Source organism: Rhamphochromis longiceps, linkage group LG16, assembly GCF_057381845.1.
Source record: "Rhamphochromis longiceps isolate RC_006_pf linkage group LG16, R_longiceps_female_GT1.1, whole genome shotgun sequence".
In the NCBI taxonomy this organism is placed as follows: domain Eukaryota; kingdom Metazoa; phylum Chordata; class Actinopteri; order Cichliformes; family Cichlidae; genus Rhamphochromis; species Rhamphochromis longiceps.
Genome location: NC_140572.1, coordinates 8,428,558 through 8,572,736, shown reverse-complemented (window position 1 = coordinate 8,572,736; position 144,179 = coordinate 8,428,558). Strand labels below are relative to the sequence as shown.

The following is a 144,179-nucleotide window of genomic DNA, read 5'->3' as shown; positions in this document are numbered from 1 at the left end:
CATGTTTTTCTGTTTTATGGACTTTTACTGATATACCAGTGTATATGACTCCTGCCTGGAAATAAGTCTCAGTTGTCCTCTTCTACTGATTGCTACAACAAAAATGTTAACCTCAAAGTTTGAGAAAGTTTAGAAAAAATAAGGATTACCACTTTCATGGAGTTGAGGTTTAAACTAATCTATTGATATAACTAATGAAACTCTATGCTTTCTGTTTCTATTGAGACTTTGTGCTGGTTCTTTTAACATGACATTCACAGTCCTCAGTTTCAAAAGAAAAGGATTTGAGAGTGTAGTGGTCATGTGGTGCAGAAAAGGACCCAAATGTAGAGTCTTTGAGGCAGAAGTTACTAACCAAAAAAAGAAACAAAATAAACAAAACCAACCTTTATATTTGTGGGTCATGAAGTTCATTAAAATTAAAATCAGCTGCAGAATATAAAGGTCTGAAGCAAATGCATATAAGGCATAGGAGAGTAAAATAGGCCTGGAGCATAGACCATCTGACATAGGATAAAGAAAGACAGTGACTATACATAGCAAAGTGCAGACACCTAGGGAGACTAGATACAGGTGGACAGAATCAGGTAATAAGACATCGGGAAGTAAAACTAAAGCGTGGCACAAGAAACAAATTAATATCGACATAAAACAAAGTAACAAGACACAGAGGTAAAGACTTGGCAGCAAGACATGAGAAGACACTGGGGAACTAGACCAAAATGATGAAACTAGTATGAGTAACTATATTAGCAGAGACCAGAACAAACATCAAGTAATAATAGCTAGAGACATGACACAGCAACAATGAGCCTGATACAAAATGAAAGTACAGAATACAATGGAATGAAAAACCCTGGGAATAAGAAGAAACAGGAAATAACAAGAATAAACACTAGAACTGGTAAACAGAGGCCAAGACAAAGAACAACACAAACCTATTCAATTCAATTTTATTTAAATAGCGCCAAATCACAACAACAGTCGCATCAGGGTGCTTTATATTGTAAGGAAGGCCCTACAATAATACATACAGAGAAAAACCCAGCAATCAGATCACCCCCTATGAGCAAGCACTTTAGTGACTGTGGGAAGGAAAAACTCCCTTTTAACAGGAAGAAACCTCCAGTAGAACCAGGCTCAGGGACGATCGGGGCCATCTGCCACGATTGGTTGGGGTAAGAGAAGGAAGACAGGATAAAAGACATGCTGTGGAAGAGAGCCAGAGATTAATAACAAGCAATTTCAATGCAGAGAGGTCTGTTAACACATAGTGAGTGAGAAATGTGACTGAAAAAGAAATACTCAATGCATCATGCATCAAACCTAAAAACCAGACTGACGGTTACAGAAGTAAAGAAAAACTGGACTATAAGCATTCTAAACAATGAGATTCTAAAACCATAAACAGAATATTTAATAATAATCCAGAATTCAAAATAAAAAAAACAACTCAAGCTTACTGTTCAAAACCCCAGAACCATGACAATATTCTGGATCATAGCTTCATTAAAAATGTACTTACGTGGACTTGGATGAAGCCCGCTAAACCAGTTGAAGTGGAATTTCACACACATGTCGTTTGAGTGCAGCATGTAATAAGTACCACACACAAGAAAATATAGCATTTATAAGGGCATCAAACCCCTGATTGAGCCAAGCTTTCCGTTGGTCTCACTGCTTGTTGAGATGCCAAGTCTTCAAGTGTCCCAGTTAGACTCCACAAACGTGACCCTACAAACTGAAGGGAGATTTATGGTTTGGTTAACAGCATCATGATCTGGGATCATGTGTTTTGGATTTCAGTCTAAAAAAGGTTTTCATTATTTTGATCATTAAAACAAAGCGGGAAACATTTCAGCATTAAATTCTCCTAACCTCAACCAAACACAGTTGTGTTTTCTTTTTAAAGCAATCCAGCCTGGAGTCTGAGTTTGAAATTTCACCCACTTGTGTTCTCCAGTGGGGTGTGTGGCTTTTAGTATATAAGAAACTAACTAAAAAGGACATCTAGTTTGTTCTATTAAGAAAATTAGATGATCTGCTACTGATCCCTCATAAATAACTGAAATGTAAGTGCCACTAGACAAGTGCTTGAACTTGGCTGTGGTAAAGTAGTTTCCACAGGTGTCATCAGATGTAAAACATATGATGAAGAAACAGCTGTCTTATGTGATTTTAAAGGCATAATAAATCAGAGATTACAGGTATAAAAGATAACTTATCTATAATTGGGCATTAAAATGGGTAACAAATAACAATAATAATATTAGAAGAAGAAGAAGAAGAAGAAGAGAACAAGATTCGGAGCAATTCTGGACTGCATTATTGCATAGGTTATCAGCAGAGTCTCTAAATTTCTTTCACTGTGTAACCCACTTCAAGGTCCAACCTATGTTTACAGTACAAAGTGTATAACTACACAAGTAATCCAAACCACATGTCCAAATCAGTGGGTATTCCCCACTTTAAATCCAGACACAATGGGTCTGGGCCATATCTTAGAACAATTCTAAATCAGTAGATTTTTAAGCGCTCTACGTATGCATGTGGGTGGTTCGGGAGATCCTGGAGCAGAGCCTGACAAATAAAAATACTGCTTGGAATTAGTTTGTATAAACTTTATATAAAAATACACTTTAGCAATGATAAAATATCTGTAATCAGTTTACTTTTAAGACAGGCTTGTTTGTTTTTTTTAATCATTTGCATCAGACCTGAGGATCTAGCCACAGCTTTCCAAGCAAGAGGCTGTCAAATGGGTGGATTTGTGTGGATGGATGTCTAGGCAAAAAAAAAAAAAAAAAAAAAAGAGGCAGCAACTGTATGATGCTATCATGTCAACATGGACCAAAATCTCTGAGTAATGGCAGATGTACCTAATAAAGTGTGTAACCAAAGACTTGAGAGGCTGAGAGTAGCAGTCCTTATCTAATTTTATTTTAAAAAGCCCCAAGCATTAAATAGTTCCTCACTGCTTCTCACAGTAGACATTTCATCCCTCTGTTAAGGTGAATAAACCCTGTTCTAGTGTAAATAAAAATCGATATAATAAACTGCTGTGGATCATCTGGATAAAAGGGATCTGAAAATCTGTAACAAAATTGGAAGCCAAACAAAATCAAAAAGTCCAAAAACAAAAATTATACAATAATTTTTACTTCCAAAATTTCCAATTTAACTTCCTGGACCCCATTTAGACCAAATGCCTGTACTTCTATAGACACACACCTTGAACCTCACGTTTCTATATGTTCAAGTGTGAGCAGAGAGCGACGTGGTGAGTGAGGACTCCATGTTTATTCCTCCATGGGGAGACAGCTGTCATTGCTGAATTCCTGTGAATGAAGTATGGAGTCCAATTCCTGTGAGCTGGATAATTCACCTACGTTATATGTCTGATTTATCCAACGTGGACACGACACTTCCACAACAGTGCTGAGAATTCACACGAGGCCCAGCCGCGCAGACTCCCACGGAGCCACTAATGCCGGCAGTTTAAGAGGGGCAATCACCAGCAGATATGACGAGCAGCCCGCAAAGGTGTTGAGTTATTTAGATGCCCAATCCAAGCTGTAACAATACCAGAGGAGGTGAAGGAAGAATGTGCCACTGGGGAGCTTTCAGTAACAAATTAAGTAGGATAAATATGAATGTGTTCCTGAATTATAATCAGTGTGTAAATCCCATAAAACAAATGGACAAGCTCAAGATAAACGTCCTTTAGGTTTAGGTATTAGTAGCTGTAGTAGCTAGTTTTATATCAACGTGCCATTTTTACATTTGTCAAAAATTTGTTGTGACTTGCTCAGCAGTTCAGATCAGTAACTTTTCTGTAATTAACTAATGGAAATGTACTGTATGTAAACATTTTCTTGAATGCATAGTATTCAAGAAATACAAACATACATAATTACAATAAGGTACTTCTAACAGGCTTAATAGTGATTATGGTAAGTTACTAATATTGATATTAGTGCTCTTGTAAAATGTCTAAATTACATGAGGTAAGCTGGTAAAACTAGACATGCACATGTATTTATTTATTTATTTTTAACTTAGAATAATGTGATAAGTCATTTTAATTCATGCATGTGACAGAAAACTGGCTAAGCATTTTTTTTAAAGGCACATTCTGTGGTGCTGGAGAGGTGTCTTAGGCTACGTCCACACGTACACGGGTATTTTTGAAAACTGAGATTTTCCGTTTTTGTTTTAAAAAATAATCCCGTCCACACGTAAAGGCAGAAATGAAGGAAAACGCTGCTAGGAACATGCCAAAGTAAAAGGTGGCAATATATTCCTAACCGTGCAGAAATGTTGGCCAATCAGAAGTCTAGAAGCCTCGGTGGGAAAAAGTAAACAAAGCTGGGGCATAGTCAAAGGAGCTTGCAAAGAAAAGCGTCTGGACTTCTTTAAGTTACTTGAAGATGTTTCACCTCTCATCTGAGAAGCTTCTTCAGTTCTAAGGTCAAATGATGGAGAGTCCCAGATATAAGCCTAGTGGGAGTTTCCCCCCACAGAGGGACAAAAGGACCCCTGATGATCCTCTAATCGCCTGAGCCAAGGTGTGAAACTGGGTGTGGGTCCCAATCAGCCAGAGTTTCGGGTGTGTTCATTGTGAAACCTGGCCCCACCTTATCATGCGAATTCCTGAGATCAGATGGCCCAGGATGTGAGTGGGCGTTAAGGCGTCTGGGAAGAGATCTCAAAACTGGATTATAGATGGCAGAGAGTTGGTGTCGTAAACCCCCGCCTCTGTTCAAAGATGGTCGCTCACAGTGGACATAGATGGCTTCTTTCACTCCTCTTTCAAACCATCTGTCCTCTCTGTCCAAAATGTGAACATTGGCATCCTCGAAAGAGTGTCCTTTATACTTAAGATCTCACAACATGGCTGTGCCATGGGCTCCCCCGTGTCACCTATTGTAGCCAACCTTTACATGGAGGAAGTGGAAAGGAAGGCTCTTGGCTCTTTCAAAGGAAGAGTACCCAGCCACTGGTACAGATATGTGGACGACACCTGGGTCAAAATCAAGACACAAGAAGTGGAATCCTTCACTGCGCACATTAACGCTGTGGATAAAAACATCAAGTTCACCAGTGAAGACACAAAGGACAACTGTTTGCCTTTCCTGGACTGCGCTGTGCACATTGAAGAGAACGGCAACCTCAACATCGAAGTTTACCGGAAGCCCACACACACGGACCAGTACCTCCTGTTTGACCCCCATCACCCTCTGGAACACAAACTTGGAGTAATTAGGACCCTACACCACCGGGCAGAACATGTTCCCTCTAAGCCTGAAGGGGAAAAAAAGGAACACACACATGTAAAGGAAGCACTCAAAACGTGCGGCTATCCTAAATGGGTGTTCTTAAAGTCAGCAAAGAGGCACAGAAAAGAAGACCAGACACCAGCGAGGGAGGATAAGAAAGACAGACGCAACAACATTGTCATCCCCTATGTAGCCGGTGTATCAGAAAAACTCAGGAGGGTTTTCTCCAAGCATGACATCCCAGTGAATTTCAGACCCAGCAACACGCTCAGACAAAAACTGGTTCACCCGAAAGACAAAACGCCAAAACACAGACTTAACAATGTGGTGTATGCTGTACAGTGCAGCGAGGAATGCTCAGACCTCTACATTGGAGAGACCAAACAGCCACTTCACAAGCGCATGGCACAACACAGAAGAGCCACCTCCACAGGACAAGACTCAGCTGTCCATCTGCATCTTAAGGATAAAGGACACTCTTTCGAGGATGCCAATGTTCACATTTTGGACAGAGAGGACAGATGGTTTGAAAGAGGAGTGAAAGAAGCATCTATGTCCACTGTGAGCGACCATCTTTGAACAGAGGCGGTGGTTTACGACACCAACTCTCTGCCATCTATAATCCAGTTTTGAGATCCCTTCCCAGACGCCTTAACGCCCACTCACATCCTGGGCCATCTGATCTCAGGAATTCGCATGATAAGGTGGGGCCAGGTTTCACAATGAACTCACCCGAAACTCTGGCTGATTGGGACCCACACCCAGTTTCACACCTTGGCTCAGGCGATTAGAGGATCATCAGGGGGTCCTTTTGTCCCTCTGTGGGGGGTTACTCCCACTAGGTTTATATCTGGGACTCTCCACCATTTGACCTTAGAACTGAAGAACCTTCTCGGATGAGAGGTGAAACATCTTCAAGTAACTTAAAGAAGTCCAGAAGCTTTTCTTTGCAAGCTCCTTTGACTACGATGACCTGGATGACTGAGAACCTTCACAGACACAAGCTGGGGCATAGAAGCCGAACCGAGTCGTATGTGTGGAGGGACAGTAACTGTTTGTGTATATGTAAACATTTAAACACTGCAGAGACTACAATTAACAGTAACAGTATTGTAGAAATTCATTTCACCGAAACAATAACGTGGCGCACAGTGTGAAGTCAAAAAAGGCGCACACCTTTGACGCTGCATTTTCTGCGTTTTTCTCGTCCACACGTAAATGCAAAAACTGAGTTTTCAAAAATATCCACCCTGGCCGGAGTTTTTAAAGATCTCCGTTTTCAGTGACCAAAAACGCCGTTTACGTGTGGACGTAAATCTGCGTTTTCAAAAATACCCGGGTACGTGTGGACGTAGCCTTAATGTCATGAGACTTGCTAGAGTTTCCTCCCTGCTTCGGTTTGTGTCACATCCAGAAAGATGTTTTCTCTCATCAAACATGAAATCCAACTTAGCCTGTCGCTTCTGGGCTTCCTGGGGTTCTTTGGCTCTGCTGAGCAGAGACAGAATTCCTGTGCAGCCCCCCGAAGGCTGGCCCCGAGGCTTCAGTCCTGTTCTCTTACTGACAGTTTTTCTAAGCAATTGTAAACTGTCTCAGGTTTTCACCTACTGTGGCCATGAAACCCAAACTGGCTGTAAAAGCCAAAAACAAACCAAAAAAGAACACGAGAAAAAAATGACTTTGTCCTTAGTCTCTTCCTGCTTGGAGAGCAAGTTATTTGCTGCTTTAGAGCGACGCACTGTTTGCTTTAAAACACACTCAACTCTCTCCAGTATTCATGAGTGGGAGGCCATTGTACCGGAAATGAAGACAGCGCACTGGACTCCACTGCCATGAAAATGAAATGAGCATTTTTCCAGTGCTTTTGCCATATTATACCTGTGGCACAGCTATCAGTGTTGCTGTATTTTACAAGGATAGAGGAAGATAGAGCTGTACTCCATGAAAGGTATTTAAAAGGTCTACACCCTTAGTTCCCATACTCACACATACACACTATCACCCTACATCTTGGCATGTCGGACCTGCAGTGGAGCGTGTAATCGTAACACCATGTCCAAGGCTGGAGAGAACTCACAGGACAAATTGTCCATGTCATCGCCCGCTTCTGGCTGTGAAATACTGGATCTGACATCATCAAGGGCACAGAGGGGTGAGAGGTTGTAGTAGGGTGGGTGCTTATATAGAATACAGAAAGATGGGGGAGTGATGAAGCTGTGGGGAATGTATCTGTAGAAGTCATTACGTCAGGTTTTCTGTGTAGACACTTAACATTATATCTTGGTTTCTTTTTAGCCTCACCGTTGCTTTCTTCCACTTTCTTTTTCTGTCTTCTTAATAATCTGCTTCACATCCTCCTACTTTACCTCTCTCATTCGTTACTTCCTGTTTTTTTCTATATCTGGATTGTCTTCTCAGGATATGTACACTCAGACTCTTCTACTATGAAGCCATGCTACTGTAATAGCTCCAGTATGCAGTTGAGCATTGTCTTGCTCAAATATGCAAGAGCTTCGCAGAAAAAGCTGTCATCTAGGTGGGACTATATGCTGCTCTGAAACCTGTATATACCTTTGAGTACTTTTACCAAAATTCAACCCTCCATTACAGTTCCTTGCATCTTGGTTGTATTGTCCAGAGGGTATGTATCCCAATGCACATCAACATTTCAGTGTAATAGCAACAGTCTTCTTTATTCCCATCAAAGTGACAACAACCCAACAAAAATCTAGTCATTGCAATTTGGAGCTTTTTGTAGTTATGTTTTAAAGTTTGGACCATGCATGTGATTGCAAAAATAATATTAATAAAAGTTTGATTGCACTTAACAACATTCATTTTCCTGAAGTTTACTTTTGTACACTTCCGGGAAGTGAAGATGACTCACAGAGAGCCTTCAGAACAAGAAACATTGCTGTTATTTTCTCATATTTCATAAAATGTGGCAAAATCGGACGTTGATATTAAACAATCTGATGTCAGTGAACTGCTCACGTCTCAGGAGTCTTACTGTATTTGGGAGGAACTGATTTAGAACCTTTTAACTAATAGTGGATGGTAACATATTAAAAAAAAGATTAAAATGCACTAAATAAAGGAGTAAATAAAAACTGAAGCATCACAAGTAAAAAACTGAGTCCATTATGGCACTGACATTTCTTATTAATTGGTTAATATCAGGTGGTGTTCAACTTAGATCAACATGCCTTTTCTGGGGCCTCTGTCATGATTGTTGTAGATGGGCAGCTGCGACCTCAGGAGACCCACTGGCTCGCACTGGTTCTTTTTAAGTGCTTGACAGGTGAAATATGACAACCTAATCTCTCTGTCCCCCTCAGGGACACGGACAAAGAGAAAAACATTAGTCCTGACCTTGGCGTTTCAGATTCAAATATATTCTAGAGGAGACAACCAGTTGACACCCTGTGATCTCCATAGTTTACAATACACGTGTAGATATGTAGATAAACACACATACAGAGGTATTTTCTCAGAAGAGAACAATGACTCCGTTAGGTTAGGGAAAGCAAGTCCACACACATCCATAAAAACACAGCCACACACAGGTAACTGTACACCTGTTAATACTTATTCATGCCTGTTTAAGAAGAGGCATTTCCACAAACTATAAAAGGTCCCACACTGTTTTCATTAATCCCACAAAATATAAAACCATGCATAATACAAGCTAAGGCCAGTCTTCACTTAGACGCCAAATATGTGAAATCAACAGTGTTATAAACAACCACTCTTTTTGGTGAATAAAAACTCACAGTCCTTCTATTTGTAAGGTGTTTTTTATGTAACAAAGTAATCTTCCAGGTTTGTATCCAGCCAATGTGAGAGCTCACACACAGTGAATCCCACTGCAAGGCTCTAAAGATGGGCTCTGTTACATTTTGGCTGTTTTACATGGAAATGGCTGTACCATATGTATTTCCCAACATTTTAATAAAGCAAAAAGTTTTTCTGTGACTGCTGCTCTTGACTTGTTTTAAGACCAGGAGATAATGTTTTATGAAAGCATCTCAAGTTAAGTGTAAACTGTCAATTCTATCTTCAGGATATTTTGGGATGTTTGTTAAATCTAGCCGGGTAAATTTATTGAAGTAAAAGTACTTTAATTTTATAGTAAAATCACCTGCCCAAATGTAAAATGACTTGTGTAAAAACAGTCTGGGATAAAGGTAAATAAAAGCGTGTCATTTAAAGGTACAGTGTGTAAAATTTAACCACTAGATGTCAGTAGATTCCAGATTGCAGTCAACTGAATTCAGCTTTTTTTACCACTCCCAATTCAAGTGCATAATCCTATCCATGGTGACTTCTGCAGGAAAAACAACTCAAGCTGCTATTCATCTTTAGTGAGTGTAAGCTGTCAGTCTGCTGCTTACCTCAGCCGTCAATATGTGTTGACATCACTTCTGCACTCACCTCTGCTGTGGCCTAGAATGTCTCAGGGGGATTGTTACTTGCCCCGTGCAATGCAGCGTCACTGATAACGGTGGGGCAGGGAGACCTAGTAACTGGGTCTGGTGCTTGGCCTGGTCCTGTAGTTTGTCAAGTTGTGCTCCCTGCGTCACCTCCTGCCTTTTTTGTATTGCCACAATCTCAGCCAGCATCTGGCCCAGCAGCTGGACTGGCTGTGCGGGCTGCGGATCCAATATTGTCAATGGGGTTTTGGCACCACTTGTTACCCCAGTAAGGACCCAAGACACTCAGTGTGCTTGTGATGGTTTTTATTCACAGTTACGTGCAAGATTTTTTTTTTTCTCATCCCGTCAGCTTTCCAGCTGTCTCCACCTGTTCCTCCCTCCTCCACGTCCCAGAGTCACTGAAAAAGGGAGAGTGTAATTGTTGAATTGCTTCCAGCTGCTCTGCCAGCCTCCCTGGCACTGCCCCTTTGAGCCCGCTGCACCACCACCTCCTCTGCAGCAGAGTCACAGACAATACCTCCGCCACATGCTGTTAGCCCAAGTTCACAGAATGACTGCAGCTGTGAGATGAGTCAGAATGGTGGAGTGCCCGCTGAATTCTCCAGTGAAAGAAAGGGGTGACTGATTGCAGATTCCATTCAAGATTTTCTTAACAGTTACCATACGTTAAGACTATTTCACACTTCCTGTTGCTGTTTGCAAAAGTTAAATAAAAACGCAGCTTTCTACTTATGGCCATTGAATCTGAACTTTCTGGCAGCTGGACTTCACCTATTTTATGCACTTAGAGTTGGAATACTTTTAAAAATAAGGATGTTAATTAGCTTCATGCATCTGTCCCCTCCCTTTCAAAAGCATGGGCATATGTGCATGCATCATATGTGATCAAATCAATGCAGAACCTTTGGCTTCATGTGATATTTAAACCCCAATGTCTTTAGCTCTTTCCCTGCCTACTCATTCCCTCTTACTGCTCGCTGGTACATTGGCATTAATAGCAGACACTCTACACCAGTTAAACATGTTATTAATTGAAGGCTGAATTGAGATTTCATGTGTTAAACAGCTTAGGATGAGATTGGGTTACACAACGTCTGCTCTATCTGTCATGTCTGACAGGGACCTTTTGAAAAAGTCTTTGAGATTTCAGGTTGGGTTAGTTACAGAGAACAGGTGGCGGACACCTGCTTCATATAGCCTTCTTCTTTTTTATACAGTAAAACTCTTTCATCAAAAGACTTGCAGCGCCTTTTGTAACAGGAAAAATCTGGGTGGTGAAGAGGACAAAGGAAGTCCTGCTTAATGGACGTTTATACCCCGTATCCTCTTTGAAAGTACAATCTGTCAAGTTGAATATTGTAAACATGTCCATGTCTAGGTTATATCAAACAAGAGCTAAGTTAGAAAGGAAATAAAATGAAGGTTGGACAAAAATCAAGAAATGAGGAAGATGGCAGGGAAAGAAAGAAAATGTGGGCGACAGAAAAAAGGAAGATGAGCAAAGCCTTACACTACTCGTTTTCTAATACATGATATCTGAGTGAAGAGATTGAAAGAAACAACGGGAAAAGGCTAGGACCACACAAAACCTGTGTACAACACGTGCTTTCTCTGAATCTCAGGGGAACCCTAAGACTTACATGGATGTAATTCAGACCATCTGCAGGGAGATCATGCTGAAATGGGGGCCCTGCATTTTAGCAGAGCACGGTAAACCAGAACTGGAGGGACGTCTTTCTAATATAGCACCAGAGATTATTTCATCAGCAGAAAGAAGAAACTGGAACATCCAGAGAGAATCTCAATGGAGATACCAGTATTTAAAAACAGCATAATACTAGTTTACTGTTAAAACTTTGTTTGTATTGTATTCTTATCTTCTTTCTTCTTTATTTAGGAGTCCCCACAATGCATCATCTGCCTCCATTGCAGATGATGCACCCTATCCCATGCATCCTCTCTTGTCTTCGTGCCTCTACATGTCACCTTTACATCCATGTGCCTTCTCTGTGGTTTTCCTCTGTTCGACCTGCCTGGCAGCTTCGACACATTTTGACCATCATACCCAGTATCTCTCCTCTGCATAATTTAACTTTAAGCCCCATTAGTAGTTTATTATTGTTAAATATAACTGTATTTGCATTTCTTGTCCTTCTTACTGTACACAAGAACAACTAAAGACAAAATAGTGAAAAACTCATAACAAGAATTCAAAATCAATGTGGTATTGATTTCAGTATTCTCTCTATATGAACCAATTTTCTTGTCAGTGTCTTGTTTCCTATGAAAACAAATGTTGAGGACTCTGACAGGGTGTGGTTTGTGGCTCAGCTGCAGGGGAGGGGTGGACCTGTGGGTTCAGGCTGTGGTGTCAGGGTAGGCTGATTAGAACAGCTGATCTCCACCATCTAATCAGGCCTCTTCTATTCTGTGTGGGATGCCAGGACCTGAGAGGTGTGTAAGCTGCCCAAACTACAGCGTGAAAAGGCAGCTGGAAATAAACTTACACATGCACTTCAAGCCTGTGTGTGTCGGGTCCTTTTTATCACAATTAGGTTTTTTTTTTAAATGAAATTATTACTTTTCTTTGTCAGTACCTGTAAGTACAGTGAATAAGTCAGTGAGATAGTCTGTACAGAGGACACCAGTGTATAAGAACCTGACGGAGTGTTTGCAGGAATAGAGTACTGTGCAAAAGTCTTAAGCCACCCCTTATTTCTTTATATTTTACAAGAACAATGGGAAATAGCTGTAGTTGTTTATTGAAACTTGCAAACATATATGGAAATACCATATATAACCAATTCTGTACAGTTCTAACAAGCTTGTTGAACTGAAGGACAAAGCTCTTCTGGATGGTGCCAAGATGATCACACACTACTTCATTCAAGTTGATTGGATTGAGGAGGCCAATCCTCAAGACTGATAGTGATTCATTGTGTTTTTCTATTGAGCTATGCGTTTTTTCTTAGGCAGTTTGGGATGACTGTCATGCTGGAAAATGAAATAAAAGTCAATCAGACACTTTACAGATAGTATTACACGGTGATTCCCAACACCACCAGCTGAACTGCAGCCCCAAACCATGACAGAGCCTCGACTGAGACACAGATTTAAACCAATCCAATTCCAACTCATTACGCCGTCAAACCTGTTGCCACTGATTTTCAGTCCAGTTCTTTTCCAATGTGCCGTACATGGGCCTTTTTGTCCACGTTCCCCTTCCTTAAGAATGGCTTCTTGACAGCCACTCTTCCTCTGAGATAGTTTCTAATGGATCAGCTGACAGCCAGATGCATATCTTAGGTCCTGTGTCAGGTATTTGCTGTTGTGTCTGCTGTGGATAGATTTTTTGGTTTCTTTTTTGTCCCCCACTTCTCCAATTTCCTCAAATTTTTAGATTTCAAATTCATTTAATCAAAATGTCAGCAAGTCACCCTGCTAAAGCTTTGCAATGTAAAGGCTCTATGATTTTATGACTTGTGAAGTCCTAAAAGTTTTGAGAAAACATATCTCAGTACCTACTCACACACATACGTGCACACACACACAGACAGAGAGAGGAAAGAGACACACGTACTCATGTTCACTTGATCTCAGAGTCTATCAGTGAACCTCATATAGAATATCCCTCACCAAAGCCCAGAGTCACATTCAATTTCCTAATGATCGGCCAGTGGATATTCTTGGAAAAGGACTTGTAGCGAATATGTGCATGCTTAGTGAAATGCTAGGAGATACTTTAACCTCGCTTTTGGAGGGGGTCTTTTATGAGTGTGTGTGTGTGTCTGTGAGACCTCTGTTGTCATCTTCTTCTGTTTTTCAAGATTAGTGTCAATCACTCAATAAATTTAGCATAAAACTTTTTCTTTATAGATTATATGATTTAAACTCTTAGTGCAGCAAGATGAATTTCAGTGAGTGTAGCATGTAGTTCATGTCAAATACTTGCTTTGTTGTTACTCTCTCATTTCACTGCTGGAGCCTATCCCAGCTGCCATAGGGTGAGAAACAAGAGGCATAGTTTATTTTAACTTTAACTTGTGAATCCTTTCCATCTTTAAGCTGTCCACAACATTGGTAAACATTTGATCAAAACTCCACCTCAGACCTGACTGGACTTAGACATCAACAATGAATGAAGACAAAAGGATTGAATCAGATCCAAGCAGTTTTAGCACCTGAACCCTGGTGAGTACAATAAACGTCACAGGGGTATTTATAGCACAGTATATGGAGAATGTGCAATTCCCCTCTCCGCAATAACACACTTGCATCTGCTAACAGCATCAGAGCAAAAACCCTTGCTCCATCTGAGAGGGATGAGGGGGGCTTTGGGAAGTGAAAATAGAAAAGTGCATCGTGTCAGCTCGTCTGTGGGCCACTGTGCACTTTCTATTAACTTACTCTTTAAGCCCCTCGTAACACAAACCCCAGCCAACTGCAAGCCATGCAGGCCCAGAAGGACCTCAAGACTAATATCGCTCTCTCTCCCTATATCTAACACTCACCTTTACAACTGCTGAGAGAGCACACCACACAGCAAGCTGTAACTCCATCACACTATACAGGAGCTTTCCTGACTGAGATCAACAGCAAAACAGCTGCTATAAGCAGCATGTGAATCCTTTAGTTTAAAAAAAAAAGAATGAAGCACATATACAGACCACATAAAACTCTGAAGATCTTGTGAAGTTAATCTTTGTTAAGTTAATCTCCAAATGAAGCATCATTACACTGAAATGAAGGCATGCATTTTAAAGGAATAAAATATGACACTTTACATCATTTCTTGTTTGGCAGTGCACAGAGACAATAGATGATACCTCAGGGTGTTGTGACAAAGTGGATGAGCAGTTGCAATGGTCTCCATTTGTCCCATATGTGTTGACCTTTTTTTATACACATTCTTCTGTTTCTATTTATTTGCTATTTGTCAAGTAACATCGCTGCACTCACTACCCCGGGTTTGTTTGTGTAAGCGTTCTGTTGCCGGCAAATCAAACATTCTGCAAAATAAGGCAAATACTCAGTTACATGTTTCTTTATATTTTCTTATGTTACTCCTTAGGTCATTTGTTCATACTTACTTTGTTCTGTGTTTTCAGTCTTCACGAGGGTCAGGTGTGGGGAAACGCCCGCCTAGCGTTTCCTCATTTTAAAGTCCTGCTGATGTCACACGTGACATCAGCAGGTTGAACCAAGTGGAGGGGTTTCTTTGTCAATATAAATGCTTCCTTTGGTTTGTGTCAAGGTTTAAAGGGATTTGTTGAATCTTTTTCTTTTTGTTAATACAGCCATTTAGTTGTGTAAATGTGCCAGTTAGAAGTGTGAGGTTTTGTGTCTTTTAGATCATCTGTGTAGAGTTTTAGTTCCCTCAGTTCAAGTGAGTGGTACTGGCTGGGCTAATTGAAGGGAAATTGATGGCCCTACTTAAAGCCAGTCTTTGCCAGATTCAGAGGAGAGGTGAGCTGTGTTACCAGATCCATTGGCTGTTGAGGTTTGTTAAGTGAGCTGATTTTGGGGGGGGAAGTTTTGTTAAGTTATACGTTAAATTAAGTTCACTGTAAATAAATTGCTCACCTCTGGAAACCTGAAATGTCTGCGTAGTCTGCTTCCCAACCACCTTCCTTGACGTTCGAGTCTGACTACCTCACAGGTGTACTCACGCTAGGTATGCTTGCCTAATCCCATGCCTGCGCATGATTATCACCACTCCCTGACTGGTCTGCAGTCACCCTGCAGTTAATGATACATTTCACAAGTATTGTCGAGTTGTCCTGGCAACTCCCCTCTCTGTCTTTCATGCACACAAGCTTTTCCAAAATGCTTTAGGAGGGTCAACGAGGCATTTTCAGCATAAAACATTGCTCAGTTGGAGCGATTAGGCATGTGACACACGTTCCTCTCACAGGCCTTATAGATCTGTTAATTACTTAATATAGTTATTTCCATGGAGGCAGCTGTCACACTACATGCATATTATCGTAGGTCGACATTGTCAAGCAGCACAGAGCACATATCCATGCCCAGGCATGGTACACAGTGATCATACGACTCAAACAAACTGGACTTTGAGGGTCAAACGTGCTTTGGCATTGTATAGATGGCTTAGTGTGAGTACACACTTAGATTAGCACACCTTAAATGGATAAAACACTGGCTCAGAACAAAGCCACGAAGATAAAGTCTTTACAGCAGATAACAGGGATGCTGTGTTCTTGCTAATAAATGCAACACAGTCAGGTTGTCACCTATTTGACAATAAGCGGCGCAAAACTAACCATATAGTAAATATATCAGTGTCACAAATGATGACAAATGCCAAAAATATTTCTATTGTTTATAGTTTTCAGCCACTATTGTTACTATACATTATTATACTTTTAATATCTGATACAGGCCCCAAAATGTAATTTCATTTCATATGTTCATTTAAAGTGAAAACACTTCTACATGTGATTTTAGGACTTTTAGGAACAGACAACCAGCGCAGTGTTTTAGTTTGAGTACTTATCAGCAACCACATCGTTAGCAAATCAGCACAGTGAATGTTTTGGCGTTTCTCAGGCTGTCTGGTATGATCAGATTGACTCTATCTCTGCCCACCAGTGCTCGGTCAGAGATATCACAGAATGTCCAAAAACAAAAGAAAAATTAACCTACTGTAATATTCTTAAATTGACTTGCAAACATGGTTCATTGCTATTATAATATCCCTGTTTGTGCAATATCAAGTTTTTCTTTTTGCTAGGTTGTTTGGAGTCAGTGTGTGAAGTGGCTCAGTGTTACTATAACAGATCAGAGCTTTATTAAAGAAATGAATCCTCTCCTTTCCTTTCTTCCAGCCTACCAACCTTCTCTGAGAACATTTTTTTTACTTTCAGTGTGTTACATGGTGAAATTGGACTGCTGAAAGAGTGTGCAGGCTGCTGCGACGGCTCGTTCGGGTATCTGAGAAAGTGTGGATGCAGTGTGAAAGTGTTGTGAATGCGACGGATCTCAGTGTGCTGACAGCATCACCAGAGATCCACCTGTGGCTTCACTCAGTCTCCTTTTGCCAGGAGGACATCAGACTGACTGACAGACTGCTGTTCAGACTTGTATCTGGATACTGTGTGTCCAGATTGTGTACACAGGAAGATGACTTACATTTCACACCTGTCATGCAAAGGCTACAGAAAAAAAACCCTTCTGAAGTGACAACTTGTAATCAGGTTTCATTTCCTAACTCGTATTTGATTTTTTAGAATTTATGGGTATGGTCTATTAAGTAAAGGAGTGTATTATATTATTACATTATAATATGGTAAAAACATACAAAAACACTTTCTATAGGGAAACTGATTGCTTTATCTCATACTGTGCATTATCTGGTCCCGTACAGAGGATAGGTAAGTATGTTATTCTGTTTTAGGAGGGCTTTTTTAGCATTAACACACCATTCCCACAAACACTGGGATTGCCACTGTGGTACCTCAGTGATCGATGTTTTTGGACCACAACTTTATAATTTGTATTTCAGCCCCTGGGCAGTGTCACAAGTATGCACGGCATCCCCTTGGCTTTTTACCAGAATGTAAAAGTTGGCTTTAGTGATTTTTCTCATATAACTACCACTCATGATTGTAGTTGAGGTTTCCAGATGCCAATCCAGTTCACCCCAAACACAATGATTTAGTCAGGCCATTCAAGTTCTTCCGCACTATAGTGGGAAAATGAATTGTTTTACTACCAAGCTAGGAGATGGGAGGACTGTCATATCCAAGCAGAACAGGAACACACAAGCTTTGCCATAAAATGAGTAAGTACACTGAACAAGTACACTGCATGTTGTTGGAGCATTTTTTTCAGTTGCTTATGCTGAATACATGCAAACATCCAGACAACATATTTTAAGCACGTAATGCATTCAGTAACACAGAACTTTAATGTTTAGTTTTCACTCAGCTCAGACTGGTCTTTGAAATGTTGAGCAGTATAAACATCTGCAGATAAAGAGAATATTGTAAATGCTGCTATTGTATAGTGTGACTAAAGCCAGCTAGTAATGTACTTACATTAGGCTTTTCGTCACACACTAGAGTGCAAATTGATTTTACAGGTAAGAATTGGTATCGTGTGCAATTCCGCTGCAATAACATGCACTTGTGTTTCACACACACACTCGCAAATGTCCGAGGCTTCAAAAAAGCAAGTGTGTGTTTCTGCTGATATAAATCATTTCTGCACAGCTGCAGTCTGCCGCTCTATCTATCCTCAGATAAGCCTTCTCAAATCTCCCTCCAACCATCATGTGGCCTCACAGCACTCACAGCCTGGCTGCCTCTCAAAGTTCTCAAGTTTGTATGTGTTTGTGTGACAGCATATGTTTGCCCTTGTGTTTAAGAGAATGTGCAAGTGCACGGGATGCTTAGCAGCAAATGCGGGTATGTGAGAGAACGTGTTAGAGTGAGTGAGTGTGTGATTATTGGCGTAACTAGTACCTACTAATCCCTGCAAGCTGAAAAAAAGAAATCCTCTGCTCTTTCTGTCTTGGCAATGGCAGCCAATGGGAAGAGGCCTTTCTTACCAGTTCACCAATTTTCCACTTTAGTTTTTTTTCAAATGAAAACACATTTACGTACTGCAAGATAATCCTGCGTATCCCTGCAATTTGTGATATATTGGCAAATGGCAACAGTTTAAGAAAGGTTGGAGCAAGACATGCAGAGAGACAGGTTGTGCACACAGTTTATTAGCTGCGCTGGTGACAAAACAAAATACCAGAGAAACCTGAGCAAGTAAAGCAGACTATCAGACTGTACACAGTGTGGAAATGTGAGAAATGAGTATCTTAAAGGGGGGCTGGTGAGAGAAGTGCGGGTGCACAGAGGCCACAAAGGCAGATGGAGTTTGCATTTAGGCTGCTGTGGATGGACCCGTCACATTTCATTCTTCACTGCTGCTGAGTGCACACACACATGCACACACATACACACACATGCATACAAATGCTCAACAAACACATGAATCCATAAATCCATGCATTCAGATAAAACTTCGATAAAACTACAGGAAACACATGAATATGTTGAGGACAAACTGTTGATATTCAAGACTGTTTAAATAAGAGAGATGCGTAATAATAGCAAGTATAAGTATCGATATCCAAATAAGTGAAATAAGATGCATTTCTTGAATGCTCGCTATTGAGGATTTACAGAAATGTGACCACTACCCATATGGCGTTACCAGTCATGATCAGTGCTCGGTTATCTGCGGGTGGATAGAAAAAGAAAAAAACATCAGAAGAGCTTTTTTCTTGCTACAATCAGCTCATTTCAGTTCGTGTGTGGGAGGAGGAAAATGGTGGAGCAGCCTGGAGATATGGAAATTAATTTGATTTTTATTGTGCAAAGAGTGGACATCATCATGGAAAAGTGAAAAATGAATTAAGGACAGAAACAACTGATTTTTTGCAAGCATCTACACCGACAGCATGCTAACACCATGCTAGCCAAAAACCCCAAGTGTTGTGAGAGCTGACTGAGTGGTGACCCTGGCCCATAAACCTGTATTTCAACAGGTAACAAAGGCATTGATTAGCAGTCAGGCTTGCAGCCTCAGTCTCTCTGGGCTGGTTTTCCATGTTTCCTCTGCGTTCATATGTAAAAACTAAAAGAAAGATCCTGTGTGTCCTCATTAGGATAGGGATTTGTGTTGGTGTGAGGGACTTTAGCCTCAGCTTTATCTTGTTCTACTAGTAATTATGTTATAATGCATTTCAGGTTTATTTACGGCATAACAAGAAAGTAATGTAAAGAGTAGCATAACAAATTTATTTCTTCAACAAGTAATTACATAATATACAGCATTAATTTTAGGAAAAGTGACCAGTAATATGACTAATGAATTCCGTACTGTTATCAGAGTTGGACTTTTCTGTTGGGAAAGGGGGCCATATGTCAGATTTAAATCAAATCTCACCTAGCATTTTTTCCTCTGTTTATTCAGAGCAGCACTGCTATGTGAATTAGTCTGTACACAAATGTGCACACACTAAAACACATACAGCCAAATGACATGTGCTTCTACTTGAAGCAGCCTGGGTGAGACCAAGTGGTTTTTGGATGAAGGCCTTCTTGCATGCACAATATAGTTCAATGAGTCCCCAACTCCCCTGAGAGTCCCTAATGACCTTCACTACTCATATACAGTTCACAGTACCACATTTACAAGTGAAACACACAATGCACACACATTAGCAATGCCTTTGGACTAACACGCATAACCTAACTGGTGTGGGATTTTGCAAGGCGGAAAGTGAAAACATGTTAGGTGAAGGGAAACAGATTTCACCTTCTTTTGATAAAATATACTGAAGTAGTTCTCAGTAATCTAATCAACAGCAAGGGGTACAGTATAGGCTCTAATAACAGCAGTGAAGTTTTTAAAAAAAGGCTATAGCAAAGTAATATGAAGTGCCAGACAAAGTGTACGCAATCTTTTTGATGACCCTACAGTTTATCTGCCTCTGACAAACAGTATAGAAGCCAGCAGACCAGGACCACCCGACACAGGAACAGTTTCTTACGCCTCACCATCTCCCTCCCAAACAGTTGAACTGTCACACTGGTTCACACTGCTAGACTGCAACTGCACTTTATATACACTCTGTGGTTTTCATTTCATTTCTGTAATCCTGTATTTTCTGTATATAAGATTAAAATTGGTTAGTCTAGCTCAAAAGGCTCCTTTTGATCAGGAGTAGCAGCTCCACCCCCCACCTCTGAGGGTGAACCCAGCCAGTTCGATTTTAAAGGGATATTTTTTTTTAAGGTTATCAGCAGAAGACACATTGTTGCGATTTTTAAAATTAAAATTCAACCTACAAAAACACTATGTTTTCCACAATGCTGCTTTTAATTGGACTTACAATTTAAAAAATCTGTCCTCATTTTGTACATTTGTATGTGCATTTGACATTTGTAGTTTCGCAAACCAAACTGGAATAACCCTGGCATCACACATAATAAAAGCACTTGTGCAGTAGTTTCATCTTCTCCTCTATGGCGGTTCTGTAATTCTTAGTACAAGATGTTGTTGCAGCAAATAAAATGAATATACCTCATTTTATTTATCTCTACCAGGATTTGACTTAAAGTTAACTAATGATACTTATCAGCTTCCCATATTATAAATCCATGACTACTTTCTACTGAGGTACTTCATCAGTATCATTCAATATAGCCTTTAAAGATGTGTTTCAGTATAGCACAAGCCAAATTCCATTCAAGTCCTTTGTTATGAGGTGGAGTAAGTGTTGTAAAAAACAACATGACGAGATATCACAGGATTTCACTGAGGAAATAGAACTTGGGGTGTTTGAGTGAACTAACCCTTTGAACATCTTTAACACATTAGAGATGCATTATTGCTCTCACACATTTTTCTGCAGCTCTAGACAAATCCACTAGACTGCATCTCTTTGGAATTAACACATAATAAACAAACAACTTAATACCGATGCTAGGAACAAACTGCACATTGAGCTTGTTTACTGGTGTGCTTTAAATTTCTGCTGTGACTTGGCCAGGTCTGCATCAGTTTGCGGCTTTGCACAGCCTGCACGAGAGAGGGGAAGGCACACTGGACTTGCAAGTGCTATTCCTTATCTACATTATTTCCTTTACCTGCATTAGGCTCAGCTTGACAGAATTACTCAGTACGGGTGATTTTCATCATGGTTTAAGGTCTAACATTACACAACACAAAACACATGTAAGAAGAGGGGAATGTCACTGATCAGCACAAAGTCACAAGGCTTATCGCCCCTCATATTTAACCGCTGTGAGGCTATTTTCTTCCTTCCCACAGGTGTTAGGAGTTAATGCTGCCGGTCATGTGATGGTTGCTTGGCTTTGGTCCCTCAGGATGCCGCAGAAGCTTCAGGGCTATGAGCAACCAGCCCAGGGGCCTTCATCTGGGTTAGGAATAACAGTGTTAACAACTTCTCACACAGCACAGCCATACAGCAGCATTAGCTGCACACAACAAGGGAGATGGAGAAGGAAAACAAACCTGAAGCGTACTGTGTTGTGACACATGAAAGGGCAAGTTTACCCATATTGTAAAGTTTCCCAGGACTCCACTTAGAGGGACCTCGACCTGCATTTTTGAAATATTTTATTTTATAAATGCAGAACAGCCTGGTGACAACTGCAGCAACTGTGTGTCTGAAGAATATTATATCACCCTCACACTAAATATTACAATCCATCAACAACATTTAGCATTGGAATGATCCCTCAAACGAAGCATTGTTTGCTTTGTTTTTAAATTTAAGTTAGGGGTTTTTGTAGTTTGTTTATTGCCTTCTTTGTGTTTTTCTGTGTTTTTATTGTTTAATTTAGATCTAAAGGCCTTTGCACACCAGGTGTGTAAAATTTATGCAATGTTTTGTTCTTTTTTTCCCCTATTTTTTGTATGTTTACAAACATATATGACTTATCAGACCATTGCATTTGACAGGAAGTGCACTCACAGCTCCAAACATGCACCAGTATTAAGTACAAAATAATGTGGAAATAGCAAAATAATACTGTTTTACCCCAGACACTGTTCCAGGACAATGAGCTCTCAGAGATTATTAATCTGTCTTTCTGTGGACTCAACTGTGCAAACAAGACTTTAACTGCCCCACTGACATCATGAAATATGTACAAAAGTGGTCACAAATTCACAAAATTCTCCCTGCTGCCGCCTTCTCTTGAGTGTTTAATGAACTCAGAATCTCTGTTTCCTCCTTTTCTTGTTCAGGAACATCAGGACCCGCTCATCGTCACTTGATGTCGATTTCATGTTTTTTTACTGTGCGTTTTTTTAGGACAAATTATTCATAAAAAACACACTGAAGAAATTAAGTTAACATCAAGCGGTGTACATATATGTTGCACAACAAATTCTGAAAAATTGGGAATTTATTTTGTTTTTTTGGATTCTGCTGGGTGCGTACTGACCTAGAGACCAGTCAGGCCTAGAGGCCAGTAAGCAACCGCCTGGCAACCACTAACCACAAAGTTAAAAAAATTGTAGTCCTTGACCATTTGGTGAGCGGTTCATGGAGGTTGTCGCTAAGTGAAACACACAAATACTGTGCTGCACCAAGAAGCTTCTTGCAGTTGCTTTGGTTGCTATCAGATGCTAACTTGTTTTGCAAAACCTTGCTGACTACTAGCCAACAGTGGTAAAACTCAAAGTCAACATAAACTGAGAAAAAGTTGTGTTTCACCGTTGCACCCAACATCTTTCAAAAGGTGCAATTTTGACTAGGGATGGGTATCGTTTAGGTTTTATCCGATACCAGTAAACCGGTACTTTTGAAACGGTGCCGGTGCTTAAACGGTGCTCAAACCGGTGCTTAAAGAATCAAGAACACAAACTTTGTCCAAAAATCTTTCATGTTTAGCTGTTTTTTTTGTAAAAAAGATAACAATGTTAGCCTTTTCTGCAGCTATAGGGGATTTATGGCATCGCTCTTGGCTGGAAGCAGTGCTTAAACAATGGAACAATGGAACAAACTTTGTCCAAAAACCTGTTTAGCTGTTTTCCACTTTTTCTTTGGTCATTTTAGCCTTTTTGGCCAGCGTGCAGGGAGTATCTGCCATCAAACAAGAAGACAGCCGCATGTAACTACGACGGTGTTTGCTAGGTCACCTTACATGCGTTAATGTAATAATGTGGTTAGCCTACTCAACGTAAATTACACACGCACAACATTAAGCTACTCAGGCAGAGAAGAACGGCTGCTGCTGCATCATCATCCATAATCATTTGTGCTACACTGGTGGGGCTACGGGGCAGGACTCTACTCTTCGTGTTTTTGGGGATGTTGCTAACTCCGGGTCTGATAACAGGCACCACACCCGCAGTAGATGTGCTCGGTGTGAGGTCTCGCAGCAAGCTATCAAATACGGCGCATTTCTCGGCTTTTAACAAAATGCTATACGTCGCCAGGTGTTTCATCAGATTCGAGGTGTTACCTCCTTTGCACAGTATCACCTTAAAGCACATGTTGCAGGCTGCTGAGTTTGCATATTTTGCTGTGAAGTACAGCCAGACTTTGACCGCTTCGCTTTGGGCATTTTTAATCTGTAGCTCTGCTCTAAAAGAACGGACGTACCTGGGCCCGTCTTCTACGCTTGCAAAGGTAAAATGATTGGCTGGAATCCAAAGTGTATTACATCTCAGGGAAAAAAGCACCGAAAAAAAAAAAAAGCACCGAAATAAAGCACCGAAATGTGCGCTGCTTTTCGGTCTGGTTACTACCGTTTATGTCAGAACCGTTGCCATCATGGCACCAGATACCGGTACCCATCCCTAATTTTGACCTTTCTCTCATTGCAGTTTATATCACAGTCTTGCACAGTCTTATATCATAGTTAGCGTGCGTTTCCAAACAAGTTGTTTAAGATGGGCCAGTTTCACTTTTTATCACTTTTGCAAAGATTTGTACAGTAACAGGAACGTCGCACTATACAGATGTGAACGCAGCATTATGTTTGCCTGTCTCTAAAGTCACTGACTAATTGGGACAAACACTTGTGGTCTCAGTGTTGATCAACAATAATTGTGATAATCTGTTAGCCATAATCCTCTGGCTGTATGTCCACACATCAATGTTTTTTTTTTCAGAATATAACAGTACAAACTGAAAAAATGCTCAAGTAGACATTAACTTCCCTCATCTTGAAACCTCTTGTCTTCAGCTCCTGGTTGCTTGCTTTTGTTCCTTCCTCTGGACCCCCTCTATCCACTCCAGTTTGTTTCTTTGCCCGTGGCCAACTTTCCAACAATTTTCATTTCCCCCTTGATAGACCAGGCTAAAAATACATCTCTTTTGGCTGTGGTAAAAGAAATTTGATGTTTAAATTCAGACTCTCTATTTTAGGTTATGCAGCAGTTGTCTTCACTCTGTGCATACATGCAGACATTTACAAATCTTTTCATCAAATCCTTTCATCTAATTGCAGACTCCCCTCTCCGGTGGTGGATATAATGGTGTTTCCAGGCTAAACTGAAAAGCATACTTTCACCATCCAGAAATGTAAATACAAAGAAATAGACAAAAGGCAGAAAAATTTGAGAGCCTGACAGCAACCAGATAATAATGATGCAATGAAAGAAGCTGAGGACATCTCCAGGGACTTACTTCTGAGCTGCAAAGGAGCTCTTGGTCAGAATCTTGAAGAATCAAAGACACAAAAATTCTGCCTTTTAAATGAACATTTGTTGGCAATCAGTGAATATGTATTTCATATCAATGATGCAGTGATGAGCTGTAAAATACATGTATTAAATTATGAATACATAATCATCAAAGCACAAAGCGCAACGTTTTATGAACTACATTTGTTTTGTTGTTTATTTTGTTTTCAGCGGTGATTAAATAGCACTGTAGGCATATTGAGATGAAAACATGAACTTGCAATTGTTAACATGATGGATATTTGTACTGTCTCTGGAGATGCATGCACAGTGGCAGCCACCAGGGGGGAGCTGTGAGTTTTCAGTCTGAATTCCTTGCAGGAGCTGCTGATGTGCTTGAGTCAGGAATGTTTAAAATTTGAGCTAGACTCAGAAAACACAAATGCTGTCTTGTTTTGGAAGAAGAGGCCACACAAAGCCCAGTGTTTTCCAGGCATGAATACTTTAAGAAGAGCTTCCATTTCTCCTGGTAATAGCAACCACAGCTAATTAACCACATGCAATTAATATGACCCAGTCGAGGCTAGAGTCTTGCCCTGAAAGGGTCCCTGGAGAAAAAATAGGGATGAGGGAAAAGGACCAATGAAAATGAGCAGGATTTAGAGTCGGGGGCCAGGGCAGAGGTTTGGATGTGAGCACCTGTCACACACAGCCTGTAAGTGATAACTGCTATCAATGAAGGTCAGCTCGAAACACATCAGGGCCTCTCAGACTCTTTGGATCTCCGGTGCAAAGCCAGTGAGATTGTTGGACACCTGTCAATCAGGATGGTGAGGGAAACAATCTGGACAAGGCTGCTGTGTCTCTGCTGTTAGACAGTTAAGCTGATCCAAGGCGGTCTCACGGCATTCTCACGGAAAACCCTGTAACAAGATAACGAGCTTACAATATCACACCAATATCACGCATCATTTTGGACACTAGCACATTATGAAGGGCGTAATATGTAACAGACTCCCAAGCAGTAAAGGGGCTTTTGATTATCTGTAAAGATTCTGAGCTTTAACAAAGCACAGCAACACCCAGAATTTTCTGATTTTATTTGAATCCTAGAAACATTGTAGGCAAATCGAATCAGATCTGAGTGTGCAAATGTGTATATTTCCATCATATGATCAGTAGTGGCTGTTATGTGAACCATCCTGCATGTTGTCCTAAATTGAGAGTTCTACACAATGGCTTGCTGCTGGGTTCATTGCACCATTTTGAGGGAGCCACAAAGGACAGAGCAAAGTAGACAAAGCCTGAAGGTCCATAGCTCTTTTCCTCATTCTTCATTTTGGAAGCTCTGCAGAGCTACTGCGTGGAATTCCTAACAAAGCTTAATGATCCAAGCTGAGCTACAGGCCTGTTTAAAAACACCTGGCACACCTACTTAGTCAGAAATCTGCTCCCTAGAAACATTTTGCCTCCTGTGGTGCAGATGCAAATTCAAACATATGTTGAATAATTAGCTAAAATCAGACACTTGATATGAACCTTTTTTTCTCCAGCAACACGAGTCAGCAGATTAGAGGTCGTGACTATATCCAACACTGATCTCACTGTCACTGGATTTTGCCAATGCTGTCCAGTGTTTATGTGTGAAAGCAGAATTAATGTGGGATCTTTGGGACCCCTGGGAATTTAGAGACCCTGAGCAGTTGTCTTCTTTGGTAGTTAAACCAAACGTGCAGTGTTTGTTAGTGAGTAATTCTTTCCGTTCTGGAATTAAATTAATCTTGTATCTGTACCAGTTACTCTGCCTTTATATAAGACTTTATAAACTCTTCATGTGTGACAGAACAATCTGAGACTTGTGGTCTTCTTCTTTCAATTCTTCTTTAAAAAAGTATAATTTTATCTAGACTTATGATAAAGGCTCTATCCTATTCTCTTTTGGTTTGTGCACACAGGTGTCAGTATGTGTGTGACGAGATAGCGGTTGATTCACTCTGGGGAGGCCTCAGTTCTTTTCTAGCTGCTGGCTAAGCTTCCTTAAGGAAATGGCATTAGTTCAGGGAAAAGATGCAACGTTCCTTAAAACCTGTGGTTATCCTATCTGGGGATGACCTCTGACATGTCTGAGAGGACCATGGAGGCAGTGGGGCTGGATTGAGAAGGGGGATAAGAGAGTAAGAACGACACCACGATGATTGAATTTTGTTTTTTTTGGTTCAAGGAGGGGGTCTGAGGATTTAGCAAGAAATCAAACCCCCTCCTCTTCTTCCCTCTGTCATCCCCAGGACCTTGCAGCTGTCCCTTTTCCCTCTAATTTTTCTGTCAGAATTTAGCCTATAATTAGCAGAAAGACCCCAGTGACTCTCCACACATATGCGAGTGTGTGCCCAGGCAGCCCAGAACTAATGGTCTAAATCCACCCACCATACACACACACACCCTCCTCCCCATCAAGCCTCCAGATTGCAAGAGTGACAGGTTCACATGTAGAGACTTAAAGCTGAACTTCGGACTCACTGACTGTGCAGCCTTAAAGGGCAACCCCACTGAGGTCTCCTCGACAGTGCCAAGGGGCATCTTTAAGCTCCCACACAGTCCTTCCCACTGCTCGGCATTCCTGTCGTGGCATGAAGCCCCCACCTGCTGCCCGCATCGCATTTAAAGACCGGTTTTATAGAACCGGCTAAGATTCGGGGCCTGTGAAGTTACAAAGGGAAAGCAGAGCCCACCAAGTGTTCACTCCCTATGCTTTCACTGGGAAAAGGGTGGCAGGAAACTATAAGACCTTTTCCATTACATCCCATCTGAGCCCATCCGTGTCAAGCTGCAGTTGTGTAATCAAAGAGCAAGGTCGTGCTGTTATAGGTCGGCGGTCAGTCAATGATGAATTGAGATATGTGTCCTGCTGCTGTGACTGGGATGTGTAGTTCAGTCACTGGGCTTTCCAAGAAATCAATAAGAAGAGTCATTCTAATTTTGTAACCTGTAACCTGTTACAATTGCGCCTCGTAAGCCAGGAAACATATCGATACTGCATATCATGTGTCAAATAATCAACGTATTTAAGTACATTTATCTCATTATATCAGTTATAACATCTAAGAAATTAAGTTCCTTTTAAAAAATTACTTCGTAGCGTTTCCTGTTACTCCTGACCCCATGTTAATCTCAGCCAAGGTTTTCCTAATAATTACCGGCCAGGCTGTATGGCAGAGACTATAAATAGTTCATCCTGTTATTAAAACTTTAAAACATTAAAACAGATGCATAGCATAATATCTGTTTTAATATAACACCTGTAACTGGTAACTATAGTTATAAAATAAATGTGCTTAAATAAAATGCAAAATGCTTTCCAGTATATTCCAGTACTGCAAAATCATCATCTTTAACTATGTTGCACTGTAGTTTAATTAATGTCAGTTCATAGTGTTTAATACGTTTAACGTGTGAGCACATAAAAAATCTTTTTCTTTTTTGTTATTGTTATTGAGAAAAAAAACTAATTTTTTGGGGGAAAATGTCTTTCATGAAAATACTACTCCTACTCAAAAGTCCTCCCTCACCAATAAACTCATACCATGGGAGAACAGTATATTTTTAATGGAAGTGGAAGAAGGTCGGTGCAATATCACACCAGCCTGAAATCCAAGCATAACTATTTCCAGTGTAATACCAAAGCATAAGTCAGCGTGCAAAATGAGACAAATGCCAGCCCATATTTCGGACGCAGCAATATTTCCGAGGAAACACGACACTCATCCTAGTGTAAACCGTGTCGTTAAAGGTATTACAAAGTCATTCTTTTCCCCCTTTTTCTCACACTTCATTTGGGCATTACTCTCGTTTACAGAGGCTTTCTGTGGTTATGGAGGATTTGTGTGGTTTATCAAGTTTTCCTGGCTTTTCTCCCTTGAAGCCATGACACTAAATCACACATTTGTCTAAACAGATGTGGGTTTTACCCACCGTGACGTACGAATTGTACTGAGCACCTTTCCACGTTTTGTTACACGCAAACGTGTGATTGATTCAGCACTGGGATGATATTTCCCGGCATCCACGGGAAGTGCACATCCATAATCTGTCTTTTTTTTTAAAAAAAAGCTGTAATTCGTTCAAAACCCAGAAATGTGTTTGGCCTTTGGGGCTAAAAAAAATAAAACTCTTTTCCTTTTGCTTTGGTTTACTCAGAACTGTCTCACAGCCACAGTGTAATGAATGTAGAGGCAGCTAAATTTAGCTGAAGAATATTATAAGAGAATATACGATTTATAATTACAATACTGGAAATGAAGCAGAACTCAAAGAAAGTTTGAAAAAAAGTGTGTGTGTGTGTGTGTGTGTGTGTGTGTGTGTGTGTGTGTGTGTGTGTGTGTGTGTGTGTGTGTGTGTGTGTGTGTGTGCGCGTGCGTGCAGTGGGGCAAAACAACAAAAACATAAAAGGTGCTGCAGCTTGATTGACAAGTTCATGTGGGAAATCTTTACCATAGCAACGTAACTTTGGTTGCTAGGAATAACACAAGCAGATGGATGGACGGTCTGATTTTCCGCACTGACCCACAGTAAGCGAGCATCTGCTAGTGTGTTTATTTGTGTGTGTGCTTGCATCTGAGCTTATGTGCCTGCGAGTGCCTGCCCATATGACCATATGTAAGTGTAAGGACCTTGGTTCTCCGTGCCCAGAGTTTTGGCACAGGGAAAAAGTATTAGATTCAGAGGACAAATAATTAACTGACATCAGCTGGTGAGGTCCAGCGAAAGGTTGCTGCTACAAATATAGAAGCTTTTTTTTTTTCCCAATAAATCGTTGCTGGTGCATGCAGAGGCCTTTGGATTGACAGAAAACATTGTCCGGCATTCACTACAGCTCTGATTAATGTGACAGAGAGGTCTTTCAAGTGTGCACCGAAATAGAACATCAAACGGTTTGGACAACAGCAAACGCTGGCCTCCCTCATATAACAGGAGAATTTGCCTAGTGCCCTGTCACACTGGAGGACACAAGGAGTCCCACAACTTTTGATTACACCCAAGAAATGTTCTTACCAGTAGTGTCCCTTTTTTGAGTAATAGATACTAATAGTTTGAATGATGCCTGGCAGCCTGTCTGATTATGACTATGATTGTGATGGTGTCATTTTATTTATCATGCAGCTAAATTTAGTTATAGTGGTTTTGTGGATGGATATTTAGTTTTAACTTCAATGTGCAGAAGCCCAAGGTACTGTCCAGTCTTTCACCTCAACTTTGGTTGGTATTGGTTTAAAAACACCTTTTGCACGTCACAACAATAGTAAGATATGCAAGTTAATAGAGTCTTGTGATATTTCTTTAACAATTCACTTTATAAATGTGATAAAAGCAAATGTGTCCAATGTTTGTTTGTTTTTTACATCAGGATTTTTAGAAGTTATAATGTAATGGCCAAGGTGTTAGAAGAGACGTGGTTGTGGTCACAATAGAATGAATATTCTTCGCTCGCATGAAGCTCGTTGCTTCGAATGTCTGGTACTACAGGTAAATAAAGTTGGGTGCCTACACGTCTGAAGATTAGCAGTAGTAAAAGTTAGTGTGTGCATATAGTAAGACTGCTGCTAGAGTGAGCTGCGACAGCAGTTTTGCCCACTGTAATACACGTGTGAAGACTGTCAGTAAACACCTCAACGTATCAGGGTGTTGAGAGATAGTAGCGAGGTGGTCTGGACACTCAGTTACCAGTCAGTAACATGGTGATATGTGGGCAGCTTCTCAGGCACCCAATGTCAGCATCACTGGGACCAGAACTGCCACAAGCAGGGGAAGGACAAGCAACCCGGTTTTCAAATTGGGTACACTGGCACTGAACTCGCTGGCGTATCTGTGGGTTCAAACATTCTGGTGTCATAAAATTAGCACCTTCTAAAAAGACGGAGGGTGATGTTTGGAGAGGAGCCTGCCAGCATGATGGTCGGGGATATTTTGACAGCTGCCTAGAGCCATGGTTAATAATGAAGCTGATATTTTTTGCTTTTATTGACCTGTCAGTTCTTATCAGAGACTTTCACCGTGAACAGCCATGTTGGCACGTTGAGACCCTGGAAAGATGAGCGGGCCTGCAAGGTGACAGCGTGTGATCGTAGGCGCAGAGAGCCCCATTTTGATTCTGGATTTGAAAACACAAGCTGCTGTCACAAGTAGAGTTTTAGTTACCTCAAATGAGAGTCAGATCATTGAGAATAAATTCAGAGTAAATATACACAGCTGTGGGAATCATTACCAAATTATTTACAGCAATCTTTTAATAATTGTGTCAGTTCATCTTAGATTTTTTTTCATGGAAATGTTGAAAAAAAGGACGCACTTTAAAATCAACAAAATTTCTACTCACAAGTTCAAGTGCAAACACACAAACATGCCCTCTATATACTACTGTATGCACACACACATACACAGAGACCGGTTCACAAACGGGTTATGCTCTGCAAACAAGGTACAAATCCTGACAACTTTGCACACAAAGTTGAGCCCAATATTAGCCTCCAAGGTAAACCATCATCCCGGGTCCAGCTCTTGGGCTTCACAAAGACCCACTGTAGTTATCACCTAAAGTGTGAATTGACTGCTCTCTCTGCTTTTTATAAACAATGTGGGCAGCCAAGAAAAACATCATAATTCCATTTATTTACTTTGAAAAAAGATGTAATCTCTGGCCCTGGATATCTTTTAGTGTATCTTTGGCCAAAACAGGGTGTACATTTTTACGCACCCCTGACTCCCGCAGTCCAGTGCTCTCAATCCTCAACGCTTTTATTTAATTTTCACATTCCTACTCTATGGCTCGCTTGGATTGAAAAGTTGGGGGGTGGGGGGCAACGCTGGTAGCCTAAAGGTTAAAGAAGCTGGCTTGTGATCACATTTTGGGAGGATAACAGCAGGATGGGGAAAATGAATGAACATGTAGAAAAAAAAATTCTGCAGCCGTTCTGTGCACGTCTTAAGCAGTAATGTGTGTATTTGTGAGGAGGGCAGGAGCAGTTCTCAACACCAAAAAGTGAGCAATGCATTAAACATGTACAAAACAGAATCTGTGGCAAAACTGGATGAAGTTAAATAAAGGAGAGAGGAAAAATAAGAGGCTAGTTGGTTTAATTCAGTTTCACATCATCTGGATAGCTCCACGCCGCCTCAGTGCTGTAATGTTTATCTAGTCCAACTTAAAGAGTAGGGGACAAAGGACAGTTGTTATTCTTTTGTGGTGTCATCAGGATACAATTAAGCTGTGTATCGCGAAGCATGGCTACATATCAGAAACAACCACACACACGCACACTCCTGCTGAGATACGCTGTACAATATGCAGGAGTCTTTACTGAGTCCCAGTAAAGCATCATGGTGAGAGATTAATGTGTGTAGTGAGGAATCTTCATGTGATGTGACGATATCTGGAACATGCGACGGCTGCCCACTCGCATGCCCGGGGCGCGCTCACTAGCCTCCTTTTAGCTTTCCACTGGCCTTTAATGTGTAAAGCCTACCCTGCTGTAATTTGCGCTCCTCTAAAACTGAGAAGTGACTCAATGACTGGCAAGGTTACACTGACCCTGTGAATGCTGTGCTGTCCCAGCAGCACAGCATTAAAATGCAACTGATGGAGAATGGAGTAATATAAACTTTATTGCAACCGCAAGTGTTCCCATCCAGCAATGTGGAAGCTCGGTACACTTAATCTTTCATCAGCGTATATTGAGATATAATACACATATATAAATATAATATATTTGATGTATTGTTGACAACAGAAAAAAAGAAAACGGTGCCTTAGATTACTGACCTCACATGGGCTGCCCCATTCTGAAAACAGCATTTAAAAAATAAATACATATAAATACATAAAAAAACAACTTCAAGATGTATTACTATGCTGGCTTTCTATTTATATTCTGTGTGTATTGTATATATGCTCTGTACCTTGTGGACTATCTATATCTCCATCTGGCTGAACAGGTGCAACCTTATATGCAGTCAAAGTGTTCTGGAAATGTATCCCCATAAATCAATTTAGATATAATTACAGACAACACTATTCATCAGTCAGCATGGGCTCATATCATGTCGTCTGAAATGATTATCATAGCAAGCTATTTTCACTGATGGAGTGATCAAATCGTGGTCTTCTCTTTCATCTAATGTACCTTCAGACATTTGTACCTTGGAATGAGAAGCCATGCAATTGCATATAGAATGTATTATTATGTAGGCTCCTGTGTGTTAATGCATATAATGCATTGTGTATAGCCGAGCACTGACATTTGGATGACACTTATACAAGATGGATTAGAAATGAAATGTTCTAATGCCCAAATAAATGCTTTAATTTGGTGCAAGATTTTTTTAAGATAAAACTAATCAGTTGGCTCAGTTTATGAACAGTTGGCTTATCTTTTTGCTTGATGTTCGAATCGTATTTATTCTCGATGCATCATTCGGTCTGATTTACTGATTTGCTTAATTTGGAATTTATCCTAAACAGTAACATTGTAGCACACCTAAGCTACATTGGGTAAAATGCCCATCATTTAATTTTAAGAATTTGTTGCCAGGTACAAACATGGGGAATAGTAATTGAATGCACTTGGTTAGGTGTGAGCACCTGCATAAAAGCAGATGTTTTGGGAATTTGATGGTCTTGTGTTTGTGAACATAGTGCCACTATCTTCCTGGATTGAAGTTCACCCCAAAGTCAGACCATGCAATGCTCAAAAACACAAGTTAGCATGATAAATGTTAATGTTTGTGAGGGTGCACGAGTATGGCTTGTTTGGGGGAGAATTCCTTTTCTCTGTAAAAAAAAATGCAAGTGTGGCAATTGAGCTTAGATTTGATAGACCCCACAGGACTTCTGGAACAATGTCTTTGCACAGATGAGACCAACTTAGTGACGTTTAGCCACAATGCACAGCACGAATCACAAAGCACAGATACCTCTTGTCAAGCACAGTGGTGGAGGTGTGATGACTTGTGCACAAGACTTGAGCACCTTACAATCGTTGAGTTGACCATGAACTTCTTTTTATGTGAAAGTATTCTAGAGTCAAATGTGAAGCCATCTGTCCATTAGTTAAAGCTTAGTGAGTATTGGGTCAGGCAACAGGACAATGATCCCATGCATACCCAGAAAATCTAGAAATAGAATGGGTGAAAATGAAAAGAGTCAAGTCCAGACCTCAACCTGATTGAAATGCTGTGGTGAGACCTTAAAAGAGCTGTGGACAAATGAATGCTGACAAATCTCAGTGAACTGAAGCAATGCTAAAGACCAGCTTTTGTGATGGCATACAGTAAAATTAAATGTGACGTTACAAAGTGTTTGTAATGCCAAGACTGTCAACTGTTCAACAGTTAGATCAAAATAAAATGACAATTATATTAAAAGTAGAACATTTTCAGCAGAGAAACAGAAAGAACAGTACTATGCAGCCAATCTCATTGGTGCACTGTCCAAATGAGCAAAGATGGATCACACTCTTCTTAGTTGACAATCATAAAACTATTGGTCCACGTCCACTCTGGTGACGGACTCAACTTGTGTGGCAATCAGGCAAAGTGCTGATTAATTAGAAGCCAGCTAATTGGTGGTCATCTGAAATAAATGTAACGACCTGCTGACACACAGTATGAGCAGTGTAAATGATCTGGTCCATGGCACCATGACAGGAGGGTGAAGACGGAGGTGCAGTGGAGAGAGAAAGAGGGAGAGAGAGGCACAGTGTATAATATTACATTTTATGCACGGACGACTGGTTTTCCAGGACAAGCAGCACACGATCTACTATAGAAGGATGAGATCTGTCCTCAGATCTGATGGGGCAACTGCCATAGTTTGGCTTAAGGTTAAACAGAACACACTATGTTCATGTCTACTACGCATTCTAATACAAGTTTTTTGATAATCAGTTTCAATGGTGAGCCAACTGGCAGAGTGAATGTGTCACAATTGTCAGTACCAGAAATATGATGATCTTAATCATTTACTCGAATACTCCACATGTTTATGTTTATACAGTGGCTGTCAGTAAGTCTCTGAAAAACACAACATAATCCTTTGGGTTTGGGCCAATATATCATGTGCTTATGACACATGTAGACTGTAGTTTGTGTCTCAATTAAGACATAAACTGTGGCCAGTATTCCCAGCAGGCTAGAATTAAAGCCAGCTGGTAATGTTAGCTTATTTTCTGATTATCCTTACTACCCTTACCATTACCATTATCCTAAGTTCTTTCTTTTTCTAACTTGTAACTGGCCATTAAATATGGTAGGTGAAGAGCCAGATGTTTCCCTTTGGAGTGTGTGGCGGAGACAGACATGGACAACAGTGGATAATGGACTTAAAATAAGACCCATATCAGTTGCATTTTAAGACAATGACAAACAGCCTTTGTTGTTTGGTGCATTTGTTTTATGGTACTTACTATGTTTGTGTTAAAAGTCTGACTGGGAGCTAAATTTACCAGACAGGACCATAGAAATGTGAAGGACCTCACTTTAAAAACGTGAAACCTGTGCCAGTTGATATGAATACATTCTGACCCTATAAAACTTGGCTTGGCCCACTGATGGTAAAGTAATTCTGTGGTCCACTCTCTTACTCTCTTTTTCTCTCTGTCTTTCCCTGGTACTGACACTCTATATCTGCAGCTCAGCCATTGCTGAGGTGATTAAAGTAGATCTGAGCCAACAGAGTGAAATGCAGTCTGCAGGAATGTTCCACTTGACCATCCAGAGCATACCAAGTGAGAACGAGAGGTAATGTTTGGGAGGGGGCTTAAGTTTCACTAGACCTTCTAATGTCAAAGCAGTCAACAAAACATTTAAGCTAATAAAAAATTAGATGGGTAGTGACGTTGGCCAAGATAGCCAACTGATGTAAAAAATGTTGTTTTAATATTAATGGAACAGGCCTGAAAGCATGAACATGCTTAATGCTGCTTTATTTGTTTTTATGATGTAAAGTGTTGCCTAGATTAAAATTCTTTAGTGAGAGCTGAGAAGTTAATGCAACAAATTACAACTTGCTTGTAGTTAACAGTAACTAAAATTGCAACTCTCACTTAATATGCAGTATCATTTGTTACATTGTTACATGAACATACAGGCACTTTCTGTCATTGTTGTGAACAGATTTCAGCACCTGCTCTTACGCACAGATGATTGACACACACACACACACACACACACACACACACACACACACACACACACACACACACACACACACACACACACACACCTTCATGTAGAGGTCACTGTTACATTCTTTAGACAAAGACAGATTGCCTGTTGCACAGGTGCTCTTCGAACTTACCCCCTCCCTGCTTTCAGCCACACACATACACATATACGCGCTCACATGCACACACCAATCCAAGACCCTTATTCTATGAGTTCGGTTCTCTATTCTCTCGTTTCCTGCTGTTAAAGGACAGTCATTCATAAACTGTAATTCAGAACGAATACATAAATCAAAGATCACACAGTGGGCTGAGAGCTGTGAAGGGATCTGCAGACTTTTGCCCCTTGGGTCACCGGTGCTATCCAAACCCAGTAAAGCTCAACCACCAGGGGAAAGAGGAGAAGGGTATGGAATAGGAGGGGCAGGAAGGTGTCACGGCACTGTTGGTGGACCAAAACAGAGCCACCACAGTGGATAAAACAATAGCGATTGTATTACTTCATACATGAGGAAATATTGGTTGATTCTTTGTCGATGCTGAAATAAATCCTACCTTATGTCCTTAGCATTCTCCTTTATTTGGAGGTAACAATATAAATGTGATGTTTGATGCTGTGGCTTATCACCTGGAAAAAATGTGGTAGTTTCTGTGTAATAACAAGGAAATCTGCAAATCTGCAATAAACAGGTATCAGGGCTGGAAAATGGAAAACTCCACCTTTTATAGTAATACTTCCTGCAACTGAAAACTTAGGACCAGAAAATCAAGTCTGTATTTGCTGAATGCAAATGTCATAATCGTGAAGCAAATTACTAGGAAGCAAGTCATTTATGGATAGTATAGTACTGTATATGCAGCTATACAGGCTGAATAATGGTCTAACATATCAACTCATGTCCGCTCCTATTATTTGTCTTTTGGTTTCCACCAAGTAAAAAGTAAAAAGTATTAAAGACGCTTAAAAATCACCAATCTAGGTCTAGACACAAGTAAATACCTGCTAAAATAAATAGGCAGTTGTCGGCATCAGTGTAAAAGTTGTGTTAGTATGGTTTGAACATTAACTTTGGAAAGGGGAGCAGAAAGAGAATTTACATGTAGATAAAGTTTCACATTTAACTACAGCTCTGCAGAGCTTTGTGAACACATGGAGGTGGAGATTAAACTCTCCATCAGCAGTTCAGACCAAAGGAAAGAAATTCTAGCTGTGACCATGCAGAGACTGAGATTGTTTAACGCTTGATGCCCGGGCACATGGCTTGGTGGAAGAGATTTGTTTTTCCCAAAACCTGTGTTGCAACAAGATGCCCTGTCCTCCTCACCTTCCATCTGATCTGCTCTTCTCCCACTGATCCATCATCAGATGACAGTAGTGCCCATAGCTGAATTTCTGCTCCACAAATAGCCCAGCCAGACAAGCCTCACTTTTTTGAGCCTCTGCAATCTCCTGCTATCTACAGTTAGTCATGCGTTATGTGTGTTGGTCTGTGAACACACTGAATCTGCAAGCATGACAAACCCTGTGGCTGTCCTCGCCGAACCCCCACGCCAAGATATTTTAGGCCCATAACCCCCTGCTCTCTCTTTCTGTCCTCCTCTCTCCTTCTACTATTTCTCCAGTCTTGCATCTCTCCCTATTCTATCGTCCCATCATGCTATTAATTATTTGCCTGGTGAAAGAATACAAGACAATACACCTTTAAGGACATAAGGGATCATTTCCACATGGTGCCAGCAACTTTGCAACTTTTAGGAAATATTCTTTCCCAGCAAGATGTTTCATCAATGAGCATCGTGAATCTGCCAACTGACAAAAGTTAGCAGATTTCCGGTTGAGTGAACGCTGGCGCGACTGGCTGCCGCTACTCACCGGCCGCCACTCACCACTATCGCTAAACGTTAACGCTACTGGACTCTGGACTTCTGTCCTACTCCTGTTTCTAAGGCCCACCGGTGTCCCTACCCGGCTGTTCCTGTCCATGATGTGGCCTTTCAGGATCTATGTACTCTCAGTGTGGGTCTGGATCCTTATGTCATCGATCTACCGACTCGGCACTGGACTTCATCAATATACAGCTGATGAGCTCCTCCGGCTCCGCTTCTCTTTAGCTGCTCCGCCGCTGGCTGCTCTTCATTTCCACACGGACATTGCCTTCCTCCCTCGTCGAAAGTACGTACATCGAGGCTCCCGTCGGTATTTCCATCAGGATAATTCCAAACCAATTCAGTCCTTCTGGTCCACCTCTGGTCGCTCTCAACGGAACCCCTGCAGGTCTATTGACCACAATGTTCTGACTGGTCTGCCTAGGTCGGCTAACACTCTCATCCAGTCCGACAGTATTTCTGTCAACTTCGGCCTGCTTAATATCCGTTCGCTTACGAACAAAGGACATCTCATCCAGGATCTCCTAACAGACCGTAAGTTTGACTTTTTCTGCTTGACTGAGACATGGCAACAGCCCAATGACTTTTCGCAACTCAACGACTCCACCCCCCCGGGGTTTGTTTACACCTGCCAACCTCGCGAGTCCGGCCGTGGTGGTGGCCTCGCGATAATCTATCGCGAGAACTGGAAAGTCTCGCCGCTGTCCGCCCCTACGTACAGCTCCTTTGAATCTGTTGTTTGTCAACTTTCAGGACCTACCCCAACTGTAATAGCTGTCATCTACCGCCCCCCAAAATTTAATTCTGTTTTTATCAGTGACTTTGCCGATCTGCTGACCAATCTAGCTACTGTCTCCCCTAATATAATATTGCTGGGTGACTTTAACGTTCACGTGGATAACTGCGACCATCCTCTTACCAAGGACCTTCTATCCTGCCTTGATAGTTTCAGCCTTAAACAATACATAAACTTCCCTACCCACATTAAGGGCCACACTTTGGACCTAGTCTGCTGTTCTGGACTTACCCCCTCCATCTGTACAGCTGACGAACTGCTAATTTCGGATCATCTACTTCTCTCCTTTAATGTTCACATGACCCTCTCTGTAATTAACAATCCCCGTATTATCTCTTTCCGGAATATCAAGAATATAAATCTTGATATCCTTTCCTCTGCTTTTTCTAGCTGCTTGTCTTCTAACAACTTAGCTATTCAAGAGGACCTGGTACTTTTTTATAATCATAGCCTTAGTAGTATTTTAAATTCCCTGGCTCCACAAAAAACCAGAACTGTACTTTTTTCTCGCTCTGCACCCTGGTACACCCCTGAACTCCGGCTACTGAAAGCTAAAGGCCGACAGCTTGAACGTCTCTATAAGAAAACTGGCCTTACTATTCATAAGGATATGTTTAATAACCACGTTCTGTTTTACCAGGAATGTATTAGTCAAACCAAATCTGCTTATTACTCTGCTATTGTCTACTCAAGTGAGAACTCTACCAAGACCCTTTTCTCACTATTCAACTCTTTTAACAGGCCACCTGATTCTCTCCCTGCTCATCTCTATTCATCTAATTTCTGTGATGCTCTAATGCTATTCTTTATTGATAAAATTCATAAAATACACTTAGACCTGGACCCTAATGCTCAATGTAGCTTCTCTGTCCTAACTTCTCCCCCTTCTCACTTCTTCTCTGTTTTTCAACTTCCATCCTTAGTTGATATTGCTGATCTCATCCATAAATCAAAGCCTTCTACCTGCCAGCTCGATCCTATCCCCACTGTCCTCGTCAAAGCCTGCTTACTCCCTCTCCTTCCCCTCATATCTGCTATTATTCACTCTTCACTCACCACTGGAACTGTTCCTGCTTCTTTCAAAGTTGCTGCTATTACCCCAATTCTGAAAAAAACTGGTCTAGATCCCAACAACTTTAATAATTTTCGTCCTATCTCCAATCTACCATTTCTCTCAAAAATCCTTGAAAAAATAGTTGCTTCACAAGTCCATCTTCACCTAACTGATAATAACCTTTATGAACAGTTCCAGTCTGGCTTTCGTCCTCTACATAGCACTGAAACTGCTCTTATAAAAATAACAAACGACCTTCTTATAGCAGCTGATTCTGGTCTCCTCTCCATCCTTATCCTTCTTGATCTGAGTGCAGCTTTTGACACCATCTCTCATCCCATTCTCCTTAGCAGATTAGCTTCTATTGGTCTCTCTCACACTCCACTAGCCTGGTTTAAATCATACCTATCTGACCGCACTCAGTTCATTCAATTAAAATCCTTCACTTCTCAGCTTTCTCCTTTATCCACTGGGGTGCCCCAGGGATCTGTCCTCGGGCCCCTTCTTTTCATCATCTACCTTCTTCCACTCGGACATATTTTTCGTAAATATAATATTCAGTTCCACTGCTACGCCGATGACACCCAGCTCTATCCCTCTACCAAACCTGACTCTACTCTTCCTCCACCCTCCCTCATCCTCTGTCTAGCTGAACTTAATTCTTGGTTCTCCTCCAACTTTCTTAAACTCAACAGCAATAAATCGGAACTTCTTCTGGTTGGCACTAAACGACTGCTATCCAGAATTAACAATTTCTCTCTCACCATCAATAACTCGCTGGTCCCTATCTCTCCCTCTGTGAAAAGCTTGGGTGTCATTCTCGATAGCACATTATCCTTTAACTCACATATCAATAATATTACACGTGCAGCATATTTCCAACTCCGTAACATTAATCGCCTCCGCCCCTTCCTCACACCTTACGCCACTGCCATTCTCATCCATAATCTTGTTATCTCTAGAATTGACTACTGCAACTCATTATTATTTGGCCTCACACAAAAATCTATCAACAAGCTCCAACGTGTCCAGAACTCTGCTGCCCGTATTATTACTAGGACTTCTTCTACCCACCACATCTCCCCAATCCTGAAGCAACTTCACTGGCTCCCGGTCAAATTTCGCATCCATTTTAAAATAATTCTGTATACATTCAAGGCTATTCATTCTCTCTCTCCACCGTACCTCTCTGACTTATTACAGATGAAGCTCCCATCCCGCTGCCTCAGATCTTCATCTTCTCTTTCTCTCTCTGTTCCCTCTGCTCGTCTGATCACAATGGGAGGGAGGGCCTTTAGCTGCTCTGCCCCTCGACTTTGGAATTCCCTACCCCCGGACCTCAGAAATATTAGCTCATTCTCTCTTTTTAAGTCCACCCTCAAAACTCATCTGTTTAAAATTGCCTATTCTTAAATTTCTGTATGTTTTAACTTTTATCTTCTATTTTTACCATTGTGTATATTTCCAGTTTTTATCTGTTGTACAGTGTCCTTGGGTGCTTTGAAAGGCGCTATTTAAATAAAATGTATTATTATTATTATTATTATGGTGTTAAGAGTTTATATATTAACTCTCAAAGAGTATTTTAGTTTAACTACGTAAGAGTTATCTTCTAATTCATTCTAAAAAGCGGGAATTTTACTGTTCTGAACTTCTAGAAATTTCTTTTGGAAATAAACATTTACTAAAAAGACGCAATGGTTTTTGAAAAACATTTATTCTGAACTGTGCACCACAATTTCAAAACATTGTCTGAAAGATGTAACAGTGTACATGTTCTCACTTTCATTAGAATTGTGTTTATCAAAAGGTCTGACATAGGTGAGCTGGTAAATGCAAATAACAGCATTCTCAACACTTATTTCTTCAATACAATATGCATGTCCTTCATTCATCCCTTTGTGGAACTTCAACGCACTTCTGCTCTCCCCCATACTCCATCTTCACAAGCATATCCTCTGTGGAGATTGAATAAAAATTAGTTGACACTAATTAATGGCACAAATAATCCAGTAAACAATTGCAGCACAGTAAAAAAAAAAAAAAAAGGAATCTCCTTTGAGCCATTACTTGTGTAAAGTATTTTTCCAAAAGACAAGGACGCAGGCAACAGGTAATACTGAACTAAATGTAAAACCTCAACCTTTTTCATTTTTACCTAAACCGTGTGCACAAAACTCTGGAGGGATCTATGCTAACGTAGAACCCAGTCAGGACGCCTGCTACTGCTGTTTGCTCGTTTTTTTGGGTTTTTTTTATGGGCGATCGGTTTCAGGCTTCAAGTAGCACCATTATACCAACATTTCACATTCTAGACATTGTTTTAGGTGTATTTGACCAAAGATTTGACTGAAAATTCACATGCAAGCTTTTTTTTCAAGGCTGTGGTATTTGCCGCAAACAATACCTTTCAGCTAGCTAAAACAGAATATTATGCTATCACCGAGCAACATGGCTAATGCCTTTCACACAGCTTTGTCTCAACTCCAAAGAGCCACAGAAGTAAAAGCTAATAATAATAATTGAAACAATCTTTGAAAAAATGACTTACCAAGCATGGCAAACAACTCAAATATGTAGAGCAAAATGTTCTGAAACGGCTTCACTTCAGCTTCGATTGGAGCCGTGCTGGGGGCGGAGTCTGTGAATTTACTCTGTTGGTGTCATAGCCCCTCTAGGAGTTCAGAGTTAAGAGGTCAAGAGTTAATGTTTCCATTGTAACACCTCCAGATTTGAAATAGAAACACTCATTTTTAACACTCGATTTTAACTACTATCATTTTACACCTCAGAGTTACATTAAAAGAATGTGACTCTACTTAGAGTAAAATTAACTCTACTTTTGCAAGAAGACTATTAACACCAAAACATTTAACACTTTTGAATTTGCTGTGTATAGATACATAGGTGTGTGTGTTTTTGTGTGTGCGTGTTGGGGGGGTTATATGTGCATTCCCCCGTCTAAGCACCTGGCGTGAATGAGAGCTTATAAATTCCAATGATAAGGAGAGGGGAAGTGTCACATAGCAGGGTGTCATTTTTTTAAGATGTGAGGAAATGCCACCCAGCTTGATTTCCTTTTCAAATACAGCAATTCTGAAAATAGTTCTAAATTTCCTATGTTCTATAATCTTGACAATCTAGCTAAAAAGTGAAAACAGTGGAATATTTAGCAACTATCAGTCTCATTAAGACATCTAATCATTCATTATAACCCTTGTCTCAAAGGTTGCTGATAGCCAGCAGACACAGTGTATTAGTCATAGTGTTTGTGTGTACCTGATGAATATATCTTCCAAATTCACAGTAGTGTTATTCTAACTGAAGGAAAGAAAACCCATGTAGAAAACTGTTTAGCCCACTGAGCAATGGGTTAAGATCATTGAATGTATATAAAAGTTTACCGCAGTGCAAGCAAGGCAAGCAATGTTTGTCCACTGAAAAAAACAAAACAGAGATCAATGAATCCTGTAAAGCCTGAACCATGAAATCATTTCCAAATTTTTCAAAAAATTGAAGTGAATAGAAAATAAGTTAATAATAATAATAATAATAATAATAATAATAATAATAATAATAATAATAATAAATTTTATTTATGAGCGCCCAAGGACACTTTACAATAGGATAAAACAATTCATACATGCAAATTAAACAAAGTATTAATTTGCATGAGTTATGATTTGTATAATTTTTACTACATTTGGCATTTTTGTGCAATTATTGGACAAAAACAGCCTGATTGTGTGATTTTATGCATCAGGTTTTTCAGAAACAAAATCATACTATCACACTAATGATGCAGAGATCTCAAAAACCCATGTATCAAATATGATACAAGTTTAACCAGCTGTTTTACTAACACCACTCTTATTTTTCATTAATATTTTAATCCATCCATCCATTCTTTTCCGGTTGTCCTTATCGGGGTCGTGGGAGGCTGGAGCCTATCCCAACTGCCATAGGGCGAAAGGTAGGGTGCAACCTGGCCAGGTTGCCAATCTGACGCAGGGCTAACACGGAGAGGCAGACTTTTTTAATCCCATGTAGGTGTTAACAGATAAGAATATCACACAGTGCCTAAGCCACTTTATTCAATTCTATGCTTGCTTATTGTAAAAGTCACAGAAAAAAAACCCAGCACCGAGTGACAGTCACTGCTCTCCCACTTGTTGCCAGTGCTAATGTGCCTTTTTTGTATTCTGGCCACCAACTGAAGGAAAGTCAAATTATACCATTTTGTGAATATCATTCCTCATTAGAATAAAAAGCAGTAAACTCGAGCATGCAGGAGCAGACCTACCTTATGTTTGATAACTTGCTACCATATGAGAACATACTGTCCTTCAGATTCTGAAGCTGAGCACCCCTGGCTTGTAGCATGCATGTAAAATGCTTAGCTTGAGGTTTCACAACCTGTTTAACGAGTAGCTATATCTATCTTTTATTTACAGTCTGTGATTCAGGTGGCAGTGGATCTGGCTTTATAAGCTTTGCTTTAACGATCCACAAAATAAAACAAATGTGAAAAGGCTACAGTTCTCTTTTACACTAAAGTGAAACGAGAGACTATCTGTGAGTTCAGCACAAACATACCCTCGAACAACAAACACATGAAAATATTAGAATTATATAAACTCTGGATTACTCACAAATGTTGTTGAGTTAACACAATGAAAAGCATGGTAAACTGCATAGCCTCTACCAGCCTGGACTTTGTATTTTTAAATTAAAACTTTCAGTTGTTTCCCAATATGTGCTTCCTAAAATAGCGCATCCCCTCAGTCCCCTCAGTGACCTGTCTGAAAGCCTCCTGGCACACAACCCTGTGATGACTCTCCTATTAAAAGGGATGCTCCACACATAATCTCCTCATTAATTGCTGGTCAGACAAGATTATTAAATTTAATTCTATGGTCAGTCGAGATACTGCTTAATTTATAATTGCTAAATCAGGCAATTTATCAACTGAGGTTTTCTTATGTTTACATATCAGTATTAATTCAACAGCTAGGGGTAGTGAGTGGATCAGAGAGATTACAAGAACTTTTTTTGAATCATAGCAAGTTACAATGACAGGCTCCTCTGGTAAAAAGCAATTTTACCTGATCTTAGTTAACCTACTTCAAGTTTCCATCAGATGATCGGTGCACTTAAAGTACCGGTAAGTCAAGAAAATATCCCTCACACCATGATACAGCACAATTCAAGACTCATTAGAGCAAGCAACAATTCTCCAAACTTCTAATAAACTATTTTAGTGAGCCTGTGGAAACTGTAGCTTCAGTTTCCTGTTCTTAGATGACAGGAGTGGCAACCGGTGTGGTCTCTGCCGGTATAACCCATGTGTTTCAAAGTCGCATGACTTGTGTGTTCAGCGTTGTTACGAGTGGTCATTTGAGTTATTGTTACCTTCCTCTTGGCTCAAAGCAGTCTGACTGTTCACCTCTAACCTCTGACATCAAAAAGGCATTATCGCCCAGAGGCTTGCTGCTCACAGGATACTTTCCCTCCTCTCATCCCATTCCCTTTAAACCCTGGAAATAGTTGTGTGGAAAACTCCCAATAGACCAAGGGTTTCTGAAATACAGCAGACCGTCTGGCACCAACAACCATGCCACATTCAAATTTATTTAAATCACCATTCCTCCCCATTCTGATGGTCGCTGTGAACTTCAGTAGGTCATACTGACTATGTCTACATGCAATGTAAATGGCTGATCAGACATTTGTGTTAACAGAGGCTGTGAGTGTAAATGAAGTGCTTTGCTATTTAAAGGGATGAAAAAAGATACTGAGGTTGTCTGCTTGAGCAGTGGTATAACCCTATGCTGTTTTTGTGATGATAGTTTTTAGCAGTGGGAGAGTTCTAAGTGCCATAAACCTGCAACAAAAGTGATTACAATATAGTTGTTTAATACGCAGATTTCATCACATAATCACGAGGAAGTTGCAACAGCTACTCATGGCAGCCTATGCACAACCTCTAACTTGAGGTGTGCATCTAGTTGTAAGTGGAACCTTTTCACTGACTGAGCAAAAGCAGGAAACTTTACCAATCAGACAAAATTGCACAAAAATATGCGTAATTACAATGTAATAAATCAAACAGTGCTTATTATTTGTACCACACTTTCCCAGTAAAGAAGTGCACAGCAGGAGGACTTGGTGTGAATGTTGTAGCTAGGTGCATGATGGTCTGGGGAAAACGATCCTTTGTGGTGAAAGTAATAGATAAACAAACAATTTTGCCGAATGTCATCATCTTCCCGCTGGGTGTTTGTCAGCGGAGGTCAAGAGGGTAGAGGAGAAAACAGGAGTGGAAACATCATAAATCAGAAGGATTTTAGAATCTGATGACAAACCTAATTCCTGTCTGAAAAGGGCCGAGCTGCTCCCCCCTTCGACTGTCATCGAAGTTGGCCTATAAACATCGCAGCTGTCACCCAAACGCGCCTGGACTGCGAAGGACATGCCATCGTTCCTCTCACATGCTCGTTCCGTGGGCCAATTCTGGACTGCGGGGGCCGTCGAATTCCACTTTGCATTTTGTCACATTCGGCCACAGTGGGGGCTTGAGCAGAACTTCACCAACGCTGCCACCACCACCCACTATTCCCTGTCACGTCTGACCATCTGTTGAAGGGCATTGGCTCCCCCAAAATCAATTTATTTATCTATCACTCCGAAAACAGTTTGTAAAGCGTTAAAAACCGTAATAGCGTAAGGGTGAGGGCTAAAGGCGGGGAGAGGAGAGAGAGAGGGTGGTGAGTGGGTGAGAAAGGGGAACGGGGTGGGCACGCGGTGCTAAATGTTGTCACTGCGAAAGGTGAGTAGGCGAGCTTTAGAGGCCATTTTCCACTCAACAGACGCTTTGCCTGCCTCCCGTTGCCCGTTCTCCCCACCACGCACACGCCACAGGCAGCGGTAACTAGATAGCTCCCAGTGAGCCCACTCTGTAACCTATACAACCAAAGCTGGTAACTCACTCACTAAAGGTTTTTTTAAAAAGACATAAAATTGCACTCAGACATCCAGGAATCTGGGGAGCACATCTCACTGTTCCAAAACAGCTTCATTACCTTTAACCTAAAGCAAGATGAAACCCATGATGTACAGGCAATGGTTTGACTGTCAAACAATTCTATTCGTTCTGGACACAAACAGAAAGGCATGCAATTCATTTTTCATTATTCAAGCAACACTCCATTTAACATAAAGCAGATTAGAGAACAAATTCTCATTTTTGTCCTCATGCATGACCGATCTGATGTCCCAGCGACAGTGTCATTTGTCTGTGACTTTTAAAACTGTAACGTCTCATTAATTTAAAATAAAATGATGGAAATTACTTTCAGGTCATCAATTCTGATGATTCTACAGAGCAGGAAAATTGCATCACTGATCTTTAGATAAAAACAAATAATCCGTTCGCACTGTGTCAAAAACCCAAAATGTGCTGATTTTCAAAGCATTTTTTATGAGTCATTGCTGTAACAGCGTATTTTCCCGACACAAGTGGTCGAAATTCCTGACTAACTGCTGTCCTGGATTTTTCCCTCTCACATGGCTTAGATGTAAATGGCCACAACACATCATAAATAAGAAGACTGTTGCAGGCTCTACTTCCTGTGTAATTAAATCAACGTGTTGTACTATATGTGATGCTAGAGAATGCCTTCATGTGTGTTCACCATATGTGAGATGATACCCACACATTCTGTCTTTATCTGTCTACTTGCTTTCTCACAAACACTCACACACACGTGAATGTGTTGTATGACTGCACATTGAACTGTTTCTGTATCTCTTAATGAAGACCTCTGAAGGTTTGCATCCAGCTGCTGGGTTTATTGAACCCCCAGGAGCAATTTTGGGAAGACCCTCTGTAGCTGTTTGTTTTTGGTTTTAGTTTTAAAAGAGGCTAAGGCATTCGTCAAGACTGACAAAGATGAACACTAGCTGACTAGGCATTTATTGCGTCTTACAAGAAGTGCTGTTTTTTTGTTGTTGGGGTTTTTTTTTCCACATGTATTAAGTGTTTCTGGAAATTACAGCTAGTGGTTTAAATCATGGTTAGAGATTCCAGCTCACTATGTATCATCCCTTTTCTTGTCATTGATTCACTGATGTGATACTCTGCACTGTTGTAAATTCTAAAATTTTGGTGCTACAATTAGAGCAGGGCGATATGGCCAAAAATATTTATCACGATATATATTTGAAAATTTGCGATAACGATATAACTGATGATATAATTGATGCGAGTCAAAATACAACTCCACAACATTACTAGCGCAAAAAGACAACCTTCCATTTATTTTCACTTAAACAAGAAGCTGGTTTTTATGTACATTAAAGCTTTATAAAAATGTAACAGTGCAAATGCTAATTCCTTGCTGAAAGTTTAACCAAAAGGCATTTCCAGTAGAAATGGGCTGACATATCCTGAGCATAACCATGTATAATATCCACTGAAGTTAAAAAGAGGTGCTTTGCAACATTAAACTGCAGTGTGCAGTACGTATTTTTCGGACCATAAGGTGCACACAAATGATACAATGCTAGGCAACATGATAACATTGTGTTATCTGATATGGAAAATAACCTTCAGTGGCCTAAGATGAAACTGTGTGAATATTTTGGTTCCTCAAATTCTGATCATATAGAAGGAATTTGTGGACACACAAACAAGCAAACAGACAGACAGTTTGTGTATTATAATAAAATGCAATCGATTAAAGGCGACATGAAATGCTTTACATATAAAGGCTAATTTACACCACTGTGCCCTGCTCTCACAAACTGAAACAGATGTAACACTATCTGTGAAGCTGGGTTTAAGAAACAAGTGTTCAAAGTTAAAGTTTTAAAAACAGGTTCAGCACCATCTTCTGTCAGTACGGAACGTGACATTCTGTGATTGATTGTTGTGGCTAGGGATGGGTACCGGTAGCACCGGTTCTGACATAAACGGTAGTAACCAGACCGAAAAGCAGCGCACATTTCGGTGCTTTATTTCGGTGCTTTTTTTTTCCTGAGATGTCATACACTTTGGATTCCAGCCAATCATTTTACCTTTGCGAGCGTAGTCGGCGGGCCCAGGCATGTACGTTCTTTTAGAGCAGAGCTACAGATTAAAAATGCCCAAAGCGAAGCGGTCAAAAGTCTGGCTGTACTTCACAGCAAAAGATGCAAACTCAGCAACCTGCAACAAGTGCTATTATGCTGATACTGATACGGATGATGATGGCAGCAGCAGCCGTTCTTCTCTGCGCGAGTAGCTTAATGTTGTTTGTGTGTAATTTACGTTGAGTAGGCTAACCACGTTATTACATTAATGCATGTAAGGTGAACTAGCAAACACCGTCGTAGTTACATGCGGCTGTCTTCTTGTTTGATGGCAGACACTCCCTTCACGCTGGCCAAAAAGGCTAAAATGACCAAAGAAAAAGTGGAAAACAGCTAAACAGGTTTTTGGACAAAGTTTGTTTTTTCCATTGTTTAAGCACTGCTTCCAGCCAAGAGCGATGCCATAAATCCCCTATAGCTGCAGAAAAGGCTAACATTGTTATCCTTTTACAAAAAAACAGCTGAACATGAGAGTTTTTTGGACCAATTTTGTGTTCTCCATTCTTTAAGCACAGGTTCGAGCACCGGTTCGAGCACCGTTTAAGCACCGGCACCGTTTCAAAAGTACCGGTTTGGTACTGGTATCGGATAAAACCTAAACGACACCCATCCCTAGTTGTGGCTAATAGCTAACATAAACATTCGCTAACTAGTGACAGAATCTATAACTCAGAGGAAATAACAACACTAAAAGTTTAAGGGGATCACATTTGTGCTGTCGCTGCCTGCAACAATGAGTTTATGTTAAGAAACTGATGGTATACTGTCCATTTTCACTGTCTGTGTCTTTAGCAGTAGGTGGCTGTTCGTTGTTTGGCTAGCTGCACTCAAATGGCAAAATACAGCTGTTAGCCGTAATGTTCGAGTTTGTAAAGCACTTTATAATTAAGAACCCAGCCATGCAATCAGCTGGCAAAGCTAAGCAGATCTGAGGATACAATCAGCACTATTTTAAGGAATTAAATAATCCCTCTTTTCCCAACACAACCAAAAAGTTAACTACATAACTGTTTACTACATGCATATCACACCAAAAACATAACTGTTTCTCACTGAAAACAATCAGAAATCCTTACATCCTTACATACAAGAACCTAGAATCCATCAGCTTGTCTGCAGGGGGTGGGGGGGAATCTCCAGTCTCCAATATTACAGACTCCTTCATTTACATTTGGGCTTCACTTTTCCTCACTTTTAATATGAAGTAATCCAGTCAGTGAGATGATGTAAGGGGGGGTTCTCCAAAAATTGTGGCATCTCTTCCTCGGGGCCTCCTCTTTTTCCCCCCCACATGGATCTACTTTCCCTGCATATCTCCTTGTGGGATTCCCAATCGTGCTTCAGTAAGAAACTTAGTTATATTTGTGGTGTGATTTGCATGTAATGGGCTGTTATGTTGTAAACTCTCTGGATTAGTGATGGGTCGTTCGCGAACGAAATGGCTCTTAGAGCCGACTCTTTGACGTGAACGACGCGAGCCGGCTCCTTATCGCGAGCCGTCACGTGGGTTTTTTTTTTTTTTCTTTCTCTCAGCCTCTCTCTCGCACTTTTTTTCCGCTTCACTCTGCACGCGAGCCTTGTGCTTTACGCTGGGCAGAGGGGGGAGGGGCGGTAGTTACACTCAGTAGCACAGGAACAGAGCCAGAGAGAGAGAAAGAGAGGCAGGGACAACAACATTAGAAAGGTATAGTAATCATCCACAACTATTTTCGGTTGCAGATGATAAAGGATTGAGAAAGTTTATTCATGCAGGTCCATATGACAGAGAATATGCATGTTCTTTTAGTTTTCATATTATAATTTATATTTAATTGTGTTGTGGTTTGCAGTGTTTTGTGTTCTTTTCACTTTAAATTTGTGAAAGGAAAAAGCTGAAAATTTAAATAGTTAAAACTTGAAATGTGAATAGTTGATTTTTGTATTATATGATTTATTTATTACATTTTATGTGGAGTGAATAAATAAAAGTATATTTACGGTGGCCCCTAGAGACAAAGCACATACAAACTTCAAATCACGTACGAACTCTGAAGCATGTACAAACTCCAAAACACGTAAAAACACGTACAAACTCCAAAACACGTAAAAACTCCAAAACACGTAAAAACACGTACAAACTCAGAAGCACGTAAAAACTCAGAAGCATATAAAAACTCAGAAGCACATAAAAACTCAAAACACGTACAAAAGACAACAGAAGTGCTCCAGGATGCTGGGCGCAGTGTTGAGCCTTTGTTATCTTGTGGCTACACAAGCCAGCAAGTACCAACGACCGGATTTGGTGTGTGGTAATAACAGGTAAATGAACTTTTTTTTAAATTATTTGAATATATATATATGAGTGCCTGTGTATAAATACACAAACAATACACACATGCTTTCAATTGTGTAATTTAAGTGATCTAGTAGCTCTGCTTTGGAAGTTCAGTTCATGCTAGAAATGTGTTTTGGAGTTTGTACGTGTTTTGTCTCTAGGGGCCACCGCATATATTTATATATAAACATATATAAATAAAACCACTTGTTTTTACGTTAGTAATTCCTTTTGTGCATAATTTTATATTATTGTTAATAATAAATTAATTAAAGCAACAAAACAACCTGAAGAGCCGGTTCGGAGCCGAAAGAGCCGGCTCTTTTTAGTGAGCCGAACCGAAAGAGCCGGATTTCTAAAAAGAGCCGGAAATCCCATCACTACTCTGGATTTGCTTGGGAAGAGAAAGATTATTATTTTATTGCATGAAGCTGACAGACAGTGGAAGTGGACAGTATGTCCTCAGTTTCTTAACATAAAACCCATTGTTACAGCCACGAGATGGACAAATGTGATTCCCTTAAATTGATTTTTAGCTTTAGTGTTGTTATTTTCCTCTGAGTTATCGATTTTGTCCTGAGTTTGCTAACACAAACTGATGTAAGTCTATTAGCTTTAACCAACCACATGATGTCAACTTCTGTACTGACAGACAGTGTTGGGAAGGTTACTTTTAAAATGTATTCCACTACAGACTACAGAATACATGCCCCAAAATGTATTACGTTACTCAATGAGAGTAACGTATTCTGAATACTTTGGATTACTTAATATATTATCATGCTTTTTACAACTACATGAATGTACTATTGCTGTGTGATTTATTACTGTTACTGAAGGTCCGCGGCTCCAAACCGTAGTAAAGGACCTCTGACTAATACGTCGGGTTTCGTGTCGGAATCATAGCTGAAAAATAGCTTTACTTTGTTGTGTGGGTCAACTTTGCTAGCGAGAGACAGAGAGAGGCGTTGAAAGGCTGCTGCAACGGAACTTATTGTTTCGGTGGAAAACACGAACACAGTGTACAGTCGAGTCTTAATAGCTTACTTACAACTGGGCTCGTCAGGCACTCTTCTTGGCTGCAGTGGTTATTATTATATTTACATGCTTCCAGCTCCCGTTTCTGCTCGATGACAGCTCGTACTTTTCCTTTTTCTCCCTCCCTCGCTCACAGACACATAACGGGTATGGCAGTCCATTCTCCCTGCAGCACGGACTACACTGCCTATGATGCTACATTCTTTAGGGCTATGCCTGTAGCATTCTGCCTGTTAGCTTAGCACAACAACAACAACAAAAAAAGGCGCTCTCTCTCACCCAGGAAACACGCAGTCGCAGAGAGTGCGCGTCACCATGGCAACCGTAACGCTGCCGCCTGGAACAACAGAACTTGGCTGTCAAACAAAACCCAAACAGTCCTGACAGTACCGCCGTGTAATCCATTTATTTCAACAAAGTAACTGTATTCTAAATACCACCTTTTTAAACGGCAACTGTAACGGAATACAGTTACTCATATTTTGTATTTTAAATACGTAACGGTGGCACATGTATTCCGTTACTCCCCAACACTGCTGACAGAATATCCTGTTTTTAAAACTTACAGTGTTACATCTGTGTCGTTTTTTGAGAGCAGGGCTCAGTTATGTAAATTAGCCTTCATACGTGTAGCGTTTCCCCAGATAAAAATATATATTTTAATAGGATATAAATTAATAACACCCACAGGCGTTAAATGAACTGGATTCAGTATTCTGTTACACACTCTTGTGCCCCTGACATGCTCATACTCATTTGTATACATGTCTATTAATGTACTGCCATGTTGAAAGTTTAGTTTTCATGCTGTATTTGTAGCTTTGCTGTGTTTTTGTTAAATGTAAAAATATTTAAAATATGTTAAATATGACACTGATTTTATTTTCATTTTTACTAATTCATTTCATCTTTTATGTGCTTATACTGTAGCTCATGAAAGTTGTAAGTTGTCATGTTTCACTGCTTATGAGATATGCTGACAGACAAATGTTTAGCTTTACTAAGCTGTGCTATAGACTGAACAGCAAGGAAAAGATTTATTGCTGAAAAAAAGTAAAACTGTCTTTGTTAAAGTAGGAACTTATCCTTCAGCACCTTCTGCCTCTTTTAGCCAAAACAGTCATTATATCAATCACTGCTGCTCCAACTAATGGTGATAACACTCACATGGGAGGAAAGAATTAACTCCAGAGCTGTTAGAAACAAACAGAGAGAGGACCAGAGCTCCCTCCTCTCTGGTTCCCTCCACCACATGCTGCATTGTCATTTTCAGGAAGGCGATCACAGTAATAGACTTTTAATTGGCTTTAAGTGGATTAAGTGCCAGGCAGCACAAAGCAGTTCTGGCTAGTAGTGCGCAGTCCAAACACAACCTGTTGCCCAGGCCATGACTGAGCATGAGGTCTCAATCTGAACAGCAACTGCTTGCTCTGCGTGTCCCCAACACTGCTCAGTATAAAACACATTGCTCCAATCTATCCTTCTGAAAGAACGGGACACATCCGACTTTGCTGAATAATGTTAACAACGAACCCGACCACGAAACTCATTTAACCCAACCCACCGCTCAGACCTCACTTAACAACCACTTTTTACCTACTAAGAACTACACAAAGAAGATGCAGCAAAGAAATACATACATAAGAACCTAAATCACTTTGATAAGAGACAAGTTTTAGATGAGATATTTGCAGTTGTTCAAATTTGTTTGAGGAAGCCCAGGCAGTGGCCCCTGCTCCGCCCTCTCTGTCAGAGGGAAACAATAGAAGAACATGGCCTGATAAATAACATTTTCTTTTTGATGTAGGTGGCTGGGTGGATGTGTGCTGGGAAGAAAAGCCTGTGAGGACAGCATGATGCTCTAAGAAATGTTTTCCTAGAAAACACTGGGAGTCACAGTGCCTTTACTTGAGACTTCATAATCATTTTGAAACTAGTTTAGTCACACTATTGTGAAAGAAATTAATGAACTAAATAAAGTAATAAACTTGCATAACTTCTTCATACAGTCCATGCAGCATATTTGCAATAAAGATCTTAGGTTGTTACTTTCAATTATGACTTCTACTTGCTGTTGGTTTATGTAGCAGGTGTGAGAGATTCGGCTGACAGGGGTATTCACAAACTATACTCGCTGTAAGATATCTAAACAGTTTCACGCATGAATTGACTGCATGGAGACCAGAGGCTGTAAATTACATTCACAGAGAAACCTTGAAGGAAGGGTATCCACCTGTCTGAGCTTCCATGAGAAGTTAATTGACATCAACCAATAACCATCCAAAGAAGGAATGGGTTTATCCACTTGCATGCTGTGCTGGGACAATTTTTAGATAAGTTAAATAATTAGTGGGTGCAATACTCAGTAATGGCTTGAACTTCAAAGAGTTTCCTAGATCAGTCTGCCTTTTTCATGCAAACTACTGGTGACTATGGCAATCTCAAAGGATTTTGCTGCAGCATCGTACAACTCTCTGTGACCAATTTCACTGTAGCAGCTGCCGGCCACCTTCAGAAACCCATTACAGTCTCTTGGGGAATACAAATGCTTTTCCTCATAGTGGTTGCTAGATGGTTGTTTCTAGGCCTGTGTTACTTAGGAAACACACTGACTTTGTTAGTCAGTTTAACTTTAGTTTGACAAAACTGAGACAGCAAGTTCTAATAGATTTTTAAGATTTTTTGTTTAATTCAAATCGCACAAAAAGAGTGGATAAAAAGTAAAATAATCACCTTTAATGCAACAAAAACTTTTACAGTGTCAAGATTGCAAAAATAAAGATGCTGGTCAGTGGAGTAGTATTGGTTATTTGTCTGCTGTGCTTTATTTCTCTCTAAGCTCTTTCAGAAACAACAACTACAATAATGTGATTCAGCAAAGACTTAAAACCAAAAGGAGTAGCGCATAAAGGATGTTGAAGACATCGGCAGTGGTTTTGAGACAAATGTCCATGAATATCTAGAGTCCAGAGCACACACATGAGAACATCATCATTATGAAGGAACCAAAGAGGTCCGCCTATATACACTCACTAATGTTCTTGCTTCTGTGTGTCCATGGGCACATGCATGTTTGACTATTGTAACCAAATTGTGAAGCCACCCACACAAAACCCACAGCTTGCCTTTGTCGTCAAGTCTGGCACAGTCCAAACAGTTGTTCAGTGTCTTTGACACAGGTTTAGAGAAAACATGTGCAGCCACTCCAAATTCCACCAAAGTACAGAGCGCTCTGGCTTCATGTTTTGCTCTCTCAGCGCACGTCGCAATGCGACCCCAGCCAAGTTGCTCGGCAGCACAATGAGCACGGGTGTGATTCAGCTTTCAACAGGCCTGTTACCAGGGATTACCCCAGCGTTGTTTAACAGTGTTATCCAGACCACAACAGAATGTTGTTTTATCAGAGTACTAAGTCAGACACTTTGCTCACTGACGGCTTCAGAAATGTCACCGTGAAATTTCTGAGAATCTGTCCCTGGCCTCTGCCCAGCCAGTGCAGGTGAGATCCATGAGAGAGCACAGCTGCCATTCTCAAACTTGCATTCAGACACGCACAGGCAGGCATGTATGGCCCCCATAGATAGATTGATGGTGGCGAGGGGAACCAAGGGCTGCTTGGCAGTCCTGAAATCAGGCCAGCTTTAACACGGCGGACACGCTCTCGAGCCCACAGTCATAGTAACATTTTATGTGACAAGCATTATAAAGGTGATTTATAGAACACATATGTGTTGGGTTTAATATTTTCCAGAATATTTAGCTCCGTGTATTAGGTCTGCATTTTCAAATCTGTCTGCTTGTTCGCATCATCCCTACACTGACCATTAAACAAACATCCTGTGAAAGTAACGAGCATAGCAAATGGGAAACTCTGAATAACCTCTCAAAGGGAAGCATGCTGTTTCAAGCAAACACTTATTAGGACTCTTTTATGAGACGGCCTTTTTTGTATGGCACCGACCTCTGGCTTCTTCTCTTTTGTACGCTTTCGTTTATAGCATAACTGGGCCAATAGTGCACTCAAGTCCATTGCTTTTCTGTAAAATGTCCACAGATCTCGTCGAGTGCAGTTGGTGGTGGGGTCAGTTTAAGTTAACAATCAAACTGTGGCTCACTTCATTAACTATTAAGTGTTTGTCGTCCTCTGAATACAGTGCAACTTTTATGCCTTTGTAAGGTGTGAACCTGTATTAACTAATAGAAAAGCTTATGTAGCTTTAATACATGTCATTGCATCTGGTGCCAAACATACTGCTCCGCCTGAAATTTAGGTATAGACTGTATATGCAGTAAAACAATAAATGTTCCCACTCGACTCATTAAATGAGTTTCAGTTTCTGCTCCCGCTCTTTAATTTCCTGAAGATTCAGTCTCCAGACTCCAAAATAAAATTCACAGGAGAGAAAAGAATAATTTCAGATGAGGGATTCATCTCATTCATTATTTGAATTAGTTTTGATATCCCTGTTTTCAGTGGCTGTGATTGCTTCTGCTGTTTTTTGGGGATATTAAAGACAAAATAAAGGATTAAATCCATTGTTGAAGGTTATAAGACTAACTACAACTTACATGGAGACAATAAAACAGAAATTTTCAAGATAATCTCAATGCATTTACATTCTGATGCTGGAATGGAGGATTTGAAATGCCTTTCAACATTGTTTACATCACTGAATTTTTTATTTATTTATTTATTTTAAGTTGGAAGGCTTATAATAAAATGTAGGATGCTGAAAAATCCAGGACTCTCCTATTTTATTGCTATGTCAGCAATAACTTATAACTTCAGCTCCCACACTTGTCATAGTGTGCACATGTGCACAAACATATTTTAAACCACTTTAAGGCAATATTCTTTTTATTCTAAATTTCATTCTAATTTATTACAAATGTTTCATCCATACATCCATCTTAGTGCATTACTTTAAACAAATGTTTCTTTAAAGTGTACTTTAAAATAAATCAAGCCAGTGCTGTTTTTTCATTTCTGAATTAAAAGTTCTTCTCATAGTTCGAGCTGTAGCATTTAAAAGGTCAATGTTTTTAAAAATCCAATTTCAGGTATAACCACGAGAAAGACTCGATTTTTAATGTATTACCAGCATTCTTAACAATTTTTCCTTTTCTTCTTCTTTTTTTTTTTTGCCTTTCAGCTCCACCGAGCCTACTGTTACATCTTCACACTCAACTCACACCAACTCTCCGGTTCTCACAGTCTAAAAATCAACCCTCCACGGGGTTTCAATATCCGGGTCACCTGCCCGGTCAGTCACCTGATCCTCTGAATCTTTGAGGACCTGACTGCAAGCCACCACAAAGCACCGGACCTCTCTCATTAAGACACGGGGGCTTTCCACTGGGGCGTCTTTGTTCTCAGCAGGCATGGCACCATGGGACTGCCTCGGACGGGTCTGTCTCCATCTGGGCCTGGGGTCTTTATCAGAACCACCTGCCCGAGAGGGTCAACCATATCTCAAACATCTTTTTTTTTCTCTCCAGAGGAAGAAGGAAAATCATTTCAACTGTTTTCCTGTTGACCCGCATGCCATGGCTGAGGCCCTTTTCTGAGTGTGTGAGAATATTTATTTGTGTTTTAGTTAATCTCTGTGCGTAAAACTGAGCATAAGAACAATGAACATCAAATCCAAGGCTTGAAAATCTCAATTTATTGTCTTCTACCAAATACTGTAGCTGTGTTACAAAGATGTTCTGCTGATAGGCATGTTTAAACTTCCTTTGCCCAGGAAATAATGCATATTTATGACAGTAACAAAATGTTGCAGCTATAAAGAACATTACACAAACTTTGACTGTTGTTGACTGAATATTTTACCTAATATCATCAAAGTTTCTAACTGTGCAGAATTCTTTTAAACATAAGTTGTGGTAAATTGTCTCAATCAGTATAATATCTGATATGGTAGCCACCGTCTGTTGTGCAGTTTTGAGACTGAGGGATACATAAAGTTTCCAACTCAGTGGCTCATTATTCCAATATTCTGCTGATCTATCCATTTTACATTTACTTTTTTTATCTCACTTTCTTTCATCCTGAAAAGTACTGTTATTGGCAGTCATCTCACTTGCATTCCTGGTTTCTAGTGTAGTTCCTACAATGAGAATATCAGACTTCTTGCTATTCTTTCATGCGAATTTATGCCATTTTAGAGAATGTTGTGGTTGTATTTATTTGACAGCATTAACAGCGTAACAGTGTTGAAGGATTTGGCCCAAGAGAAATTTGATTCTGCTTTGGATATAATTCTAAACGCCAAGTTTAGAACTACAGTTTAGGACAAAGCAGGCTTTAAGGTAAAATAGTGCTGCTAAAGAATGTTACTTTTGCTTATTTGCGAGGTTATTACATTTTACCCTGCTGCCAGTTATCAGGTTATCTTCTTTTCATTGTAGATCATTTCCTATTTTAAATCATCAGTTCTGTGAGACACAAACAAAAAAAAATCACTGAAACAGCTCAAGGATCACCATTATTATCATTAGAAATTACAAAGAAAAACAAAAACAAAGTAAGAAATTGTGAAAAAACATATTAGATATTGATTTTAAGTATTTGTTTGTTTGTCTTTTACTTTTAAATTTGTATTTATTCATTCATTTTTGCAGTGTTGGCTTTGGACATTAATCTTACATGTATAAGGTCCTATGAAAACCTAAGTACACCTTTACTACTTACACAGGAATCACGAGGATAAGTCCCAGCCAGCTGCTGATAATCAAATGATGCACTTGATAAAGTGATCATCGGCAATTGTGAAGACATTTATAAAAGCAGAGTTTTTGGCAGTTTCCTGATCTGAAACTTTCAGGTGCGTCTTAACACGATGCCAAAGAGGAAAGACAGCAGCAAGGTTCTTAAAGAACGTTTTCTGGGAAGGGTTATAAGACAAGACAATTTTACACTTCCCAGAAGTGGACATCCCAGAAAACTCAACCCAAGGTCAGACCGATCAATGCTCAGAGATACTGCAAAAACACCAAGAGCTACATCTCAGTGTAAATGTGTTAAAGTTCATGACAGTACAATTAGAAAAAGACTCAACACGTACGGCCTGTTTTAAAGGAGAAATCCTTTTCTCTCTAAAAAGAACATAACAACACAGCTTAGATTGGCAAAGTTGCATTAGAACAAACAAGACTTCAGGAACAATGTCCTTCGGATAGGTGCAACCAGTAATCATAAGTGTGACATTTGGCAAAATCCAAACACATCACATAGTTTTCACTATGAAAATGGCTCCTTAAACCCTCTCTTTTCCTAATTTGTAAGTAAAATGTATTTTTATTGCACTTTTCACAGATGTAAAGTGCAGTTGGCTGTTATTTAATCTTTGTAAGCTACAGAGACATCCAGCAGTGCTGAAATAAATGTGAAGACTTTATATTTACTTCCTCTTCTACATGTTCCCTTTGTTTCATTCTATAGACAGACATACAAACAAGCACAGGGTTGTTTCAGAGATCTGTACTCCTGTGGCTGTACAGACTTTAGCCTCATTGCCAGAACCTGTTATGTTTCTTTTTTTAACGCTTGACATCTGCATCATGACTTTATCAATCCTAAAATAGCTTCAAGATGTTCCTTGAAGGAGAAAAGAATGCTGGTGTAAGACGGCCCAAGGTATGTGAGAGCCCTTTGCAGAAGAACAATGATTTAGTGTTCCAATACACATGTCAGGCCCACCGTAACACCTCAGAAAAGTGGGTCTGCGTCTCCTGTCAGCAATAATTTACTGTGAAGATGAGTCAGGCCAAGGAATCTCAAGCATAAGAGAGGAATAAACACAAGAGGGCAATAGTTTACCAGGATTTACTGATTGAAGTGTCCGATATAAACTCACACTCTGTCATGTCAAAACCAGGCTCAGGGTTCTCTGAAATTAAAGCAGTGTTTTTCCTCACTTTGGCACATGGTCACAGCTCCCCCCTCAACTGGACTCGCGTCCAGTAGAAATCCCCAGAGAGCAATTTCTGAGTCTTTTAAAATTTCTGAAATGTGTCGGGAGGGAAAGATCAATGGCTGAGATGTGGGGATTATGGAATATCTTTCAGTCAGCGTGCTGTCAGTCAAAGCAGGCTCAAAGCAGCATCCCTGTCAGAGGACCTCGTTAAAAAAGCTCCAGTTCCGTATCTCCAAGTCTTACAGTTTCATGTTTTACGGCGAGTCGGCCACGCTCCGCCATTAATCAATCAGTGAGTTCCTTTTGCATATTTTGTTTCTAATGAAAGACGCCACGATGAAAGGCAGCGAGTGGCTGTTACTCAAGCCTCTTGCCATTCTTTTCCACTTAAGGACCTGATGGATAGTTTACGGTATAAAAACAGACCTGCTGTGCATTATGTCATGCCGCCTCTCTGTAGAGCCATGTGCACTGCTCCTCTTTACCAATACATCTCCTATTTAACAGGCCCTGAGGTAGATTTGCGGTGAAGACGGGTGGGGGGGTGGGTAACAGGGTGATTTTGAATGTTGTTGGAACAGGAGATGGGGCGCATATCAGACAAATAATGTGAATAATTATTGGAAATAATGTCCAGATAGATGGAGCAATGCCAAATTATGAAATCATACGCTTCTCTCCGGTACATCACCCTGCTCATTATTTGAAGTCATGCTTGGAAAAACAGGTGTTTCCAATAGTGGGTCGCCGTCTCCACGGTCCTTTACCCCCTTCATTTTCCGATGATGGTTCAGATATGATATTTCATGGCTGGAGCTGTACTCGTGATAGGAAGTGATTGGGGAGAGCCGTTCAGAAGACATCCGTGTAATAGATGCTGATTGGCCCCGGCTAAATCGCTGGAATCTGCGTCTGTATAACAAGAGAAGAACCACAAGGCTGCAGTAGGAACGATCCTAAAAGCTGAATATTTTCCTTCGCTTGGAGGTTCAAATGATTACAAGGGGATTTTTCTGTCTCTTTAAACAGGTGCCATATTTTTGTGCAACAAGCACAACAGGAGTAGTGCAGCTGAGTGCAGTTGGCACAAGAGCTTTATTCTTCATTCTCATAATAAACAGAACCAGCAGGGAGAAAAATCGTCTTTTTCTTGGGGTCTTTTTCTCCCAGTTTTGGTTTATGATCGATGCATTGCGTCAGCGTTTGAAGCCCGTGCCTGTGATGTGGAGCGGAGCAGATGTGTGTGTTTTATAAGCAGAGAACACTCTCTTGCGTGATTAATAATCACGCCATTTGTTGCTATTGTGGCCAAGAGGCTGCGACTGGCAAATCAGCTCTCGTAGATAGAATGTCAAGCTCCATTCAAAATGGCATGCTTCTTAGATGATATTTATCAGTCATTTCCAAGAGTTAATCAGTATATAGCTGTGAAATACAGAACATGTGGTGAGTAAAAGCATCATTATTCTGTTGATTACCTACTTTAAACAGTCTAATTTGTTTTGCTTATGCGCAACTCCTGTTTCCTCTGAGTTTGAGGCGTATGACCAAGCGGGAACCACCAAATTAAGCCAAAACGCTGTGAAAGAGCTAAAAGTTACAGTTGTTCAAATGGCCACTTGAGGCTGTAAAACAGGCCGATCCAGATAGATTTCCATTTTATAGAATAACTATGTTTACAGCTTGGCACAAAACAGGCGCTTGGTCTGTAGCCAGCTTCCCTGCTTCATAACAACAGCAAGGTGGGTGTGCGGGTCGGTTGGGGTGGAAAGGGGGAAGTTGTATTAAGGCTTAAAATTATGCATCTTTTTGTCCATATAACTACAACCATCTGCTAATTCAGGTCACTAAACTGGACCTCTCATTTGCATTTGTGCTGTAGGTGACTTTTAAAGCCTTTTTTATGTAATCTAACAAATAGTATGGCCTGCTATGCAGTGCTTTGTACTCAAGAGTCACAGTCTTAGACATTTGTTCTATCTAAGAAGTGAGATAGATTGTTGTACTTTATAAGGATGTTACTTACTGTCAGGTTCGACGGTGCCCCGACCGGCGACCTGTGTGTGTGTGTGTGTGTGTGTTTGTTCTCCCGCTCTGTTTTTGTCTCCGTTGTAGTTGTTACGCGGTTGCGTAGCAACGGGAGATGTCCGACCCGGAAGTTCCGCCACTCTGAGTGGTCCCACCTGCAACTGATTCCTCGCCAGCTGCTGCCAATCATCCACCATTGTGACAGAACTATTTAATGGTGTGGCTGAGTGACAGACAGCGCTGGAGTATTCCACCAAGCCGGGTAGTGACTCGAATTCAGCGAGTGTTAGACAAACGTTTGATAGCGGAGGGAGGCTAACCGCATCTGTTTGCCTTTTTTCCAGGCTACGAGTGAGACGGAGATACGAGAGGAGAGACGTCACTGTTTACGAAAGTCGTATGGACACACGAGGGGAGCACGGAAGGGACTTAGCACTATGGATTACTTTGGATTTGCTTCACTGTAAATAAAGACACTGTTCAATCTTAACGAGCGATCCGCGTCTGGGTTCTCTTACTCATCACTCCCGTAACACTTACTGCACTAACTACAGCAAATTTAATGAGAAAAAAATGTGAAAGATCAAAAACACCTCATGAAAAAGGACACTTGTCTGTAGGACCACCGTGGAACCACATTCAACCGTTTAAAAGGTATCAGTGTCGGTCAAATCCAGTCCAGTCTCTGGAAGCACTTCACAATCAAGCATGTTAGCGTAATATGATCATTTAACACTCTGCTTCTCCTTTAAATATTCTCACATCCTGCACTGAAAACACAAGTTGTCAACAGCCAAAATGCTCAAATTAAGACTTTAACGCGCAAACGAATAAGTGAATTAATGTAATGCAACGCGCTTGCATTTAGTGATCACTTAAAGTTTAAGTTACATTTTAACTGTACAGTGCTTTATTATATATATTTACAGGACTGTATCTACCTCAAAGCTGTGGTCTCTTTAAAACATGCACGTCTTTGCACTTTTGAGAAAAGCTGGAGTATCCACAGGAATCTCACAGAGAAGAGAAAGAGCATGCAAACTCCACACAGAAAGGGTTCAGCTGGGATTCAAACTAGGAACCTTGTCAAGTCCTTATATACAGTCTATATGTTACTAACAAAGACGCATTTTTTTCATCTGAATTAGAAAATGTCGTATGTTCTTAATCTTCCAGAATAATTGCCTGTACTGTTCACAGAGAGGGAAGAAATCCAACCCATGTAAATGAATTAAAACGTTTATTGAGGGTTTCTTTTTTTGTTTGTTTGTTTGTTTGTTTGTTTTTTAGGTGCTTGGCACTTGTATTTACATTTTTTTAAAATGTTTCACAAAAAAAGAATTACGTTGCTATTTCCCCTTTTTCACACATTTTAATAACAGATTGTCCTGTAAAATTGCTATACTGTTCAGCACTTAAATACACATCTGTAATACACGTCACAACATACTTTACTCTGTGCTGCTATTGCTTACTTTTTGTCACACAACAACTTTTTAAGCTTATGTTATTGATTGCATTCGCCATCTTATACATATATTTATATATATATTTAAAACAGAATCCACTCAAAAAATAACCAATCCAGTCTTAGAGGAGAAAAGGTTGAGTTGCGTGGTGAAGTCCTGATTTCTAATGTGCATATATGCTGGCATTTTCAGGATGAAGCAAAAGTTCCTCAGTGAACTCTTGCATCAATTACCAGATTTGTGTGTTTTCACCATCTGCCACAGCATGCACCAGTTTCTCTCCTGCATGTACGTGGAGCATGGAGAGTCATTCGGTGATCCGGTCCAGTTGTCTATTTCATTCCAGCCAAAAACTGTGGATTTTGTCAGCAACCACTGACACTTTGGCATTCCCAAGCTAATATGGCACAAGTGCCGAGTGAAGTAAAAGCCCTCTGTATCACATAGAAGGTTCTTTGGTTACAGAATGGCAGGAAGAGCAGATGACATTTGAGTCCCCAAAGAATCAAGTCATTTTGAAGAACCTGTTGCTTCTATTGCACAATGACACTCACAACTGATAATCCCCTCTGTACCAGAGTAAGTACACTGCCACTTCTTATAACACTGATCTGAATGAGGTTGTTGTTTCATTGCTGTCAAGTTGCCGTCCTTCATTAATACAAAGATAATTAAATAATATTTTTGTCTTCCACTGTAAGTATCTTTAAAAACAAAATGTTGAGAGGACATCCTTTTTCTGAAAGCTTCCTTTGTACCTCAGTATATCTATCCTTCATGTGAAAACACTGGTTCAAACTTAACACCAAACCAGGTTCGTAGATTTACTTTTCATATTGAAGACATTAAAAACGTGGCGCCCTGCAAGGTTGGGTCTGAGTTCCTACACCATGTGCATGGACATCTGAGACGAGGAGCCATACTGACGTCCGTCACAAGAGCTGCTGCTTTGCTGGCCACCGGTGGTGTTGCCGATCATGTGCATGGTGTCCATGCTTCCGTTGGACAAGTACTGGCGCTCGGCGAATGCCCCTGCAGGAGTGGAGGAGCAGAGCAAACCGCCCTGGGGTTTCTCGGGGCTGGCGGCCAGGCGAGGAGAAGTGGGGAAGTTATATCCGTACAAATTGTAAGGGTTGTGGAGGGAGAAAGCGTTGTAGGAGCCCTGCTGCACGTGGTGGTGGCTTCCACCAAACATGTGGGCAGAGGAAGGGGCGGATCCGGATGAAGAGGACGAGGCTGAGCTGGAGCTTCCCCCGGTTTGCATCACGTACTGAAGCTGAGAGGCTGGGAATGAGCCGAGCTGACCGCTATAGCCATCCATTTTGCCCCCGCCGCCGCCGCCACTGCCGCTGCCAGTCAGGGAAGCGTGAGTGCTACCCTGCATGCCGGCAGCAATCAAAGAGGAAGTCCTCTGTGGCAAAAAGGATTCAGAGGGCTGACCAGACGCCACAGCACTCCCTGCAGCCTGGAGGCGTCCATATGAACTTTCAGCCAGGCCGCCATATCCCTGTAGGGCCGCCATGTTGCTGCGAGCACAGGCAGGGTACTCCGACAGGCCCAGGTTGCAAAGCTGACTTTCCCTACAGCCCACATTGAAGGTGTTAGGGGCCAAGTGAAAGGTTGGAGGGGAGCAGGAGGGAGAAAGGAGGTGTGCTGCACTAGAGGGAGATGGAGTTCCTGTGCTGGAGGTGGTAGGAGAAGTGCCTGTGCTGCCCCCTGCAAAACAGAAATACAGAGAGAATGAGTGAACTATACAAAAGCCAATGTGGGAGTACCAGAAACTGTAATGCCTCAAAAGGCTTCTCCAAATGGCCTTAAACCTGCATTAAAAAGCGATAAAGCAGGGTATCCCTTAGGGCATGACCACACTGTGACTGACATGTCTCGGTTTCTGTTGCATTCAACTTTTGCTTATGTTTCTTTGCAGGTTTTAGATCTCACCTTGGGTCAACACACCTGAATCACATGATTAGTTCGTTACCAGGCCTCTGGAGAACTTCAGGACATGTTGAGAAGGTAATTTAGCCATTTAAATCAGCTGTGTTGGTTCGAGGACACATCTAAAACCTGCAGAGACACCGGCCCTCGTGGACTGAGATTGCCCACCCCTGCACTAGACTGAAGAACTAGAGGCTTCAAACTGAAGTTCCCATGAGATTGTGTGTTGTTATGCAAACTCAGTCAGTTGATCCAAATGGGCTTTGTCAAACCCCTGTTCTCAGACCAACTGCAGCCGTACTCTGTATACACGATCACGAACTGTTTTGTAAAACACGCCGCATTAAATATTCTGTTCTGAGGAGATTCGTGTCACCCCACATATAATACATGCATATAAGTTTGGTGGCACAAGTAAGATCCTCAGGCCAAGCCTTTCAGAGAGATGTGAAAGCTGTGAGGTATTAATCACATACTTTTGTGTTAATAAGAACTTGGCTCACGTTCATGCTGCTGTCCTAAAATTCAGTTTGAAACCGGAATGAGGAGGACGCATAACTAAATAATCCAGGAGTCGCTTGGCTCGGGCTCTTCTTTGCACCATATGCCTTCGATAATATCGCCGCAGCGCTCTGCTCAGCTCAAGGAGATGAAGGGGGGAGCTTATGAGGAGGGAGAGAAAAGAAAAGGGGGGCAAGGTAGATATATTTCGGAAAGAGAGAACGATAGTTAAGTGATGTCATGTTTTCCTCTGGATAGACGGGCTCGGGGGGCTTCAGTGCCGAGGGAGAATGCTTGATTGCTTTGAAGGGGAAAAGGGTGTCTGGTGCCATAAGAGCAAAGCTACACAGTTCCTTACAGTTACCACAGAGTGCACATGCACACAACACAGAGTCTTTATGAGATGATACAGGGTTCACTGACAGAGCAAGGACTTTAATTAAATCTTAATCACTGCGGAGAAGTTTAAAGATAACAAACACGTGTCAGCCCGCTCTGACAAAACATGGAGCATCACGTCATGCTGACCTCCGAGGGTAACATGGATCAGGTCAGCATTGCTTTAGAGTTGCTTGAAAGCGGCGAGGCCCTTGATATGAGCCATGACTCGTTCCTGGTTGTCGACTCTGGAGCTGAGACAAAGGGAGGTGGCCCAAGTGACGCTGACTCTTGTCGTGGAGCCGTCCAAAAGCCACAGGGTTTGTTTAACGATTTTATTTGCAACGGCTACGCGTGATGTGAAAAGTTCAGCAGACGCAGGCAGACCTGCCAGAGGAGCAGTGTATGGCCAAGCTCAGATGAAGGACAACCACAGCTGATATATGGAGGGAAAATATGCACATGGAGAGTTCACACTGGGACACCAATGCGCCAAGGTCATGGTAAGTACCACTGCACACAACTCTAGGTAACTGTGCAGTAATGTATTACACTACACTGTAATGAGCCCTAAAAAAAAAGATGATGTGACGTTTCAGTTATGAAAATCCAATTTTAAACCAAATACATTTAAAATCACAAAAAAAAAAAAAACGAAAGTAAAAATGTTCCAGTCAGTGATCGTTTCATGTTTGGTTTCAGTTTACAGGTTTTATCTGAAAACACAAACTAATTCATAATTACAATACTCGTGCAAGTCGCCCGTGACAATGATGGTATCATGATACAGCGATCCTTGATGTACTGACAGTCATTCATAAACTTATTATGGTGTGTGTGTGTGTGTGTGTGTGTGTGTGTGTGTGTGTGTGTGTGTGTGTGTGTGTGTGTGTGTGTGTGTGTGTGTGTGTGCGTGTGTGTGTGTGTGTTTCTTAACCATAAATGTGACTTTAACATCATTTTGCATTTCATTACCCCTGCCAAGTAGGTTATGTGTTTGTTAGCGTTTGCACGCGTGTCATTCTGTCTGTAAACACAATAGTTCAAAAAGTTATGCCAAAATTTGTAGGGGTGTAAAGTGGGGTCATTTTAAGAATCCATTAAAATCTGGTTGATACCCATCAAAGTCTTCAAAGTTTACTTACTGATTTATTGGTCAAAAACTGAGAAAAGGCTTTATAATACGGAAACTTATAATTGTGTGGCGTGTTTTTCAACACATAGAAAAGAAGATCTAAAGGTTTAAAATACCGACTGAATATAGCATATTGTAAAAGGAAGCAATATCATACAGTTTCACAGTCAGTAGTTTATTAGTAGGTTGGGGTTTTTTTTGCCTTATTCTACTGTAATACTTTTTTTAATATCACAAAGTTAAGGTAAATTTGTTCCTTTAAGACAGATGAGAAGGACTGCACAAATATATTTATTTACATACCTTGCTGTTTCTGCATATTTGTAAAGTCTTCAAATGTGAGTGTCCTCACTGGAGGTCTCCAGAAAGCATATGTTTCCATGATCGCCTCAAGGCCAGTCCTGACAGAGACATGCAAAACCAATTTTAGGACACACACACAAACACAAAAAAAGAAATGAAAACAAGAGGCAAGTTTTTTTTTTTAGTGAAGTTTACAATAAAAGCTGCTGCTAGGACAGAGAAAATAATATTATCAGTCATAGATTAATCACTGATTTTAAGCATGTATCTCTTTTTTTTTAGTCTAAAGCTTGAAGCCTCGATCAGGCTCACCGTTGTATTTAAAGTTCTAGAAGCCTGATTTTAGATAATTATGAGCTTTGATTGTTACTATAGACATTTAAATGTTTGAAATGAACACTGAAACGCTTAATGAGAACAATAACCAAAGTTTGGGGAAAGTATTCATATTTCTTTCTTCACTCTTGCACCAAAATCAGCCTTTTTAATACTTAACTTTATTTTAAAACTGTACTTTTAATAGAGTTAAATAAGGAATTTACTCGTTTCTGTTAATAGAATTAATAAACTGTGACTTGACGAGTACATAGAGGGAGAATCTAAATATACTGAAAACATCAATGGAAGAAAAATGGGCAGTGATATTCTACATGTCAGTGAGACAGCTAGAAACATCGGGAGCTGGGGTGGGTTTGAGATATATAATGTAGATGGAGAGAGAGGTGGGATAAACCAGAGTCCAGCTAGGAGGAAACTGGGGCCATTAAAAAGGAGCAGAATTTTAGTGTGCATATAAATCTGAGGTGACATTTCATCCTGAATCTGTACATGGTTCTCCTTCCTGCTTGATTTACTTCCCCACATGGCGCTCGGCTCTGGCCCAGGCAAAGCAGCGTCCGCTCTGCTCCCTGTGTTATTTTAGGGCCACCAGCTCCCTGGCTGTGGCAGCTCGTTAGTGCGCCATGCTAATCAGCCCAGCCCTCATCATCACTGCACTCATTCATACAGTTGCACTGCTGCCGCGGGACCAAAACCCAACAAATGAGCTGTATCCCTCCACCGGGCCATAAAGCCTGGTCACCAGACAACTGACGACACCCCCATAACCGTAAGGCTGAGAGAGGACCGCATTAAGATTCAACAAGAAACTCAGAAAAAGGAAAACAAGATGGTGCTTAATTTGAGAATTAGCAGTGCAAGTTTGGCCTTTCTATTAATTTGGAATTTCCCCTGAATATGGAATCGGTTGGTAATGCTTCACAGCAAATGAGCTGCACGTTCATTTTACAGCTTAAAAACCCAAAGAAAGTACCTTAGGTATTTTTTATAACTGTTTATGTCACCCATATCCGATACTAATAGAAGCTGAGTAACGTTTAAAAGACGCGCGTGGCAATAATAACAAAATATGTCACACCTGCTTTTATGTGCGCAGCTGCCTGTTTCCACTGCTTTCAGTTGCAGCTGCAGCACTTTTACATTTTGCTCAACCTGGCTGCAGAGAAGGCAAATCAAGAGAGGGTTAGTATTTTATTAGGGGGCGAGCAAGGTTTGGTTTCACTGGAAATTACCTTGATTTTCCTTCCTATCTAGTGTTTACCACAAGGTGACAAGAAAGATGTGGACTAAACGACTGTCGTTACTCATTACAGATAATTGTGACTTGTTCAAGCTAAGCACAGGAAATGTTAATTGCTTTTATCTCGTCTGTCTCACCTGTTGACCTTTCTAACCCTAATCTGACACATTAGGTTCCCCACGGGATCCTGTCCCTCCACAATTCTTTAAAGAAATTTTTCCTAGTATACAACAGTATGTCCTTGACATTATTAACAGCAGTCTGTCTTCTGGTGTGGTTCCTGCAAACATGAAGTAGTACAGCCACTGCTTAAGAAACCTGGCCTTGATCACACAGTTTTAGCGAACTATAGGCCTATTTCCAAGCTGCCTTTAGTCTCCAAGGTTTTAGAGAAAATTGTTTTTAGTCAACTGAAAGATTTTCTAGATGAAAATGGAATCTTTGAGGTTTTTCAGTCAGGTTTTAAAACCCTTCACAGCACAGAATCTGCATTACTAAGGGTTTTTAATGACATCCTTCTGGCATGTGATTCTGGTAACCATGTTGTTCTTGTCTTGCTTGACCTAACTGCTGCCTTTGACACCGTAAACCACAATATTTTAATTTCTCGATTACATGATGTAGTGGGTATTGGTGGCACTGCACTCAATTGGTTTAGGTCTTATTTGTCAGATAGAACTTTCTCTGTCAGCCTTCTCGGTTACGAATCGTCTTCTGCTCCTCTGTCATGTGGTGTCCCACAGGGCTCAATTTTAGGGCCACTGCTCTTTTCTCTGTATCTACTGCCTCTGGGTTCTATCCTTAGAAGGCATGGGATCTCATTTCACTGTTATGCCGATGACTGCCAAATTTATTTGACACTAAAACGCAAGGATGCCATCTCCATAAAACCTCTCTTGACATGTCTAGATGACATTAAAGCTTGGTTGGCTCGAAACTTTTTAAATTTTAATAAAAAGAAAACAGAAGTGTTGGTGTTTGGACCCAGTGGTCCCTGTGAGTCCTCCTCTGTTGTTTTAGGATCCCTGGAAGTCTATTTTAAATCTGTTGTTACTGACCTTGGTTTTAAGTTGGACAGTGATTTTAAATTGGACAACCAAATCAGAGCAGTGGTGAAGTCCAGTTTTTATCATTTAAGGCGACTGGCAAGACTAAAATCTTTTCTTTCGAGGCAGCACCTTGAAACAGTGATCCATGCTTTTATTTCTTCCCGCCTGGACTACTGTAACTCACTTTATGTGGGGGTCAGTCAGTCATTGCTCTCACGTCTGCAGCTGGTTCAAAATGCGGCTGCACGACTCCTAACAGGAACTCGAAAAAGAGAGCATATAACCCCCGTGCTGGCCTCTCTGCACTGGCTGCCTGTGTCTTTTAGAGTTAATTTTAAAATTCTTATGTTTGTTTTTAAATGTCTACACAGTCTTGCCCCGCCTTACCTCTCTGAGCTTCTTCATCCCCACATACCCTGTCGGTCTCTCAGGTCAGCTGACCAGCTGCTCCTGGAGGTACCGAGATCCAGGAGGAAGCTCAGAGGGGACAGGGCCTTCTCTATTGTGGCTCCAAAATTATGGAATAATTTGCCCATGCATGTTAGAGAGGCCCCTTCACTGTCCACTTTTAAATCACGTCTTAAAACCCACTTTTATTCCTTGGCTTTTAACCTCAGTGAGACTTAGTTTCTTTTTTAATGCAGTAGTTATTTAATTAATGATTTCACTCTTCTTTTATTTGTTTTTTATTTATATCTCATGTAATTTTATTTTACAGTTCCAATGTACAGCACTTTGTGTCAGCTGTGGTTGTTTTAAAGTGCTTTATAAATAAAGTTGATGATGATGATGATGATTAGCCACCAAGGATGCATGTGCACATAATAAAATTACGAACGACTCTGCCTGATCTGTCCGTGCAGCTGGAATTTCTTGGCTTTGCCAACACACATCGGCATTTGCTTCAGACAACATCCACTGACTGCTCACAGGAGCCACTAACCTAACAAGCTGCACCTGATGCTGATGCCAGCATCCAATCACTGCCACATCGGAAACTGCATCCAAATCGATGATAATGTTAGTCAGAGGTGGTCGTGTTGCAGGATTTTTCCTTGATAGACAAACTTTTGACCAAGAGAAAAATCATGATTATCATGCTAATGAAATTTTTTTTAACCAGTTTTTGCTAATTGTGGTTTCGTTTATCATCATTTGATCATCAAAATGTTGAGAAATCTTGTGAAAATAATTCAGGGGATGCAGAAGCATCTGCCCTTGGCCCTATCTCTTGTATTAGCAATGTTGCAGTTAATAATAATAATAATCATCATCATCATCATCATGATGATGATATATGATCATTTATTGCATTTATGCCCTAATACTGGGTTGACCTTCATAATTCAAGATTTGCCAAAGTGTAATTATAATCAGACGTTTATGTTTGATTGAACTGAATATTTGCAGTTTTTTTCTTGATTAAAAATCAGACCTGACTGTGAGCTGGAAACACGCCGTATCTACAGTTACATTTCATATTGAGCTAATAACTTCATCCTGTGTGACCAAACTCCCAAATCACCATAATTATTCTGAAACAGCAGCATGAAGGTCAAAGGTCAGAGCTGCAGCTCGCTAACAATATTCATGAATGACGCAATAAAAAAAAAGAAATCAGCTCCGACACAAAGCATGAAATTCAGAATGACTGAGAGAGGGCTTTTAAGGTAACAGAAGCAGTCTGAAATCTCAGTGTGTCCTGGCCAAATCTGAACCAAAACAAATCCCAGACGGGCGTGAAGGGAAGGAATCCTGAGCAGTACGTGAGGATCAATTCATTTTCTCTCTCTAAAGACAAATCTCTTGTGCTCTGTTATCTTTTCATCTGTAGCTTTTCTGCAATGAAATTCTAATGCCAGTTCATAAATCAAACGGTCTATTGTCTGAAAAACGAAAAAAGATGTCTCAAATATCTGTGCGCCAATAATGCGGACCAGATGAGGGGGTTGCTTTCATGTGTGGAGACCCCTTCTCTTTCCTCCTCTCCTCCACTATGTTATAGATATAGGATGATTCAGTGACTGGGTGCAACAAGGCGAATCAAGAGAAAAGAGGGGAGGAGACGAGAGGAGGGGGATAGAGGCAGAAGGAGAGGTAAACAGTGATGTAGAACATCTAAGAAAGCATCAGGATAAAATCCAACATAATCAATAATGTTATTAGTTAGCTTGAAAAGTAAGTAGAAGTAAGTATTCCACAGTGCAGAGTCAGACTGCTGTCTCTGGCTAACATCACACAGTAACAAGACAGTAATGACAACATGTCCCAGTGCAACCTTTTACCGTGCGACAATAAGAGTCAAAACATTTTTGTATTGTGTTTCATTTGCCTTTTGTTTGGATTTGTGTCAGGAAGAGGAGAGCAAACATATCTCACGGAATTCTGGTTGTAATTCATAGCGACTAAATGGCCGGCTTCACTGCTTTATAGGTCGTGTGGGAATGTGGGCATGATTAAAAAAGAAAGAAAACACGAGTACAGACAGTGTTAATATTCCCGTAAGCACGGATATGGTGATTTTCAGGTCAAAGCATGTCTAGACGTCTAGGTTAAACTGGCCTAAATTTAGTTACATGTAGCCGTTGTTCCAATCACATTTTATGGCTTTATTTCAGTCTGAAGCAGGTCTTAAGTGAGTGATGAAATTTTAGGGGTTTTATGGAGCTAAATGTCTAAAATAAAAACAATCAGCCCACTTTGAAGCTAAAGGTGACCGTGAGAGAGATGAAAACTTGGTACCTTTGACAAAATGTGGAAAAACTAATAATCAGCTCACAGCAGATGTCAGAGACAAGCAAATATTTACAGTTAAGATTAAAGATGTATGGATACTTGTTCATTAGCTAGTCACAGTGCAGCAAACCATATTCTAGGAACAGCAACATGCACCCACTAGTGATTGAGCCAGAAGTAACAATATTTGGACGAGGTGATGGAGAGGCAGGTTTACCGCTAAGCTCAGTTAATAAGCCGCACAGGTACCATATATCAGTTCCAAGCAACAGACTAGTAAAATACTCAAATTTACTCAAAGATTAAGTACAAACTTCTTGGACAGTCTATACATCCCAGCAAGTAATATTATTTGTTGGAAAGGCACCAACAACACAAACATAGGTGGGCCTTTACTTGAATCAGTATTGATATAACCGGGCATTAGCTACAACCCTTTGTCACAACACCTTTCAAAGCAGAAACAACTCCTAGCTTTAAGTCTTAATAAAATCAAAAAGTGGAAATAAATAAATACATAATAAATACATACATCAGTATCTGTTCAGTGTTTTGACAGCGTTTGACATTGATTTCCAGTTTCAACCTGTTTATGCACGTACAGGTTATTAGTTTAAGACCTGAAAATCAGAGGAATGAAACAATGAAAGCAAAAGAGAACAAACGTTGTTTTCTCTCGCTTGTGCATCAGTGTGTCTGTCTGTACTGCAGATCTGGGCAACAGCTGCATGTGTGCTATCTTCAGAGGATTATTTCCACAATAAAGGTCACACAGTGCAACAATTAGCATGGGGTTCTTTGTTTACCCCCCATAGAGTCTAACAACACAGAGGTTAGATTGATTGGAGAATCTGAATCACGTGGTTGTTATTTATCTCTTTGCATGTGTCAGCTAAGACTCAGTATAACTGCTTTGGCTGATAACAGAGACAAAGCACTGAAGACACCTAAGGAGGGTGTATTGCCTGGATGATGTTGTAACAATGTACCTGTTTCTTCCAGAGTCTCTGAAACCTTTGGCAAATGGGTTGCGGTCAATCTTTAGTCTGGTAATCTGCAGAAAAGGACAACATAGAAAGAGACATTTTATTTATAAACTTTCAAAAATGCTTGAGTAGAAAATGCCATCGCTATAAAATGTGAGGATTTTTAAGAGAGCAGATTATATAAAGGGATTTTTTAAAGCTTTTCAGAGATGGGTAATTTCAGAGCACTTCTGAAATTACGTCTGATTTCTTTTTTTGTTTTAAAGTAATATCCTGTAATCAGTTTTTACTATGGTGATAAAGTCAGAGCTGAATACCTGCTGGTTCTGATAAGCAGTGACTGTGGTAAAGACTGTCTCAGGGAAGCTGAAGGTCTTAACTCCTTCCCCACTGGGCACTGGTTTGTTTGGAGACAGTTCACTGCTGAAGTCCTTCCTGATGACATGAACACGAGGCTGATACTTGTGCATGGAGTGGAGGATGATCTGTAAATATGAGAAAAGAAGAGAGTGAAGTGCAGTCAGTCATTTTGTGTGAATGTACGCAGGGGTGCGTAATCTGTGAAGGATGATCTCGGTAGTTACAAATCTGTGTGTGAATGCATTATAGGTGCCTTGAAATGTACAAAACACTCAAAATACAACATAAAACCTCCGTCCTAAAAAAACGCTTTCTTGTAAACATCAATTAGCTGCACTGATTCCCGACCAGGGCTACGTGACATTAAGCGGAAACAAAGTTCTCACTGCAGTGACGCTGGCTTGAGGATTATTTCACATTATTTCACAGCAGAGCGGAGGCGTCAGACAGTGTCGGCCCCAACCTCGCCGCAGGCTTTCAGTCTGCTCCTGATTAATCTGAGAGTGAGAAAACCTCCCCAGAGCCAAACACCCACAACCCCCCCACCACCTCAGCACTCTGTTACAACAGAGGGGGTCATTTCAAACTAGAGCCGCAGGGGGAAAACACCTCTGAATATCAAAAACATTACATTCAGTGTTCCAGACCTCAAATCACACACACTACACGCACACGAATCATGACTGGGCATCTGCGTGGAGACGCATGTGCTGATCTGCAATCCTCATTTTAAAGACATGTCTCCATCTGTGTTGCTCGGTATTCATTTTTGTGGTGTTTTGGCATGCTCTGCCCAGTGATGACCTGCCAATCAAACTGCGTGGGCGGGTGCTGTGGTGTATCTTTACCCGGGTGGTCAGAGGAACGGTCTCCAGGCAGCACGTCCAGGCATAAGTTTTGCACCATGGAAAAAATACTTTCACATTTTGTGGGTTGTTTTCAGACTACGTTTGTTTCAATTGATAAAACAGAGCTGTGAAAAAAAAATTGATCTTGGAGATTTTAATGTTTAAATATAGTGATATCAAATCAATTTGACAGAATGTGAAATTCTAAAGTTTCAATTCGTATTGTCTGCCACTCCAGCCATAAGCGCTCGAGCAAAATCCAGTCGTATTTTCAGGTTATTTACAGACTTTAAATAAAATGTAAATTATCAAAAAGAAAAAAAAAGTTAAAATAATGAAACAACTATCTTGTGGTTCAAAGTCACACTTTGACTCGCTGAACTCAGAACAAATGACTCAAGGAGCAGCCAGAGGACATCAGCTGACAGTTGTTCACGCTCAAATACAATTATTTAATAAGTGGTGTTTTCATTTCCGTGGTAGGTAATGACGTTCTTTGGACCCCCTTTGAAAATAATCTGGACATTCACACCAGGGACACCAACACATGCACATAACAGATGTCGCGTGCATGTCCACCAAGTTAGATCCCGTTCAATGTCTAAGGCACATTTGGCTTTAATTGATTTTTTTAAAAACATAGTTAAAACACTTTAATGACCATAAACAATTAGTAATCAAAGCAAGCCTGTGATTTCAGCTGTGAAAACGGTCGAGGATTCACTGACTGTATATGAGTCAGCTGTGTCTCTGGAAGGTCTTTTACTCAGTATAAAAGAAAAAGGGGCAAAGGCCTCAAAGCAGACTGTAGAAACATCTTCTGTGGCATTTTGAACGGTTTCACACAGCAGCATTGATACGTTACCATGCAATGGATCATTAACAAAGAACAAAACAGAAGTAACAAAAAATGTTTTGTCTAGTCGAGTCTGCTTTAGCATTTTATTAGGTTTTCCCATAGAACAGTGAGAGAGGGACAGCATGAGGCAGATTTGAAGCTATAAGAATGCAGACTGAGGGTAATGAGTCCATGCAGGCACTGAGGTAAGAGAAGCTTTTAGCTTGCGGCACGGTTTCCCCCGTGTGCAAATGACACAAAACTGCTGGACGGAGAGTTTTCACCGCATTTGAAAAATAAAAGCAAAAAAAGCAAAGTGCAATCTTGATATAAAACAGTTACACTGTTGCTTTGACTAACATTCAACAGTCTTGCAAAAATACTTGCAAATTAATTGCATGTTGATAATAACTGCAGTTTAAAAATACAAATAAAATGTGAATGCATTAGTAATGCACGTACAATAACATAGTTTAAAAAGTGCACTTGTTTGTAATAATCTCTTACCAACTCAAACAACACACACTTTAAAAAAATGTAATTAGTTTGCCAAATAAAAAAAGGTAAAACAAAAAGTTACAGTAATTTGGTTGATATCATTACTGCTAATATTTTTATGTTCAGATTTTCTATAGAATAGCATTATTATGTAAAATGATTTATATTATAAGAATATTATATTGTGAATTTATTTTTAACTTTATTTTTCAACATAATCATCATCAAGATAGCACGAAACTGTATGAATGTATAAAATAAACTTTTATAAGCTTAGATTATTTAAAGTATATATAGTGGAGCACAGTTACTGGTGGAGTATAAGTTCCTGCTGGATTTGATGTCACTTTAGATTATTTTAAATTCCACAAGAAATTCTTGTCCATTTTATTTCATGTCATTTATTTTACGGTTATGTTAACATAAAGAAATTCATTGTAAAATAATAATTTACAAAAAATAAACAACATAATATGAAAAACAATAAAGTTAATGACATGATTAAGTTAATGTGTTTTTATATTATTGCTGTGTTATTTTGAATTGAGCAACCTGGGCATTTCTTTCATACTCGACCAAAACAGAATGATGGGATGAATTTTATCCTTAATGAATGATGGAGCGCTGCAGGTTAAAAGAGTATCTAAAGTCATGCAGTCAACAATAAATCATGTTGTTTAAGCTGATAATGTTTTGTATATGTGCTCCATATTTAACCCCTGTCTCTAAATATCTCGAGGTGGACTTCCAGCGCTGTCTGCGCTTTACTTTTAATTCAGATTTTTGATTGTTTAGCTTTACACAGGTGAGATCACCTCATATCTGCTGACAAGTGCTGTGAATGGATCAAGTTTTTATTGTAAAATGGCAACGCTGCTCTGATAATGCGCTCGGAGAGACGTGCAAAAATATTGATTTTGCTCACAGACTGCTTCTGTTGTGACACCTGATGATTCATGACACGTATGGTTTCTGTTTGTGATGAGGCAGACATTTCACGACACCACAAGTCAGGAGGATGAGTGAGACGTGGTGAGGTTTCCCACACAGGAAGCTCCGAAATTAATTTTCTTTGGCCTCCAGGAAAACAAAGACCCTAAAGCCGAGCAGCAGGAAAGGAAAGACAACTTCCCGTCACTCTGAAGAAGCCCTGCAAGCGAATCGTCGCGCGCTGACGCCCAGATGTTGTTACTTTTGTCACCACTGAGCTGATGTGATCATCTGCAGAGCAGCAACCTGCCGTGCCCACGCAGTGCGCTGCACAAATGTGGAACCCGCCATTTTGTCACAGAGCAGGAGACATCTCTGTCATGGCGGTGTCACTACAAGGCTTCTATAAAAACTGTATGATCTTTTTTCTCAGTAACAAAGTTGATTTGTAGCAACAGAAACTCTGATCTCTCAGACAGACACTGTGTCATCCTTCCTCTCTTAGCACCAGCTCTCCTTTAGTTTCTAAAAGCACATGGAGTTCATGCAGACTCGAGATGACAGACTTTTATGGCGGCTGTGGCTAGCATGTTAGCAAACAGGTTGATATTTATACATCAAACAGGTTGCTGAATTTAGAATAAACTTAACTTTTGATTGACTTGTTTCCTCCATCAGTGTTGATAAGAAAAAAGTAACGTTCGAACTCTACTCCAACAAACCACTCAGTGTTTATGCAACGTCTGCTGCTGGCGACTGCTGACGTCATAGGTAGCAGTGCTGCTACACAAACAACCTTAGGTAGTTTTCATATTATCTGTATTATATTTGGCCATTTTTTTTTAAGCTAGGGCTAAGCATAAGAGGACAATTAAACTAACAGCTTTCACTATAATTCCATTCACATGAAACTCATTTCTACCATAAGAGGAGGAATCAAGTGGAAATACAGGACTGATTTTAGCTTGCTGGCCACTTGCTGATTATATATAAGGAGGGCAATAAATCAGACAAATTATGGTCAAAGTTTTTGCTTTTTTGCTTTAAATATATCACCTATGAAGCCCGGATAACATATTTTAAGCAGCCAAGAAGCAATAAGAGGCTCACTATAGCTAACTACCTCTGTTACTGACTGGATACAAGCAGGGCAGTAAATCAGAGAGACTGTGGTCAGACTTAAAATTTAGCACAGTGATGTGGCTGCTGGAGCGTACTACAAATCAAATTCAATCATTTAAATGACCTTAACAAAATCCCCCAAGGAAAGGAAAATGATATATTCAAACAAGGAAACTTTTAATATCTTTCCACTTTAATCCTCTAAATGAACTCAGAGCAGCCCATCCTTCGAAAAAGGGGGCGGCCTGAGCGTGAATGCACTATATCTGGTTCGATTGTGAACAAGTCTCACGGCTCTGTGAGTCCCGAAAGCACAAATTCTACAAAGAAACGTGTCAACTTTCATTTCAAGAAAACACTTCAAAACATTTCCATCCACAAGCTGCCACACAGCTCCAGGAGTGCACCGAGTGCATGTGTATAAATCACAGCTTGAACATTTAAACCAAATGCAGCTCAGATAGGTCACTCTGTTTTTGTATGTCATTGTGGTCCAAAGTTTTATCCACACTGCTGCTTCAGCTTTTATTTAAAATATTTCTAGATTTTGTTCTAAGATATAACGACGAACATAAACGACGATTCCAAAACTTTTATTTGCAAATTTTAAAAACGTAGTGTTGACAAATAATCTGCTTCGTATTCAGATTATTTAGCTGCGTAGCACCATTTACTCACATTTGATTGGCCTTTGGGTCCAGTGGCCTTAAAGTTGCACATGGGCCCTTCAGCAGCAGTTTAAGGAAGTGAGCTTAAAATTAAACCATTAACATTTTACACTGCATGATTTAAAGTTCTCATTTCATGGCATTGTTGTAAATATGCTTGTACTACTTTACATTATTTGGGAAACATCGAAATTATTGCACATGGACTAGCAAGAGAGGAGGTGAGCATGACTGATCTAGTGTTTTGTAAGTAAGTTCTACTCTTCATGTGTCTTCACTGTTAAGTCAATACAAAAAAATCATCTTATTAAAAGAACTTGTAGAACTTGTATTTTTTAAAGTTACAAATCAGTCAGCCATGAAGAAATGTGCAGTTGATCAGCTTTGTTATAAATTCCAGTCACAGGAAGAATTTGCTTATTTCACACTACAATTGTGGAGGGGGTAGATTTGACCAGACATCAAAGTGGAAGTGATGAAACATCCAGACTCAAAAGTGCCATAACAGATGTTTTGTTGTTGTTAACTTAGTAGCAGAGAAAAGTCTTGTGCTTACATGCCCCTGGTCATCCAGCTCGTTGTTGGTGAGTTTGAGCTTGTCAAAGCTGACCACCTGCCTCATCCACGTGTCCCCTGAGGCCAAAGAATCTGGGTGGATGTAGACCCGCGGAGGAACCGGAGAGTCTGCGTTTCCCGCCACCATCCACTTGGAGCTGTGGTACACATACCTAGAAAACACAGTGGGAAACCTGGTTTAAGCAACGCTGGCGCACACAAACGGATACACGAGGATGAGTCTGAGCTTATGCTAGAAATACAAAGGTTTCATTTGACATTGCATGTTCTAGAAGACCTGTGCATGTTTAAATCGAGTAACTCTAAATGTTATTGTAAACTTGTTTTTTTCTATGTCTCTTCACTGAGACTTCTTCTGCTTTGATTTCTTAATCATGTTCCCCAGAAAGTTAGTCCATGACTAGTATTCCCTCCCCACTTCACTGTTTTGAAAACTCATTTGAGGTTATTTGAGGGTTAGAGGGGTTATTATAAAGCCTGTTTGGATTTCAAATAAGCTGGAGTGATTTTCTTTTTTCGCTTCGCTGGAAAACAAACTCCAAACACTCGGCCACGTTGCCACAACACCGGCTGTTAAAAAACTCATCTGCTGTTTCTTCATTGCGCTTGAAATTTCTAACAAGCGCAACATAAAATATTCCATATGCAGTCGCACGCTCTGCTGCATAGTTTCAATTAAGCAAAGCCGTAATATTTGACGATGTTGTGTGTGAGTTTGGGTACAATGGGGCGACCCACCCATTAAACAGCAGGGAGAGAGGGAGAAGAAAGCGAGAGAGAAAGAAAAAAATGTGACAAAAGTAACTGACTTTTACCCTCATTTTAAAAAGAAATGACAAGCCACAAGTTAACTCTGTGTGCGCTGATTAAAAAAACAGGAAAGGACAAAGAAAGGAATGAGTGCGATGGAAAACAAGGGAATAATGCAAGAAACAATGAGGGGGAATTAAAATGCGTGGAGACGAGACGGGCGGCCTTCGGGAGAGACGGACACAATGAGGGAGATGAAATCAGCAGACGGAAAGGTGAAGGAGAGATAGGAGTGAAGCGCCGAGAGAGGCTGAGAGTGAGTGCGGGAGAGAGAGTGGGAAGCACAGCTGTTTGCTTTTAGTTCTGGCCCTGCGCTCACTTGAAAGTGTTTTATCTGCAGCGTCTCTGCCAAAGTCATCACTCACCCCTGAAACATGGACAAAACTCTCATTTGGTCCTTTTGTTATTGCCTTGAAGGGCTGCACCACCCCGTTTTACCACACATTTATGTCCAAGACAAAAAATAAAAAGAATATACCAACTCGGCCTCTTTGTGAGCATTTGAAAAAGCATATAGGGGGTGTTTTTGGGAATGCTGGCAAACACACCCTCTGGCCACCATATTGGAGCTAAAGTCAGTATGCTATATTACATTTGTAAGTAAATGTTTGTCAGACAGGAGGAGTGGTTCGTGCTCTGTTTGGGAGCTTTGTGTTTTTCACTTTGCGCTGCATTGTTGTTTTTTAACTTTTGCTTTTAGGAGCCTTGCATGTTTAAAAAGAATGAAGCTTAGCCAGTAAGATTAAGTCCAAAGAAAGTTAGGATTGAGAGTCCCGTTTTTGCATTGCTACAAGCTGGAGCATTTAGCCATGACCCCTTACATATGCCTATGACACTCCAACAGCTCGCATACATCACAGCATTGAAAAGCCTGGGAAGGCCCGTGTGCTGGGTACACTGATGTGTGCGTTTTTAGCAAACAAACTCTTAAAAATCCTCACAAGAACGTTTTCAATGCTGGACTAGTAAAAAGTCATTCAGCTTACTTAATATGTTTTCTTAAGTGGCTTGGACTTGAGGAGTGAAGACGCATACGCACACACAGACACCGACTGAACTGCAGGCTGCATCTGCAAATGGTCTTTGTTAACAGCCTCGTGTCTAATGCACTCCACAACCACACAAGCCAAAGTTTTCATTGGTATTTCTTCCTCTCTCTCCCCTGTTTGTTACACCATAAACAGCGTAATCATCACAGGAATCCAGTTTTCAGCAAACCATGACGAAGCTGAATGTTTCTGCACAGTTTGCAGAAACCACATGATGAGATGCCATATTAAGCCAATTTGATTCTGGGGGTTTTTTACACTCATTATTCCAATCCATTTCATCATTCATTAATCTATGATGGATTCGTTCTTTGTGGATTTCCCACGCACCAAAACAGGAGTTTACATGAGATTTCTCCCCACTCCTGATCACTGTTATGACATGTTTTTACCTGGTGTTTTGACCTGAACAGGTGTAATAATAATATAATATGTATCTTCCTTTTTTTCTCTTATTTTTGCTCCATTTTTGGTCTCCACCAAAATTGAATAAAATATCGGTTGGTAATAATTCTCTGGTTGTTTGTTATCATGAATGATAACATATATACTCCCACACTGAAACTTTATAACAAATACATCTTCTTCCCGATTGTAAATATCAGTTAAAATATAACATGTATAAAAGGTATTTATTAAAATGTCTTTGCTTGCTATTAAATGCAGAGATTTGGTACAGTTAACAGAAATCCCTATTTGACTACCGTGTTATCTAATATCACCTCCACACATGGCCCTGACTTTTGACCTTAACACAAACACACATGCATATGCAGACCCACAAAGGATGCCAGGCGTTTCTGTAATTTCCTGTTTGGACTGCTGTTTAGGGTTATGCTCAGCGTAGTAGAGAACGTGTTAAGAAAGGAGGAAACTTTAGCCCCAAACAGGACTGGAAATCTGATTAGTCCCTCGCTTTCATCTTCCATAAATCTGCCATCTGGCACCGGCACGATCAATAAAGACCGGACTTTATGTGACACTCTTACTGGGCAGATGGGGGTGAGGGGAGGGGAACTCCGTCCCTCAGCCAGCACCAAACCATACAGCTGACAAAACTGAACTGCAACGCCTGGCCCAATTCTCAATTTTCTCTGTCTCTCACACACACAGACACACAAACACAGTCATATAGACTGGGACACTGAAACACACAAATAGAAAAACACACAAGAAAAAAGAAGGGAAAAATGGTTGTCAGTCTGTATGTGTCTGTATGCATACACGTGTGTGTGTGTTTGTCCAGCTCATCACACGTATACTCTTACAGAGGCTGGCATGCACATAAAAACACATATTTACACACTTGCCAAGCCCGGACAGTATATTGAGTTACTGTACTGACAGAGTAAATATTGCTATTGAGTTACCATTCAGGGTTGACTTCTGAGTTTGTAAGAGAAGACCAGCAGCTCTCCGTACGCATACACGTGTGCTCTTGATTTTCTATGCTTGGGAGGCCCAAACTGCCCTGCGAAGTTATTTTGTAAGTTCTCACAGGACCCGTGAAGCAGGGTTACTGTTTATAAGAAAAATACTGGGATTATTCAAAGCTGAAAGTGGGCTTAGGGTTCAGATGAGGTACCGGTTAAGGCTGATGTCAAAGTGGTCCTCATAAGTATGTCAGACTGAAGGCCCAATGAGGCGTGTTTCCCCTTTGAGTACGCATTCCTTAATGTTAGGCTTCACTCATTTTTATATGTGTGTTTCTATTTATATACAAAGATCTAAGGTCCTCACAAACTGCCATAACGAAAAAGAATGTCTGGAATTGATGTGATTACATGAATCTGGCTTTGAACGATCAGATGAGTTTTGAGGAATGAACGGCGGCTGTGCATGCAAATCTGACAAGGCTCTTTGTGTGTGTGTGTGTGTGTGTGTGTGTGTGTGTGTGTGTGTGTGTGTGTGTGTGTGTGTGTGTGTGTGTGTGTGTGTGTGTGCTGTTGCTCTTTTAATTGTTTCTGAGTATCATATGGGTTCTTTTATTTCTATACTTATGAAGATCAAACAACAGTCAAGAAGGTTGATTTACTTTTACAACTTGACTTTTCAATGGAGACTATGTTTAAGATATAGTTGGTGAACCCTGGTTGGAGGAATTACTGTCTATCTTTGGCTGTTTCTGTGCCTTTTCTACGTGTGTGTTTTCCTGCTTCAACACAAAAGAACCAAACACAATCCTAACAGAATATTTGCTAATAGAAGCAAATAAACATTTGTTTAAAGAAAGTTAAGGACAGTCAATTTTCCAGTCAACGTACATTTACAGCATTTTTAAAATTAAGATGGGATTAGTTTATAGGGTTGGGAAACTATGATTGACCCCATGACTAAAGTAACATAATTATTTTTGCATACATCTGTCTTTTATCCCTGTAGATGTCTGTGAATATGTTGGTGGCTGTTTGATCCATTTTCCCATTTCTGTGCAGGAACCTGCGCATGTTAAAGCAAAACTGCAACGTGCACTGCCACACTCTCGAAGCAAAGAGGTATGCTTGAGGAGCCAGACAGACCCCACGCTCAATGGCCTTAACTCAGAACGAACCAAATGACTGTCCACATAAAAGAAGTGTAACATATGGAGATTTAATGAGCGTGGTACCAATGAGACGTTCCTAAGCAGGGGCAGTGAGCCCAAGTAAAGCAAGTCGATTCCAATAAAGACCTTATTTCCAGACCCCAAACTCCCTGGGACTCTGAGACACACCAGTGACAGCTCCCAGCTCAGTTTGCAAAGCCCTGTGGTAAATTCCCCAGCCAGGAAGAAAATCCTATTTAATTTTACAAGATCTTCTGGCCTCTAAAAATCCTCCATGTCTTGGTTCGCTGGTGGGAGAGCAAGGAGAGGCGGCAGGGCAGAACGTCTGCTATACGCTCTGGTGGAAAACTTTACATTATTAAACAATGAAATGAAATGAAGGGTGCAGGGAGGTCAAATAAAATGCACTGATTGCAGAAGTCACTTTATTTTAATTTGCTAATTTGTCTTTTATGCAGACTTTTATTTCTTCCTGATGAATGAATTTTAATTGAGTTTGAGTGGTCGTGGGGGGAGTGGAGATTCTCTGCAGGGAATGACATGGTTTTGTTTTGCAGAAAGAGAGGGGATCTATTTGTGGTGCACTCAGCTTTTGAACAAATAGTCACTCTCACACGAAAACAAACTAGCTCGCTGCAATCATCTTTCGTGCAACAAAACTATCTGCTTTAAAAATATGCCCTGTAAAACACTGCCGATACACTCATATATCTACCACACACACGCAATTATGTTGCCACTAAGTCAGTCAATTTGATCATTATTAATACATATATGTTTTTAAAGTGCTTGAGCGCTATATCAATTTATCTATCCAGACAAAAGAAAAAAAATAAAGAGCTGTTTATGTTTTCTCATCATTGAAAAACATTGTTTAAAGATCTGAAATTAAATCCACGCTGCAAGTTAAAAACACACTTCCAATTTAAGCTGAAGATGTCAACCATAACTTTTGGATTATAAGAACTAACATGAATATTTTCTTAAACTATAGCTAAAGAAGGAAAAGTATTATTATTATCAAACATAAGACAGGTTCCATTTTTTCTTCTGAATTTTGAATATTGATTATGATGATGCAACAAGCGCAATAAAAAAAAACTGCAGCAACAGAGCAGGAGAGAAATGGAAAATGTGTTTAATGCTTAAAAGCACTTCATCGTATAGCTCACGGCTAAATAGTTGCATTATAAACATCACTAAGTATGAAAAGAGCATCGCAGAGAGGTTAAAATGTAAGAAAAAAGCTTCGCCACTCTGTGACAGACTGTTTGGATCAATTGTTCAGCAACTGAAGTTCAGTTTTAAACAACTTCACGGAATCTAAAGAAGTGTCTGTGGTGAAGTTAAAAGCCAAAAAACAGAAACTTGTGTAGCAGAAATCACTCCATGAACTCAGAAAAGCTTCTGAAATCCACTGTCAGTGAACGCACCGCAGTAGTGCTGAAGGATATAGAGGCTTTTTGTGTGAGGACATCCAGATTAAGTCTTTGACGAGGAAGGTCTTGATTATTTCAGCAAGACAGTGGCAAACCACAATCTGCACATATGACAACAGCACAGGAAACAAGGGTGCAGGTTCTAAACTGCCCTGTCTGCAATCAGGACCTATAACCTATCATTTAATCCATGTTTTTCCCCATTTCCCCAAAAAATGTATAAAACTTCAGATCTTAAAGATTTGATAGGTGCTGTGGTGCTAGTTTCACTTAAATAAAGATTTGCATTCTGTTTTTATTCACATTACATGACAGCACACCAACCTTTTTAGAACAGGGTTGCATTTGTTTCGATCTTAAGTTTTCAGTTTTCCGTAACAATGGTTAGACCGAGTGAAACAAATGTGCTGGGAGAAGACGCAACATCTACAAAGTAAGTCATTGTTGGATTTTGTGTTATCTTTAGGATTAGACATGTCGCAGTAATAAAACATCGATTTTTGCCATTTTTACCCTTTCAGGTTATTACACCTCACCTTTGCTAAATGAGATTTTTCTGTCTGCTTTGCTGTGATTGCTTTTAGTGCTTAGGGGAACCCACTGCCAAATCACTTGAAACACAAATAGCAGCATCTGTGAAAAAAACTTTGTGATTGAGATAAGTATGTAGGTCATGGGTTATTTGCCTTATTATTGCTTCAGGACAAAGTTCCAGCCTGTATTAGCAATAATAAGAATAAAACCAGACGTGGTCTGTGTAGAATATGTGCAGGTGAACCCCAGCCTAGAAAACTTGGACGGTCAGCTACGGCAGCAGCAGGTAGATGTGCAGCGTTGCATTTTTCCCATTTTGACCTCATTTTTTCCACCCGTTTCCCTGATTAGACTCGAATACTGAGTGTTATCCTATTTGCAGGCAGACTCTGGCTCTGCTGCTTGGCCAGTGGGATGATGAATACATTTCAATCTCCTCTCTCTGGCTCTGACTTCAGGGGCCAATACTGTCTGCCTGGATATCAGTCTTATTGCATATCCAGAGAGATTCATCACATGCGAGCCTTCTTCCTACACATGCTCTCCTTAATCAAATGATGGGAGCAACTACTTTTTCCTGCTCGGCCAAGAAGACGACAAGAACACCTCAAGTAGCCGTTTTGAAAAATGTGAAGCAGGAAAAAAGCTGCAATATCTTTGTTTAATCCAAATCCTGTTATGTACGACACCAACATGAGAAATGGTAGGAAGATGAGAACAATCCAACTAGGTCAAAATGTTTACGCTCCATCCAGCGTTTTGAGAATCATCCAGGAAAGTAGAGTTTTGCGTCCAGCTACAGCAGCAGCAGGGTGCAGGCTCGCTCGTGCGTTCCCACACAGAGATGTGACTGTGCATGTTTAGCCGTGCAGGGTTATTGGGCAAAGAGACTGCTACTGTCAGAATGAAGCGAACAAAAGGTACCCTTCTGTTGCTGATAGATAACATCTGCATAGTCGACCATGTTTAATGGCTTTGATAAAATACAATTACTTAGTATTTTCGCCACAGTTTAATTCTTGACGTGGGTGAAAAGCATCTGAAAGAACATTTAGACCATCACGGGACATTAAACTTTCCCACCAAAACCTAAAAGAACGAAATCATTTTTGATTTAATGGCATTTGGGTAGGGAGAAGTCCATTTCTGCATTTGAAAGGGAGTAGAACAGGAAGGGAACATAAATAAACTTTCGTTAGCGAAGGACCTCTGTTTTAGATGCTACTCACTAGACTAGGCTACATCAACCTTCACGCCCATTAATGTTTGTGCAAACAGGAGGTACCTGTATCTCTTGTTGTCCACAGGCACTATGTCCATGGCAATGTAGTACTGCTGATGAGGGTCCAGACCTGCTATCTTTACACGCATGGCTGGAAACATCCTCCTAGAGGGAAAAAAGCAACATATGGTAATAGATGTGAGAGCGATTTATTTCAAAATAACAACATACTACATATATACGCACACACACGCATACACACACCTATAAATATATAAAATTTATATAAAATGTAATGGTTTTGTGATTTTCATTAGCTCATTCTTCAGATGAAGTGACTGTGCTACTAAGAAAAGGGGGTCTCTTTTTTACTCCTACTGTGGAGTATAAAACATATTTATGGCTTTAAATATTTACAAAAAAAAGTTTAAAAAAAAAGAAAAGACAGGAAGAAAAATTGGGAACAAAAACAAGAACACAACAAAGAAATGCTGCTGTATGCACATCTGTCACCCTAAACGCTCCTGATGTTTGTCATGATGCAGCACTGCCGACTGTGCAGACACTCGTATTAGGAGCATGAAAAAAATACACTAATGATCATAACCACCACATTAAATGGTGAATTACACTAACAACAACAATAACAATTATATTAATAATGATAACAATACAAGAACATTGATTTAAAAATATTTAATTAAACTTTTTTCAGCTTTTGCTCTGTCAGCCTTCCCTCTCTGTAATGAGGAAACATTAGTGTGTATTCATTCATTTGAACAGTCCGGCTATTGTTGACGCAGGGATGTGAGACAGCACGCAGGCACATTTTAGGATGTTTATGCTCATTAAAACAGGCGATAAGTAGACTAATTATTCAAGACATTGGAATCTCACTTCGTTTGATTTTCCAAAGATCCCAGATTTCTGTGTACAGTTTCAATTAGCCCTGATTATTCCTTTAATAGCCATAAATCCAGTCTGGACAACTTCTGCCTTGTACAGCTGACAGTCTTCTGAGCTTTACATATTATCTCCAGATTTATTTAATATTTTAAATCACATGTATTTTTTTTACGTTTCTTGAACATATTTTTTAATTATCCCCTTTGCATCTATAAGAAAAATGCTATTATGCTATATATATATATATATATATATATATATATATATATATATATATATATATATATATATATAGTTGATTTTTCTGTGTGTATCATTTCCATTATTGAAGTGGAGAAGAATCCTCATTGTATTATCCATTCTGCCAAGCCAGTGACCCCTGACCTTTGGCTTTTAACAATACTGTGCAGGTGTATTACCTTATTTTAAAACAGTTGAAACTGCCTTTTATCCTGTAGCGATGATTTATTTGGATTTTATGCCTAAATATTATCAACCAGCTCTTCATATTTGGAAACTATAGCCTGCAAAGCCTGAGACTGGAAGTGATGCAAACCGCATGAAAAATGTCCAATTTAAAGGGAAAAACTGCACCCATATTAAATAAAAGTTTGTATATGGAGAGGGAGACATTTCAGCTTAATTCCTCATTTTGCACTTCAAACGCCGCGTTGTTCGGCTGTGCGTTTAACGGTCGTAAATCGGGGCCTGCCTAATGAGAAAAGAGGGCTGTTTTCTTGCTTCCCTTCTCTTCTGGATTTATGAGCTTATTATGAGCAGGCCGTGAAATACGTTCGGCGACGGTCGCGTCCGCCTTCACTCTGCTTCGGCGCAAACTGATTGCTGCTCTATTTATGAGCCGATTACCAATTTAAACCCAATTCATAAAAACGGCCAAGTGTAGTGTGTGACGGCGGGAGGAGGGCGACATGAGACCGTATTTCAATCTGAAGAGAGGAAGAGCTGAGAAACAGCTTTGGGTATATTTGAACTCAGGTTTCCAAAGTGTTGCAACAGGAAAAGAAAAAAGCTCAATAGGATGGACCAAAGCAGATCTCATAATAATTCTTCTAAATGTAAAACAAATACAACTCACCTGTTAAACTGAAATAATAATGATAATAATGTAGTGTGCGATATTTTTAGAATTTATTTTTTTAGCTGTGTTGCAGAAAGGAAAAAGCAGTTCTCCCACAGGCCTACATACATTTCTACTATAGTTAGGGAATGGAAGTGTTTTTAATTATCAATACTGCTAGTAGTAGTAGTATTGATAATAATAATATTTTTAATAATAATAATTTTAATAATAATTTTAATAATAATAATAATACAAACATGAATGAGATTTTTACATGAACATTTCGCAGTGTTTCCTAAACATTTTGATTCAATAGACCTAAAACATTTTAAAGAGGCAAATTGTTCTACGGAAGTGTAAAGAGTATCAGAGTGTAATTAGATGGAATAACAGATACAGTGTTAAAGGGGGCTATTTGCCTTCAAGTGGAAACATTATCAGAGGTGTTGTTAGTCATGCCGACTGTTGTGGAGCGAGCGGGGAAATGTCGGAAACGCACGGCGCTGCGGGCGCAGGGATAAAGGTACTTCCTTCAGGATCCGCAGGTCAACTTCTGTTCTCGCTCCGTGTTTGGACTGTTGGCCCGAGAGAGCACAAAAAAGCCGGAACATGTTACAGAGATTAATTAGAAGCAGGTCTCCTTCTTTTCCGACATCAGGAATAACCTGCCGCGTCACGAGGGCCTGAACGCAGCACTGCGGCCTGCATGTGCAACACATTAACACCCTCCAGACAGAGCGCAGAGGTGTGTGTGTGTGTGTGTGTGTGTGTGTGTGTGTGTGTGTGTGTGTGTGTGTGTGTGTGTGTGTGTGTGTGTGTGTGTGTGTGTGAGAGAGAGAGAGAGAGAGAGAGAGAGAGAGAGAGAGAGAGAGAGAGAGAGAGGCCTGTGCGGGAGAGACTTGTTTTCATACGCTTACCTCTAATTAAATAAAATAAAGAAAAAAAAAGATGGGTGGATGTGTGTGATAAGTTTGGATGGAGCAGGGGGTGTATATGAACCTTACCTGCCGGCTTTGGTGATGATCATCTCCGTGCCGATGTCGTGGAAGCGCTTCCACAGGTCCGCGCACTGCAGCTCCACCTGAATCTCATCCATGGAGGCCGGGGGAGACGGGTCGCAGGGGCCCGGGGCCAGATCGGCAGATGAGCCGAAAGAACACGACGTCCTCTCGGCTAGACCTTCTCCGTCCGAGCCGGGACTCGCCTCTGAGTCTGAGGGGGGAATGAGGAAGATGAGAAGGCAGCTCTGAAACAGTGGAATTAAGCGCTTTAAGCTTTATGCAGGAAACTTGGCACGGCCAGAAAGTACAGCGCGGTTCTCTCGGCTGACTCCAAATCACCTGCCGGCTACAGCCGGAGAGAAGCGTTTGGCTTACTGGCTCAGGCTCGTCATGGAGTTCTGGGTCGGTGTCAAAAGCAGAATAAATGCTGCGTAAAGGCCTTTGAAAAGCGACTTAGAAAATATTAAATTTTAAGTCGGGCCACACAATGAAGAATTCTACTGGGAAACATTTAGCAAATGAAATTTCCCCTCAAGTGTTCCTCCTGGACCAAGTTTTACAGACTGACCGTTCAAAGTCATCAGCGCAGTCACAGCGTTAGACCAGATAAAACGTTGCTCCGATCTTGAAGCAAATCCAGACCTACAGGATAGCTTTTCCATCTTTCTGAGCTTCTAATTCCCCCAAAAAACAACCAGAGTGACCTCACTTTATTTCACGTCGCCCTATTTCAGTGTGCTTTAAACTAGCAGGCTACTATACAGCGGACAAAATAAAAAGCACACCGAAGAAATTCGAGTGGCTTTCTGTGAGAAGTTCAATTTACTCCGTTGAAATACGTCACCCAAGCTGTAGCTGTGTTATTTACATCAGAAACACTTGTTACTTAAGTTTGCATTCTACACTAAAAAAGCTACTTTCTTAATAATAATAGAATTAATTTTAAAAAACGCTGTAAAACCCCCAAATCCCTTCCACCGAAAGAGGAATGTAGACTTACACAACCAGCAGTTGCTCTGCCCCCTTTTCTCTGCTTGAATCTGTAATGTGATTTAACACATGTGATGTCTTTTAGATTTAAAATTTCAACCTTTAGGGCTTAAATATAAAAAAAAAAAAAAGATCATCTTTTTTTTCCAGCTGGGTTGCCAAAAACTTCACTGCTCAAATCTTTGAACCTGCACTTTATCCAGATAGAAACCTTCACAAGATCACCACATGCTTTCTCTCGTTTCACTTTTCTCAGAAATAGTTTATAGCCGAATATCCTACACCCTTTCCAACACCACCACCACTACCACCACCACCACCCAGAAAGTAAAAAATAAAAAGAATCTAATAATGTATTATTTATTGAGGGCCCTGAGACAAGGAGGTTGACTTGGCAGACTAAGGGCACACAAATATGGTTATGTAAATGCAGAGCTGCTGAGAGACTGGACAGAGTCCCAGGCGAAAAAAACACCGAGGCGCAGGCCGAGCCAACCCTGCTGGAAACAAGAGAGTGAAGGGGAGAGATAGGAAGAGCAAGGGGCGAGGGGTGCAGTGACCACAGAGAGACGGAGAAAGTCTTTCTATCATCTTCTTGGGAGATCCTTCCAGTGTCACTGCAGCCAGTGAGGACTGTCACACATGATTCCCTTTAACTGTTCACACTCATGCACACAGTCATTCAGCTGCCCCCTCACACTTTATAAACACATGCTCCTGGTGCCAAAGGAAGAGGACAGGATGGAGGGCTTAAGTGAAATGAAGAAAAAATCACGTCTGTATTGCTCTAATTAATTTTTAAAGGGGCCTGTAAGGTTAGATCAAGCAAACTCAGGGCTTTCAATGAAAATTAAACACCTTATTTTATTAAGATAAACAGACTTCTATTGTTAACCTGCTTTAGACATTTGCTTTTATTCTTTTTTTTATTGGTATATAATTTTCATATAATGTTTTGGCTTAGGGTTGAGTGTTTTCAGCCTTGCACCACCATCAGTCTCAATAATGTCCGCAGTGAAGTTTGATTAACTCTGTTTCAAGCTGTGTGGCACAACTGTAAGTCTGTCACCAAATTAAAATAAGAAGCTCAAATAAGGGTATAAATCTACAAGAATATCATTTGTCAGGTTTCAGTGTTGAATTGGGGTCTTCTAATAATCTAAACACATTTGCTAGTTCACTCTAACAGTAACGAGGTTCCAAACAAATAAAGAATGCGAACTTCTGTGCCATCAAAATTAAGCTCGATCGGAATATTTGCAGTAAACATGGGCTGAAAAGCTACCCTGTGCAATCCACTATTGGCATCTCAAGCTAGTTGATGGTGTGTGAAGCAGAGGCGCTCAGAGGAAACAGATGCATTCCAGACAGCATGAGCAGCTCGATTAAATGAGATAATTTTGGTATGAATGTCTTCAAGATGCAGAGGGGGCGAACCAAAGGACCAAGCTGGAGCCGGGCCGCCCTGACACTAGGCTGAAGGACCTGTCCTCTGCCACTCGGCGGCTGCACACACACACGAACGCAGAGCTCTAAACCTAAATGACAAACAGGCAAACATACCTAGCAGCAGGTAGAGCTCAATGTGTGCGTTATGTCCATGTGTAGATTTAAATGGCACGTCTGAGGTCAGGTCACAGTTTAAGAACTCAGAGCAAATGTGTCAAAATCGAGCAAAACAGGAAACACAGCATAAAACCTTTAGTCCAGAGTCGCACAGCGCCAAGATTATAAGACCTGGGTTTTTGTTTCAGAGCTTAAGTTCCCACTTTATGCTGAACAAATAAAAACTGACATTTATTGACAGACAAAAATTTGCCCACTCAGCAGAATTCTGTCATGACATCTGCTGTGGTTAGCTACACACACACACACACACACACACACACACACACACACACACACACACACACACACACACACACACACACAAACAGAATATCACATGGGGCCAGCATCTTGTGGTTCTTTAAGCTCATGCCAGACCTTATTAAATTGAGACTAACACTGATGCTAAGCCACTAATTGGCCAGAACTGAATCGTCTGTGCTGTACATTACAGTGGTCTCTTGTGTTGCAGTTCACATTTTGTCACTACACTGTCAGCAGAACTCAAGCGGGGTTGAACTGTAAATAGATAGTTATTAATATGTTAATAAGGAAAATGCTGGAAGTAATGAGGAAGTAGATTATTGTTATTTGAATTTATTTTATCACCAATTAAAACTTCAAGATCGGATCTATATCATCAGTGTAAAATACTGGTTTAAATTATCGAGTATAGATGTCTTATTAATTTCCTTCTAATGAACAGTACTGACCTTTTTAACCTGATTTGGGCTGCAACACTTCAAAACAATTCCACAAGTAGGTAATATTACAAATCATGCAACTTTTTAAAAAATTGAAAATACATGCCAAATATATCCCTTTGAAATGATCTGCAAATATCCGTTTGATGTTGGGGTGCACTGATAAAAGATGTCATGTCTTAGGTTGCAAAACTGGAAAAACGCCATCTGAAGTGGACAGCGGCGGTTTGCCCAGCATGAAACCAGTGAGTAACACCATCCACACCGTGAGAGCACCTGTTTCCTACACTGATGCAGACTGGAAGTAAGCAAACTTCAAGCCCATCTCTCTCTATCAGCTTGCATGCTTACACAGAGAGGGAGCTTTTGGAGAAATGGCAAACAGAAGGAGCGGTGTAGTGACATTAATATATAATTTTACATTGACCTTAATAGGTTATAAATACCCGATTTTTAGCAAAATGTCAGTTTGTTGCATGGCTTCAGTTCTGCGTATTAAAAAGTAATTATTATAAATTACCGCCATACAAATCGCATAATTCTGAATTCACAGTAGATGTAGTTTAACTTGTTAATCGATGTTTTAATGGATAAATATTATGAGTGTGTGGTGGAAGTAGTTCTGTGAGGTCTAACAAAACAACGTTTTTTCAGAGCTAACTGAGCTGCTGAGCTCTTCCAGGCAGGCTGTTAAATCCGAGCCTGGTTCAGTTCTGTGCTTGTCTCAGTCCTGCCCTTGTCTTTGAGGCTAATAAACGTGTTATACGACCAGCCGGCTTCCAGCATCGCCTGGAGTTGAGTAAAAATAAAATCACTCCGTTAAGGATTCCTCTAAACCACATAATCTGACCACAGAGACTCGCTGTTCTCGGTCACCTCCGCCCGACGCGCCAAAGTGGAGGCTTTCGGACTCAAGCAGGGCCCGCGGAACCTGCCAGGAATCCGCCTGCTAATGAGCGGGACAGAGGGACCAGGAACTGGTCCACTCAGCCACAAATTCTGAAACTATACAAAAACTATGAGGAGATGAACTTAGAGACCTTTCTGCTCCCCGCTGCAGCCAAAAACAACATTTTAGTAAATGACTTGAAGGTTTTTTTTCAGTGACTATCAAGCTTTATTTTTTCTTGATGCGTTTACCCTTTCAAACACATACAGAAACGAGCTGCTTGTAATCAGCGTTTAGTTCCACCTTCCTCATTTCACCACGGACGGCCTTCAATAACAACAAACTTCCCAAGAGAGCTCCTGGGAGGCAAACCCTCGAGAAAACTATAGTTTGGTTTTGTTTATTCGCTTTTGTTATTTTTATTATTATTGCTTTTACTCTTTAAGGTTTGCGTTTGGATCCGTTTGAAGACCGGAGAGTAGCCGTGCGACCCCAAAGGTCAGACTGCTGCAGGCGGCGAGGTAGTGTTGGCCTGAGACCGTCTGAGCTAGCTCAAGGCTCAAAGCTCAGCTTCTACCTTTCTGCGCATTCATACAAACATTTAATGAGCAGTGATGCGGTTATGATAGAACTTGATTCACACAGGCCCACGCGGCGAACTAATGTGAATTCACATGTGCATAGCGTACATTATCTACACGGCTCATTTAGTCCTCTATATTAATTTTACTTTTCAAGTGACCGACTTAACAAAAATCTTTTTTCGTGAATGATTTTAAAGATAAAACTAAATTGAATTGCAGCTGAAACCCGTGAAGCGAAAAACGAACATTGTGAACTCAAAGGGAAGCCTCAAGGTATTTAAAACAAAAAACAAAAAAAAAAACAGTCAGGGTTATTTTGCAGGGTTACTTAATCTCCACGCATTACGCCTTAAGATTGCTGAGACAAAACAGATTATGTTTTATTTAAAATAATTATATTGCGCAATGAAAATATAGAAATGCTGACTTGGCGCAAAAAACTTACAATGAAGTTTGTTTTGAGCTGCAAAAAAGCTATGATTTAAAAATTAAAATAAAAAAAGAACAAACTATATAAACGTATTTTTTTTAATTGCTTCATCGCGCATGCTTGTTTTAAGGATACGTATAAAACTACTTACAATAAAATATAATTATTTTTTGCCACGCTTTCTAAACTGTGATATTTATTTCACTCCGTTGTTATTGTTATTGTTATTATTATTATTATTTAGTTTTCCTTTGCTTTTACACAACCCGCCTTTCCACTACTTGAGTGCAGTTATGAACTCAAATATTTCATAATCATCTTGTGTGACTGTTAGTTTCATACAACACATTTAAAGCGCTTACCCGTTTTAAGCAGATGACGTGACAACATTTGATTTCTTTCTTTTTCTTTAAGCGTTCTCTGTGCGCACTCGTGAATGGAGAATGCACGGGCTGCTCTGCGAATTTGTGCGCCTTAAGCGCAAAATGCAATTCTCCACAGAAACTTATTTTTTAAACTCTCATCAGAGGACAGTGTAATTGTGACTATTTAAAGGCTGCTCCTCTTCGAGGATGAAACGTGTTAGACTGAGTGGTTAGTTTCAACCAGTGCACCTTCCTGCAGTAAACTGAGGCCTCCCTGCAGTTCAAGCAGATTATTGCTGGGCTAAAATGGCTCAAGGAGCAAACAGCTGATTCAAATGTGTTTTTATGTGTTTCTGGTGCAGCTTCACATTGTAATCCGCCAGTCCAGAGTCAAAACTTGGCCAACCCACAAAAAACCTACCAAATATCAACTAAGTCCTAACATTATTATTATTATTGTTGTTACTGATGAAAATCAACGCATATGCTGAATATATGAGACAATATCCCTGTAGACCAAAACGCATAACTCCACAGGCTTGCATCTCAGTCTGTTTAATGTAAAGATCTGAACAATGTGGAGCGTGGACTCTGTGTGCTCTGCACGGGGTTGGGTCATTGAACACAGAGCCACGTTTTGACTCGGGACTTGTGGATTTGCGGTGCTCTGCAGTGACATTTGAGCGATGTTGTGCGTGTCTGCGCACTGACCGGGATCCATATCCAGACAGTGCGCCGGATCCTCTCCGTCCGTGGCGAGGCTCTCCATGGACAACTCCAGCTCCTTCTCCTCCCAGCCCCGGAGCTTCCTCTTCTTGTTGGAGCCGATCAGGGCTTCCACGGAAAAAGCGTGGGCTCTAGAGCTCAGAGCTGCGGCAGATCGCCTCCTTTCACTCATTTCTCACAAAATCCACCCTAAGTGGGGGGAAGCGGCGAAAAACCCACTCCGTCCGTCCAACGCAGCGAAGCAAAACAATCAAAAAAATAAAAAAGAAGAAGAAGAAAAAATGCACACGTCAGTGTTTACAGCGGATCGCAAACTCACCAAGTGTCCAAAGTAATCCCAACTGTGACTAGAAACGCAGCGACAAACTTTTGGAGGACTGTGTCATCCTGGCAGCGCGGCAGGACTCGGTGTTTTTGATGCGGTGTGCTGCTTCACGCGTTTCTCCGTGCTTCCACTCCGTGTCTTTTTCTCTCTCTGTCCCCCTCACTTCTCTCTGATTGATAATCACTTCTGGAGGAGTCTTTTTTTCTCTCTCTCAAAGGCGCAGAGGGCGGCTCTCCTGCGCTCTGGCAAAGCCGCGTGTCCAATGAGAAGTAAGAACACAGAGCTAGACAAAGTGTTTTGTCCAATGGCAGCAGCAGGAAGGAGCGCGTCCGGGAAAAGGAGCCATCTCTCCGACTTCAACAGCCTAACGAACTTACTCCATAATGAATCATATGGAGACACATATGTGTTTTTACTGTGCTTTTATCGACATTAAAGGCAGGGCCTCATGTAAATACACCAATCAGATCATTATCAGTTCAAACTTTATGGGCTTAATAATATATAAAAAATAAAAAATAAAAAAAAGACCTCAGCAACACACCTATTTTAGTCTTTGATACCCAGATCCTGCAACTTCACTTTAAGTCCTAATCTGACTGTTGATCATCAGCTTTGGAACTGCAGAGGCCGAGGCGAGGCCTTCGGCCTCACGGAGACCACCACAAAATATTATTCTGATATTTTACACTTTCACAAAGTGCTTGAACCTGATTCCATCATTAAAAGTCGTTGCAGGAAAAGCTCAATTACAGCTCCATTGTGTCAGCCCGACAGCTGAGGAACCGGAACAGAGCTTCAGCAGGACAGGTGGGCTGATCTCAGAGCTGTGCGCTCAGGACACAGCAAACGGAACGAGACGATTAGCAAGTGAAATTCTTGTGCTCTGCTCAGCTCGTTGAGGGGTCGTTTTTAACAGATCTGCAGGTCAGTAAAAGAAAAACAGAGTCGCAAGAAACATACGCGTCCAGGGCTTAGAGACATTTTTTACCGGCAGGTAGAAAAGCTTTTATAGAAGACTAGCCCCACCTTTGCAACCAAATATTAAAAATTAAATATTGATACAAAAATGACGCTCAGCGTTATAATATAATACAGCGGGAAGGTGATCGGTTTCTTGGGATCAAATCCCTGTTTTAAAAAAATCGGCGGCCCTTTGTTGAGACTGTTTTGAGCTGCTGAGCTGCACGTGATCAGTCTGCAGGCCTGACGCTCAGTTCGGGGACGATCAGTTCCTGCGGGGGGAAATAATTTACACATTTTTCATCAGCTGCGGGTCGAAAAGTGTCAGGGGTGGGGAAGAGCCGCGGATGATCGCTGCCTGTGTGATCAGTCAACACAAACGCGTCTGTGGGAACCGGGCAGGCCCCAAGTCAGAGTGCCGTTCTTGAAAAAGGAGCTTTCCAGAGGTTATTGCTGTGCATCTGTCATCTTGAAATAAATACTGCGCGCACACGAGGATGGCTCGCAGGACACTGAAGAAAAACGGTGAGCACATTGCAAAAAAGAAATAGAGGTGGGTAGTTTCATTATCCTGTACAGAGATCAACGCAGCAGGTATACTAATATGTGAACTTGTGGCGGCTTAAAAGGACATTACTTGCGCTACGGTCTTTATGGTAATATGCGCGCAAAACGTTTGCGGACATATTTGAACTAATTACTTGGATAAAAGAGGAATACGGACTTCTGTGTTAGAATATTATAACAAACTGTGGCAGTCTGTGTGACTCTATATCACGGGTTCTTTTTATTTATTCTTTATGTTTTGTAAAAGAAAGAAGAAAAATGTTTGTGCGTAAAATTCTTCCAAAAGTAAACAAGTAAATATTGTGTGCGCACTGGTGTGGGGTGGGGGACGTTGAATCCCCCGTGGGAGGAAACTCGTTAAACACTAAAACCAACTGTTTGCCATTTAGATCCCAATTATAGCCCTGATGGCATCTCATTCACCCAAAAAGTGAAGCAAGCGACGGAGATCTTTTTTTTATCCTTTAGAAACTTGGAACGAGCAATTCATGCGTTTGTTTTATCTCAGCTGGATTACTGCAGTTCACTATGTGTGGGTGTCAGTCAGTCCAGCTTGGCCCGGCTCCAACTTGTACAGAATGCTGCAGCTCGCCTTTTGACTCGTGTGAAGAAACACCAGCATATTACTCCGGTGCTTGCTTCCCTTCATTGGCTTCCAGTGCGTTTTAGAATTAAATTCAAAATCTTACTTTTGACTTATAAAGTGCTAATTGGCAGGCACCGGACTATTTGTCTGACCTATTGCAGCTTTATACGCCCTCTAGAGCCCTTCGATCAAGCGATCACCTGCTCCTTACCTTACATAAGTCTAGGATGGAGGAGATCGGGCATTTGCGGTTGTGGCACCGAAATTGTGGAATGATCTACCTCTCCACATCAGAAAGGCCCCAACTGTTACTCTTTTTAAATTGCATCTTAAAACATATTTTTTTATTCTGGCTTTCGAAACTGTATGAGAGTTACCAATTCTTTTATCCTAATTTTCTTTTAATTTTCGTACCTGTTGTTGTTGTTAATGCCATTGTTTAATTGTTATTTTGTACAGCACTTTGGTCAACTCCCTGTTGTTATTAAATGTGCTTTATAAATCAATAAATGAAATGAGTGGGCAGTATTAATAAATCCGTTTCCTTAAAAATTCTTTTCCCTTTTAGATTCCTTTAGTAATCGGAGTTAGGGTATACCTCGTCGACCACAGTGAGGTTTTCGATTAAATCCGGCGTGGCCCCGCGAGATCGACACGTGGAGGGTGGTGGGCGGAAACGGTCAAACGTGCAGTTAATATTCAATAACTAAAAGAAGGGTTTGACCCCGCCTGACCTCGAGGGACGAAGAGAGCAATGGAGCGTGCAATCTGACAGCAACTCTCGGATTCTGTAAGCACCTTCCGCCTGAGCTGTAAAATTCCCCCCGACTCTCTCTCTCTCTCTCTCTCTCTCTCACACACACACACACACACACACACACACACACACACACACACACACACACACACACACACACACGCGGACTTTTTTTTGCAGATTTTTTTAAATTTAATTTTTCCTTTTTTTGTCCAAAGAGTGATCATCTGCCAAAAATTGACTGCGAATTTTATTGTTTTTTCTTTATGTGAAATGTATTTGCTTATGTTGGTACATAGTCAATATTATTATATTGTTATATGTAAAATAAAGAAATACAAGCACATTTATGACTCTGTGTTACTGTACCTATATTAGAAACAATCCAGTCATTTTTGGATACTTAATAAAATATCTTTATAGAACTATTATGGGATAAATGTCGCAATTTCTGCTGCACTTTTGGCCAGACCACTCTAAAGAAATCCTTTTTTAATGTCAGCGACGCTCCTTTGCCTGGATCACGGAGGATCTAGGCATTTTACCAAAAGCCGATTTCAGTTTCTGCCCTCTAACTGAAATGTCGTTTCTGGCTTAAAATTAATTTATATCATTAATGACATAGGTTTGACAAGTTTTTGTTTTTAATAATGAAAACCGGAAATCAGTTTTTGGCACGATCCGGATGCCCTGCACAACCCCAGAGGGAATTGTGTCCCGGAAACCTTCCGTTTTTAAGGCGAATATATGCAAACCATTACACTCTGGATAAGCTACATGACGAAATCACCCAGTAGTTAATTTTGGTGATTGTCTTTAGCAGAGCTAAAGACTTGAAGCTGAAGATGCTCAAGTGCGCGCGTGCGTGCGCGCGTACACACAAGTCAGGCACAAACAGCAGTATACAAGTCGGTCAGCTACAAGTCATGATATAGGCTACATATATATAAAATAACATATTTTGGCATAGCTGACCAGAACCTTTCCAAATATGGATATTTTCATACTCGGCCCTAATGCAAAATTTATACGGATTGTGAAGTAGCCTACCCTTCTGCAACAAAGACAGGACTGTGAAATTACTGAATAATTATAAAGTCAAACTGCGCATCATAATAAACCAAAGCGTTACCTTCATCTGGGTGCAGGTCATAATGGTCCAAATGTGACTTGCTGTTCCGAAGTGTATCTGTGATATCTGTGAGGACATTTAACTCACAGACATTTTAATCCACCACTTCTACCTCTCACTAGTATGTAACGTCATTTTGTCAGGGGCGGAGGGGGAGTGTAACTAATTTAAGACAATTCCAAAAATGACACAATTAGCACTAAGTGTTTAAACCTTTATTTATTTACGAGGTCTGCCTTTTTCGACCCCCAGCACCTCTAGGTCCCACAGCCTTGGCCTTTAGTGTATTTTGATAAAGATATATAGGTCATAATTAAAACTGGACACTAGTTGAAATTTTTTAAAAAGTTAAAAAATTCGGGGGCTCATTTACAGTAATGTTCAATGTAAAAAGTCCATAATCTGAATGTATCTGGTGAAGCGGAATACTTCCCCAGTGTGATGCTAATGCCGATTATATAAATTGGGGGGAGGGGGGGGGGGGGCAGCTCGGGAGGTAAAGAAGGTCATCTACTAATCACAGGCTTGGTGGATATTTGGCATACAGTCTGCATGTCAAATATTAACCCCAAGTTGCTCTTCGATGCATCCAACGGAGTATGATTGTAAGATATAAAGCACTTATGAATGGCAAAAACATAGCCTGAGTGAACGAGGCTATGTGAATAGTGAATGGAGCGGTGTGTGTTATTATAGTTTCATACCTTCATAGATAAAATACTTTAATCAGCAGCTAAATAAAATTAATAGCATCGGGACAAATTCTCTGTTCTGTTTTTAAATTTAAAAAAGTTTTTTAAATAATTTGAAGCCTTTACAGAAGAGGCGGTGTAGCCACGATCAGCAGAAAGTCAAAAAAACACAATTGTAGTCGCTAGCGCGCGCACGCACATGCGTACACGCACATTTGGACTCTCACACTTTATCCTCTCTTCCAACAATTAGCTCAAAGCTCTAATAGCTCTCTATCTGCCTCTCTCAGGTACACGCTTTTAAACTTTGTTGAACAGCGCATGCGTATATCCAAATTTTCATCAAATTAGAATCAAAACGTGTAACATTAAGCCTGCATGCTAAATTAATTGCCCTCGCGTTGGGTAAAAGCGCAAGAGAAACAGTGTCACGTGTTTTATTTGGTAATTAATCACGTGTCAGCACACAACACTGAGCAACATATTTAATTTAAGAGGGGGGGGAGGCAATAATGTCCGAGGTTTAAGGTTTACCAGCTTCCTCTTTTGCTCACTGCGTGGACACCCTGTTAGGTCAACATCAGTAAAAATGTCTCGTTTTTTATATTCTTCAGGTCTGTGGCTGTTTCCACGCGACACGTGGATCCCGGTCGATTTACGGTGATTTCTTCAAGAAAGAAAGAAAGAAAGGCGCATTTACTACGACTCTGTTAAAGTTTTTACCCCCCACGCATAAAACGGGTGAGCTGCTGTGTCGCCTTCACATTGAAACGCACTACTTATTACAGCGCAACTATATCACTGCCGCCGTGTCTTCTGAAACAAAAACAGGTATTTGTCACAGTGCTGCGGTCCCATAGCAGGTCGCCGGGATTTACAGCCCGCTCCTCCGTATAAATGCAGCCTATATATTATTTATATTCCATCAGCTCCTTATGCCAACATGGGGGGGAGGGGGGGGGGGGGCAGCAAAAGGGAAGTAAACCATGCAGGGATGTGGTCTGTTCCCAGGTAAACACCGGGATGGAAAAACGACAGCGCAGTCCAGCTTCATAATGTGCGTGTGTGTGTTTGTGCAGGCCCCGGGGATGCCCCTGCAGAAGAACAGAAAGCTGATTACAGAGAGTAGAAAATAAAATAAAATAGTGGGTATAATGTAGGAAGAAGGAATAATAACAGCGGGAGTGAGCAGAATTGATGAAATAACCACTCGTAGACAGAAGAGAAAACAGGAAAGAGGAGAAATAAAAGCAGAGGGAGCACGGGAAAGAAAACAGAAGAAAGAAAAGAAGGGAGAGACGTGGGGCGAAAATGTTTAAAGTCACTGCTCCTACTGAAATATTCAAGGTACATCTCACACCCCTGCTGAAGTATTACGGGACTATAACGGTTCCTCCTATTGGACAGCCTCGTTAACAGTAAACTGGATAAATGCGTTTAACGGACCGCGTGTAAAACCTGAGTGACTAACTCAGTGTTTGTTTGTGTAAGCAGACACTTTATGGGAAAGTGCAGAAAAGAAATAAATGAATGAATAAAGGGACTTCAAACAAGTGTGTGTGCGTGGGGAATGTGTAATTACGTGCACGTTACATGTGGCTGCTAATCAAAAAGGAATGTTACAATAGATTCATTCATTTTGTTCAATCACATTGCATCTTGAAACACACATGCACAAACAACTGTCAATAAGACACCCAGGGCAAAAGAACAAACAACGGCTGAGCTGCAAATGTTTAAATGATACTGACAAATATATTTACATTTCAAAAATCTTTTTCACTCAGCTTTTTTCTCCCAACTAAACACAGAACTTTTCAATGTCAGGAAGCAGGACCTCTTCCACATGTTGAACCTAGAATGGATCCTTTTATTATGTCACTGTTTATTTTTTAAGTATTTAATCCTGCAGCTTTAACCTCCTAAGACCCGAACTCTTCCACGGCATGCATTTTTAATTTCTTTGATATTTGGGCATATTGGGGCCCGATGAATGTAAAAACAAAGAATTACCAGATTTTTTTTTTTACCTTATTTTTGTTTTTATGAAAAATCAGAGCCACATTTGAGGATATTCGTTTAAAATTTCGATAGAACAGTAGCAGTATAATGTCCTCGTAAGTGGATATCAGGCCCTTGTAGAGCAAAATTGAGTATTTTGGTCTAAATAACCCAAAATGTGATGTCCACATATGTGGACGCCAGGTCCTAGGAGGTTAATTGTGAAAGCACACTTGGCTCACTTTTGTAAGTGAAGACGGTTTAAATGAGAAGCATTTTTCACAACTTTTAAATCTTTATTTGGACAGGCTCGAAACAAGAAGATAAAATGTTCTAAAAATAATAATAATAATGACAAAAATAAAACGATGGCTTGTGAGGAAACCCATTCAGCCTGAATCAGAAGGCCAATAAACAGGCTGCGAATGATTATGTAAAACATGAGCAAAAGCAAATAAGATGCAACAACTGCATCGAAAGACGAGCTTCCACTTTGATTTCACTGAGGACATACACGGAGCAAAATAAGAAGTCACCCTTGTAAAGTCTGACCAGCATCACTCTGCTGAGTCTTTTTCCACCAGCAGCAGTAATTTACCGAGAGGCTCACAGTATAAATGTGGGGTCATTTTCTTGTCTCTCAGCAGAAGCCCACTCTCTGTCGGACCTCTGCGAGCACAGGTGCAGCAAGTTCCCGCGCCCTGCACGTCCCCTGAGCCAGCACTCGCTCCACGTAAGCCCGGTCCGACCTCAGCCTCTCGATTTCCTCTCTGATGGGCGTCAACCTCTGGATCACAGCCTCACTTACAAGCTTCTTGTAGGCTCCAGTGTCCAATCCTCTCGCCTGAGACACAGCCTCCTGCGCGCTTATCATCGACACGGCAGCGTGAATGTTTACCAGGTTGGAAACACCAGGACGCGTCTCCGGGTCAAAGGTAACTTCAGAGGTGAAGTCTGTGACGGCTCGTCGGATCTTGAGAGCGATGTCGTCAGGAGTGTCTGTGACGGAAATGGTTGCCATCGTTTGGGGGTCTGACTTGGACATTTTGGCTGAGGCGTCGCGGAGAGATTTGACTTTTCGTGTTGAGCCTGCAGAGAGAAACGAGAGGGATCAGGAAAACCTCTCAGTGTAATAAACACTTTTATTTCTAAATGAGACACGTAAGAGTGGAGGAATTTGGCAAAATTCAAAATTATTAGGTCAAGAAATTTAGGTTCTGATTAAATCAGAAAGCATTTGCTTTCTATTATGTTTGAGGCAACGCTGAGCATCACCGGTCCCAGAGGAAGACAAGAAGCACCAAAGTGCAAACGTCCACCAAAGCAGCTCAATCTTTGGGCAGTATTTACTTTTAAGGGAATTTATAATCCATCTACTCGTATATAGAATCTTTTAAACACACTTTTAATGCATTTTCTATATGCTGACAATACACATGACATTTGTAAGAATCATAATTTCGAAGTCATGAGGATTTTTCTCATTGTTTAATCAAGAAATCATTAAGTGGACCCTGGTGGATGAGAGCCAAATTTTAATGGATCGTTAGTATGACCCCTCTCTACACCCCTACAACGTTTCACAAGAATTCATTCAAAACTTTTCAACCAATCATGTTTACAGACACAATAATATGCATGCAAACACTACCAAAAAACATAACCTCCAAGGAATACGGGTAAAGGTTTGCCTGCAAAACAACAAAATATATATATTATATATACATATATATAGGGAGAAAAAACACAAATACATATTTACTAAAGCCTGACTCTGATTTTTTTCCTTTGTTTGGAAATACCGGTGAGTACCAAAAAGAATATTTTGACTTCAAAGCGCTTTAATTCCACAGCGGTTCACCAGTAAAGATCCAAACACGTGAGAAATCTATTGCTTTAAAAATAACGCCTTTTGAGATTTGTTTGTACTAAATCTACACCGAGACAAAAGGTGGATGCAGAAGCCTGAGCAGTGTCGACACATTCTCGTCTCAGGCTGTTTAACTTTAACAGCCTCTGCTAATCAAACTGCAGGTCAGCCAAACGATGAAAAACCAAGTCAAAAAAGGTCCGGAGTGCAGATTTCAGTCCAAGCTGACAGCTAAAAGCAATGTAAGCGAGCCCCAGCCTTTTGAGAGAATCTGACTTTGTTTCTTCTTTATTTATTTAAATGGTCAAAAAGGCGTTTCAGTCAGGCCACTTTAAATATGACTTAAACGTCTAATTATTAAAATATCTGCATTTTGGGGAGATTTCAGGTGCTAGGTGTAATTTTCCATTTATTCCTCTATGTTCAGATGGCTGAAATAGGATTGCCTGACACATTTGTGTGCGCTTGTAAAAATATCCCGGTGTGAAACAGACGTATGCGAGTGTGAAGTGATCAGCAGACGACGGGAGCCGGTATTTCCTTTCATTCTTTCTTTCACTCTTAAAATCATCCCCAGCTCCAGTTCTTTGTTTGGTCCTGTACAAGCAGGCCACATGTGGGCTGTTCATCAACGCCAAGATGTCTTTATCTAAAGCAAATTAAAACACTCTGGTTCATTTCAAAGGAAAGACCACTGACTGCCAACTCTGCTATGCCAAAGACAAGAAACGAGGGTGGGGTCCACTGGTATGAGCTATATACTGCCGACTGATTACACGCAAGAGTGCATACACACTCGGGCACACACATATATGCATACACACATCTCTAAACTCATCTTGATGACATGCACTCCAAATCTACCTCCCTAATTATTATACAAGAGGAAGACGATATTTCTTTAATCAAAGCTCTAATGCACACATGACTGACTCCATCCCGTGCTTCCACCATACCGCTAATCATGAGGAATGAAAGTAGAAGGAGGGTGGGATCTTTCAAAATGTTGGCCTCGTGTATAAAAACATTTGGTTGGTACATTTTGGGAAACGTTTCAAAAGAAAATATTAATAATAACGGCGTCATATTGTATTTCAAATCTTGTCAGTTTTAATCCCCTGAACCTCGCTCTAATTTCTGATTGGCTGCCCTGCAGTTGGTGGTTTTTAGCTTTAGCTAAACAGCACGTCCCACTCCGACTTAGTTTACAAAACATGGAAAAGGCAATATATCTTTGAATGAATTTTAAAACATCAGTGTTTCCCCAACACTGCAGAAGAATGCAGGCATGAAGCAGAAGTTTAACCGGTTACTTTAAAGATGCACCAAAAACACTGGGAAAAAAGTTTAGCTTAGCTTTGTGCTACTTTGCTCGGCGCCGCTGGGCAGCCGGTGATGAAGATACATTATGACCCAGATATTTACACGAACTACATCAGGGCTAAAATGACTTCAGTGATATAAATCTCTTTGAAGCAAAACACAAAGGGTCCATTCAAACGTTGGGACTTTGTTTAACACGAGCGGCCAGAGACAGCACACATCCTCCGAGGCTGAAAATTCCCTGGATACAGACGGACACGTGGATTTGGATTAGTTCCTGATATTTTTTTTTTTGTTGATAAAACCGAGACACTTTCTCCCAGTTTTCTCATTTCAATGTGATATCTATTTATGCAGATAAACAAAAAACAACCAAAAAAAGAAGTAAGGTCGCAATGAGGAAACCCTGTCTGTTCATGTTAATCCTCCAGGAAGATTAACCAGCCATGACCGTCTTTTAGGGAAGGCTTTAGGCCCAGAAGCATCTTATTACTGACTTTTCTTCAGCTATTTAAGTTAAGTTTCATTTTCCAGTTTTGCTCTGTATGTGAAGCAAAATACACTTCCAAAGATTCCTGGCTCTAGATCAGGAACAACAAAAAAATAATTAAATAAAAAGAGAAATTGAACCAATCAATCACAAACTTTCCCGACAGAGGAGACAATAATTCAAGACAAAAAAAGGATGGAAAGGCAGAAAGAAAGCTTTACTTCTAATGCAGGAAAAAAAAAATCTAGTTTCCAAAAACATTCACTTCACTTATAGCACTCAGCTTGTTTCAGGCAGTTAGAAGACTTTTTATAAAAAAAATATTCAAGCAGAAAACTTCATAAAGATGGAGATTTAATAAAAATCAACTAAAATCTGCAACCCTTCGCAAATAAAAAAAACTTTTTGATAAAATGCAACAAGCACATTTGAAAATATAATGACTTGGTATATACAGCATAAGGCCATCGCACAAGTGAGGCCTCACTTACACAGCTAAAGCCTAAAGAGACTAAAACAGGCGACTTTAATGTCACATGATGACATTCTCTACATAAGAAGATAAAGCTGCTGCTACCAGAGAGCTACGTGATTTTTAGAAGCTGACCTTAGAAAGCCTAAATCATGAGTGTGTACACGCCATCATGCCACGTATTCTTACTGAGCAGGGCGCAGGGTTCAGGGAACAGCTCTCCGTAGCGGTTGTTGAAGATGCGAGCAAGATCCTGAGCCAGCTCCAAATGTTGGACCTGATCTTCTCCGACAGGGACGTGAGTGGACCTGAGAGAGATGATTCCACAGCAGCACATTAGAGACGTGATCCGTGCAGCACTGTGCACAGTGACAGCACAGAGTTTAAAATACAGAGCGAGACGCAAGGAAAAATTGGAGACACTTGGAGTCACTGCAGGAGACTTTTTCAGCAGTGTTTGGCAACTCTGTAACTGGAGGAGGAAGCAGTTCATTAATTTTCTCTTTAGAGATGAGACTCAGTTTCTCCACAGGAAATGAGCTTTTGGATATATGGCTGCTGAACCAGAAACAGCTGAAGAGATGCCTTCTAAATGTGAATTTGGAAACGCTACGAGACAATAACCCAACCAACTTATCTCACGTGAAAACCCACTGACGCCTCATCAGCAGGCTGCACCTCACAGATCACACACAAAACTCTTTGTCTCAGACAAATTTCCACCAGAAATGTGTGACGCGGATATTTATACGAACACGTCAGAGGCAAAGAAATTAGAGATTGCATTTTTTTCCTCTTTATAATCTCTACTTTGAGGTTTTATTTGGAGATATCTGCACGTTATGTTTCTCTTTCCACCCCCGCGCAGCAGAGGTGAGATATTAAAAAATAACACATTTTCACCAGCAGTCTTCGTTGCCAGACATGCTGTCCCCGTTACTCGTGATAAATTACAGATCGCACTGTGAACACTTTGCACTGGAATTATTTTCTGCTGGAGAAATGGCCTCTGAGAGCAGGTGGCATGTGCTGTAGATTAAAAGGAAAATGGCCTCTGTAATAAAAATAAATAAAAATGAAAAAAAGATGCTGTGGAATTGATTTTCTGTGTTGTGAATAATGAGAGGGGGGGGGGGGGGGAGTATAAAACTTAGAGGCAGAGATCTCAAAAATAAAACCAAAAGTATCCAAAAATGTTGCTGTTCTTTTGTACTCCGGGTAAACCTCTCTGCTAAACAGTATTTTGTAGGCTTTGTGCAGGCAGGTGATGCCAAACTAGAGCTTGCAAAAATAAATCAAATAATAAAAATATTTAAACTAGGACACTGCTCGCAATCAGTTTAAGTTAGTAGGCTCACAGTGTTTGGTATTTGTTATGTGGATTACTGGCTCTGCTCCTTTTTCATTGCAGTTACTCTTTTAATTCACGCATTTCGTTCTTTCTTATGTTAGTGGAGGCGATTTTAGCTTCCAGGTTCTTATTGAGCACACATTATGGACTGGAATGGAAAACATGGAAACTTCACTATCTTTGAATAAATGTAAAAACACCAGTGTTGTCCCAACACTGCAGAAGAATGCAAAGATGAAGCAGAAGTTTAACTGGTTACTTTAAAGATAAAAACACTGGGGAAAAGATTAGCTTAGCTTTTGCTACTTTGCTCGGCGCTGCTGGACAACCAGTGATGAAGATACATAATGACCCAGATATTTACACAAACTACATCAGGGTTTGACGCTAAAAACACAAACCTCTCTGAGGCAAAACACAAAGGGTCCGTTTAAAGTTTGGGACTTTGTTTGGGGTTTGTAAACTGCAGTGGTTCTTAAATAGCACTTTTTAATTCTACTTTCTGCATGTCTCACACGCGCATTTATGCAACAACCTTTTACTACATACAAGTGCTTTCTAGCAAACATTCACACACATTCACACTCAGATGAACGCAACGGGAGCAACTCAGCGTTCAGTATCTTGCAGTCTGGAGTAGATTGGAGCAGCCAGGCATCAAACCACCAACGTTCCGATCTGTAGATGACCTGCTCACTCCTTATATCTGGAACAAACTCCCAGAAAGCCTCAGATCAGCTGAAACACTCAGTTTATTTAAATCCAGGTTGAAGACTCACCTATTCTCAGCTGCATTTGAATAAAGCACCAAATCCACACTTTTAAGCTTAAATTTCAAAACTTAAATTTAACTACTAATTTTATCTACTGTTCTGATTTTATCTGCTTTGATTTTATATACTGTTTTGTTTGTTTGTTTGTTTGTTAATTAGTTTGTTTGTTTGTTTGCTTGTTTTAATCAATTTTAAATCATGCTTTTATTTGTTTTTGTTTCTAATGTCTCTGTAAAGCACTTTGAATCACCTTGTTGTTGAATTGTGCTATACAAATAAACTTGCCTTGCCTTGCTCTACCTGCTGATCCACAGCCATCCCGATAAATTATCAGCACAATAAGTAACAATATAAAACTTAACAGTCACAAGAAACTACAACATTAAGAGGAAACTGCTGTTAAAGTAATACCTCAGTGAGAGACACTGTATATTGTCATTTATGGCCCGATACTTAAGCAAGACCTCTGTTGCAGCTCCTTTGTTTGTTTGTTTTGTCCTCCAGCTGCTAGGATAAATGCACTTCTGAGCACAGGATGGTCGCACATGTCTGCAAAAGGCTGCAAGCCATGCTTTCAGCAGGGATGTATCCCCCTTCATGGTTTCTCAGCTTCATCTTCATCAAGTAAAATAAGGAACCCTGACAGAAAGCACTGTAACAGTCAGTCTTTACAGGAAGAAGTTGTAAATGATAGGGGGAAAATTAGTTATTTAAATTTTTTAACAGAGTTTGGAATATAAAAATCAGTTATTCACAGAAGGAAGGGCTTTTGGAAGTGTTTTTCGAAAAGCTGTGAATGCTTAGGGTACACAGCCTAAGAAATATGAGTTATCTGACTGACACACACACACACACACACACAATATAACTTGTACGCTACTTGAATGGAAATCTCACTTGTAGAGAAGAATATCAGCAGCCTGGAGGACAGGATATGTGTAGAGACCAACGCTGCCTTCGTTCTTCACTTTGCTCTTCATCTGGAGGAAAAGACAGAGGGAAGGAAGTTGAAGCAGAAAAAGAACAACGATGAGGCAGAAACACTAAAAGCAACCAGAAATAGAGCCAGACAGGAGAAAGATGGACTCAAGCTGACTTTTTTCCTTTTCCCCATAAAGAGCCATTTTCACTTTCATGACTCATCGACTGAAACAAACGAGGTACGGATGAGTTTGCACGGCATTTTCCACCATTTTTGAAATCAACTCATCTGTTGGGTAAACGAAAGGTGTTTTCTAAAGAGCAACAGAAACAAGAACAGAGAGACGTGAGCTCTGTTGATCCTCGCTCGTCGTGTATTAAAACTGCACCCAGGTGTGAAGAAAAATTATATGAATTAAAAATGCGGCAAATGCTGCAGAGAAACAAAATAAAAACGCACAGACATGATGAAACTTAAGAGAAAACAGAGGAATTAATTTAATTTGTAAGTGTTCCACTGAAGGTAAGAACTGATATGGTGGGATTCATGTTTGAAATATTACTTCAGTTACAAAATAGCTATAACATTACAAACTCCTTTTGCAGCTTTTATAATTATAACTGTGTTTTTTGTTTTTATTTATCATTATTAATTAACTGAAAATACGCCCTTGCAAATAAACCATTTTTTGCTTTAAAAGATATTGTAGATATTGTATAAATATATACAGAAGTTATATCTCCGAGTCATCGCTTTGCCAGAAACTTCCAGTTTGTATTAGTGTATGTGGGTGCCTGTATGTCCTTTACATGCTGGCTGTGCATAGCTCCTGAGTCTCTAAAATCACACTGACCAGGTTACAACTCTGGCTCTCCGTCTGTCACTGATGTGTAAAGAGCTGCAGATGTTTGTCTGTTTGACCGATAGCAGTGCTAGCACACACACCCACACACAGAGAGCAGAGAGGCCATGCAAAATCCAACCGAGAAGCCCTTTTCCTGCATTGTGCGGGGGTGTGGTTGCGTTTAATTGTGTTCAGAAGCGTAGCATGAAACTATCAGAAAATGTTTTATTATTTTCTTCTCACCGACGCTCTTCTGTCATTGTTCACAAGCTCGCCCGACCACCGCGGCACTTGCTCCTTCTCTATGGAACGCCAGGACTGCCATAATGAATTAATTAAATACACCATTAAATAATTAATTAAATGTGTCAATAATTAATTAAAATTGGAATTAATTAATTAAATAAATAGTTATGACACATGTAATTAATTAATTATTGACACATTTAATTAATTATTTATGTATTTCACATTTTAATTAATTATTGACACATTTAATTAATTAATTATTGACACATTTAATTAATTATTTATGTATTTCACATTTTAATTAATTATTGACACATTTCATTAATTATTGACACATTTAATTAATTATTTAATGATATATTTATTTATTTCATTTTGGCAGTCCTGGCGCCTGGCTCTCGTCATGAAATAATTTTATCTGTCAGCCTCACCCATCAAACTCAGGGGGCGGGGTTAACGCTGATCGAGTCAAAACCATTGCTTTGGCCTGGTGGCCATTGTTTCTAGCACACAACAACCGGCATGTGGAAGCTAACAGAACTGAGCTTTGAAAAACCCTGTTTGTGTGTTACCAAATACCGTTTTAATATTTTTTTAGCCGAGAATGTAGTGGTTTAATCTTCATGTGTCTGGTCGGTTTGTCAAGATACAGCCTCTTTGCAAAAGTGTTTCGATGATTTCGGAGATGTCTGCCCAGTCTCACGGCAAAGCGTGGGATAGACCCGCTCGCCTCGCAAGCAATCCCACCGACAAAGCGCAGGCCCCGGTACACAGCTGTAGTAACCCCCGCTGACTTCTTTTACTGAGGTTATATTTATCGGTGTTTTATTTCCTGATGTTCTTATGTGTCCTACGTGTTTCAGTCGCCAATTCAGAATTATAACTAACATTAAAAACATGTTTAAGGAGGAGAGAGAGCAAATAAATCTGTTTAACATCTGATCTTTGGGTTTTTGTTCAGTAATCAGCGTGACCTGTGTATAAACACATAAAAGAGATAACGTTGGTGTTTCCGTCATGTAGTAACTGCTGGCTTTAACTGTACAAAGGTTGTTCGACACTATGAAACACATACAGACTTCATGATGTTCGGCTAATATTTTTATTGTGAATATTAATCATGCTGACCTCGCTCTGTACACCACGCAGCGAGGTCAGCATATCCACGATATCCTCAGCTCCATGAGTTAACACAAAGTTTCCCAGCTGACTATCTAACTGCCAACTATTCCAGAGACGTGAAAATATACAGCATAAAGAAAAGTGTAAGAGACTCAGCAGCAGATTAGAATAACAGTTATACATTTAATAAATCACCAAATGAATCCAAGAAACGAGCAAACCTGTTCCGACAATTTGAATTTGTATTCCCTCAGCTGCAGACTCGCTGCTGTTTAAATGTTTGAAAAGGAAGATTAGATATAAAAAACGTCAAACATAGACTCAGTCTGCCTTCACATTTGATATGAGGCCAGCACGTATAGTGGCCTCAGCAGGCTATTACTGAAATACACGTGCTATATCATAAACTATGATATAAACAGGGAGGTCCTATTAACATGTTTAGTTTTAAAGGACACCTTCCTGCCTTTAGTCTCATTCATGAGCAGTATTCGTTTTCTTCTAACATCCAGAAGTCTGCACAATGTGTTTCATAGTTTGTAACAAGCCTTTGACAGGTAAACATAACATGACCGAAAAAGCAAAAAAAAAAAGAAAAAAAAAAGAGAGAGAGTGTTGACATAAGAAGAGAAAATGCTCTCAATTATGGAGACAGACAAATGGTTCATTTATGTTTGATGTGTGTTTATTCCTCCCTAAATATCGTCGGTGAAGTTCGCCATGCATGTCAGATTTTCCTGCGCATTTTTATACCTCTGCCAACAGAGAGAGAAAAAAAATCACATTCTAACAGACAGCTGGTGCTTAGAATACAGTTGAATAACTATTAAAAAACAGATGATATTTAGATGATAGTTCAGTCTCACACATGTGCCAGTGAACCATTAAACGTCTGTGAAACTATGCAGTTATGAAACGTAACTTTAACCTCAGCCAAACCGATTTGCTCAGTTGTAAATAAAACAGCGAAGTAAACGTGACCCGACAGACAGAACCTGAGTGAATGAAGTCCAGCGTTTAACCACTGAGAGCTAAAACTCAGCTGAGGTTTGAAAGCTGTGTGCCGGTGATTGGACATCAGCCGCTGATAAAGCTATTCGCCTATAAAGTGCTCTGTAAGGAAACGAGCTCCAGCAGCTCTGCGCTCGGGGAAAACACTATATTTACTTATCTTGTGCAGAAAAATGCGCTGACATTGCGTTATATCGAGCACCGGCTGCCCAGTTAAACTGTGACTATCACCAGGTAACTAGGCGTGTTTCTTGAATTAGCAGCAGGTGTTAAACAGCTGACAGATGAGGAGGAGGATGCATGCAGGTAAACTGAGGGTCTGTTGAGCTGATCGCTGGTTTCGTGAGAAAAATGTCAGCTCGTTCTTTATGTTACAGAAGCACAGAGACACAAGACCAGGCGGAAAGAGACGATCGTTCGGTGAAAATGAGAATCTGCGAATGCAACATGTGGAACACGAAGAGTGGAATATGTAAACAAACCGGTTAACGTAACCCCCTCGGTGCACTCTGCATGCTAACTGTTAGCAGAGCTAGTGAAATCTCTGAAAACATCTGAGCACTTTTGCAAACATGTTCTATGTTGACAACCTGACCAGACATACGTCGCGACATTCGCGGCTAAAACACTGTTAAAAGTGTAGCTGGTGACAGAAAAACGGGGTATTTTAAAACTACACCACCACCATTGCTGCTTGTGATTTGATCTGCATTCTGGGATAACTGGCTGCCCCAAGTCTACACAAGCAATCGATTTTCTAGGATCGACCTGTTTTGACTTACTTTGCACGGCAACCAATCAAATGTTAGAGAAGCTGCATGGGCAGCGTTAACCCCGCCCCCTGAGTTTGATGGGTGAGGCTGACAGATAAAATTATTTCATGACGAGAGCCAGGCGTCAGGACTGCCAAAATGAAATAAATAAATATATCATTAAATAATTAATTAAATGTGTCAATAATTAATTAAATGTGTCAATAATTAATTAAAATGTGAAATACATAAATAATTAATTAAATGTGTCAATAATTAATTAATTACATGTGTCATAACTATTTATTTAATTAATTAATTCCAATTTTAATTAATTATTGCCACATTTAATTAATTATTTAATGGTGTATTTAATTAATTCATTATGGCAGTCCTGGCGTTCCATACTTCTCAGCCGTTCAACATTTAAATGTTTGAATGAATTGCTTTAAATTTTGACAGATGCTCGTAGTGACTTGTAAAGCATTACTGCATTTTTAACAGGCCACATTTAAATAAATCAATTCAGTTTGCACAGTAAAAGACAAAAGAGACAAGATTATGAAATCATATACCGTAATTGTCGGGCTATAAGCCGCTACTTTTTGCACAAGCTTTGAACCCTGCGGCTTTTAGTCAGGTGCGGCTTTTCTATGGATTGTCCATGAGCGGATTTGTTTTGTTTGTTCCGCTGCTGTACGGCACTACGTTGCCTGGCGGAAGGATCGGAGTTCAAGAGTGGTATGTTAGTCACATGTCCATCCGCCAGGCAACGTAGTGCCGTACGAAGTAGCGCGAAAAACAAACTTCAAAGTAGCGCTACGCGTTCAGCTGGAGGCGTGGATGATGAGCGGCGATAAATTTGCAAAAAGCAAGTTATGCCCAACTCCACCACTGGATTCTGACAGCGTGGGAAAGTGTGAAAACATCCACGATCACCAACGGATTTCGAAGGGCTGGACTGCTGCCTGATGGAGAGGAGGCTCTTCAGAAGGTGTTCGACTCTGACACTGACAATGAGGATTTCTTTGGTTTTGAAAGTGACAACGAAAGAAAGGAGCTGAGAGTGGATGATGAAGCCATCCTGAGCCTGTTCGTTTCCGACACTGGAGAAGAGGACTTTGGTGGTTTTAGTGCGCAGGAAGAAGAGAAAGATGGTGAATGACTGACTTTTCTTCTTGTTAAAGCCGTGTCACTGCACCTGAGCCTAAAAGGTAGTCTGAATCTATTTTTCTGGTGTGCTGTAGGTTATTGTTATGTACTACATTTGTTACTCATTTATGAAGCACAGTACATGTTTTGTACTTGTAATTACCACTACTTGTACACATACCCTAAAAGGTTATGCAAATATGTACCCATAACTTGTTTTTCAAAATATTAATAAAAGGGGTGTGTCTCCAAACAGCCATCTCTTTCCTGACAATTCCCTTTGTGCATATTCTCTTACATATGATAAGTCAACATTGAAACACCTGCGGCTTTTAGTCAGGTGCGGCTAATGTATGTACAAAACAGGATTTTCCCCTGCTTTTAGCTTGTGCGGCTAATATTCAGGTGCGCTCTGTAGTCCGGGAAATACGGTAAAAATATAATGCATCATAAATATTACTCAGACCTTAAACAACAATGACATGGATGTCTCATAGTAACAACTTTTCTCTAAAGGTTCCAATAGGCTAACTGGTTGATTGCATTTGCATTGTATTTTATTATTTTTTAATCATTCTGAATGTTTTATGAAATTTTGTTGATTGTGGATACATGCAAGCCATCTTTAACATGTAGCTGACCCATTTGCCATATACTTATATACATATACATACTAAGCAACCACAATGGGGAGGAAGAACTCCCTTTTAACAGGAAGACCATTTAAGAAGGCCCAGGCTCAGAGAAGTACAGATGGGTAGAGAAGGATACATATACAAGTATATTTACCAGCAAGTGATGCGGTTTGGTTTCAGACATAGTTTTCTTTACTCATGTCCACATGCTGGTGCTACATGAGTGAAATCTGCACCACAGTAATTCTTTTAATTATAATTGTTATTTTAAAATGAGCACTGATACAAACAACAAAAATAAAGACTTGTGCGTGATCATTTTATACACAAGTGTCTGCTGGAGAAGATCTCACCTTCCACTGTGGTAGGTGGCGGAGCCGAGGCATACTGGTGAGACAGCCGAGGATCCAGGAGAGCTCAGCATGCTCGGACACCTGCAGTGACAAGTGGGGACACATCCAAATGTCAGCATACACCTTTCAATCTATCACCAGGCTGCAATATTAATTATATTACCACTACAGATTAATATGGCTGAATCACAAATATCTACGAACTTGTTGGCTCACCAGTCGGTACCTTATAAGCTGAAGTCATGAAGAGATTTCTTTACACGAAGTCTAACAGAAACCAACACTGTTTTTTACATGTGTACAAGAGCCAACCTCCTGCTGCTGTATACATGCAAACTCCCAAGCACGTTGAACTCACTGCACCGCTTAGTCCGGTTAATTAAAGAAGAGAGCCTAACCTCAGGGAGGCACCAAAGAGATAAACAGAAGAAGTAAATTACGCAGGCAGATTAAACAAACACAGACGGATGGATAAAAAGTCATCCACGGGACAGCTGGGGTGGAGGAAAAGGAGGGTAACTCCCTGGCGCCTCTAAGTGGAAGAGAAGAATACTGCCTTTTTACACCTCTGCCTGTCACACAGGTGCACCCACTCTCACCTGTAGGCTTATACTCATTGTATCAGTTTTTTTAATGTGTTTAATAAGTGGGATACTAACAAATAAATACTGGCAGACTAAAAGCTGACCCAGCCTAAACTTCATACACCGATGCTGGATTTCTATACCTTTATCGATCATTTATTTTAATAATCCTGGCAGCAAATTAGCTACTGGGAAAAGAACTTTGTATATATGGAAAGTAGCGCCCTCTCAGAAGCTCATAACTGAAATCTTTTAATTCAAAATCTATCAAAGCTGCCGTAGGGCCAGAGGCAGGGTACACCCTGCACAGCTCGCCAGGCTAACACATACACACAGACAACCGTTCACTCTCAGTGGAGGTGGGTTGGTTATTCAATTAGAGGATTAAGGAAATGGTTTTTACATGTGGACAAATAAACCACAACACAAAGAGGTGAATGTTAATGCAGTGTAGCTGATGCATCTGGTAGCAGTAAATTAACCCGATGTGAAAAAAAAAAAAAGCTTCTGTGTCTAACAGCCAGTGTTTGGGGATGCAGGAAATATCCTTGTGCTTCAGCAAATTAAAGTTTATGGACACTGACTATATTGCCATCCTCTCTGTCTCTTGCAGCTTGAAAAGCATTCTGGGGAGCATGATGTCAACAGCAGACAGCAGGGACATAAAGCAGGATTTCAGGCTAGCATGTAGGGGGCCGGTATGCATTACACACTGCAGACAGACAAGAGATGGGACAGATGTCGATGACAACAAAGAGAGTGCAAGGATATGGTTTGAACAGTGCAATAAAACGCTGATATTTAAAAGGCTTAGTAAAAACACAGCCTCCATTCATGCTGTATCGTAAGAAAGCCCCGCAACGAGAGATATGCTAATGTTACGGATCATATCAGCATTAGACTGACAGTAACAGCCATGGCAGCAGCTCCTAAGGCTGCAAAGAAGGGATTTTAGAGAACAGCTAACAGTTGTCTCAACACAGTAAATCCACTTTTCTGGTCAATACTTATAAAACTCAGTGGTATTAAAAAATGAAGTCAATGAATCAGCAGATCCGCAAATCCTCCGAGTTTAGCTCGTCACCAACTCTTTGCATTTTTTCAATTAAGCCCAGTATTTTCTTTGGGCGGCCATCGTATTTTTACATGTGGAGCGGGCGTGTTCAACACGGGGGTCGCCTTGCTGCCAAGTTATGTGGCATGAAGCTAAACAAGAATAAAAATAGGACTCTGTGTTTGTGTGTGTGTGTGAGGAGTGGGTGGCAAAGAAACACAGATGGACTGAACTATCCACACATACACACACACCCACCCACCCAACTTAACTTGTGAGTAAGAAAAGAAAAATACACATGTGGTGTCAGGGGAGAAGCAAACAGCTGTTCTGATTTCTCTCTCTCCATCGTCAGTGTGAGCTCAAGCCTAAATTCGGGGATGATGTGCTGAAGTGCTGCAAATGTTAAGACTTGTCGTTATCCTTCTCAGTTTCTTTCACGTGGGCTAAAGAAGGACTTAACGGTGGTTTGTGTCAGTTTGTGTTTTTACAGGCTCTGTGAATTGGTTGAGCACACATTGGAGATAAGAATCAGGAGCAAGGAAATAAACATTTTGGGGTCTGTCAGCATGTAGGAAGGTAAATATGAGAGTCGACATCACGAAAATAAACCGTTTTTCTTCTTTGAAAAACCAGCAATGAGAGAAGAAGCTGCCCAGCTTTAAAAAACAACAACAAAAAAGACAAAAAAGGGCACTTCTTTTCTTAAACAAACACTGATGTGCTCTCTACTTGATAACCACATGAAATGTGAAAAATAATCTGCAGACATGAGTGTGAAATCTAAATTATATATACATGCAAAGCGCATGTTGGGTTGCATTACTTATCACATATAAATAGTACTTTCTCCACCTGTGAGTATTCATTTATAGACAGAAGTGTATATGCATCCAACACACTATGTAGGGAACTACACAGCAAATATAACACATCATATATATTTATAAACGGCATCAATCAAACATGCCCAACTCACCTGAGACTGCTGGAAGAGTATCGCTTTCTCTGGGTTGATACCGCAGGCCAACAAGCTGGCTGCCATGTCCAGTATGTTACTCTTGAGCTGCGTTGGATCCTGGGGCTGGGTGATGGAGTGCAGATCCACAATGCTGTAGAGGACTGAGGGGTACTGGTCCTGCAGGGACACCCAGTTCTCCAGAGCACCCAGGTAATTTCCCAGGTGGGGCACTCCAGTAGGCTGAATCCCTGAGAATACACGGCCACTTCTTGGAGCCTCCTGGGAAAAAGAAGAAGGAATTTGCTCGAGTTGGCTCTATAGCACTTTGGATTTGATAATGAAATAACATCACGGAAATGTAATTACAAATGATGTCATGTATAATCACATGAGCGATCAAAGATGTTCCACTGTCTTCATCACACCTCTGAACACTAGTCTCTCTTATTTTAGTTTCGCCAAATCACAACAACAGTGGCCGCAAGGTGCAAAAAACCTCAACAATCAGACGACCACCTATGAGCAAGTACTTGGTGACAATGGGAAGGAAAAACTCCCTTATCGCAGGAAGTAATCTCCGGCAGAACCAGGCTCAGGGGGAGGCTGAGACCAGTGAGGGGTGAGGGGAAGGAATAGAGCCAGAAATATCAGAAATATCATCCCTTTTTAGCACATTAACTTCTGTTCTTAAAACAGTGCCTATAACACCAATGTCTCCAGATTAGCGCAACAATGGTTGGTTGACTTTAAAAGTCAAAGCTAAGGCCAAGACAAAAAATCCTTGAAAAGGGAGAAAGTTACCACTAGAAAGAAGCCTGTAGAGACCGAAGTGTCAGTTGGCAGGTTGGGGACCATTAGCAGTCATGCTTGTATTACTAAGATGCTAACTCCATGGCTAGCACCTCTGTTCTCTCCCAAACACATCCAGCACAAAGAATGCATCACCTCATTGGCCAACAATATCACTTACAACCATCCAACCAGCTTCAAAGCCTTTCATTACCATAACAGAAAGCTGCACAAAAAGGGGGGGATAAAAAAAAAATAGCATAAATACATCACATATAACAACAGCAGCCCACCATAGAGTAAGGGTTTTTTCTATAATTAAAACAAGGACCTTATTTTAGAGACAGCAGCAGGGTCTCAACACTCACCAGGGAGATCAGTATTTGTGGTTGTACCACTGGACTAAAACTATATTTCTCTTCCTGCAGAGTCTGACTGGGGCCAAACACCTCATTTCTCCTGGCATCAGTCGGCTTCACTGAACCTTGGCTTTCAATTAGCCTTGCTAGGCAAGAGTCTTAACCTCTGCTTGTGCCACCACACGATACAATTAGAGGGCAAGCAGAGTGGCACCTGTTATGACACATGAAACCACGCTGGCATCCAAAACTAGGGCTTTTTGACCAAAGCCGTTACACAGTAGATTAGGGCTTCAACAGAGCAGAAAGACACATGAACACAGACTGGAACTGTTTTTGTTGGTCTGGCAGAAAGACAAAATCTTTGGCGCTTTGGTAATACACATAACAGCCCACAGTGGAGACAAGGATTCAGTTCCCGGCAGAAGTGGCTTGGATGAATGCTCAAGGTAGATAAAAAGAACCACCGCATGCCTGAGGACTAGACCTTTGAGGTCTGCAGGATGACTCCGTGGCCAGAAATACCTGCCAATTGCCTGCTTTAGAAAAAAAGGAAGGTTCATGGGCTGCATTGTTACAGGTGTGTTATTACCTGTGTACCAAAATACAATGGAATGCAAATCTGGAAGTCTAGTTTTAAATAACTACATGGATCCATGAATTTAATCTACAGGACTTTACACAAGGTGATGTGTATGGCTCAAGCACCTCAATCCACCAATAGTAGGTAACTGTAAGCTAGTAACAGTACCACTGCAATATATTAGGAATGTGTGTTTAATGAACAGTCTGTGCATTAAAGTTGCTAGATGATCTCTAATTGTTTAACTGTTAATGCCTGAAGAACCTGCATTGTTTTTGTTGTAGGATCCCCCCACTATACCAACACATAGGGGTCTTATTGGATGGAAAGTGGAGGCTGTACTTCTGTGTTCAGGATAAAAATTGTCCTACAAATATGCTCTGAATATGCTGGCAAGAAGCAAAGGAAGAGATTCAGCAGCAGACAAATCAATCTTACCACAAGATCCATTTAGAAGGTGCTATAGTTTTCAGTACTGGACCGCGGATTGGATTCTCCCCACTTATTACTACCTCCGTATGCTCCAAGTTATGTCTATCCAAAACCTCTGAAAATGAAACTTGTGCTAAACTGTCAGATTTTATGTAATAACCTCGCAGTCGTTTTCAAAGAAAATATGTTAAGCTTTATATGAGATAGCACTGATGGGTTGTAAACAGCAACACCTGGACGTTTGACTGAAGAGCCCATTTTAAAACTCCCCCCAACCCCACAAAGCCCACAGGATCTCCGCGTTATCGCCTCAAAATCTGACTGGCGATCATATGTTCCCCAGCTGCACTTTTCAAGGTTATTATAACTAATCATTAAAACCTGAAGTTTTCAGAGGATATCCTCTTCAGTCACCGCTCAGAAATCAGTTATCTTGACAGCTTGCTGAACTAAATCACATTCAATCTGACTGAGGGACAGGCTCACCACAGCATCTGAGATCAGATAACAGTTGCTCTCTCACCGGCGTAGCCCAGAGGTTCTACATCTTTAAACCCTGAGGGATCGAATAACAACTGCTGGGAGGCCAGCGTTGGTCCACAAAGTCTCCATCTACTGGCCTGAGGGAGCAGCTTTCCACCCAGCGAGAGAGAGGCAGGAAGGAACTGGGTGCTTATGTCATTACCGACAGGGTAATTGCGCTGGAGTGCCATTGATGCTGAGAGCCTCTTAAGAGGTGTCAGGATTGATTTGGGTGCGGACGGGACCCAGAGTCTGGCTCATGTGTGTTCTCACCTCGAGCTGACATGCCAAACGCATGTTCCCTCCCCTTCTGCTCCGGCCCCCAGGGGAGGCCATTAGCCATGCAGACATGGTAATGGTGTCATTTGAGCCAATCGAGTGTCAAATGAGAGTCAACGCCACAGCTAACTAGCCACTGGGCAATCGTGGGCTATCGCGCTTTAAGCCACTTTGCCAGACACCTCTGTGTTACTTTTGGTCTGAGGAAAGTGTCTTTAAACACATGCCACTATAGCTCTTGGAGGAGAAAGTAACCTACGCAAGTAAGTAAATCAACTAGAGCACGATGACAGAGGCGACAGCAAACGCTGTAAAGCAATTAATGTTTGTAATGAATACTGCGCTGCAAAGCCAACAGCAATAAAATATTATCAACAAGCACACTTTTGCCACGCACGATATTAAATTCAATAACTTGTGAAATACTTGTATAGTGCTTGACCTTACATCTTTAAATGACTCCCAGTGGTATGTTAGACAATTTCCAGTAAGATAAATCAGATATATTTCTTACTCTAAACCAGATTTAAACATGTTAATAAAGACCTGAAACCATCATAAAATAGTGCTAAAGTTTGGCCATTTACAAAATGCTAGAAATCACAAGTTATTCTATTTTACAATATCACCTCTGCCACAGAGCTTATGTGTTTCATAGCATTTACCAGCATGTATTTGTCTGTAATCACAGTGGTCAGAGGGCCGGTGGCGCCAGTGTCCGGCAGCCTCGCCTCTGTCAGTGCGCCCCAGGGCAGCTGTGGCTACAACGTAGCTTGCCATCGCCAGTGTGTGAATGTGTGTGTGAATGGGTGAATGACTGAATGTAGTGTGAAGCGCTTTGGGGTCCTTAGGGACTAGAAAAGCGCTATACAAATGCAGGCCATTTGTATAGCGCTCGAAAAGTTTTGAATGAATTATGATAAAACTTTGTAGGGGTGTAGAGCGGGATCGTGTTTACAATCTTACATCCACCAAAGGCCTTCAAGGTCAGTTTAATATTTTACTGGTCTAAACTGGAAAAAGCCTTAAAACTCAGAAACTATGATTCTTACAATATGATGTCACATTTTACCCCTCCAACAAAGTCAATAGATTGATCTGAAGCTCATTCAGTTCAGTTCTATTTATACAGCGCCAAATCACAACAACAGTCACCTCAAGGCGCTTTATAGCGTAAGGTGGACCCTACAATGATACATACCCACCTCATGAGAATATGATTCTTATGATTGTAATAATAATATACATTTTGTTATGTACATTACAGTAACAGGTCTTAATCATTTAAATACACAACAATTTGAATACATGTGCAATGTGCCTTCCCTGAATAATTTTTTAATTAAATGAAACTTGTGATCAAAACCTTTTTTTTTACTTATTCACATATTTATTATTAAATAATTCAAGGAACTGCACTAAACACTGAAAATAGATACACGTACTATATCTACAAAGATAAAAATTATAAAAGAAAATATTTATATTCAAAATTGTGCATGTTAAAATATATTTCAACAGGGAAAATAATAAAAGCTGCAATTTGCAATTGTTTTTACTACACTACAAACTTCTCAAAGTACATTTAAAAGACCAGAGAGCGAGCTGCCTTGGCAGAGGTTTTGCACTCTTGAGGTGCTTCTTGTTGTGTTCTTTGATCATTTCTTTCTGAGGGAAATAATATTTTGGACCAAATGTTGTGTTTATTCCTTTATTTGAAAATGGAACAGACACTCTGTGGGTTGAAATATTCCAAAAACTAAACTAAACTAAAAAAAAAAAAACCACTTTCAGCCACCAAAGTGAAGGAACTCTGGCCAGCTGGCCTTACAACACTGCCATCCCTGGAGTATGGCAGATGGTGTCTGGCTCACATATTGTCAATTCAAGAAAAAACAAAAATCAAAAAGAAAAATAATTGAGACAAAAGCCTGAGTAACAGCAGACGTTAATTCTTAGTTAACAAATGAAACACTTCCTTCTTGTCCAGTTGCTGTTTTATACAAGCAAACCTCTGTTGAGCAGTGTTATCTGTCTTCTTCTGTCTCCTTCTGCCTCATTCTCATAGTTGCTGGATACCTGCTGATGACACGGAGCAGACACGGAAAACGCTGGCCATTCTCGTCTCATATTTTTACACCGACAGGAGCGCGGTGCTTTCAGACCGCACCGTCGCAAAGGCGACGAAAGCTTTCTTCATCCACGTCTGCCATATGCTAAATGCATTACGCACCATGTGTGTGTGACATTAACGCCAACAGCTAGAAGGTTACATACACTAAAAAGGCCATGCTTTCACACTTGCACTACCTTTCCGGGAATGTGTGTTCATTTGTCCGCGTGTGTGGTATTATCCGTAGGGATAGCGATCATGTGCAAACAGACATATGTCCACACGTGTAGTCTATGCCTACATCAACATCAGTGAAGCTGTGAAGGTGTCTGTCCATGTGAATTTGACAGCTCACATCAAGTGGAAAGAACACTATCAGCCAGTCTATCCAAAACAGTAACATGACTTCGATCCCATCCACAAGCTGCGTTATTAAATGGAAAACAACTGTCACAGGCGCCACTTCATTCCAATCATTTGAAGACGAGGAGAAATCAGTGATTGGTTTCCCACAGTTTAATAGAAAGTCTCATTCCAGGAAAATTTCCGTCTTCTCTCCAAAGTATCCCGCAGCACTGGAACAACTGCATATTGGGAAATGACAAATATTGGATTCATCATTTGACTGAGTGCGAGCTACAATGAAATTACACCCTTAACGAGGAATGTGTAAAATGACAGATAGCAGTGGGAGCAGATGCATAAAAGTGGATACACAGACTCTGGGCTTGAATCTACAATCATATATGATTTTCCTCTGCTAGATTAAAGGCCATACATATGGATGCTTCCAACTCACATGTAGGCTGAATTGGACAAAGCGTGATCGAAAAGTTTTCACTGTGGAAAACCGTACCCACGTCTCTCCTTCATGGCTGCCTACTTAGAGAGCACTGCAACGTTGTTTTTTGTTTTGTTTTTTACATTTCCAGCTGATACTATCACACTTTGTTTGCCTTCGAAACGTAGAATAAATGTACACCTCATCTGAAGTCTCAGAGAAAAGCACCCATTCTTTTACACATCATGTCAAGCAGGGTTTTCTTAATTCTCCTTTTTACACATCCCCGGCACTCCTTTATTTAATCTAGACATTAATCATTGCAGACGCACATAAGAGTGCAAACTTCAATTTCTAAACCAATTTCCAGTAGCGAGAAATTCACGCAGACCATTTCCTTTTGTGCTACATGTGAGAATGGCCAACTGCGCAGAATTTATGCTTTTGTTACTTTTGTTCACTAAAGTTGCTACGTAATCTGAAAAAAAAAGCAAGCCAAAACAGACCACAGGTTCATCATCATCATCATTATTATTATCACTACAACTGCTGCTATCAAGCATTTGTAGCTTCCAGCTAGTGTGACCCGACAGTCTCGAACTAGCTATGTTATTAATCATAGCCATGGTTTTGGTTGAGCTAAAACTTGCATAACACCTCATTTCTCTTCTCAGATCTCCTCCAGACTGCTTTTCAGAGCTCATACATCATATCAGAGCCTCAGTGTCCTGGAGTGGTCCACTGATATCTCTCTCACCGTGGAGCCGAGGAGGAGGTACGACAGTCACCGCCTTTTAACTACACCAATTTCAGCACGTCTGAAGGGAAAAAAAAAGAAAAAACACCTCTGGGAGCATCGCTGCTTTCCCTGCTGTGAATTACCATCAGCTCTTTGTGGGCAAGCAAAGTGCCCCAGATCTAACCATGTCTGTGGAGCACAGAGATGGGGCCAAGAATGGAGGATTTTCGCTGCGCTCCTGCTGAGTGTCTTGCACATTGGATCCAGTGTTCTTATTCTGTCCTGGGCACTGCAGGCACCCCATTAACGCCAACATGCTGAAATACACTTTGACACAGAGCCCCTCCCCTCCTTACCCACATATCTTTCTTCATCTCTGTCTACCGCTCACTTAGGGACCTGTTAAAGCAGGCGACCGACAGAGCTGCACTTCAGTCAGGTATCAAACAGGAAATAGGGCTTACTGTACTCCCACCATCCTCACCGCTTTTTTCTTGAAAGCATGTGTGTGTTTAGCCAATGTGAGGATACACTCAAATTTGAAACAAAGTCCATATGACCACAGAGAAAATGTGCACACACCATGAAAGGTGTATTAATGAATTTAACTGAAGAAAAGTAAATGAAGTGCTGGATAAAGCAGGGGACAGAAGAACAGGAAAAAATGTTAAAGGAGGAAGCAATATGATTTTTTTTTTTTTTTTTTTTTTTTTTTTTTTTTTTTTTTTTTAAATCAGACTGTCCAGTCAAAGGCATTTTTTTCCTTTTTTCCCCCCATTGAGTGGGTTGCAGGGGCAGCAGAAGAGAAGGCCCAAAAGGAGCAATTGATTAAATCTGTGGTTGACGTGTGGGACAGGTGAGATTGATGAGGTTCCTCTGAGCTTCACACTGTGCAGAGAGCGGGGCTACAGGAACAGAACACTGCAGTGTGGCAGGCCAGGGCTCAGGGCCCGCTCGCGCCGTGGGGTCCCTTGGCTGATTAATGGGACTGGAGGCCCTTCAAAAACAGCACTCCCCGCAGACAGGGCTCAACAGTGCTCCAAAAATAACCAAGCAGCAGAGGCAGCTCCGGCCTCCAGTCCTAAATGTCTGCAGCTTCTGAAGAAACCAGACTTCAGTATAGCCTGGGGGGAGATCATCAAGAGGAGCGCTGCCTACTTAAGACAGGAAACTTGGATCTGGCTCATTAGAAACTAAACATTTAATGACTTTTCTAGTTTATGGGAAGTGACAAACACTGACAGCCGATAGTGTATCAATGACAGTGTCCTATTAGGTGCTGATGTTATTATACATAACACGTGTGAAAGATGGTTAATCCAAAGAAGCAGAAACTTCACACCATTTAACATTAAGGCCCATAATAAAACATCTTCCTAACACAGATTTAAAAGACTACTTTTGAATACTTTAGAAATTTTTAACAACATTCCACATCTCAGTGTTTCCCACAAACCTCCATTTGATTTCCTGGCAGCAGGGCAGGGAAGGATACATGCACAGGTGGATGCATCTTTTGCGCACCATCACACTTCCTTAAAATAATTAATAAAAGAATTAAACAGTTTTCTTTCGCAAATGTAAGTACAGATATTTTGTGACAAATAAACAACACAGAAATGATCAGCTGCCTCTTTATTGAGATGCCCAACCCACAGTTTTGGTTAGAAATTAGCTAGGATATGTGAATAGCTCTCGTTGCCTCATTGAACTTGAACCAATGGCACATAAACCAGTCCTGCAGCTGCTGCAGGTCCTGTTTAGATTCCCCTCCAGTTCACAGCACATCTGCAGAGCAGAATAGGGCTGCCACGATTAGTCGACTAGTCACGATTACGTCGATTATCAAAATCGTCGACGACTGATTTAATAGTCGACGCGTCGTTTGAAGCTTTGTAAGATCACAAAAGACGCAGGAATAAGTAGTAGGATTTAAGAGTGTAATAACGGACTGAAACAGAAGATGGCAGCACTGCATGTACAAGGATGCCAGCTGCCGTTAAACCCCGAAGAAGAAGAAGAAGCTGTGTCCCAGAATTCATAGCGCAGCCCAGCTTAGTTTCCAACAATGGCGGCAGCTAGTTAGTTTTAATATTACGCTTATTATTCTTTCTGGGTCACAAAATAAACGTTTAACATATTTTCAGGTGAGAATGTAGCTGTGGAAACTTCAAATATCTGCTCAGTTTATCAGGACACCACATATTTTCAAAAGTGCTCCGAAGTTTTCAGAGACGTCTGTTACCCACTAGCTCGATAGCGAGCCGGGGGCTAGGCTCACTAGCGCTGTGAGAACACCGGACTCCCGGCAAATCGCGTCTTTTGCTACTCAGGTTAAACATGATATATAAGTCACTTAGATAACTTAAAAATGTTATAGTTTGGCTTTTTTAGTATTTTATTTGTTCCTGAGTAAATCGTTTGGCTGAGATTAAAGTTATAGTTTTTAAACAGCTGAATAAACATCAAGCAGACAGCTGATTATCAGAAGTGTGAGATGCTGGAGAATCTACTCCGGTGTCCTGTTATATTTTAGATAGCAAGGAGTTTATTAAACTTCACCGAAACAATCTGCAAATTTCATTAAAATTTAATAAACTATCATCTTGTCTTTATTTTTAGTTAGCACAGACCGTAAACACTTAAAGCTGTAAGCTAATGATAGTTATATAAGAGCAGATACTGCTGGTGCAATAAGCTGTACGTTTTACGTCCAATGGATTTGATTAGTCGACTAATCGCAAAAATAATCGGTGACTAGTCGACTATCAAAATAATCGTTTGTGGCAGCCCTAGAGCAGAACAACGTCTACTTCACTGAAACTCAAAAAAATGGGAAGCGTTGGGGATAGCTGATTAGCAGTAATTGAAATTAAGATTGAAGGGATGATAATTTGTGATGAAAACTAGTCATTGGGCAACTGTTCCTTCTGTTTATACAATTCAGGATCGTGGAGGGGGCGCAATTTATTAACACCAATTAACCTTAAGTGTATGTCTTTGGACTGTGGGAAGCAGCTGGGAGAATACGCAAACTCAAAATTTACTGGCTAGCCATTAAATCTGAACCCAAGAACTTCTTTCTCTGACATGATGGTGCTAACCACTGCATTGCCAACCTTCCCATCTCTTGGATGTATGTAACATCTACAGCTATATGACCAAGGGGTAACTTGGGTTAGAAACCAAATCTCCACTGCAGATAGTAATTTCAACTAGCCAAGCCTGTGGATGAGGAAATGAGCATAATATATACAAAAATCAAAAATGTATCATTTATAATACATCTTTTCTAAAAAAAAAAAAAAAAAATAGACGTTAATAATCATTTTATGTGTGATGATGTTGGAAAAAAAAAAAAGTTTCATTCAGACTGTTCACCCCATAATTAAAGAGAAAGCGCACACACACACACACACACACACACACACACACACACATATATATACTAAATAAACTATGATCAGAGTAAGATGAAATTGAACCTGTTGTAAAGACATAAAGCACCGTTTTTCATGCAACAGTGTTCACAAATCTTTCAGACTAAACAGTGGGCGCATGAACTTCATGGACCAATCAAATACTAAAAATGCAGAGCAGCTTTGCATTTGTATTTATCAAATAATGAGGTAGCATGGCAGCATCAGACAAACACACCAATGCAGTTTTTTGGAGGGGGAAGTTCAGCTCACCTTTCACTTTAAATGCTTCTAGACAGAATAAGATCGCTAACCATTCACAGCAAACTATTTAGCATCCTAATTTTAATATAATAAAGGTTATCATTCTCACAAAAGATGAATCAATCCAAAAGCAGGATCACTGACTACAACCCAGCTCAAGTTCAGCTTTGCTAGAGCCAAACCAGTTTGCCTACAAAAACGATCCCATGAGCAGCAGCTGTGCACAGCTGGGAAACTTCGTTTATATTGCAATTTTTTCACTCTTACATAAACACATTTATACCAGAGCTACTTACTTCCATGCTTTGGCTCTGTTCAAGCCATTTGAAATAGCTTCATTAAACCATTTCCTTCCCTTTCAATGTTGACAATGGATATGTTTAATTTCATTTCACTTGCTGGAAACAAATGACTGACAGGAACTCAAAAAGAAAAACAAGTAAGCGTCACAAGACAGCAAAAACCTAGCCAGCGCACACGTCATAAATTTGACAATATGTAATTAAAGTAACACTCAGGGTGAACCTCCACCTCTGAAGAGTGCAGTCATTTCCGTCTCCAAAGGCAGTGTCTCTCGATTTGAGTGCGACTCAAAAGACACAATATCAGATACTCGTTTGGTTTTAATTAAAACTGTCAGAAGCTTGGGAAAAAGTGCTGCAGACAGCACAAGCTGAAGCATGGAAGAACTAGTAAGATTTGTCAGGTACCACTGTGGGCACGTCTGTGGAGCGACTCTGTAATTCGACTTAGCTATATGAAATTATCCAAACGAATACGCTGACATATGGGATTGCTTTAAGAGACGGGTAATGTGCGCGGCATCTGAGTGAGGGCCCCGGCTGCAGAATGATTACGACAGACCTAATTACACAGGAGGGACTGCTGAGAATTAGCGGGCTTTTCTGACAGTTGAAAATAAATAGGGCAGTTAATGAACATCCTCAAAGGAGAGACTGTGTTTCCGCGCTCTCGCAGGCCCCTCCCGTGTGGTGTGGGAACAGCTCTAATGGTTTTAACTGACACTCGAGTAAGTGAACGTGGAGTCAAGGAGAACGGAGAGAAAAATTAGAAGTCACTTCCTCTTTCCTGGAGCTGGGGGCTGACATGACTGATATCAACCAATAACAGGAGCACAGGCCGGAGATGCCTGGACAGGGGAGGAACATATTTACAAGTGATGTGAGGCTGGAGGTAACTCCGCTGTAGAGCAGGGGTCCCCAATCCCAGTCCACGAGGGCCGGTGTCCCTGCAGGTTTTAGATGTGTCCTTGATCCATCACAGCTGATTTAAATGGATAAACTACCTCCTCAACATGTCTTGAAGTTCTTCAGACGCCTGGTAATGAACTAATCATGTGATTCAGGTGTATTGACCCAGGGTGAGAGTTAAAACCTGCAGGGACACTGGCCCTCGCGGACTGGGATTAGGGACCCCTGCTGTAGAGTTACAGTAGAAATATTTCAGTGCTATCCAAACAAATCTGCAGTTTCTCAAGTGCAAAGATACAAAGATTTATATATAAAGATTTGCTTATTTTTAACTGAGAACTGTTTTTTTTTTTGTTGAGGACAAAAAAAATAAAAAGCTATCACAGTACCTCTAAAAGCTAGTGTAAGACAATATATACTGTATTAAAAATTACTTAATGCCTCTTTTTCATTTAATTTAGACACATAAAAACTTAACAGTAAATATATCGAGTTAGACAGAGCTCCACTGATGTACCAGCTATCCGATATTAACGATATTGAATTTTTAAAACAGCCTATAACAGAAAAAATGTAATTAAAAACTAAAGACACAGGACGAAAACTATTTATTGATGTTATGACTGTTGATGTTGCATAGTTCCTCCAACAGAGGGCGCCCTGCAGTGTCCCTGTGTTTGGAGCGCCACAAACACGACAACGAGCTAATCCAAGCAGAGCCCGCTGAAGCATAAACAAGTTATTTTTAAACTGTATTTTCATATCGTTTTACGAAGGTCTCATAAATATTTATGCATAACAAAAGTTTGGGAAATTTGTTTGTTTCTTATGTCTGAAAAGAAAAGAAATAACATCGGCCAATATCTTGGATTTTTAAATCATTAAATACCTGTGATACCTCGTCTCATGTGCTTGTAATGAGTAAGACACCTGGCTAAGGAACTCACAAGATGAAATAAAAATAAATAAAGAAAATATAGATATACTTTACTTATTTCGAAAGTTCTCATAAAAAAAGAAGTAGTGAAAAAAAACAATGATGGCATAAAAGTGGTTTAGTGTAACAGTGTTTTAAGAGTTGTAACAGTGCAAAGTTGAAATAAGTGATTATAATGAGAAAACAGATGATTCCCTGTTAGATGTGTTACGCTGTACAGACGTAGCTTGAGCCCTTTAGAAAGCTTCTCTGCTGCATGTCCAGCAAGTGGTGGCACAGTGGTTAGCACTGTTGCTGCACAGCAAGAAGGCCCTGAGTTCAATTCAGGCCGGGGTCTTTCTGTGTGGAGTTTGCATGTCCAAAGACATGCAGTTTCTGGGGATAGGTTAATTTTTTTTATTAATCCTTTATTTATCCAGGTAAAAAAATCTCATTGAGATTAAAAATCTCATTTCCAAGAGAGACATGGTATCATGGCAACAAAAGTCACATACCACATAGGTATATAACATTTAAAATTCAGACCTTCCCAAAGTGTGGGGCCCGCCCCCTAGGGGAGGCGCAGAGCCATTGCAGGGGAGGCTCGGTATGAAAAGGGGGGAAAAAACAAAACAAAAAAACAACAACAACAACAACAACAACAACGCTTGGACACTGCTATCACGGGCGCCCACACAAACGCAAAGCAGGAGATGAAGCATCGCTGAATATGTTTCCAAACCAACTTCATTCTAAGCCAAAGACTAGAAAATATGGTGAAGCAAATCTTCCCTACAGAATTGGTTTTCCCCTTCGTAGGGAGCAGCGCTGGGCTCTTCAAATCATGGACAAACAGGATCCCACATTCTTGATTTTTAGTTCACAAACACTTGTTGTAATGACTAAATACTTTGGAGATATTAGCTCTTTATACAGTAAAGTTACAGCAGGATACAAATAACATCAGGCTGATCCTGCCACGATTTATTCCCCCTGTCTAAATCACGGACAAACAGGATCCCACAGCCGTTTATGGTTTTAAACCCATTTTGCACAGGGAGGCATTTTTTGAAAAATGTATTGATAGCAATGTTGAATATTATTACACAGGAAAAAACAACTACATGTAAAATAATCACACCGTGACGCCTCTGCCTTTGTAAACGGAGGGACAGTAACTGCGTGTGTGTAAGCGTGTAAAACCTGCAGATAGTCAGATTAACAGTATTTTGTTTCTGCAATTCCTCTCATGTAAACAATAACGTGGCGCACAGCGTGACGTGAAAAAAGGCACATCCCTTTGACGTTGCGTGACGAACCCTGTATTCCTCGTCCACACGGAAACGCAAAAAAGGAGTTTTAAAAATCTCAGTTTTCAGTTGTAAACACCGTTTACATGTGGACGAAACAGCTGCGTTTTCAAAAATACCCGTGTAGGTGCGGACGCAGCGTAAAAGAGTTAGTGGTTTATTTTATTACTACCTGTAATTTATTGCAGTTTACTTGTATTTGCTTAATTGTTTACTAAATGTTTGAGGTGTGAAATAAACCGCAATGGAGCAAAATATGTGTGTGTGGTTGGAGGATGTGTTTGTGTGTTTGTGTGTGTGTGTGGGGGGGGGGGGGGGGGGGGCGTGAACATTTTTCTTGTAAAACAAAGGGGGGAAAGTTTGGGAACCACTGGGTTAATTGATTAATCCAAATTGCTCATAGGTGTGAATGCGGCAGTGAATGTGAGCGCAAATGGTCGTCTGTCCCTGTGTGTTGGCCCTGCGACAGACTGGCGACCTGTCCAGGGTGTACCCCGCCTCTCGCCCTATGTCAGCTGGGATAGGCTCCAGCGCCCGCCGCGACCCTGAAAAGGAGAAGCGGATGGATGGATGGATGGATTACAGTTTGTTAAGTGACCTCCCAAAGAGTCCAATTTGCAGCCAATCACAGGGCCAGCCTTCCCGATGAGTTTATTCAGTTCAGTCATCGCACAGCTCCAATGCTGCTCTGCCAGCAGTCCGCAGCCTAGTACTGGCTGTTGCACATACTGAAGGATCTCAACTTCTTTAGAAACTGCAGCCTGCTCTCCCCCTTTTTGTACGCAGCCTCTGTGTTGCGCATCCAATTCATCACCATGCCGTCCCAGACACAGGCTGTGTAGTTTCCTCTTCCCTCTGAAGACTGGTGTGTAGGCTCCGGGCCTCCAAAGCAATGACAACAACTAGAGTTTTGATCTCAAGACTTAAAACAAAAAAAGACGTTCATCTGCATAATTCCTGAAATAATTTTGGAATTGATGCACTAATCAGCACCACAACTGCATTCTAAGACATTTTATACCTTTCAGCTGCAATGTCTCTCACCACCAAAAAAAGCTGGGAAAAACATGCGTTTCTAACCCGTTCATCCAGCCAGGACTGCAAAACACAAAGCAAAACAAAAACACATTTTAATTTTAGGCCTTGGTAAGTTGATGTTTCCTCGCTGATATTTGTTTTCCCAAACAGGCATCAAGGAGACCAATATTTAAAAGCAAACCACAGCCGACAAACATTTCTCTCCAAATCAAAAGCATCTGACAAACGGTCGCACTTCATCTTTGTGTCAGTCCGTTGAGGCTCACTGACTTTTTACAGTGCAGAAAAACCTCTAAAAGAGCATCTTGTTTGACGCACATCACACCTCGGAGCATTGTGAGCACGCTCGTGTTTGCACTCGGCCGTCCACATTTGGAGAAAATTAAAACAAATGAAAACCAACACTTCATTTCTGATGTTATTGCTGGTAATGAAGCACCGCTGTGATGCTTTCAGAGTCCCCCCCAGCTTTCCACCCCTTCCTCCCCTCTCGTCGCACACCTTCTCCGGCCCCTCCAGAGACTTTGGCTTAACAAAATACAGACGAGATGGCAGTGAACGCAGATTCTGTGTTACAGCTCGTACATCAACCAGCAGTGGAGTTTTGAGCAGATGGGTGAAGTTTGGAGGTGCACAGTCATGCCAGAACAACTCAATATTTAGGATTGTTGTTACTCTGAAACAAACTGGTTGTTTTTACGTGTGCCAAGGGACTCATCGTTTGCCTTAACACATCATTTGCTTCGCAAGGGCAGCTGCACAATGATAAAAAGCCCTAAGCTGACTTATATTAGGCGTGTTTCTCGAATCCACTGAAGTCAAAAAGGTACACTTAAGGAGTGCTACTGAGGATGTGATGTCACATGCCAGACTAGGAAAATAAACTCCACAAAACAAACTCAAGCCAGACGAGCAAATGAAAACTACTAAAATAGTGAACAAATACAACGTGTTACATCACGGAATAAATCTTCAAACTCATGCAGAAACCAAAAACACACTAAATGACTCTTGATAAGAAAAAAGAAAATGAACTGTGACACCACTAGTTTATATAACTGAGACAACCATGTCTTGCTTGCTTAATTCAATCTCAGTTTACTTCCTCCATTTCCCAGAATCCCTTTCCAACAGGGACTGGGTGAAACTATGTTTTGTTCTAGTCCAAACTACGGCCCCAGCCTCCAATATTCCTCCAGCCAAAGGAAGAATATTGGATGATTGAATTCTTGCACAGAATAAAAATAAACATAAAGTGTAATGAGGCGTTCCAGGTTCAAAACAGATCAGAACATTTTCCCAAATTGTCAGCAGTTGTCCAGATCCACAACTTAGCTTCATCCCAGCCAGTTATAGCCACACTGCACATCATTTTAATCACTTTAGATTGATTTCCAGAATTCCTGTAATTTTTCCAGAATGGGTCTAATTATGAATTTGGAAATTCTAAAAGTAGTTGAATTATCCATCCATCCATCCATTCGCTTCCGCTTATCCTTTTCGGGGTCGCGGGGGGCGCTGGAGCCTATCCCAGCTGTCATAGGGCGAGAGGCGGGGTACACCCTGGACAGGTCGCCAGTCTGTCGCAGGGCCAACACATAGGGACAGACAACCATTCACACTCACATTCACTCGCACATTCACACCTAGTGGCAATTTGGATTATCCAATTAACCTATCCCCACAAGCTGCATGTCTTTGGACGGTGGGAGGAAGCCGGAGTACCCGGAGAGAACCCACGCAAACACGGGGAGAACATGCAAACTCCACACAGAAAGACCCCGGCCTGATGGTGGAATTGAACTCAGGACCTTCTTGCTGTGCGGCAACAGTGCTAACCACCGTGCCACCGTGCTGCCCGTAGTTGAATTAATCAAACTTAAAAAAACAAAACACAACAACAACAACAACAATAATGCTAAACTTATTACGTTTCAGTACATTTCAGCAATTTAAAGAACAGTTTTTTTTTAAATGTATTTATGAGGTTTCAGTGAGAATATTCATTTCCAGGATGTGGAACCTGAATTTAATATCATCTGTCTTTATTTTCATCCAGAGTGCAACAAAAAGTACAAGTTTTTTTTCTTCTTTTGAACAAGAAGAAATCTAACAGCTGCGACTAAAGAGTGTAATTTAATCATTGCGCCAAAAGGAGTGTCAGTACTTTTCATACTTCATACTGTGTACAGTGACACAGTAGCATGTCATTAGCGTGAAAGCTCTCCGCTGTAAGTAAAGACACACAGGTTGGTAAAGTAATCCACCACAAAAACATTGCTAACAACAAACCTAACCATATACTCATATCACCCTGACCCAGCTGAACGTGGATATTTTAAAAAAGCTAACAAAGGAAAGGTGGCTAAAGCTAACCAGAGCTCAGAGCCAGCCGCAAGCCAGCAGCCTCGGTATAAGCAAAAGATCAAAGTGGCTACAGGAAGATTATTGAGATGAGTGAAAAAGAGAAATGGGTTGATGTCCTGTCATCGAGTGAAGTTCTAAACATCCTAGAAGATGATGTAATTACTGACATTAGCTTTGTTACACAAGTCTGCTGCACCTTCTTTTGTTCGGTAATACATCAGGTGGGTGTAACTCATCTACAGGTAATTTTTTGTACCTTCTGTCAGTAGCTGAACACATTGTTTTCAATTGTTTAAATAAGTAAGAAATTTTTATTCCTAAACCAGATTTAAAGCCAAAGAGCTTTACATTAATATAAAACAGAATAAACAAAAATCTGACACTACATTCACTCACAGTTTACATGAAATAACCCAAATTAATTTCAAATTTGAAAACAGCCACACTGAGGCTGATCTCAGGTCCCTTATGAGATTATTATACAGTTTTGCTGCAACAACAGCACAGGCATCAGCTCCTTATGAAATAAGCTTTGACCACAGGATGATCAGCAGTCTCTGAGAACTCCACTCTTAGAAAGATAAATTGGCCAAGCCCTGAAAAGAACCCTGTCTAAAGAAAATTCTTAATATAGGCAAACATCAAATCATAAAGTAAACACAATAAAGAATCTGGCGTTTTATTGCCAGATTTTGATACTTCTCTTTTAGTTTTTAGAAATCAGTCACATGGTTACAGGAAAAAATAATAAAAACAATGAGTCAGAGTGATGTTTAGGTTCTAATTAGCTTATGGTAGTTTACCTAATGAGAAAGTGTTTTTAATGGGAGTAAAAGAAGAAATAACAAGCACCTGACTAACGTCACAGAAATATCTGTGATGACGGAAATATGGTGATAATGTGACCCAACATAGGTTGTGTCGCCTGTTCGATACATTATGTCAGTTAGATTTGTGAATACATCCTTGTCTGCAAAACAGCACTTCATGGTGCACATGCATGAGACGGACTGGATCGAAATAGGACATATGCGAGGCTGACTAATCTGCAAATTCTCGCCCCTGCCATAATACACCTCTATTGAGTTTTTCCACCTTCCTTGTAAAGAAGAACTACACGTCAAGGTGTTGCTGCAGCACACAGAGCATGTTTAGTGTGAGTTTATTAGAAACGGACACAACACTTAGAAGCCATCTAAACTGCTTCAAAGGGTAATGCACCTGTTAATGTGCATTGGTCGTTTATTAGCTGACCTTCTTTGAGTTCTCAACACGAAATAAACACCGAAAGCATCGCTTTCAACGAAACTCTTATCAGAACAGCGTTTATTGCGTATGAATTTTTCACCCACGAAGCTCGTGAATAACTACAAAAGCTTTCTTGCAAAGCATACCTTGTTTTCCGGACGAAGTCCTGCGCAAAGCAACCTTACAGGCGAGTTTAACTTCTGAATGAATCTGGGGAAATGTTTCAAGTTATTCCGCATGGGGAGCGCCATCTTTGATTATAGCTTCCAACTACGGCGGCTGTGAAAGGACAAAAAGGACAGCGGCAATTCAGAGTCAGAGCGTTTTGAAATGTGGTGGCAGGACGGGCGGCCTACGGAGGGAGGTGGAGCCCATATGAGAGCCTAATATTTAATCAGAAGTAAACAGAGATCAGAACTGGTTTGGCAAACACTCAACACAGCCTAAGGTTTATATGCAATCCTTTGCCCTCACTGTATTATACAAAAAGTGGCACCAGCAAGAAATTAAACTTCATTTTGCACCAAGCAACGTTTTAGGATGTGTTACTTTAATTTGTATGTTGCCAAATCACAACAGTTGCCTTAAGACACTTTCTATGGTAAGGTAAGGACCCTAAAAATTAGAAAGAAACCCCAACAATCCCACACCCCCCTGTGAGCAAGCAATTGTCAACAGTGGGAAGGAAAAATGTCATTTCACCAAAAAGCAACCTCCAACAGAACCAGGTTCAGAGAGGGCAGCCATCTGCTGCAAGCATTTGTGGTAAAAGCCATAATTGTACTACTTCAGTAATAGTAAGCTTGCAGAGGTTTTATCATCAAAATATATTTATAATACCTTATTAAGTAAAAACAGCAAAAACAAAAATAATACATAGGGGCATAGAAGAAGAAACCAGCATAACATAGAAATGCTCAAATAAAGTATACTAAATTAAAACTACACTTTACCAATTACTTGAGCAAATGTACCCAACTGAGTTTAGTCACTGGTTATACTGCATCCATAGTCTGATCCTGTGATATTGGGCATTTTAAGGAAAATAAGACTCTTGTCCAGTGATACCAGTGGGGAAAGTGCATGTGCATATTTCCATTACTGAGTACTGCTTGGCCACACAACACACAACAGTGGCCAAGTTAGTAGAATCCAAAATTTTCACTATTAAATAAATGGTAACATGTTATAATATGGCCGATATCTAAGGTTGTAATTCCCCTAATTATTATTTTTTATTACTATGTACTGTTTCATTGAACTTAAAAAGGTCGGTAAAATGAAACCATTATAACAATGAAATAACTGCAATGTAACACTAATTTTTCTGTAAGCAATTTTAGGTATAGCATTAGTCATTTTAAGTAGCAGCGTATGTAAATTTAACTAGTGCACAAGTAATTTGCGTAGTGCCCAACTTCTGGGTATTTCACAGGAGACGAGACAGAAATGATACTGTTAGTCATTTCAAGTACTGCTCAAGTCATTTTAATTATGCAAAATTTCGTGGTAATTTTGTGGAAACATAAACAATATTTCCCATCTTGCATTTTATGTATAGAGTACTTCTCGGAGTGTGGGCCATGTTATGAAGTCTTTACATTATTTTTTTTTTACATTTAAAATTACACAATTAAAAGTGCACTACCTAAAATCATTTACACACTACTTAAAGATACTTGCAGTATAATTATTTCTTTGTTGGTTAGCCCCTTATTCTAGTGTAGTTACCTTTAACTATGAGCAGGTAAATAAAGTTAAATTGTAACTTCAAATAAACTTCGATTTAATTGCAGGGGAGCTCTGCCCCAAGATGTAGGCTGTTTTCTAAAGTGTTACCTAAAAAAGAATAGTGAAATATGTAAGTGCAGTTCATTATGATGTTATTTCTTGCTGCCTTTTTTATGCTTTTCATTTAAATTCCAGCAGTTTTTAATTTTAAAGCATCATCTTTCCACCATCTGTTTTAAATTTATATTGGGTTTTTTTTTCTCAAAAACACTTTCATTTCTTAACACTACTTCTCATTACTAAATGTTTGTCTGACAGCCAACAAAGCAACGAAAGAGAATTTCATGTAATAAGCTGTTGGTTTGATGGGAGTAAGTCTGCATCCAGTTACTCAACATATCAGGAATCTCTTACTTATTAAAAAAAACCTACAGTTTTGTTTCAGTCTGCCCACTTTTTTGTCTTTCCTTCCCTTAGAAAAAAAACAAATTTTGTTGTTACTATCAACCCGTTTCATTTCAGAAATAAGACTGTATCACTGAGAGGTATAACCATATCATCAGAGTTTATGCTTTTTCACTTGAGGCCAGGTTTTTGAATGAAAAAGCTAATTCGCTCTTAGCTCCAATAAAACAGAGATCTAATGGAAATTTAAAAAAAAAACACCAAACTGTACAATATATGAGAAAAGTTCATCACTGAGTCTTCCAACTGAAAACAACACAAGACCTTCCTGCCCGTGTGCACCAGCTGCCTGTGCAGAGCTACAGTATATGCATGTCTGTGCCTGTGCAGCTTATGGAAGAGAAAGATATGCAATTACACCCTTTCCCAGTAGACTATAGAAATGTGACAGACATGTGTGCTTTCCTCATTGTCTGACATCTCTATGTTAATTGGGTGCTGTTGTGTCTGCCTGCTTCTTTAACAACTGCAGGGAGCAGCTGCAGAACTCCTCTATAGCTTCCCTCATTACAAAGTGGTGATACACATACTGTAAGTGATTATTCTGCACGCTGGCTAAGGTTACATTATGTTTGCAGGGCACACTGGCTGCTCACAGTCGCTGAGACCTCTTATATCTCAAACATCTGCTCTTGATTTTTTTTCCCATCCACCTTTTGCATCTGGTTGCATTTGCAGTACAAAATACAGACTATCATTCCATATTCATTATTATTTCCCGAGGCGCTGAGGCCGAGCTCTTTGGTGCATCAGATTTACGGACATGGGTCTTTGTTTTCTCTCATACCTAGGCGATGGAAGATCTTTACAGCAAACAGTGAGATGGGTTTGCATGCCTGCTGGTGTGTGTGTGTGTGTGTGTGTGTGTGTGTGTGTGTGTGTATTTGTGCAGAAAACTTCAGCTCCTGTTTCATGGCCACCCAGTAGAGGTCTATCCTCTCTTCCTTCTCTCTGCCTCCTCCACTTTTTTCTCTTTAAAAGGGAGTTCCTCTGTTTTTTGGGGTTTTTTTGCTTCTTTGACTCTCATAAATAAATTATCTGGGTAAAACCACATGTAGCTCTAATCAGCATGGCAGAGATAAACTGACACACATTTAATGCCTGCAGAAGTCAATAATAATAAATCCTAGCAGCATAGTCTTTGAAGGCCAGATTAGCCTAATCTGGGGCCCTTGGGGGTAAGAAAAAAAATGGATCCACATTTGCTGTGTTTTAATTTTATCGTTTAGCATGTAAGTAGAAAATTTAAATAGCATAAGTCATAAAACTGGATAAAGCAACAGTGCGTGCAGACTGGACACTAAAGCTGGACTGACAGTGCATTAAGACCCTCCTCAGGTCACATGCTGACTCAGGTAGCCAATCTGTGGTCTGCTTTGCACTTTGGACTAAATCATCAACTAATAAACTGTTGCTTTCTGTAGCACAAAGACATTGTACGTGTAATACGACGAAAACTAAATTGCATTTAATTATATGAATTACATTTCATTCAACAGTTTAAATCAGGGATGTCAAACTAGTTTTACAGCACATGCAGCCCACCGTGATCTTAACTTGGCCAGACCAGCAAATCTCTCATTTCTGTCAGTGTGAAGCAGCTTAACTACACATTTACAGTGAGAATCAGTTTTTCTACATAATAATGTTTTTATACAGCAGTAAGTGACAAGAAAAATCTGTCAGCACGACACTTGGCATCATTACCCAGACTGTCCTGTAATTATAAAACAGAAAGTTTTTGTTAACTCATCGAAAATATCTTTCTCCTTGCTACTGCAAATAAAGAAATTGCACTTGTAGACAGATAAACAATTAAATGACCCTGTTACTTTACTTAATTACTTTGTTGTGGTATGAATGGATAAAGGGGAGGTCTTTATCAGTGGGGAAAAGCTGTAAAACACATGAAATTAGTCCAAAATTTATGCCATCTACCACATTTCGCAAAGCCCCCTAGTGGGACAGATTGGAGTCTTTGCCAGACCAAAATGGCCCCCAGGCCTTATGTTTGATACCCCTGATTTAAGTTAAAACAAATGGAGTTATGGAGGTACATTTAATTTTAAAAAATTAACATCATACAAGTGAGACAAAAATATTTATGAATGTAAAATGACAATTTAAAGCCACTCTAGGTTTTTATTCAGTTGTTTACATTTTTTTTCTAGCAAATAGTTTTTGCCTGAAACGAAATGCAATGATTGGAGTGAGCTGCACTTTCAACCTATAGATAATCTCTCATTTTCTAATTTTGTTTATATTGTCTTTTTAATTATTTGTATTCATATTTAAAAAATAAAAACTGTGTGAATAGAGGCTAGAGACACATTGTGTTCCTGCAGCTAGAGTTACTGCTTCAGCCTGGTATCAGACAACCTGAATCTGTAGCATTTGTTTGACAATAACACATTTTTTGAGGCTTGAGCATTAATCACACAACCCATAAATATTAATCACTTCATACTGTGTTTAGTGTGTATGTGGTACTTACATCAAAGCAGAGGGGGAGGGGGGGGGACGTAAATCTGCAGTCTGATCTTCAGAAGGGAAGCTGTCCAGGTGACGAGTGAAGACTTTGTGCTTTCATCACAAATCATCCCAATTCATTTTTCATTCTTGCCTGGTTCTCTGCACCTCCTACTGTTGCTGGTCTTCTGCCACCTTAACTTCACATCTTAAATCTTTTTTTTTTTTGTTAATGTTGTGCACACATCCTCTTCACTTTTTTTTATCTCACTATCCCTTCTCCTCTTGCTCCCTATCTCCCCTCACCTTCTTGAATTCTCCATCTTTTATACTCGTCTCTCGTTAAAGAAAGGCCACGCTTGTAAGGAGACTCTTTGGGATACATACGGCATCTATTCATTACTGAACATGTAAACACTCATAAATGGTACAATGTCTATCACACACACACACACTCCCTCTCAGCAGCAGCCACCCTTAGCTGAGGAGAGATGTCGGTAGGAAAGTCCAGCTGGTGGCGACACTCCACCTGTAATAATACAGCAGGGCAAGGCGTGATTGGAGGGTGGTGGGCTGCTGAGTGAGCAGCACAAGATGTGTGTGTGTGTGTGTGTGTGTGTGTGTGTGTGTGTGTGTGTGTGTGTGTGTGTGTGTGTGTGTGTGTGTGTGTGTGTGTGTTCGTTCCTTGGGCTCGTGAACCTGATGCTGAAAGACAGGATCTCCCCTCTGACATTATAGGTATTTAGAGTCCACAGGATGTCCACCACCCAAGTGGGTGGAAGAATGGATGGATGGATAGACAACTAGAGAAATGGAAGACAAAATGACAAACAGAAGTTGAGCAGGCTGACACTTTAGGGACAGATGACTATTGGGCAGAAATACAAACTTAGAAAAAGAAGAAGAAAAGAGCAGGCAAAGAATCAGCTACAGCACTGGCTGAACACTGGAATGATAGAATTTGGCTGGAGGGATTATAATAATAATAATAATAACTAAGCACAATAATAAGAAGCACAGAGAATGTGTCAGTGATTGAAATGTCGGCCTGACCGCACACAGCCTGCAGCGTCCTTCCCTCACCGGCTCCGAGTGGGAAGCCTCGGCAAGCATAATAAACA

The 144,179-nt window shown here is 40.5% G+C and overlaps 2 protein-coding genes across 2 annotated transcripts; both read right to left on the bottom strand.

Moving 5' to 3' along the window:
- Window positions 1-63,603: 63,603 nt before the first annotated feature.
- Window positions 63,604-97,566, bottom strand: tbx15 (T-box transcription factor 15). The gene is made up of 8 exons (XM_085384434.1): window positions 97,068-97,566; window positions 90,790-90,997; window positions 87,862-87,963; window positions 80,180-80,351; window positions 74,677-74,844; window positions 74,363-74,427; window positions 68,010-68,107; window positions 63,604-65,470 (listed from the first exon to the last, which is right to left on the bottom strand). The coding sequence occupies exons 1-8, from the start codon at window positions 97,252-97,254 to the stop codon at window positions 64,638-64,640; spliced, it is 1,833 nt and encodes a 610-aa protein (XP_085240560.1). The 5' UTR covers window positions 97,255-97,566; the 3' UTR covers window positions 63,604-64,637.
- Window positions 97,567-103,573: 6,007 nt separating this feature from the next.
- On the bottom strand, window positions 103,574-138,675 carry wars2 (tryptophanyl tRNA synthetase 2, mitochondrial). Its single transcript, XM_085385153.1, has 6 exons — window positions 138,540-138,675; window positions 120,042-120,302; window positions 117,425-117,505; window positions 111,282-111,364; window positions 108,450-108,568; window positions 103,574-105,194 (listed from the first exon to the last, which is right to left on the bottom strand). The coding sequence occupies exons 1-6, from the start codon at window positions 138,642-138,644 to the stop codon at window positions 104,746-104,748; spliced, it is 1,098 nt and encodes a 365-aa protein (XP_085241279.1). The 5' UTR covers window positions 138,645-138,675; the 3' UTR covers window positions 103,574-104,745.
- Window positions 138,676-144,179: the final 5,504 nt, after the last annotated feature.

Excerpts from the sequence above, each read along its gene's own strand:
- wars2 (XM_085385153.1), bottom strand. The coding sequence starts at position 138,644 with ATGGCGCTCCCCATGCGGAATAACTTGAAACATTTCCCCAGATTCATT. Across the intron at positions 117,506-120,041 it reads TACTCTTCCAGCAGTCTCAG|GTGTCCGAGCATGCTGAGCT; the intron begins GTGAGTTGGGCA and ends TTGTCACTGCAG. Across the intron at positions 105,195-108,449 it reads TGAACCCTGCGCCCTGCTCA|GCTCAACACGAAAAGTCAAA; the intron begins GTAAGAATACGT and ends TTCTCTCTGCAG.
- tbx15 (XM_085384434.1), bottom strand. The coding sequence starts at position 97,254 with ATGAGTGAAAGGAGGCGATCTGCCGCAGCTCTGAGCTCTAGAGCCCAC. Across the intron at positions 90,998-97,067 it reads CTGTCTGGATATGGATCCCG|ACTCAGAGGCGAGTCCCGGC; the intron begins GTCAGTGCGCAG and ends TTCCCCCCTCAG. Across the intron at positions 74,845-80,179 it reads AGCTGGATGACCAGGGGCAT|ATCATCCTCCACTCCATGCA; the intron begins GTAAGCACAAGA and ends TCATATTTACAG.